This window comes from Vipera berus (genome assembly GCF_964194415.1).
Source record: "Vipera berus genome assembly, chromosome: 6".
In the NCBI taxonomy this organism is placed as follows: domain Eukaryota; kingdom Metazoa; phylum Chordata; class Lepidosauria; order Squamata; family Viperidae; genus Vipera; species Vipera berus.
Genome location: NC_138208.1, coordinates 76287645 through 76390402, shown reverse-complemented (window position 1 = coordinate 76390402; position 102758 = coordinate 76287645). Strand labels below are relative to the sequence as shown.

General features: G+C 40.4%; 1 protein-coding gene across 3 annotated transcripts; it reads right to left on the bottom strand.

Annotated features, from left to right (window-relative positions):
* Positions 1–10078: 10078 nt before the first annotated feature.
* B4GALNT3 (beta-1,4-N-acetyl-galactosaminyltransferase 3) lies at positions 10079–101224 on the bottom strand. 3 transcript variants are annotated; one of them, XR_014026783.1, is made up of 21 exons: positions 100627–101224; positions 51118–51209; positions 48786–48863; positions 41147–41242; positions 39876–39966; positions 38373–38473; positions 36985–37052; positions 33867–33945; positions 32806–32872; positions 31315–31458; positions 30680–30789; positions 28961–29061; positions 28044–28102; positions 24955–25864; positions 22439–22734; positions 20929–21082; positions 20110–20182; positions 18449–18602; positions 12692–12818; positions 10931–11588; positions 10079–10777 (listed from the first exon to the last, which is right to left on the bottom strand). XR_014026783.1 is itself a non-coding variant. In XM_081330305.1 (20 exons), the coding sequence occupies exons 1-20, from the start codon at positions 100772–100774 to the stop codon at positions 11483–11485; spliced, it is 3054 nt and encodes a 1017-aa protein (XP_081186431.1). In that variant the 5' UTR covers positions 100775–101224; the 3' UTR covers positions 10079–11482. The 3 variants fall into 3 exon arrangements, 1 of the variants encoding a protein (XP_081186431.1); XR_014026784.1 differs by having other exon boundaries at positions 11022–11588; XM_081330305.1 differs by having other exon boundaries at positions 10079–11588.
* Between the last annotated feature and the right edge of the window lie 1534 nt (positions 101225–102758).

Sequence of the window (102758 nt, the reverse complement as noted above, 5' to 3'; positions counted from 1 at the left end):
TTGCATATTCTGGGACACGTGCTGGTAATGACACCAGTTGTTCCAAATACAGCAGTTCCAGGATCATAGATTTTGGGGACATTTTCAGCAACTACTATGAATGTTTTTAAGTTCAAGGATGTCATACATCTAGTTTTTGTTTCAGGAAAACTTACCATAGCAATCAGAACATTGGGAAATGAGACATTATGCTAGAGCAGGGCTGGGCGACTATGGCAACTTTATAATCTGTCGACTTCAACTCCCAGACTTTTCTGAGTCAGCCATGCTGTCTCTGGAATTCTGGGAGTGGAAGTCCACAGGTCATAAAGTTGCCATAGTTGCCCACCCTTAGTTTGGAGCAGCAGTGGGGAATGATGGCCCTTTTATGACTTGTGGACTTCAACTCCCAGACTTTTCTGAGTCAGCCATGTTGGCTCAGGAATTCTAGGAGTTAAAGTCCACAAGTCATAAAATGGCCATCATTTCCCACCTCTGTTTTAGAGTCATAGAGGCTTTCAAACAAACATGAACTCTCCTCCAATTGGGTGTCCCGATTAGTCAAAGTCCCATATCATTTGCAGGGGGCGTAAAGCAGCCCTGCTTTCACATACATACCCATTTCTCAAGTTCAAATGGCTATAGAAAGCATATGAATCTTAATTTTAATTTTGTATTTTTATTAATATTATCAGTTTGTTAAAATACAGATCAGTGCAAGCATTGGCTCTATACAGTATATGATAAATAAGCCACAGTACAAATTTCTGCTAACTTTAATAATAAGCTTTATAGGCATGTATATTATTTTAAAGCTTTACAGATTAATCTTATTTTGCAACAAGTGAAAGGCTCTGAAAACTTGTTTTGTATTCTATTTTTACATTATTTGAAAAGGCAGTTGGGTTGTCATAGTTGCAACTGGGACATCCTTTGATATTCCAAATATTAATTGCTTTCTCTTTATGTATTAAAATATATTTTATCCAAAGATGTTCTTTGGTTTCTATGCATTACAGTTGTGTTAAGGAATGAAGTTTTTAGAGCTATGTATAAGTTTAGATTTCAGTGATTGTAGGATAATATAAACCAATGTTTCTCAACCTTAGCATCTTTAACATATGTAGATTTCAACTCCTAGAATTCCCCAACCAGCATGGAGAAAATTAAGTTGATCTCGAAGTGAAGACAGGGTTTATATTTCCTACTCCTTGCAGAGGAGTAGGCTATTGGATACTGAGGCTATTGGATACTCCGGAACTGTGATGGAACTCCATGTGCATGAGGTCAAAAGGTGTTATCCCAACCTCACAGCAAGCTAGTTGTTTGAAAGTAAGGAGATGTTTCTTCTCACTAGAGAAGTTTGATTTAGTCCAGTCTTAAAGAACCTTGAGTTATCAGAAGGGGCAAGAGACAGTCTTTAATATGATATGCTTCTTAAGTTTTGTGTTGGCTTTTGAGGGCTTTGAAATGTTTCTGAAAACGATTGCACTGTAAATATCTCCCCCTAGTGCTCCTTATTCGATTCAAGAAAGTGCAGGCAAATTGGTATTTATATTTCCAGTTCTTTGTCTGTCTTACAGTGTGCTTTTTATATCCAATAGCTCAGATTCTATTCTATTTTCTACTTTATTTGATCATCATTCAACCAAATTGCTTCTAAATTAACCAAGAAAGTGAGAGGTTGTACAATGCTTTGAATAAAATATTGGCTGAATTGACTTGCTTAAGAAATTTTGCATATATTTCCAAGGAAATATTTATTGAATTTATACTTCCTCACATATTACTAGAGGATTTTGTACTATTTTGTATGAATATGATATTCTCATATATTGGAATAAAATTACTAGAATTCCCAGGTACTGCATTTATTCACCTCTATTTTGTCTATAAATATCTCTAATATTTATGTAATTTCTTACCTGTTCTTTAAATGTTGTAGGACAGATACAAAAATCATTACGTGATAAATTCATTCCATGACACTATTGCCATTTTTAAGAGTTGAGTCACTTATATGTAGATGGGCAGCTACATAAATTTGTTTAATAGTTAGCCTAGTAAAGCAATATGAGATTTTAAAAGGTAATGTATAGCTTCTATGTATTCAATACTGTATTCCTCGTTATTAACTATTAAACAAATTTATATAGCTGCCCAACTACATATAAGTGACTTAACTCTTAAAAATGGCAATAGCATCAGGGAATGAATTTATCATGTAATGATTTATGAGTGGATATCTTGAATAATAAAAGTTAATTATCTGCTTAGCTGGAAACTATTTTATCCCAAGAGAATGCATATAAAATATATTTTTGCCCTCGAATCAATCTCATAATTAAAACAGGAAAAAACCATGTATATCAAAATGTAAAAGACATGCCTTCCCTTTCGATCTGATATTAAATAGCTACTGTATATAAGTGAGCAATAAGGGACGTGGTGGCTCAGTGGGTTAGGATGCTGAGCTTGTCGATCAGAAGGTCAGCAGTTTGGTGGGTCGAATCCCGAGTGCCGCGTAACAGAGTGAGCCCCTGTTACTCGTCCCACCTTCTGCTAACCTAGCAGTTCGAAAGCACGTAAAACTGCAAGTAGAAAAACAGGGACCACTATGGTGGGAAGGTAACAGCGCTCCATGTGCCTTTGGCATCTAGTCATGCCGGCCACATGACCACGGAGACGTCCTCAGACAAGCGCTGGCTCTTCGGCTTTGAAACGGAGATGAGCACCGGCCCCTAGAGTCGGAAACGACTAGCACGCATGTGCGGGGGAACCTTTACCTTTACCTTTAAGTGAGCAATGGATCCATAAGAGCTCATGCAGTAGTTTGTCAGTCTCTAAGGAGCCATAACTATATTTATTGATCATGTTGCTAATTTTGTTTTAGTATCCTTCAGACCAATTTTAACAAGTTTTCAAGCAATTGCTAAGAATGGTTTTTAATTTAGAACATGTGCTGAAATACAAGACAGAAAGCAAAGAAGCTCCTAATTTTAAAATTTCTGCTCCAAGCTCATGTTTTCACACTGCTCAATATGTAAAGTACATCTATAAATGTCAGATCTCTATGGGGCAATACTGTAGCTATTCAAGACCTGACACAACTTGGTAGTTCTCCCTGGGATCTCACTGGGCAACAAGAGGAATGTAGCTGGCGTAGTTCTGTTGGAAATTTGCTCCTCTTGGTTTTAGGTTCGACAGCAGTTACAATGCCAAGGCCAGGGAGGATAACTCTATAATCATTTGTGAGCCCTTGCAAGTGTCCCAATAGCATCGCTTGAATAAGAGCTGGGGTGGTGCAGTGGTTAGAATGCAATATTGCAGGTTAACTCTGAATTCCACTGCCAGGAGTTCGATCCTGACCAGCTGAAGTTTGACTCACTGTTCCATCCTTCCAAGGTTGGTAAAATGAGGACCCAGACTGTTGGGGACAATATGCTGACTTTGTAAACTAAAAAGCACTATGTAGCAGTATATAACTTTATGTGCTATTGCTATTGCATAACCAGGGAGAGAAGATTAAACCCTGCAGTAGGGTTTAATTTTGGAGCTATCACAGGACCATCTACTGTTCTCCTAACTTCCATCTGGGACTAATAACTCAGAAGTAGAACAACTGCAAAATGCTATCTCCACCAGGAAGGCATACAGACAATCCAGGAGGATAATAAGATCACATTAAGAACACAACCGTGAGGATGGTAGGATTAGGAAGACACATCTCTCTTTCCAGATTCCAACAATTATAGCCAGAGTGACCAATGTTGTTTCTGCCTCATGTCCAAGCCTGAATCCTAACAAAAGGGATCCAATTAACTTTAGCCATGAGCCAAACACATTTCAGATCTCTAAACACTAGCACTGATTTGTCATCAGAAATTTTACTAAATGGGATACAGGCAATGATTGGGAATGAAGAGTTAGTGATTAGCTACATTTTTTTTTGCATTAAGTTATAACTGATTTAACCACAGTTGACTAGCCAAATTAATGATTGATTGCAGATTCATTAAGCCAAAATGAAACAACCCATTATGATTTAGGGCAGTGTACAAAGCTAGTAATTGCCTTTAATGTGAAACTAATTCATTCTTAATGAATATGGCCTAAATTCACATAAGTTTATTTGCTTCATTTACCCTGGGATTTACTGGTAAGTATAGAGATTGGACTATTCATTGTTGGTTAAAGGAAATGATTGTATCTTCATTGTAGCCTTATCATTCATGGCTCTTCAGTCACAATTTTTATCCTTCTGAAACCAATTCAAGCAGTTTCAAATTCCAATTAATGCTGAGCAACCATGATTTAGTGTCATATTAATTAAGATTTATTTTGTTAAGTAATTCATACAAGAAACAGAGGTTAAATCAGCTTTTGCCCACCTGGTGTCCTCCAGATGTGTCAGCACTAGAACTCCCAGAGTTTAAAACCATAGGGATGATTTAATCTTTTTAAATTTGTTTTTAACTTTTGTACTGGTTGTTTTAAATGCCCTGTAAACCGCCCTGAGTCCTTCGGGAAAGGGCGGTATATAAATATATAATAATAATAATAATAATAATAATAATAATAATAATAATAATAATAATAATAATAATAATAATAATAATAATAATAATATAGTTCAGGAAGGATGGGTGTAATTCTGCCCACTGGGATCTAAAAGCAAATTAACCAGGTCAGATCAAAAAGACTACCGAATTTCATAAACCAGCAGATTCATTTAAAACCATACTTATTTCCACAGTTCGGAGCCAATGATTTCTCATAAAGATTCCAAGTTTCCTTTTTTCTGCACATTTGCCAAAGTTTTTGCTAGATTGATCCTTTAATGAAAATCTCTGGTTGAGTATTTATAAGGGGAGGAATTATTTGATTCTTTGTATTCTCTGAGCTTATTTATCTGCAGCTGTTTTGTTACAAGGGTATGTAACATTATGAGGGCATGGAAGTGACGTTTGTTGGTTGTTTGTATTGTAGTTTGACCTACCAGCATTGATTATGGTAATATTTCTTTCTTGATGGTTTCTTGATGAGGATATAATTTCTCCTCTGATAGTTGACTGGGTGCTGGTTCCTGTGTTGGTGCTGGGTGATCTTCCTCAGTCCTCTCCTCAGTCATGCCTTGCCTGCTCTTCCACTAATTGAGCATACTGTTCTAACTGCTCCTTATCCATGGCATTCTTTCTTTCCCCAAACTCCAGCCCATTTCAGGATCCATGACAGCAGCCTTCCCATTGCTTCTTTCTCCTTCCCTTTCTGCTCACCTCAGGCACCTGTGCATCCACTCTCCATTTCTCTGAAGCCCAATGAAGTATCTGCTGAAAGTGCTTATGGCTATCTCTAATAAAAGAATAGTAACAAGGCTATTTGACTGATTTTTTTTTTAAAAAAAGCTGACATGTGCTGAATTAAACAAATAGCATTTGCAAGAATCTGAAGATGTTCCATTGCATTACAGCCTGTATCTATATGCAGGTTGCATGTACACATCATGCTAAGCCATGTTTTAACCATGACTTGTTTGACCAGGTTCTAGCTTGTCTTGCTTCCTTTTGCACTTATTGCACTTAAATTGCTGTTTAATTCAATGTCCAAAAACAAACCAGGGAAATGACAGGAGACCATAGGCCAGGGGTAGGCAACCTTGGCTCTTTTATGACTCATGAAAGAGCCGAGATTGCCTACCCCTGCCATAGGCAATGCATGTCTCCTTGTTGGCATATCACATTTGCAACACTTAAGCCACTATTCATGCACCAAACTAAACCAAACAAACAAGCTCATTATTGTTTAATTCAATGTGGGAACCCCCTTGTGAAAAAACTTTTACATGCTAGCTTAGGGGTAGGCAACCTCGGCTCTTTTATGACTCATGGACTTCAACTTTCAGAATTCCTGAGCCAGCTTGGCTGGCTCAGGAATTCTGGAAGTTGAAGTCCATGAGTCATAAAAGAGCCGAGGTTGCCTACCCCTGCACTAGCTTATTTACTATTGCCCTGCAGGCAATTTAAAGAAGGAGCCACACTTCTGCATAAGTGCTCCAAGTAGCATCATCAGATCCATTTAAAGGAAAACAGCTCCTCAAAACCTACTGTTGTATTGACTGTATTCATTCTGCTGTTTCAGCTGGTTCCTTTATCAGGGGCTCTGATATTATATATACCATTGTTTGCTTCTATTTAGCTTCCCACAGTGCCCGAGGTAGAATTGCACTGGGTGCTGTAAGAAATTAAAATGGGAAAGTTGGATCCTGCTGTTAAAAGGAGTCGTCTCTGGGCAGCCTTCATGGTATTTCCATCTATTTGGCCTTTTTCTCAAGAAAAACAGTAGTTGGATGGTTAGACACCATTTTCCAAATGAGTGAAGCAGCTTTCAATGCAGGAAAAATCAAGAAAGGGTGACCCCACTGGATACCACAATTAGATGGTGCATGAAACATTTATTGAGCAGTGTTTTGTGGTGCCGGTACGGTTTATAAGCCAGATTTTATAGCTTTGCTGTGTGCTTTATGAATCTAGCTGTCAGTTAATAAAACATGATTAAACAAACCATAGCATAGTCTATTGTGTGAACATAGCCACAACATGCAGAAGTCACAGTTCAAATCATTCCTGCCACCAGCCAAGATGATTCAATATCTGGAAGTTGCACTCGATAACAACCGGAGATGATTTAGAGTTATCCATCCCTTCTCTAAAATGGAGATTCAGCACCTGGAACTGAATCCAGAATGATGTCTCTTGAAATTTCTTTGTATATATTTTCTGCACTCGACAATGTTGATATCCCATTCATTTTAAAAGGTTAATATTGTTCTGAGACTGGGATATTGTTTTATATTCCATAATTATTTGTTTTATGTTTCTTTATTAAAGTATATTACAGTTTAGCTTCATTATATGTGTTAGCATTTAGAACTGTTTCAGAAGATAAACTAAGGACACATACACAATATACATTTTTCATTGAGAAATCTGTATTTATAAACTGAACAGGATTCTTTGTTTCAAAAGGACAAACTAACCACAGACAACATAAACTTTTCGTTGAGAAATCTGTACTTATAAACTAATCAGGATTCATTCTTTCTTGAAAGAAAAAGTTAGGTCACATTTAAGGCACACATTTCAGAGGTGCAGAATTTAAAACCCAAACCACACCTCAGATATTCATGAAAAAGAAGGCGGGCTTGAAAAAGGAATCACAGCAGAACAATAAGTCTATTCAGATATAGATTAACAGAGTCACAGTCTTGTCTCTCTTTACTGATGTGATAGCAAAGTTCAGTCTTCATTCCTTCCTCTATTGTGCTGTTGGGGATTATAACAAGGAACGTCTAATAGAGCTGATGGGTAGCAGACAGAGGAAGGCTGTATTGAAGAAATATTGGTTGGTTTATTGCTAAACAATAATTATTTTTTTAAGTCCAATGTGTGGGGAGGGATCTGCTGATAGACCTTTGATTGCACCTTGACTTATGGGTCATACTTGGACACCCATGAATTTGTTAGTTTTTTTACATAGTTATTTTGCCATACATATTGCCATAAACTAAGTCTCTCTTCTCTGGGAGAAAACCTCAATGAAAAGCTTAATTTCTGTATCTATCCAAGCACTATGAGGAAGTGTTAACTTTATGGCTTTATGGTCTTACTTTTCACACAGTATTTTTACCCTGTAATTTGAAATGCTCAGGTTTGAAATAGTGATATGGTTATTGCATTTATTTATCAATCCTGTTTCTATTCCACCATGGTCAAATTATTCTCAGCAGCTTACACAGAATAAGCCACTGTGGGGTTCTTCTGCAGTACACTTCGTTAGACAGAATGACTGAATTCTTTCTGATTGCATTTTTTAAAAAATCCAGACTCTAACTTGGAGTATTTAAATATCTAATTCCTACATGTTGCTGTTGTGATACAGTATTTGCAACTAGCCTTAACGCCTAGATAGAAGAATTAAATATCCTACTCATGGTCCTTCCTAAGAGATACTCATAAAGTTCTAAAAACCAAGGGACATAATCAGCAAACTTTCTGAGAGTTAGTGCTTTTTCATTCTTCTACACAATACTTCTTTGAATCAATTAGGAAAGAATGCTACATAATTCAAGTATCTAAAATATCTTGTTCTTTATAAATAATTATCAAGACTCCTTGATAAAAGCTAAAAGCAAAACCTAAGTTGTGTTATATTTGTTGGAAGCTTATTTCCTTGCAGCAAAAGCTAACCTTTCTTTGATTTCCCTAATCAGGACATAAATCTTTTCCAGAGTACAGTACAGATACACAATAATCATACATCTTTTCCTGCTTCATACAGCCAGGATACAGATTCCCAAATAATTCTTTCCTTGTACTTATGGGTTATTTCCTGAGAACAAGCACTTTTGCATTCCATGGAGACATACAGTCAGGTTTGATTTAAGCAGTACCCTAGCTAGTCCCAGAACAGCAGCTGGGGCTATTTCTCTCAGGTACAGACAAATCACCAAATCTGTGTGAATGTCTTTTAGTTGGGATGGTTGTCTTCTACTTTTCCATTCCAGTAATTGAAAAAGTTGGAATCTTGTTTCAAAACAAAGATTAGAAAAACCTTAAGAAGTTTAATAATTGCTAGGAGACCTCTGTTGACTGCGTCTAGCTGGAACTTGCAGGAGCAAATGACCAGGTGATTGAAAGTCCACCCTTATTAACAAGCATTGGATACATGTATGACAACAGGGCAATTGGCCTGTTCCACTGCCATTTTGCCATTATTTGCTTCCCTCCAGACAATCTGGGGTACTTGGATGAGTTATCACCAGGAAATATCAGAGCCTTGGGCTAGGACATTGGGGGGGGGGAAGCACTCTGGAAGAAAGCAAGGGAAAATTATTCTCATTTCTTTGCCCAAAAGTTCCCAGATGGACTTGTCCCTGAAGTCACCAGAACCTAAACTGGACCCAAGCTTTTCTTATTTTATAACCAAATGTTCATCCATGTAAATCAGTTAAGGATTCTGGAGGAAAATATTTTTTTCAGGATGACATGCCTTAATCATGGGACAGCATATCTGCTTGTATATGAAGAAACTATCCAGTGATATTTGTTTCTTCAAGGTTGCAGTTGCAGTTGCCTTTCCTTTCCAAAACAAACTGACAGTGAAGAGAACTCCTCAACTTTTTGCCTGAATGAAAAAACAGCACAGAATAACAACAAAATCGATTTGAACAAGTTAATAAGAATCGCTTGGTAACAAAACTGTGAACATTAATATTTTGCAATAAAGAGGTAGGTAAACTTGAGGATCCATGCCTACCACGGCTACATGAAAGGACTCAGCAGAAGCTGGAACAAAATCCTCCACAAGAACTTGCCACAGAGAAAGGCACATGGAATTTCTTCTGGAGAAATAATAAGAGCAATTCATTTTCTCCTTTAATTCTGTAGTTTTTGAAGCAAGGACTCTTACCGCAAGCTAGCAGCGAGGAGTAGATAGGCATCTTCTTAGACAAGATACAGGACATAAGGTTTGTAAAGGCTTAACCACTGGGGAGGAAAGAATCAAAATCTACTATTTCCTGTTGACTGATGGAATTGACTACGTGGGCTGACTTTAGCTAGAAGACTGTTAGAGCTCAGTTTATTAAAAGAGCAGGGTTTTTTTTTTCTTTAGACTCATGTAAAGCAGTGACATAGATTAATGTTTCTTAACCTTGGCCACTTGGAAGATGTGTCAACTTCAATTCCCAGAATTCCCCAGCCTGCAAAGCTGGCTAAGGAATTCTGTGAGTTGAAGTCCACATATCTTTGAGCTGCCAAGGTTGAGAAACAGTGATAGAGTTTCTATTCATATTCACAACTGCGTTAAACAAGAAAAACTCTGTTTCCTTTGTAAAAAGTTCTGTTGAACTTCTGCTGCTTTTCTCTGTTACTGTGATCATTGGTTCAAGGTTAAGAAGGCCATTTCTGAGACTCTATAAAATTATTGTCATTGCTTGATTTATGTTCGTGCATATACACATTTATATACATATACTCCTCAGTTAGGACTTTGTGCGCTTAATCTAAGGCAGTGTTTCTCACTCTTGACAACCTTAAGAAGTGTGGACTTCAATTCCCAAAATTCTCCATCCACTATGCTGGTTGGTGAATTCTGGGAGTTGAAGTCCACACCTCTTAAAGTTGCTAAGGTTGAAAAACACTGATCTAAAGTAATCATAAACTTTCCAAATAGGTGCTCCACATTCTGCCTCATATAAAATTTGCCACCAGGAAATTGACTGATTGGCTTCCTTTTCTTAGATGCATGCAAACTACTTTTCTATTTGAAAACCCAATCCCAAAGTATAACTTATTAAATAATTTTATAAACAATAATATCTTGCCCTTCAACATTTTTTCTCTTAGAATGTTTTACAATACATTAAAATAAAAAATTGAAAGCAACTAAAAATAGTAAGAATGCACAATAAATTAAAAAAGAGTATATTGAAGCTGTTGAAGCTTCTTAGTACCGATGTCTGGGACTGAAATGTCAGTCAACTTCCAAAGTGTTAACAGAGGGAATTCAAGAAAGAGCAGGCAGTTCCATGGTCATATTCCTATTTGCAGTATCATTCCTATGATTATCACGATTGACACCAGTGTCTGCCAAAAACAGTTCAGATCCTAGCAAGATTTCAGATGCAGTTTGACTATCAGTCCACCAAATATCCCATTGATTGAGAGAAAGAAGCAGTAGATAGTCACTGAAGAAAAATATATCCATTTTTCTAAAGCCAATGTTTCTTTCGGTGTACCTGAGTAGAATATAAGAATACAAAAAGAGAAGACGTGAAGAGAAATTCCTTAATATATCCTGCATAGGTTGAACAGCACTATGCAAAGATCAAACAATTGATTGACTTTAGTCCAAAGGCATGAATTTCAGTTTTTTTTGGTTATTAAATTACCTCAAAAAAAGAGCATCGCCCTTAAAAATACATCTAATGAGGCTATTAATCCTCTTGTAACACACTATGTAAGGCATTTCAGTTCTGGCACCTTTCTGTTTGCAGTCTTTCACAATATTATTTTGTTTTTTGGTAATAGACAAGTTGTCCTTCACACATTGGAGATCCTTCAGGATATTAGACATCATGGAAGTCTGTATTAATCCATTTAATAATCCATTGCTTTTAAAATATTTTGCTAAGAATGAATTGGAAGCATTCTGTACTTTTTTTTAAAAAAAAATAATCCATACAAAGAAGGCACCATAAAGAGATTCTTCAGTGAGTGAAGCCTGTGATATGCTGGTGAGAAAGTTTTTCACACTCTGAAAATCAACTATTTGTCAGTTCTTTCCAGTGATTAAATGAAAACTCTCCATTTTGTCTTTTTTTTTTTTTTGCTTGAGCATCAAAATTTATGCTGTGATCACTGTGGAAAAGAGAACGGGTGACTTCTTAGTGATGTGTCCAGAGAAAACGCAAAATGGGATTCAGAAGTGGAAAGATGGTGTGTCAGATCCGCAACACACGTCGATTCCACATGCCCCTCCTGGAGTGATAGTGGTGGAAGAAATTCCTGATATAAAGTCTCTCTACCTCCAGGCCTGCCTGAAATATCCTGTAAGAGAAGGTGGAGGGAATTTCAATATTTATTTATCAAATTTATATAACGTCTCTTCTCATGACAAGTGATTTTTGGTGATGTGCAATAACATAAGAATATAATATAATTAGAACCACAACTGGGACCAGAATTTGAATTTCTAAGCAAAGCGGTTATTAAATGAATCGTGCTTGATTTTATTGTTGTTAAGTGAATCATGTGGTCGTTAAGCCAATCCAGCTTCTCTCATTATTTTGCTTGTCAAAAGGTTGCAGATGGTGATCACATGACCTGGGGATGTTTATAAATTAATAATATATATTTATAAATACTTGCCCATTGTCAAGTGACTCAACTCTGATCACATGATCACGGGGATGCTGCAATAGTTGTAAGAGCAAGAACAATTTTAACTCTGAATAGTCACTAAAAAAAGTGTTTCTAAGTTGAGGACAACCCATACAGATCTTGGGTGCTAAAAGTTACAGTAGTAAACAGTTATGTGATTTGTTTGGTTTGGGTTTAACATGATGTGCAAACATAGCTACTTTGGATAGCAAACCATGATTTGTAGCTTTGTTTTACATGTGAGTTTAGGAACAATTTTGTTTTGTTTAAATGACCATGACAATATAGAGCTAGAGCTAGGCTAGAGAAACAAGTTACAGAGAAAGGAATGCGATATGTACTATGTAACATTGAATATATACTAGTAAGAGGAAGACTATTGAGCAATTAACTAACATATTGTTTATGATAATACAGAAATTAATTATTTAGTTTTTTTAAATACATGAACCCAGATAACATGCTGTTTGCTAAATATTAAGAATGTTATTTTAAAAAATCCTAACCCAATTTTCAACCCTAACTCTAACCCTAACCCTGTGTGTATATAGTCAGGCAGAGTACTCTGTCTACTACATCTGCTGAGGGGAAAGGGAGAGGTTTCCAAGCTGAGCCATGCTGGCTCAGAAATTCTGGGAGTTGAAGTCCACGAGTCATAAAAGAGCCAAGGTTGCCTACCCCGGGCCTAGGTCAAGGATTATCTATATACAATTCCTCTGTTGAGAATTGACTGAACTGTCCTCAGAGATGGCTACCACATTCCTACTTACCTGTCCAAGAGTTCCCAGTCTTCTCCTCCCCATTTGTCACGGAATTCTTGGGTATTCATTCCACCAATACGAACCAAATCAGATTTATAAATGCCCAGGAGACCAAAACCATTAACTTCCCAGTAGCCTATAAAGGCAAAAAACAAAAAACCAAAACATAATAGTTATCAGCCACAACTTCTTTTTTAAAAAATAATAATAATAATAAAGTCCCCAGGTCATCCATGGTTTCTGTATGCATAGGCATGGAGTAGACTTAATTGGCTTGCACACTTCAAATTCCGATGACTAGCAGCATCGGTAAGGAAATCTAATACGATAGGGGAACAAATTAAAAATTGATGACATAAAACCCTAATGAGATGCAATTGCTGTTTCACTGAAATTTTATCCGTTGGGATTTTTTCACAAGATAATATCTCCAGATTTTTTCTGCTACATTAATGACCAACTTCTTTCTTAGATACTCAGAACTACCAGTAGGAGAGAATATTTACAGATCAGGGGTTAAAATGTGGGGGCCTTGGTGCTCTCTGAGCTTGTTTGTTTTCTTGCAGACATTTCATTACCTAACTAGATAACATTGTCAGTATGCCTGCAAGAAAAAAAAATACACAGAGAGCACCAAGGACTCCACACTTTCAGAACTGAGTTGTAGCTGTTAAAATAAGTGAACAAACTTCTTCTAGAAAGCAGAGTTTAAGAAAGTTATGACTGGGATAAGGCTCAGTTAGAATTTTTCTCTGTAACACGTTCGATCTTTACATATGGGATTGGACAGGTTTTCTCCCCCCCGCTTTTTAAAAACATTGCCGTGAAAGGTATATGAGATTTCAATTCAAGAAATTCAGTTGATAGAGATTCTTCACGCAACTGAAAATTAGACATGTGTCTAATATCATAATAATGCAATCACAGTGCGTAGGCTGATGTGGATTTGAAACATTTCAGAATCAAAATGAAGCCAAAATGAGTTCACTGTCAAATTGTTGATATTTAATAAGGTTTTGTATGTGCCTGTTCATTGTTTAGGATTCAATTATTTTTATTAACTGAACTTGGTGGAGCAGTGGGCTAATGCCTCCTTAAGTAACACCAGCTGCCTGCAATTAGTGCAGGTTCGCATCCCACCAGGCTCAAGGTTGACTCAGCCTTCCATCCTTCCGAGGTAGGTAAAATGAGGACCCAGATTGTTGGGGGCAATTAAGCTGACTCTGTAATAATGCCGCTTGGGGGTGTGTGAAAGCCCTAATAAGCAGGCATATACATAGAATGAAGGCTACTGCTAAGCTTGTAAGCCGCCCTGAGTCTTCGGAGAAGGGCGGGATATAAATGGAATTAAAATAAAAATAAAAATTAAATTATACAGTGTTTGTGATAAATTAATAGAGAGCCAGTTTGGTGAAGAGGATAAGATACCAGGCTAGCAACCAGGAGACCATGATTTCTAACCCTGATTAGAAAATCCTGATTTCTAATTTAATTTAATTTAATTTAATTTAATAACATTTATATACCGCCCTTCTCCCTGAGGACTCAGGGCGGTTCACAGGGCAGAATAAAATAGCGAATACAAACATTAAAATAAGATTAAACAAATTGCCCTAGTTAAAAACAATATAAATACAACACTAAAAACCCCCAGAAAAGTTAAAAAACGAAAAATAAAATAACCCCAACACTCCCCCTCAGGCTAGGCCGGCTTGTACAAACAGAAATGTCTTGAGATCGCGACGAAAGGAGCGAAGATCGGGCGCCATCCGGAGCTCAACCGGTAGCTGATTCCACAGCTCCGGAGCGCCCACAGAGAAGGATCTCCCCCTGGGGGCCACCAATCGGCATTCTCTGATCGGTGGCACCCTGAGGAGGCCCTCTCTGTGGGAACGCACAGGGCGCAGGGAGCTTGATGCCGGCAGCAGATGTTCCCTGAGGTACTCCGGCCCCATGCCATGGAGTGCTTTAAATACCGTTACCAGTACCTTGAATCTCACCCGGAAGACAACTGGCAACCAATGCAGCTCACGGAGCAGAGGCGTAACGTGGGAGTATCGGGAGGCTCCCAACACCACTCTCGCGGCTGCATTCTGTACCAGTTGGAGCTTCCGAGTAGTCCTCAAGGGCAGCCCCATGTAGAGAGCGTTGCAGTAGTCCAGACGAGAGGACACGAGCGCATGAGTGACCGTGCATAAATCGTCCCGGCTAAGATAGGGCCGCAACTGACGCACCAGGCGAACCTGTGCGAAGGCCCCCCTAGTCACGGCTCCTATATGGTCTTCCAAAGTGAGCCGTGAATCTAGGAGGACCCCCAAGTTGCGAGCCCTATCTACGGGGGGTAATAGTTCACCCCCCATAACTAGAGGTGGAATGTCCGAATAAACCCGGGACGAAGGTATGCAAAGCCACTCAGTCTTGTCGGGGTTGAGTTGGAGTCTGTTCCTCCCCATCCAGACCCGAACCGCCTCCAGGCAACGGGACATCACGTTGAGGGCATCACTGGGGTGGTTTGGGGTCGAAAAGAAAAGTTGGGTATCATCAGCGTACTGATGATACCCAACTCCAAAGCCACGAATGATCTCACCCAGCGGCTTCATGTAGATGTTGAACAGGAGAGGCGAGAGGACCGACCCCTGAGGAACTCCACAAATGAGAGACCTCGCGGTCGACCTCTGCCCCCCTGCCAACACCGACTGCGAACGTCCCAAGAGATAGGAGGAGAACCACTGTAAAACTGTGCCTCCCACTCCCAATCCCCTGAGACGCCGCAGCAAGATACCATGGTCGATGGTATCGAAAGCCGCCGAGAGGTCTAATAGGACTAGGACGGAGGAATGCCCCCTGTCCCGAGCCCTCCAGAGATCATTCACCAGCGCGACCAATGCCGTCTCCGTGCTGTACCCGGGCCTGAAACCCGATTGGTACGGGTCTAGATAATCCGCTTCATCCAGGACCAAAGGGAGCTGATGCGCCACCACACTCTCAACAACCTTCGCAAGAAAGCGAAGGTTGGAGACAGGACGAAAGTTGTTCAATACAGCCGGGTCCAGGACAGGCTTCTTGAGGAGAGGCCTCACCACCGCCTCCTTCAAGACGGCGGGGAAGATACCCTCACTCAAAGAGGCCGATATAACTGCCTGGAACCAGCTGCGTGTCCTCTCCCGGGCTGCATAAACCAGCCAGGAAGGGCACGGGTCCAGTAAACATGTGGTGGCGCTCAGCCTCCCCATGATCCTGTCCACTTCCTCCGGAGTTACAGAATCAAACTCCTCCCAGATGGTATCGACAAGACCACCCGTGTCCTGATCGTCAGACTCTGCCCAGTCAGAGTCCAAACCGGTCCGAATCCGAGCGATTTTGTCCGACAGATGTTGGTTAAACTCCTCGGCACGTCCCTGCAAGGGATCCTCCCTCACCTCCTGATTTAGGAGGGAGCGAGTCACCCTAAACAGGGCGGCCGGGCGATTATCTGCGGACGCAATAAGGGTGGCGAAGTGGTTAGACCTCGCCTCCCTAATTGCAGCGAGATAAGACCTAATATAGGCTCTTAGTCGCAATCGGTCGGGTTCAGATCGGGTGGACCTCCAACCGCTCTCTAGGCCCCGTCTCCGACGCTTCATCTCCCGGAGCTCCGCAGAAAACCATGGAGCCCGACGGGATCTGCACCGGGTCAGGGGCCGCAAGGGTACAACTCGGTCAAGGGCCTCAGTGGCCGTCCTTTCCCAGGCCTCCACTAGGGTCTCGGCCGAGCTGTGAGTGAGGGAGGCAGGTGGGGACCCCAGCGCCGCCTGGAACCTTTGGGGATCCATTAAGCGTCTGGGGCGGTACCATTTGAGTGGTTCCAAACACCCACGGCGGGGGGTGGCAAAACGGAAGACCAGCCGCAGGAGATGATGATCGGTCCATGACAGGGGCATAATAATTGGAGAGCCCCCACCAAGATCATCTAACCACCGTCCAGACAAGAAAACAAGGTCAAGGGTGTGGCCTCCTTCATGAGTCGGTCCCGTAATTACTTGCGTCAGGTCCATGGCCGCCATGGAAGCCATGAACTCCCGAGCTAACTCAGATGATCCTCCCAGCGATGGTAGGTTGAAGTCCCCCAAAACTATAAGTTTCGGGAACTCAACCACCAGCCCCGAGAGGACATCAAGCAGCTCAGGCAGGGCTGCTGCTGCGTGACTAGGCGAAAGGTACACCAGCAGCAAGCCCAACTGCGCACCAGGGCCGCATCTCAAAAAGAGAGACTCACACCCGACTGTCTGGGGAACGGTGGCCTCCCGCGGACACAAGGTCTCCCTCACAACAACAGCCACTCCCCCACCCCTACCCTGAGCCCGAGGCCGGTGCAGCACCCGGAAACCTGGTGGGCAAAGATCAACCAGAGGAACACCGCCCTCTGGGCCCAACCAGGTCTCCGAGATGCAAGCCAGGTCAGCCTGCTCACCCTCGACCAAGTCTCGAACGAGAGGAGCCTTATTAACGACCGACCTGGCATTCAAATACACCAGCCGGAGCTCAGGAGGCTGCACATCCTCACTCCCGGGACCTCGGGGCGGAACCAGAGGGTCGGAGTGCCTCACCGCTTGTAAGCAGCGGAGAGGCCTTCCCTGAGACCGATACGGCCCTCTGTTCCTACACCTGCTGCCATTCCCTATCGTCGTGGGAATAGGCAATCCCACGACTGGCCCTGGAGCCCCAGAAGCAGCCAACCCCCGCTCCTCCCCATCGCGATCAGCCTCAGCACTAGCCTGAACAACGGTAGATGGACTGCCCCCCTCGTCCAAACAACCAAGAAAAGAACCCTCCCTCCTCCCTAACCCCCAAAAAAATTTTGACAAAAAACAAATCAAAGACCTCCTGTTGGGTCTACGTCGGAGGTCCGTAACCGTGCCCGGCCATCTCTCAGGATCCCAATAAATGGGACCTTCCTCGAGATTATACTCGGCCGGAAAGGCGGGCCGCCTCCAGGAGGGGGGAGCACCCCTGAGGGCGAGCAAGTCTGTAGAGGAGTACCTCAAACAAGGCATAAAGCAGTCCAGATATAGGCAGTCCATAATCAATTGATTTAAGGAGGAACCAAACAGAGAGCAAGTAGATGTCCCGAGCCTCCACCCAGCCACTGCCACTCAGCTGGGTGTCCCCCAAGATAGGCCAACCACCGCCCTCTCACGACAGTTGGAAAGCCTATACCAGGGGGGAATAGTCCGAAATATCCATCCTGGGTACAGCATGTCCCCTAGAGCTCTCACCTCTAGGGGCAGCAGATGTAAGTTCAGGCCACCCTCTCACTGTGGCCAGTACCCAGGGAACTCTGAATCCTTTGGGGCCGATATAACTAGTAAAGGCAGCAAACATATCCAATACACCTTCCTCCTCCTATTTTCCCCACAACAAACAACCCTGTGAGGTGAGTTGGGCTGAGGCAGCCACTCAGCTGGCTTTCAGGACTAAGGCAGGACCAAAACTCACAGTCTCTTGCTTTCTAGCCTGGTGCCTTAACCATTAGATCAAACTGCCTCTCTTACTGGTGAAGGTAAAGCCATACTCAAGTTAAAATAAACAGAATACAATATTCTCCATTATCTGAAGAAAGCAGTTATTCCCCAAGTACAGAAAAATTGGCTACTGCACCAAAGTATTTCTGGGTTGGAGATTATGGGGACTGATCTCCTATATTTCCAGAGATTGTTCATTTAGAGAAGGCTGACCAGAAAATAAATCTGCTTTTGAAGCGTCATTGGCCCACAACCAACCCCTTACCATCTGGCTGTTGTGGAGTCGCACCACACTTCAGCCTCATAACTATGGGTGCGAAGGCCATTTTCCCTTCCACGCAGTGCTTCCGAACAGAGTCAATGAACCCTGCTGGGAAATGGATGTGCAGATCACAAAGAAAAATGATGCTGTGAGAATCCTGTAGGCAAAGATACAGAGCTGTTAATTCTGCTATTTCCTAATTCATTGGGCTTCTCTCCACAGCCTCTTTGCCCCAGATCTGGTGTGCCCCCTTAACTTTCATAGAAGACAAAAATCCTGGCAACATCCTCTTGTCATCAGACTGCTGCTGAGGGGATCCAACAAAACACAACAAAATATCCAACGCTGCATGAAGGAAGAGTCTGAAGGTGCGTTAGACTTCTCCATCAGTGCACATCACTGAACCATAGATCAGAGATGGTTGCATAGCTGTTGCATTTTATCTTTCTGTGACTGTTAATATTCTGGCCAAGGAGCATTCAAACAGGAAAGGACCAATTAATTAGCATGCAAGATGTGCATCTCTGCACAGCAGATAGTTGTGAGCATCAGCCTATTCGCAACTATTTGCAACCTACGCTTACCTATCAAACCTTTTCTAGTCTAGGTATGCGTTGACGCCTATGTGCAGTTGTGGCCATGTGTAAATCAAGGAGAATCATCTCCTCCAATTAGGCCATAGGCTTCTGTACCTCCATGGCTATTTCTGCTCTGACTCCTGAAGAGAATTTCCTTTCTTTTGTATTGGTTTTGTTCCAGTATAGAAATATAGACCTGTCAAGGATTCCCATGTGTACAGGATCCCATCACCAGACAAACATCTCTTGAAAATGCAGAAATTATTTTGAGAAAGCTTGCAGGAAACAAAAATTCTTTCCATTTCTTACTTAATTGCTGAAATATTGTTAACCTTGAAAAGTTTAATCTAAATTCCTTCCATTTCTTTCTTAATTGCTGAAATATTGTTAACCTTGAAAAGATTAATCTAAACATTATGGTTAACTTTTCTGTAGCTTGTCCATTGCCTCTTCTCCTATCCTTAGAAAAGGTATTTTCCCCTATTTTCCAGTCTTCTCCTAAATAAATGATTTTTCTCTAAAGTAAATGTTATCTTTATGAACTATCTATTCATTTGATATATTCTGACTCTGGGAAGCTAAAAGTATGATAAACAATAAAAAATACAATACAGAACAAAACACAGTGGTATCTGACTTTTTTATACAAAAACATAGGCAGAAAGAAAAGGGACTCCATTCATTTTAACCCAAAGTTTGGGAGAATATCCAGAGCTTCAGAGCTTGATGGAATACCACCAATATGCTGGTGGCCATGTGGTTTTCAATGGGGGATCAATAACAGAGAAGACATGCTTTCTGGGATCCTATAAATAGCACGGTTTCATCAAAGAGACCCAAAGAACACCAACTGTGCCAATGTGTGCCAGCCAGGCAGAAACTATGGGAGATAGTCTCTCATGTACCAGATTGAGCTTTATAAGCGATGCACCTGGAAGCAAAACTAGCAGCTTGTGAAGCAGAGATGCCAATGCAGCTGAATCATCTTATTTGAAAATAATTGTGCTAAGATGGTTATCTTTAAATGCTTTTTCCTTATTGTTGTAGCCACGTAACAGTCTAACATTACAAACTCTCACCACTCACCCTGACTTTGTCTATGCCAGCCTGTAGACCTTTAGACCTCTCAAAATTCCCAGTCAATCGCAAGTATTGGTAGCTGAAGAGAAGTTAGAGAAAATGGAGTTATAATTGTGACAGAGTGGGCTCTGGAAGTTCTTGCAATCCCTTCTCAGATCTGTTATAAGTCACCGTCTGTTTTGAAATAAACTATTTCTCAATTTCAGTCTTCCATCCATAAAATGAAAATCTGAAAGCAGGCTTGTGAGTTGACACTCCTACAAGCAAGAAAGTGTAACGCTAGCAAGGTAAATCTGCTGTACCTGACTATGAGTAAATATAGTGAAAGGAGTCAGTTATAGGTAGAATTAACTGGATGACTCAAATGAAGACTTTAGGACAAAGATAAGTATTTTTTTTTCAAATATCAACAATTTATAACATGGCTGAAATCCTAATAAGATATGGTGAGATTTCACTGAGCATCTTTCTGACCTTGTAAAAACTCATGTAAGAATAAACATGTTTCAAGATTTGGCATGCTCAAGAAATACTTGATCATTTTTAGAGATGATTCTAAATGCTGAGTTAATCATTCATAAATCTATGACCCCTGTGTTGGGTTAAGGGGACCCTTATTTTTGAATTCAGCAAAAATCTCCAAACTGGTTAGTTTCTGCAGTGATTTAGTGCTCCAGAATGAAAATGGATGATAAGAGAAATTCATAGCTTCAGAAGCCAGTAAAACTTCTTTAAATAAAAAGTTTCATTACTGCATCATCTGTTTATAGACTTGGCTTCTGCTTCTATCTGAAAATACGTTTCCTAAGGGAAATAGATTCTTACCTATGCAAGGTGGACCGTTTCAGAGCTTTTTCTATATCCATGTCGTCACTGCTGTAGTCTACAATGATGACACTGAAATAGGGGTCCTTGGTAATCCTAAATAGCTCTTCCATGTCAAAAATGAACTGCTTCACCCAACGGGCCTGATTTTTCACTGATTGAGAGGAGAAGGAAAAGAAGAGAATCAAAGCAAAACCGGCATTAAGATTGGACCGATGTGCCCCAGATGCAAGCTTAGGCACAAGACTTAGTGGCAAATTACGTATTTTATATACATGGTCCTCGACTTGTAACCTGTCATTCAGTGATTATTTGAAGTTACAATGGGACTGAAAGAAGAGACTTATGACCATTTTTCATACTTATGATGGTTGAAGCATTCCACAGTCATGAGACCAAAATGGTAACATTTGGCAACTGGCGTGTATTTATGACGGTTGCGGTGCCCAAAGTCACGTGATCCCCTTTTGTGACCTTCGGACAAGCAAAGTCAACGGGGAAGCGAGATTCACTTTACAACTGTGTTACTAACTCAACAACTGCAGTAATTCACTTAACAACTATGGCAAGAAAGGTTGCAAACCGGGGCAAAACTCACCTAACAACAGTCTCGCTTAGCAACAGAAATTTTGGGCTCAGTTGTAGGCATATGTCGAGAACTACCTGCATGTATAATACTGGCAGCTCTTGTTAAATCACCAGGTGGGCTCCCTGGCCCAGCAGCAAGTTGTGGCCTCACTTGAGACTTAAAAGATCTGGCTGCACTGCCTCACACTTTCTTTATCACCAGATTAGGCTAAAGCATCAGATCCTACAAGGGATGCTTTAAAAGCCACCTGGAGATTTTGGTTGGTGCAAAATGCTCTGCCCTGGAAATGTTGCTTTTCCATCAGTGGGTCGACCTCTGGAAAGACCTCCCACTAGAGGTTTGAGTGATATTGTAATCTGGGCAAAGCGGAAAAAAATATTTTTAAAGTTCTTTGGGGTGGGATGTAAGGTATTCCATTATCGACTTTTAAATGTATTTTCTGCATATTTTTAGTGCGACAAATTGTCAAATACCAAGTATCCAAATATTAGGATGGCTCAGGAACTAATATCTAAAGTTTAATATTTGCCCTATATCATTTGAAAGAGAATCCTGAGTAGGAGATGTATGACTTTGAAAGAACAGGAAAGAGACAGCAGCATTTACAAGAGTAACTGGAGTTGCCAAATGTAAATCTAACAGGAATTATGATGACTTAAATCTAGGAACAAATTGCGGCAGAGGCCTTTCATTCTCTTATTTTGAACAGCTAATTAAATATAATTCCGATAGAAGAGAATATTTGTAGCTCAGGGTTCAACTGTGGGGTGCTTGGCACTCTCTTAGCTCAGAAAGGACTCCATAAATATAATTCCTCCTGGTTAACAGGGAAGACACCCACGTCTATTGTTCTCCCAGCTATTATTCTAACAATACACACAACATTCTGTTTGCTTAAAGATATCAGTTCTGTCCCATTACCAGGCACTATAAAGTGGACAACTGCGCGGTGATTCCATAAGAAGCTTAATGGCCAGCAGAGAACAGGCTCCTCCATGCTGGTCAACAGGTGGCGTCGGTGGCCCCATGCCAGCTCCTTCATATTAGCTTCCTCCTCGCCGTTGCTGTTTCCGTGCCAGCCACGTGCATAGACATATTCAGAGAAACGGACTCGGCGCTTTCCCTGCTCCAACAGTTCCAGCTCCAGAAAGTAGCGGCTGCCCCGTAAATAGTCTTGACGCTTCTCCACATTCACAATGCGCTCCAACTGGAACCGCCTGGAAATGGGAACAACTCTAGTTAGATTTTGGGGTTAGACCTGGGGCCAGTGGTGGCATTCAAATACCTTAACATCCAGTTCTCTGCGTGGACGCAGGCCTGTGCCTCCGACGCCTAGAATGGACTTCCGGAAGTGACATCAGCGCTCTTCGTGTGGGCTGTTCTAGGCCTGGGAGGCCTCCTCCTGGCCTCTGAGGCCTAGAACAGACTTCCGGAAGCAGCATGGATTCAGCCGGTTCTCCGAACTCAACAAAATTTAGCTACCGGGTCTATTGAACCGGTGCGAACTGGCTGAATGCCACTACTGGCTGGGTCTGACCAAGCATAACTCACTGCCCTGATGCTCAACAAACATCTTCCCCATGTTTTCGGCGTGATTTATTTCAGTTTGGACTCCCAAAGATCGTCAGACATCCCTAAGACCTCCATTACATTATCCTTTCTAAATACCTATTTTTTTCTACCCACTTTAGAGGAATTACATCACGCAGCAGGTTAAAAACATGTACTGGCTTTGTTAAAATGGCCTGTGTGCTACAACTCCAGCACCTCGTGATTCAACTATTCGCAGCCATTTGCTTCTATGGATCATATAAGGAACAGGACAGGGCAATCCTAGTGCCTCAGCTGATTGCACAGAGCTGAATCCTGCAAGAAAGTGCAGATATTTAGTTATATTCTCCTTGAACATTTCATTTCTCAGCAGAACAGTTGCAATGATATGTGAGGAAGACTTTGGGAGACAGGGCAAAGAAACATTGCCTAGGACAGAGGTCCCCAACCTTTTGGGCATCAGGGACCACTTCCATGGAGAGAGATTTTTCCATGGACCAGAGGGGGCGTGGTTTTGTGTGCTGCCTGCATCCCACAGATGGGGCTTTGCTTGTTTGTGCAGACCGGTTGCTGGCATGCTGAGGCCCAGTACCAGTCCACAGACCAGGGGTTGGGGACCCCTGGTCTAGGGAACAGTCAAATAGGAGAGGGCAGAGCTTCCAGTTGCAAACCAGGTGGAGAAAGAAGCTCAGAAAGGATCCTCAGTAGCTTCTCAGGCTGTAAAGGAGATGGCAGGAGGTCTGTACTTTCAGACTGGCAAGATTCTGTTAATGTAGACTTACAATAATTAGTCATCTGTTCACGACTTCTGTCTGGCCTACCTGGGAAGGCTGACAGTGGTTTTTAAACCAGAATTAATACATTTAGCATATACAAGTAGTCCTCAGTTTATAATGGTTCATTTAGTGACTGTTCAAAGTGACAATATCACTGGACAAAGTGACTTATGACCGTATTTCACACTTACGACCATTGCAGCATCCCCATGGTCACATGATCAAAATTCAGTCGCTTGGCAGCTGACTCACATTTATGATGGTTGCAGTGTCCCAGGGACATGTGATCACCCTTTTTGTGACCTTCTGACAAGCAAAGTCAATGGGGAAGCCAGATTCACTTAACAAACGTGTTACTAATTTATCAGCTGCAGTGATTCACTTAACAACTGTGGTTTTTATCCAGCATTAGACTATACTCAGTGTATTTTTATTGTCAGGTCAGTATGATTCAGTTTTTCTGAAGGTAGCTAGGTTTGTTATCCTGTCTGTAAACTAGGCAGACCTTGGTGACCCATGGATTACATCATTAATTGTAATATATTGCTATGTCCTCTTGTGTTGGTTCTGTTTAGTTTTGTTTTATTGGAATGTTTAATTTATGTGTTGGCCTTTGGCTGTAATAATAAATTGATTGATTGACTGATTGATTAACAACTGTGGCAAGAAAAGTTGTAAAATGGGGCAAAACTCATTTAACAAATGTTTCGCTTAGCAACATAAATGTTGGGCTCAATTGTGGTCGTAAATTGAGGACTACTTGTATAATACATCTTCCTGTTGTGGTAGAACTGCATGCTAGTGAGAATGCTCTATCCCATCTTTAACTGGAGGTATGCCTTGTTGGGTACGTGGGACTGATCACTAATAAGATTTTGCATCCAAGATCAGCACCCTAGTTCCAACTATATATTGCTGCCTTGTCTAGTTAGCAGTGAGATTTGGCTACATAATTTGATATTTTCATCTGTGTCAATCTGGTCTGCCAACTAGAAATGTCTGAATAGTAGAAACAAAAGACCCTTTATATGCCTTACTTCCTAAGTCTTCAACAAAACATCGTCACATTTTGTAAAGATCAGAGTGACTGCAAGTTCTCTTCCATCTTACCCTTTGGTCTTCTGCTTCAGTTTTTTAAGGAATACTTGAACAACCATTAAGGCTTCCTTCTCTTTTAAGAGCAGGTTCCCTGAAGTGTTACACTTCAAATCAATCCAGTCTGACCGTAAAGCTTGGAAGTCTACATTGCTTGCCTTGAAAGTCTGCTTCCAATTCACTACTGGGTCATAGAAAAGAGGAGGAGCAGCAAATAAATCATCTTCATTTTCTTCTTCTTCTTCGTCTTCATTTTCCTCTACCACTATTGTAACAGCATCTTCCTTTCGTGTTGCTGGGTGGGAAGAATCAGTCCTGACTTGCTGCTTGGAATCTAGATCCTTCCTACCAAAAACGACATTAGCGGCATCTGCAGCTCTATGTTGGGCTATGTAAGAAGCTACTTGATTAAGCCACTGGTCCTCATGGATAGGCTGTTCTCGGAGGGTTGTCTTGCCTGTTTCTTCTTCAACTTTTTGGGGGTCCCTTCCAGTTTTGATGGTATCCAATAAGGCGTTTTTGTTTCTGGTTGCATTAAAGCCTAACTGAGCTTGACTGGCTTCTCTTGTTGTATTTCCACGTTCCTTAGTCATCCTGGGTCTTTTGTCAGTCTGCAAATCCTTGCCTCCTTCTTTCTTCTTGGTTGTCGATCTGTGGACATTCCCGTCTTGAAGGTTTTGAAAATTTTCACTGAATATCAAATGTGAGGTCCTTGCTGCAGAATAACTTTCTGCTTTAGTTTTATATCTGTTCTCGTCTTTCTTCTGTCTTTTTTTGATAACTGACAAGATATTCCGACGTTTCTGAGCTGGGTCAGCATAAACATTGTCATACTGAACAGCTGCAACATGGTCTTCTGTTGGCTTTATCTCTGCTGCTTCTGGATCTGCATACTGATCATCATCAAAATTGTCCTCTTCATAAGCTGAAAGAAATTATAGTTACCAAATATCCACTTTTTCTTTCTCTTATTTATATTCAGTATGCTAAGGCACCTAAATAATTGAACATTAAACCTCTATTACACAAGTATCATTCTACTGAAATAACAAGTTGTTCCAAAATCTAGGAGGAACAGATGGTCTAATAATATGTTTAACCATTGAGCTAGTTCTATCTTAGCACTTCATGAATATATTTTTAGTTTCTTCAAATGTCTCTCTTTGCATCGCTATTCTGTACATTCTCTTCTGGTTCTGTTAGCAGTCATATATTTTTGATTGTACTTCATATCTATAGTAGTAGTTATGTTTCACCAATCACGTGCTATTTAAAAAGAAATAATAAAATTACATATCATACAGGGCAAGAAACAATGGTTGGAAACTAATCAAGGAGAGAAGCAACCTGGAATTAAGGAGAAACTTCCTAACAGTGAGGACAATTAACCCGTGGAACTGCTTGCCTCCAGAAGTTGTAGGTGCTTCATCACTGGAAGTTTTTAAGAAGAGACTGGACAGTCACATGTCTGAAACGGTATAGGCCCAGGGTCTCCTGCATGAGCAGGGGGTTGGACTAGAAAACCTCCAAGGTCCTTTCCAGCTGTATTCTGACTGTATTGATTGTATCAGTTATTTTGTCTCCTAGTTTTGACGAAGCAATGAAGTTAACCGCTTGCTCACTTTCTTGCTTTGATCCAATCTCAAAGAGCTATTGTTTCTTAAGCTAAGAGGTGCATAAAGGTTTTTGAAGAGTGCTGTAGAAAGTAGGAGAGTGGCATTGTTGTACCGAGTACAAAACTGAAGTGCTGCAAATGTAATCTGCAAAAGCCTCCAGGGAACTTCCCCACCTTTCTATATACAATAGCGTGCAGGTAGTCCTCGACTTATGACTGTTCATTTAAAGACGGCTTAAAGTTACAACAGCCTGATAAAAAGTGACTTATGGCCCATTTTCAAAGTTACAAACCACTGCAACAATCCCACAATTTGGGTGCTTGGCAACTGACTTGTATTTTTTTTTACAGTTGCAGCATCTTGCAGTACAAAATTGCAATTTGTGACCTTTCCAGTCAGCTTCTGACAAGCAAAGTCAACCGAGGAAACCAAATTCAGTTAATGACTGTACAATTCAGTTAACAACCATGGGGATTCATTTAATGACCATGGTAAAAAATGGTCATAAAATTGGGTCTCCAATCATATGATGATGTGCTTGCCTATATCCATATCAACAGCATTTAAGTTTTGCTAAATGCAGTATAAACAAATGAAACTAATTCAAATATATATTTTATTCTGGCTTCAACAACTATTCCGGGAAGGAAGTCTCTCAAACCTAAAGTCTTTCCACCTAGAAAATGTTACGCACTTCAAAAAAAAAAGCCATTTTTGTAATAATGCCGCTTGGGGTGTGTGTGAAAGCCCTAATAAGCAGGCATATACATAGAATGAAGGCTACTGCTAAGCTTGTAAGCCGCCCTGAGTCTTCGGAGAAGGGCGGGATATAAAATGGAATTAAAATAAAAAAATAAATAAAATAATTTTTATTCACAAAGTATTTGTGCTAAAGCTATATAATATATTCTATTTCACCCAATCTTTGAAGGGATTTCATTTTTATTTTTAAGCATTATTGTTTAAATAAAAAAGACCTAAAATGTAGCTTCTGTAAGAGTGGCCAACTTGTTCATTGTGACAGTTGAGAAATAAGATATTTCCACAGTATAAATTGTGCCTGGGTTGCTGTTTGCAAGGGAAAAAGGGGCTGCCCCAAAGAAGAGGGAGTCAAGCTATTCTCCAAAGCACCTGAAAGCAGGACAAGAAGCAACGGATGGAAACTAGTCAAGGAGAGAAGCAACTTGGAACTAAGGAGAAACTTCCTGACAGTTAGAACAATTAACCAGTGGAACAACCTGCCTCCAGAGGTGGTGAATGCTCCAACACTGGAGGTTTTTAAGAAGAGACTGGACAGCCACTTGTCTGAAATGGTATAGGGTTTCCTGCCTGAGCAGGGGGTTGGACTAGATGACCTCCAAGGCCCTTCCAACTTCTTCTTCTTCTAATGCTAAACGCTAAAGCATTTTTTTATCATTTATCAGCCTTAAAGCACAAGAGAGAGAAAAAGATAAAGCTAGCTTTCGCATCTGACATAAAGATACGTACCTGGTATTTTTGATCCGTCTTCGGGTGGATCCATTTGCATGTACTTGGAAAATCCAAACCTGCAAGATTTATGCCAGTTACTTCACAGGGCCAGCATTTGATATCCCCTCCTTGATATACAACCGTAATGGAGCCAGCCCATGATGGTCATATGTCGTGATGGTCACAAAATGAATCAGGGCAACCAACCCAATTTTAAAACATTTTTGAGACAGCCGGAATGCAGCAATCATTAAACAAACATTGCAGTTGTTAAGTGAATCCATCGTTTGCTATGGAACTATTTTGGCAAAACCATCACAAAACCCAGTTACATGACCATGGGATGATGCAAAGGGCCATAAAAACAATCGTGTTGTGGGGCACCTGAAGTGGGGGTAGGGTGCAATTTAGGCACTTCAGTACCTGTCTTTTTTTCCAGACAGGTTGTAACTTTGAATGGTCATTAAATGACCAGTCATACGTTGAGGACTATTTGCATGCCTTCAGCTTCTAGGAACTATTTTATGCAACCAAGAGAATCAATTGATGACAATTTTCCCAAAGTGTGCCACTTTCAAGCTTCAGACAACCAAATTGCCTTTCCCAAAACACAGAAAAATTACATGTCAGTGAATTCTCAGCTTTTTTTTTTACCGCATCAGCTAATTCTTGATGTTCATGAAATATTTATCTCAGGCAGGGACAAACCCAGAAAGAATGCCAAGAAATTCTAGCCACCAATCCCTGACAAATGGATTATCGCTATTTTTTAATCAGAAAACAAAAAATTTAAAAGTGCATAAGTCTTTTCAATCACCTTTCAGATTTAATACACTATCAATCATTCTATGAACCCATTATCCTAAAGGAAAATTCCAGTTGTTGAAAAGGATTTTAGCAGTCATAAAAAAAAGTTATGGGAGGAGTTTATTTACCTGTTCAGATACAACTCACTTTCCTGGTACATGCATTTGTTAAGTGAATCCATGTGGGTCAACCGAGTGTAGTCATTGGGATACACAAAGGACAGTCGAACCTGGAAACACAGCTTTATTTTATTTTATTATTTATGTTATTGTTATTTTATTTTATTATTTTATTTAATTTTTTTCCTGCCTTTATTATTTTTACAAATAATTCAAGGCGACAAGTATAACCAACATACATTCCGGTTCCTATTTTCCCTATAAAAACAACCTCCAAACTGGCTCTATGATATTCAGAGATTGGAAAGGCAATTAATAAATCATTTAAATATTTTAAAGCCTTTCAGCCAAACATTCATTCTCAAAAACAATCAAAATCATGGAAACATAACCAGGTAAAATTAGCATCTCTGTCATTCAAATCCTTCAAGGGCCTCCCCAAGAGCAACAAACATATATTTTTTCAGCAAAATTACTCAGTCTAGGCTAGGGCCTTCCACTATGTTGCATTTCAACTCCCATAAGTCCACAATTAATACAGTTGGGTATTAACAGTTGGCTATTATTTGATTAACATAAAGATACTCAGGGTCAACCCTCTACATGCTTATTTGAGGTTAATCCCATTCTGAGCAACGGATTTTAGAATATTTTCTAGTCCAAACTTTCCCAGTTTAGCACGCTATACATCAGCAGTGCGCCTGGGCCAGTGCGGGGTATGTGTGAGTGACAAGTGCTCTCCACTCAGCGAGTGGAGTTTTGTACACACATGCATTCTTGTTCATGTGGCCTGGTTCCGAACAGGCTGCGGCCCGGTATTGGGACGCAGCCCATGGGTTGGGGACCACTGCTATAGGTGCATTGAGAACACAACTGGAATTCCCAGAAAGCATGAAGTAGAGCCATAATGTCAGCATAAAGATAATTTCTAGCAAGATTCCTTCAAACGGAAGGATGAATTAGCAGAGGCTAATTTAATGCAGCAGATTTTACCAATTAGGGTCAGAGTTTCAAAAAGTCATGTCATTCAATTAATCATACATGAGAAATAAGACATTATGCTTCTTCACAGTAAGGCTGGAAGTGTGAACTGACTATACAACTAAAGATAACCTTAGTTTCCAAACTTTCTATCCAGTAGGATCATAATGCATAGATGGGTCATGGTATATATCAGAGGCATCTCTAAATGCCATACAACAAAAATTTAATATCTAAAATATTTAAAAGCAATGAAATAAAATTTTGGAACTGCCAAACAATATTTGGGAGTTTTCATCTGGGATCTTGAACTCTTAAAGGGTAAAATCATGAAAAATAATATTAGACAAATCATTTTTTGAGATTTGGGGGTTTTAAACATTTTGGGAGGTCCATTTCTGCTGCCATCATACAAAACTGAATAATGAGGCCCATTGTCGCAAAGATCTCTACTGCAAGTGAGCTAGGTAAGACTCAAATTATTTCCTTATGGCAGTACAGCAAGCAAATAAAGCTTGGATAGGATTAATTAGTGAAAAAATAACTCCACAACTAATGCGGAATGCTCATCAGAATCAGGACCAAATTCCCCACTAGGCTTTAATATTATACAACTATTGGTTGATAGGCAACTACCAGATGATACTATGTACAACTATGTTATTTCAATACAAGCCATCGTTTGATACCTCCAGTTGGCAATGTGCATAAGCTGCAAAAAGACTTTAATTGAGAAATGAGACTCACAAAATTAAGACCCTGGTAGCGCTGTAGTTTGAATCCATTGACCACATAACTTGGTTTGTATTGACATTCTGGAATCATCCTGCGGACGTGGTTTTTCCTTAAGAGAGGCACTAAAAAGACCAAAAATAAACGAAAAAGAGGCAATTGCAAAGGCTACATTTCCAAGCTATCAAACATCATCTCTTGAACCTTAAACTCATGTTGCAGACCACCTTGAATTAATGTTGGCAGTTTGGCCTCCTTCATTTCTGAATATTAGGGCTACATAAATTTTTTTTTTGAAAGAGGTGATTTGAAAAGCACGATAGTGCAAATGAAGCACTTCCCCAGTTGTCTCTGCTGTATGGGCAGGCAGAGCCAGTTTGTTTTGCTGGTGGTTCCAGCAGAAGCATTGTCTATGGCATAGACAAACATATATATAAAAGCCCCCTGTCAGCTTTTGAAGCAGCTGCGTGAGTCTTGTGAAGATCAGATTGTTCCAGAGAGTATTTGGGGATCTAGCTTCATCAGTAGTAGGCTTATTTGGTCTTGTTTCTTTTTTGTATTGGATTTTTTTTTAAAAAAATCGACTATTCTTGCCCTACTGCTGCAACTGAACTCTGAAGAGTGGTCAAACAGAACATCAGAATGTTTACATGAATAAATTGTGTCCCGGGGGTCAGCTTTCAGCATGTCAGCTGGATGTTCTATAGCATCCTGACTATGCAGCATCTGGTTTGCCCGAGTGGCTGGTGTCTGTGGGATATGAGCAACTTCATCCATTTTGAGAAGAGTTTCATCTAAGATATAAAGAAAGAAACGCTAATGAAGTATGATAGATGGAAGAATGGAGAAATAATTCATTTTTTTAGGACACAAGGCAGCACTTGAGGAAATGTCACTTCTAGAAGACATCTAGACATCTAGAAGTCTAGATTCAGGCTTCTCAGGTTGGCAATTTCCAGACAAGCCAGGATATGTCTAATGACAACATGTCTAATGACCCCAGGATAGGAAATAATTGCCCTATGAAATTCTATGCCAATACTGGAACTCCAATGTCAGGAGAAGCAAAAGATTTGGATCCTACTTCAAGGTCCCTTTTCTCCTGGTTGCCCTGTACTCATACTCTTCCTATGCACCGGAAACATACATGGTACAGGGAGAAAAATACATCAACTCTGACCTGATGTAGTTACATTTTCTCCTATTCTTTCCGAGTTGCTACCCCATCTTTTCCACCCTGTTCTTCTCATGCATTTTTCCTGTTAGAGAAGGTCCATGTCTTGGGGATCTTATAGACTTGGAGCTATTACTGGAAGAGCAGCCATAGGTTGTGGCCAGGAGGTCTACTTTCCAGATCCAGCTGGTGTGCCAGTTGGGAATATAATTATTAGAGGATCATGCTAGAGTGACTCACAATCTCATTACATCTGGAATCCTGCAATGCCATAGAATGCATCTGAAGACCACATGAAAACTACAAGTGGTCCAAAATGAAGCAGTTCACATGTTGTCAGGTGCTCAGTACTATGGGTATGTGACATTAATTTTGTGAGCCTTATATTGATTGTCAATAAGTTTCAAGGGTCAAATCAAAGTGCTGATTTAAACCTACAATGCTCTATATGGCATGGCATCTGGATAAGCTCAGGATCACCTCTTGCTAACCAGATATTACTGAAGTATCACTCATGAAAAATTGTTGGTAGTGTCCTATTTCTGGTGAATAAGAGACAGGAATGCCCCAAAATGTTGTTTCTATGATAGCCCCAATTTTCTGCAATAGTTATTCACTGGCCCCATTGTTAACTTTAGAGAAATTAGTTATACTTTAAAGAAGTAAAACATGGCCTAACATCATCCATAAAGGTGTCATCTTAATAAAAGGTTATTTCATCTCATTTGGTAGGAGCATATAGTAAAGGATGATCAAAGGGCGCCTTAGTCAAGAGACTGTATTGTATAAACCAATCAATTTTTTCTCTTGACACCCTGTGAAATCTATCAACTGTTTAAACATATTTAGAAAACTTCTGTTTTCTATGCACTAGCATTTGTGACAAAGCGTTTCAGATAAAAAGAGGTAATGAAGTCAGAGAAGAAACTGCTGCCGTTAAGTAGTTTTATGGCATGGAAAGACTTACCGACATAAAGGGAGAGGAATTCAGAATCAATAATAGTAAACTTGGCTTCAGGATTATCCAATCTCCACTGAAAGAAGAAGACAGATGCATACACGTTTTATAGATTTGTTAACTGGGAGAGAAAACAGAGATTAATCTAAATGCACCTTAGCTACAGGAGATTTACTGACTTCTGGATGTTGAGCTGTGTTTGATTTTCCAGATTACAATTTCTGATCGACAAGGTCAAGGAAACTATTTCAGAAATATTTTGTAAAGTTAGTGAGCGAAATATAATTTGGCTTGAAATTTTAGGACTTGCTTCACACAGCAAGAAAGCTTTGCAAAGTGAATGGTAGAAAGTACTTGAGTACAATTTAAAATAAAACTCTTTGGCAAAAATCATATTTGCATTTTTCTTAAGGAGAGACTAAGCTGTATAAGAACATGGAACCAACAGCTTCTATTTTGGGTCTCTGGGATGTGATAAACTAACAGGTAGGATCTGAGATACATGCAATCTTTTCTTTATTTTTTCCTCTTGAGTAACCTCTTCCTCTCTTTAGAAGGCCACATCCTGAAGTTGAAACTCAAGTACTTTGGGCACCTAATGAGAAGGTCGGACTCACTGGAGAAGAGCCTAATGCTGGGAAAGATTGAAGGCAATAGAAGAAGGGGACGACAGAGAATGAGGTGGCTGGATGGAGTCACTGAAGCAGTAGGCGTGAGCTTAAATGGACTCCAGAAGATGGTAGAGGACAGGAAGGCCTGGAGGAACGTTGTCCATGGGGTTGCAATGGGTCGGACATGAATTCTCAACTAACAACAACAACAACCTCCTCCTCCTCCTTTTCCACTTAGATATGCTTAAGGTGGCTGAGCATTTTGACTAATTCAACTGTCTCAATCACTGTTCATATGAAAAATTGCTACTAATATTAACTTCATATACTATATCAGAAAGAAGATGCTTTCTCCATCAAGAAGAAAGCAAAAGTTGCTCCATGAACTATCTATTGCCAAAACTCCTAAATCAAATCCCTGTATAGACAACCAAATACAAATCTATCTAGTGAACTTACTGCAACTTCCACGTGATCTGTTCCTTTGTCATTTTGTTTGTGTAGAATTTCAAAGTAATATTTGTTTGCAGCTGACAATCTGCAAGGGAAGAAAAGAGATTAAAAGCAAAATAAGTCTTTTGCTATCAATACAGTGTATTAAAGGTATTGAAAATGAAAAGGACATTTTGGACTAGTTTCCAAGAAATGCATAAACCCACTTGTTTAGGAAAATGATGAGATTACTTTCTTCCCACATCCATGTGAGAAGGATGTGGGACCATTTTCTTCACACCTTCTCTCAATTCTTTCTATTTAAGAGGTCCCGTCACTTGGTTCTACAAAATTTTGGACCATCTAGGTCAGACATGTCAAACTTGTGACGTCATGTGACGTCATGCAACATATCGGGACAGTTTTGCCCAGTGCTTTTTTTGTAAAAAAAAAAAAGTGCCGGAACTCACACACGTCATACAATCCGCCTTGCCTATCCTACAAGGTTCCATCCAAAAAAGGTGCCGGAACTCCGTTCTGGACCTTCTATGACAAAAAAAAGCCCTGGTTTTGCCATTGCCGGCAATGGGGTGTGTGCAGCTTCCGGATGATGCATTCGGCCTGCGGGCCGGCAGTTTGAAACCCCTGTTCTAGGTGGTAAAGTCAATCAATCAGCTGACATAGGAATATTATGGAAGGTAATGGAGAAACCCATAATGTATTCTTTGTGCATGTTGAATTCCAGTGTATGGAGTAGCCAATGTACAGATAATTAAGGTGCCGTATGATCACTTCAATCAATCCTTTAATAACATGTGAACGTATACTTGGCATTTGAAAAATGCAGAAATAAAGCATGGCAGATACTCTTTCCCTACCGCTGGATTAAAGCACTAGCCAAGTATCCTTGAGTCGGTCGAAAACTACACCGGGGTGACATTCAGTGTGCTTGTTGCCAATCATTATCTGCCTCTTGCTCTGGGTCACTACTAAACGGAGTTGTCCTGATAAAGCACGAGCAGTGGGTGATTGGTACAGTCTTCTGGCTTTGTTTTCTCCCTCTTCCACTCATCACAGGTTGGGAGGAAAAAGATCCCCATTACTGGTATGGCAGGATGACTTGGGAATCCATTCCTTATAGATCCACTCTTGTAATTTTTGTATCAAGTGCCTTCAAATCAGTATTGACTTCATCGACTGTCCGGACAAGGTTCTGAAGTTTTCCTTGAAAATATTTTTAGACGTGGTTTGTCCTTGCTTCCTCCTTCCTAGAGCTGAGAAAGAGTCTTTGTGCTTAAGGTGGGACTAGAATTCATGGTCTCCCAATTTCTAGTCTGATGACTCAACCACTAAACTAAACTTTCAGAACTGAGTACAATAAACGACCTGTCATGTCCCACTCCTGTGCACTTTTGCTTGCAGCCAAACAACAGAAACAAGGGAGGAGGGAGGGGTATGATTGGAATGTATGGGTGGCTGGGAGGAAATTGAGGAATTCATATGAGGCCTGGGAGAAACCTGACACCTCAAGGTCCAACGATGAGAGTCTTCTGAGGGGAGCAGATTGTTTCCCAAAAACAAAGAGATGGCACTGGATTGGTGGACAATGGACATGTGGGTGGCCCAATGGGGAAAAAAGGGGATTTTAAACTATCCAGTTTTCGCAGGAAAACATCAGAACTGACTTCACCACTTCTGGAGGCAGGTTGTTCCGCTGGTTAGTTGTTCTAACTGTCAGGAAGTTTCTCCTTAGTTCTAGGTTGCTTCTCTCCTTGACTAGTTTCCATCCGTTGCTTCTTGTCCTGCTTTCAGGTGCTTTGGAGAATAGCTTGACTCCCTCTTCTTTGTGGCGGCCCCTGAGATATTGGAAGACTGCTATCATGTCACCCCTCACCCTTCTCTTCATTAAACTACACATACCCAATTCCAGGAACCGTTCCCTACTGTGCCTATATGGATCTATCAGTAAAGGCATACTCTTGGTAAAATAATGTCCCAGGAGTTTCTTTTGCTACATATGCCAATGGGACGGTTGACACGACCCCACAACAGACTGGAGTTATAAAGTTAGTTGAAGCATGAACAGCACTTTACTTCAGATTTTTCTTAGTTTCCTTTTGGGAACACAAGGCAACTTCTAGAGCTTTCCATGTTATCTTTGGGATGGTAGTGGTGATTGGGGGGTGGGTTGGGGGGGCGGAGGCCGGGTCCATCCTTCCAACAATGTAAAGGTTTAACCTTGCATTAAATCAGTATAGTTCAAACTCTCACACTACAGCCAGCTGAGCAGATGATCTGTACTGGAAAATTCTGCATCAAGCTGTCAAGCAGAACACTGACAGATGACAGTGATTGCAGATTAGAAAGGAAGAAGCATATCTGCATAATTTTGAAGCAGCTACGAAATATCTCAGTTAGCCTCTAATCTAACGTCATGGGTGGGGAAGCATAAAAGATTTTACAAACCTTGTAAAGCCTGTTGCTGAAACTAGTTGCCTTAAAGAGGGGGAAACACTCCTTTAACATTGCTACATCTAAGGATGACATAAATCTGTCTCATTCCTGAATTAGGAACGAGATGAGAGCCATGCCAAGGAAAATTGGTGGAAACAAGATATTGCCAGAACTTTTTAATGCTAAGGTTAGGTGCAAATGGAGAAATAACCCAGGGAAAAGGGGGATTAATAATGTGGGATCCTTGGTGCTCTCTGAGCTTGGTGATTTTCTTGCAGACTGTTTCCTTATCAAATTAGATAACATCATCAGTGCCATCATATTAGCACTGGTGATGCTACGTAGTTTAGTAATGCGATGTGTGCAAGAAAACCACCAAACTCAGAGAGCACCAAGGATCCCACAGTTTAATCCTAAATTACAAATATTCTTTTCTACTAGATCAATAGATGTGTAGAAAATTGTACTACTAGCCACTAGGGAGCACTCTGAAATTATTTTGAGGAAATAAAAACTCCACTCGCAAATATTTTGGAAAGTGGTTTAGAATTGGTTGTTTTTTTTCAAAATATACACACACCATGACAAAAGATTTGCAGACTGGGTTTAAGATGGGAAAGAAGATATGGCTACCTGGCTTGTATCCAGTTGAGTAATGTACAAAATAGAATTAAGATCTCAGTTTACTCACTTCACGAGTCTTGACTTTTGGCTTCTAAATTTCCCAAATTCACCTGGTGCTGTCCACTCTTTTCCAGTCTGAACAAAGATACAAAACATCCCTTTTATGTTAGGCTTCAGACACATAAAGCCAGAACACGTTTTTTTTCACAGACTGTGTAATAGTGTACAAGGGTTTAATCAGATTAAATAACATAATGTACGTCTTCAACTGTAGTTAAACGCATGAATGTTCTTGATTGCTATTTGCTCTTGACCAGGGGTAGGCAACCTTGGCTCTTTTATGGCTCGTGGACTTCAACTCCCAGAATTCCTGAGCCAGTCATGCTGGCTCAGGAATTCTGGGAGTTGAAGTCCATGAGTCATTAAAGAGCTAAGGTTGCCTACCCCTGCTCTTGACCTTTAAGACAGAACAGCATTGATGTCAAAGCTGAATGAGAGATATAAAAAGAGGAGAAGTGTAGAAGAGGCAGTGACTATTCATTCAGCTGCTAGATTTGCAATTTGCTATAGTGTCATTTCTCGGCTGACCCACATTTAGATGGATGCATTGTGGCTGTGACTGAGTAAATGGGGTCAAAAGGAGAAGGCAAGCGACTGAGCAAAAATTATGAGCTGTAAATATTGAATGAATATATGCAGGCATGCGTGTGTACATGAATTAAATAAGACATTTCCCGAGCTGGCTAACGTAGGCACAAAAATTTTAAGCATGCTCTTATGCCTTTTGTTGCCATTTTTAAAAATTTTATAAAGTAAAAAAAGACCCTTGCTTTTAAAATATTCAAATACTTTTTAAATGTGACTTCGTATGATAATCCATGAATTTAAATTTATCATTGTCATCTTCACTTGTGTAACCCAAACATCGCAGAGAGATTATTTTCACAGTTTAAGAACTCATCAAAACTGGAATCAGAATCCCCATGGCCCTTGAATTAATGCATCCAAAACATAATAAACATATATGGTTATGAAATGTTAATACTATGCACAAGACAAGTTGCTATACATTTTTAACTCTTCTGCAGTTCTGTGCTACTTTAGGTGTCTGTAGATAGTAGAATTAAATAGGAAACTGTTTTACATTATTTTCTCATTTCAGTTATACAGATTTTCCCATTTTGTATCCTGCTACAAATCTGACAGTTGGTATCCTTGGTCTCTGTAAGAGTCCCAGGTAATTCTACAATTTTTAATGGGATACCATTCAAGAACATACAACAGCTGTCAAACATAAACATATAATGGGTGAAGCATTAATTAACCTCAATAGTGTGCTGATATAGTAAAGTTGTATCGATTTCAAATACATAAATTAATATTTATTAATTTATATGAACAAGCAATTTCCTTGTTGTACATGAAATAAAGAATTGAGAGAATGTGGATGATCACCTTGCCTACGCTGGCCATCAGTTGAAGCTCTGAGATGTTTTTTCCTTGGCTCAGCCAAAATTCAGCATTGTCATCAGCCCCAATCGCAAACTGGAACATACCTACAGAAATTCAAAAACAAAACTGGACTTAACAGTAAGAAATATTTGAAAAAGATGGAAAATAGTGTTCCATGCCAGTGGAAGGAAGCAGAATGATATATCTTTAATAAACATATCATTTCCAATGATATAATGTATGTCTGTCTGTCTGTCTGTCTCTCTCTCTCTCTCTCATTTCACATGGTAACAATTTGCAAAAATTGGAATAAATCCAATAGCAGTACAATTAAACCTCATGGTACCAATCTGCACTCATTAATAGATGTTTAATGAGACTCATTTTCCTAATACTTGCTTTATTTTTAATCATTCTTATTTTTACCATCTACCAAAGTACAGGTTGCATCCATTGTGAAAGCAGCTTTTGCCAAGTATCCATTTGTGAATGCTCCAACACTGGAAGTTTTTAAGAAGAGACTGGACAGTCTGAAATGGTATAGGGCTTCCTGCCTGAGCAGGGGGTTGGGTTGGACTAGATGACCTCCAAGGTCCCTTCCAACATTGTTGTTGTTGTTGTTATTGTTGTTATTATTATTATTATTATTCCATTTAAGAAGCTTCAAACACAACTTACCTTTGGAGCTTGTACAGGTTTGTACTATAAAAGCAGTCCTCAACTAATAACATTAGTGACTGTTTGAATTTACAACAGCACTGGAAAAAGTGACTTATGACCGTTTTTCACAATTACGACCATTGCAGCATCCTCATGGTCACCTGATCAAAATTCAGAGACTTGGCAACTGGTTCATATTTATGACAGTCGGGAGTGTCCCAGGATCATGTGATCACCTTTTGGGACCTTCTGACAAGCAAAGTCAATGGGGAAGCCAGATCCACTTAAAACCCTGCTACTAACTTAACAACTGCAGTGGTTCACTTAACAACTGTGGCAAGAAAATGGGACAAAACTCACTCAACAAATGTCTCACTTAGTAATGGAAATTTTGGGCTCAGTTGTGGTTGTAAGTCGAGGATTACTTGAATTTGGTGAGGAGTATAAAGTTTAAACAGAAAAGTAAGACAAAAGAAATGTAAGCAATAGAAAATATAAGGGTTAATAATACAGAATAAAGCCAGAGGCGATAAACAGAATACTATCTGTATGTACAGAAACCTGTGATAACTCCAGGCCTGGATCAAACATGAATCTGCAATAAAAAATGACATTATCTAAGAAAAGGACTTGAATTTAGTGCAATACATTTAAGCATATGCTAATCCATGGGATATGTCCTGCCACACTCTATGTATTTACTCAGCAGCAACCCTGACAAGGGAGTAGCAAATGTAAAAAAACACATTAATAATGCTATTTAAAAGCTATGGAAGTCTCTTAGAGCCAAGTTATTCTACACTTGAAAAGTTATTTGCAATATAGCCAGTTTTACTCTCCTCTTACCATCCTTGTATGGATGCAAGTAACCAAATATCCGCAATCCATAGTTTTTCCATTTTGGTGATACTGCTAGCTTCTTCAAAGTAGTCCGTATCTAGAAGTAGAAGAAAAAGGAAATGTTAGCATTACTAAATTGAGCTGGACTAAGATAAAGGAATGGAGGAGAAAGAATAAAAAGGAATGGTTGGGAATAAAAGAATAAAAAGGAATGGTTGGGAATTCTGAAATAAGATCAGGGCTATTCAGAGAAATACAGCATGGGCAAGAAACAAAAGAAACAATGTGTTGTTTCAAGCTTAAGGCTCTACTTCCCTGAATAGTTAGAAGTTTTAAGCTAAATGTCTTAATAATCATTTTTACAAATATAATTGTTGTTGTCAGTAATCTCTGGCTTTTAAAGCAGTGAGCAATTTAGGTACAACTTGCACATAACATAGCAGTGTGGATCCCAAAGTACCAACTGTAGCCGCAACTTCAGCCCTATAATTCCAGTTCTTGCCAACATGTAATCTTGTATAAACCAAGTTTAAAAATACAGTTGACATATCCAAAGAGCTATGCTTTATTAATTATAATAATAACAAACTTAGCCTAAGCCTAGCCTTGAACTCATTCCAATTTATATGCCCTTATATCTTATACAGGGAGCATCGGAAGCATTTGTTTACGCATTCTTCATACACATGTTTTCCAGACCTAATAATTAAAATTAGGTCTAAATGCTTTTATAAAGAGCAAATCTTAGTTATGAAAATATTTTGTCAGAAAGCCATAATCATAATTTAGAGGACATTAATCAAGAACCAAGTTGCAGATTTTATTGTTAATACAAATGGTAAGAAAGGCAGTGAAGAGCAACCAAGACCATAGGGAGGGAAGGTTTATCTGTGATGTTTAAACATGAATAATAAAAAAAATTAATGCAAAAACCTCTCCCTCTATTTAAACACACTCAAAAGTCAAATTTGAGTGGCCTGTTCATACACATTTTTTAAAGCTGGTGGCTCTTTGTGGCTCACCGGGGCTCAATCTTTGTGAATGTACAAGTCCTCTTATGGTAGCAATTTATTTGGAGTATAATCACATACTCATACATTTCTAAATGTGTCTCCAAATAAGAAAAGATTGCCCTCTACACTGATTCCATTCATTGTGCAAGTTTGGTGGGAGATTAGTGGGACTTGCGAACCCAGCCATTTTGGGTTCAGAATGATTTGTGAATCTGGTCATTAGTCAACAAACTATTAGAAAATCCTGAATTAAGTGATACTCACATGAGGATACAAAGGAAAGTGAAGATTTCTCCTCAATTGTTCAATAGATGCACCACACCAGTCTTCAAAAACATGAAGATTTACTTGACCTTGGAACTGCACACATATGAAAATGCAAGAGCTTTTGTTATCAAAACACCCCTATAATCTGTTACATTATTTTACACCTAAATGGCTAAAGATTACAAGATAAGCAACACGTTCAGGAAGGTTACATGGCATCTTCCATGAAAATGTAAATCAACTAGGGTGATAGCAAGTACTGATTCTCAGCCTGTGTTTAGGGACCACTGGTGGACCATATGGGCACTGCAAATGGACCATATTCCAAGCACTGAAATATTTTTTTTGGAAAAAAAATGGCCAAAAACTTGTGGGATTCCCAAATCAGGATATTTCAAATAAGAACACAATCCTCTTATTTAACTCAGTTTGATTTAAATTTGATCCTGCACCAACCAATCGTGTGAACTCAATGTCCCGGAGTGCCTGAAGGTATCACTTTACCAGCCTCTGTCTTATATGGAGGTCCTTAAACATTATGGATGGCAAAGAGGAAATATTGGGAATTGCAATTGTAGATAGACATTTTATCCTGTTATATGTAAGATCATAAATCATATTTACTCAACATGCTGTCCTCCAGAAGTGTGAGACTTCTAGGCATATCTTACACCTGCACTTGCTGGGAATTTATCCAGGTGAATCAATAAAAGCTTGGATAGCTAAGCTGTTTAACTCTGATTCTTCAATCTAAATTGTGCATTTTCTGAAGAAACTGCTTATGCCCTCTCCCTCCCTCTCTCTATGTCTTTCTTCTTGGTGAAGAACCAATCCCCTGGTTCCTCAATTAATTTGTTTGATTCCATCCAAATAAGACCTAAATAGGCAAAAGAATGGATCCTTTAATCTTGGCATCACTTTCGTATTTTAATCATTCAAATTTTTATTAGTTTGTCCAAACATAATATAAAATACAAACGAAAATAATAGGAAAATAATGGAGGGAAAAGGGAAGGGAAAAGTGTAGGACAAAGGGAAAAAAGAAATAAAATTGACTTTTGACTCCTTTTGATGCAGTAGAATAAGATAATAGCATCAAATCTCAGCCTTTTACTTTTATATAATAATATAAAGTAGCCGTTTCTATAAAAACAAACCTATCTAATTGGCAAAACTCAAAATCAAAGTTACATTTTTTTTCCACCTCAAGCATAAAATCCAAAAGCAGTTTTCAAGTAGAAACAAAGCTAATTGTGTTCTCGGCTTCAATTTCTAACTTTAGGTGGACTCATAGCAGGGTGGAGAAAAAAGACATTTAAACCGCAACAAGGTTAAATATTTTGGAATGGCAAATACAATATAACTATGTATGAAAATCTAAAGGGGTGGAGGTTTACTTATTTGGTGCATGTAATTAAAATATTACCTCTAGGTAATGTTGAAATTCATATTATCCAATTCTATTATAGATTTAACATCTTTAAATATAATACTTAATGCAATGACACTGTAGATAATCTGATAGGTATGTTTCGACAGTATGGTTCACTTTGCTTCAACTACTGTATACTAAACCTTTTACTGAAATATGCCAATTATTTTCTAAAACAAATATTACAAAGTGTAAATTATGAATGAGACAGTCAATTAATTGAAAATATGTATCAATGGCTAAAATCAGTAGCAGTTCCCTGTTATCGGTATTCTCCATAGCTTATTCAAATTTCTTCTGGGTAATGGGTGCAATAGCTCTTTGCACTTTATCAAAAGGGCAAATGAGCAGCAATAGAAGTTGGGGTATAGTCTAAGGATTTCAAAAGTCCAGAATTATGCCAGATTTGATAGAAACTTTAACCTGAGCACTTTATGAAGTTTTGTCTTGTCTGAGGGCTAACACATCTCCATCTAGATGTAGAATCTCTGTTCTAAATGAGTACTAGAAAACAACTAAAATTTTACTTTGATGACAGGTAAGTAGACTATTTTCACCATTTTCATTTCTTAATTCCTTAAAAAAACAGTCAGTGACTATGTTATCTGACAATCAGAGAAACAGTCCTGTACTCTAAACTGCTGCAAGTCTTAAGAGAGAGAGAGAGAAAAAATCCCTTCGCCTCAAGCCATATAAAAGGAAATAAAATAAAGTGATGTCTATTCATATTCAATACTTATGTCATACGGTACATGTTTTTTCCGGCAGTATGCAAAAAAAACAAGAAAAAAACCCCCAAGCAAAATAAAACGATTCAAAAGATTCCTCTAAGAAGCACCCACAAAGTTGTCAAACTTTCTCCTTGACAGACCTTCTAGGGCAGCTGAAGCCCAGGAGGAAGGGTAAGGAAAAAGTTCTTAAAAATAGTAAACAGATTGCCTGCAACCTCCGCAGAGTTGCATCATGTAAAAAAAAAAAGCAACATTTTTTCCTGCAATTTCAAATACACTAGATTTGAAAATATATAGGCTTAGCTTATGGGCATTAAGAGGTTGCAATGGTTCAGCGGTTAGTTGGACAGCTTGTCAGTTGGGGAGCTGACAGTCCCGGTTCAAGTCCCAAACTCTGTGCAACAGGGTGAGCTCCTGTTCCTGCTCCAGCTCCTGCCCACCTAGCACTTCGAAAGTATGCAAATGCAAGTAGATTAATCAGTATCACTGGTGGGAAGGTAGTAGCTGTGCTGGCCACAGAAAATGTCTTCAAACAAGTTTGGCTCCATCGGCTAAGAAACAGAGATGAGCATTGCACCCTAACTCAGACATGATTGGATATGGAAACTTTTAACTTTTTACCTTACGGACATTACTAACACCTTAGAAACTGTTGTGATTCCTTGCCAGCCAGTGGATCTGGCAGCTGAGTCTGAGGAATCAGATGAGGAGGAGGGACCTGGAGTGACATTAGAGTCAGAGGAAGGCTCTGAGGAGCACCAAGACTTGCAGTCGGACGAGGAGCCTGGCCCCTCTACTCGCACTCAGGTTGAGACACAGCTGTGCTGGGAGCTTGAGTTGGACAGTGATGAAGAACAATTGGGATAAATCCAGGATGCACGAAAGCACAAGCAAGAGAAGTGAGTAGGAATGCAATGGGGTGGCTCCAAAGGCAAAGGAGAAGGCATTAGGAAGCCATGCCTTGGCTGAATTATAAAAGGGAAGGTGTGGGAGGTGCTGGTTCCCGAAGGCAACCATTCAAGTAGAGGATCAAGTTTCTGTGGACTGTGTTTGTTTGCCTTGGACATTGACTCAAGTCTGTGAGAATAAAAGGGGTTGGTTTTTTCTTGTGGTTCCTGCCTGTTTCCTAAAAGAGGGGTGTTTCCTTGTGAGCATAACAAGGACTCATGTAGGCTAGGAACAGAACAGAAACATATTTTGCAATTGGCACTGAGTCCTAATGTGGAAGTATCCTGACCTCCATTTGTAGGCACTGCTGATTTCATGCAGTGTATCATAAATATACCAACTAACCTACAAGCAGGAAAATGGTTTTTAAAATGGATTTCAAGTTCTCACTTCTAATGCCCACTTCTTTGGGGACAAATTTTGTGAGGGGAATAGATCTGCAGAACAATGTGAGAGAACAAATTGACAGATCTTGTGCTGCCAGCAAATCACTAATCATTTCTCAATAACAAATATTTTCTTTCGTCATAGGCTTCCTCAAGAAAGATAAGGAACTCATACAATGTGTTGTAAATCAGAAAGCAATCGTGAGAAGAAAAAAATGGGGATGAAGGTTACTGAGAACATTTCCTTATTCTACATTTTCTAAATGGCCTTCAGAAAGTTGACAAAGTTATAGGTCTTTTGGGAAATAAGCTAATATATATTTCACATTATAGTACTGTAAAATTAAAAAATGTATTCCTTGAAATATGCACATATACTTCTAAATGTAAGGTTTATTTATTATATTTATACCCCTTCTGGGTTTTTTTGTCTTAATACAGTATCTCAAACTGGTATCTATAAGGTTTTGTCATCACACACTGGGATATTTATTGATTCTTCTCAGCCCTTTTTCCCCCCTCCTATATCTAACTCTTACAAGCTGTACCTAAGCCCCATATAATCATTCTCTCTTCATCTCCCCACAGATCCCTAGCCCAGAAATGTAGCATCTAAAACTCTAGTGAACATTATGGATTTTATCTGAAGTCAGTAACTACTTGGGGAAGGTAAGAGGAAAAAATCAGCAAACAGAGCCACGAAGCAAGCAAAGAACAAAACAATCTAAGAAATGCGGACTTGGACATATGAAGACCAATGAGTGAACAGATTTGAAACCAGATGAGTCTAGAAATCAGCCACTAAGACTCAGGGGTGGGCAACCTTGGCTCTTTTATGACTCGTGGACTTCAACTCCCAGAATTCCTGAGCCAGCATGGCTCAGCTTGGAAACTCTCCCTTTCCCCTCAACATGGCTGGCTCAGGAATTCTGGGAGTTGAAGTCCACGAGTCATAAAAGAGCCAAGGTTGCCTACCCCTGCACTAAGTGAAAATCACTCATCAAAGAAGACTTATCCCAACAAGTAGAGCAACAGCCAGTGATGTGCAGCAGAGTCTGGAAGACCAATGACTGCTATAAAAAGGAGGCTAAGAGAGGAAATTAGCTGGGGAGAGAAACACATGCAACCTCAGAAGCTCCAGCTCATTTCTTGGGCAGTTTCCTGGTGGGGTCTGGTGATCATTTGAGAGCAAAAGGGTGTGGAATGGGACAACATGCCGCAGGACAACTCAAGAATTCAATTCAATTATTTAAAATAATAAAGAGCATTTTAATTTTTGTCATACACATATTTTGTCCTTCCCTTTGCATCCTTTCTATAATGATTCTATTGCACCATTTTTTTGATATTAGTGTAACTCTTGTCCCGTGGCTAGTTGGCTGCAGAAAGCTGGCCATGGAAAGAAGAAAGCTGCATTGTAACTTTACAGAAAGAGGTAAATTTATTATACTTAATTGCTATAAAGAAGATTGCAAGCCACTTTTTTGTATCTTTTTAATTTTTTTTTTACTTTCTTCCTTTCTTGCATTTTTACTTTTCTCTTGGATTTCACTTTTTCTTTTTCCTTCCTTATATTAAATTAGTTTATATTACTTTTTATCTTCCTTATAAAACTTCTAATAAAATTGTATACAAAAAGATGCCATTTTTATCCCATGTGTGAATGTGTTTATTTATTTATGCCCTTTACTATTTTTATAAATAACTTCAAGGCTGCAAACATACCTAATATACCTTCCTTCTCCTATTTTTCCCACAACAACAACCCTGTGAGGTGAGTTAGGCAGAGAAAGAATGACTAGCCCAAAGTTACCCAGTCAGCTTTCATGGCTAAGATAGGACTAGAACTCACCGTCTCCTGGTTTCTGATGCCTTAACCCAGGGGTGTCAAACTCAATTTCATTGAGAGCCGCATCAGCATTGCGGTTACCCTTGAGGGGCTGGGTGGGTGTGGCCAGAGTGGGTGTGGCCCACTGGGTGGGCGTGGCTGGAGTGTGTGTGACCTACTGGGTGGGCATGGCCAGCTCTACATTGTTCCCGTCAATGGTGCCTATGGGGGCCTGGGCAGGAGTGGGACAAATCTGAGGGTCTCTGGCAGAAGGAGATGGGACTGGGGCAAGTGCCAAGGCACGGTCCACTGGAGGAGCCTCACTGTTCCTCTCAGGCCATGTGGGGGGGGGGAGGCTGGACGGTGGTGTGGAGGTCAAATGCCCAGCCAAGCCCTCAAGCACCAGCAGCACTAAGCCCAGCCCCACTTCCCCAAGGGGGTGCCCAGCTGCTGTGTTTGCTCTCCTTAGCCAGGTTGCTCATGATGGGTATGAGGGCAACATCAAGAGGGAGGCCCACTCCCTCTCCATGTGAGGAGACCTGGCTTTGTATCCAAAGCTTCCTTAGCAATAGGATGGGAGACCACCCAGGTTAGGCCAGGAGGAGGGGGCAAGGGGATGGTGAAAGGGCAGCAGGGAAGGACTAAGGCAGGACTTCCCTCAGACCCCCCTCTCCTTCCTTTCTTCCTTCCTTCCTTCCTTCCTTCCTTCCTTCCTTCCTTCCTTCCTTCCTTCCTTCCTTCCTTCTTTCCTTCCTTCCTTCCTTCCTTCCTAAGAACAGAGTGATGGGAAAATATTTGAGATGAGGGAGGGAGAAAAACAGGCAAGAAACGCAGCTGGGGAAGTGTCTTCCTTCATGAGGAATGAAGAAATGCACCATCGCCTGGAAGTGGCCAGCACATGGCCCTCTCCTCACAGCGCTGAGAGGCTGAGCCGGGTGGCACAAATTTGAAGAGAAGCACAACGCTGCCCAGCCCCTAGCCTGCCTGAAGTAGCCAGGGCCATGTGCTGGCCACTTCCAGGCGATGGTTCATTTCTTCATTCCTTACAAAGAGTGATATCTCCCTAGCGTGCACCCAGGGGGCGGGGCCGATGCCACAGGGGCCGGTCCCTCACTGTTTCCAGATGGCCTTGTGGAGCTAAGACTGAATGCCTTTCAGCATAGATGACCACCACAAAATTGTACATTGGCTCCTGACAGCCTGGGCCGGAGCCAAGGCAGCGGGGGCCGTTCCCTCACTGTTTCCAGGATGGCTTCGCGGGCCACACGAAACCACTTCGCAGGCCGGATCTGGCCCCCGGGCCTTGTGTTTGACATGTCTGCCTTAACCACTACACTAACCAAGGCTACATCTCTATCAGTCTCAGCTGCCTACGATCTATGCAGCGAAACATATGGGAACAGCAAGTTATGCATGATGACAGGGAGACTGATTGATGCTCAGTGAGACAAAACAAAGCAACCCTCATAATTTGTTGGGAAAGGCCCTTTTCAACCCTTGTTGCTATGAAAGGAAGAAAGGAATAGCTTTGTCCCTTTTTTAAAAAAAAATGTCTGGCAGTTCGCTATCTCTGGAGCAAATCAGCTACATATAATATGGAGAATGTGAAAATGCCAATGAAAATAAATTAGATAAAAAGGAGCCTGGAAGAATGGAGACCTTGTGTTGATGCTTAAAGAATATTTAAAACAATATTTATAAAATTCTATCCACTGAATATATACTGCCCTAAACTATTTTCACATAATTTTAAGCCACAATAGATTCAGTGGAAACCATGCACTTGTGAAACTCCATTATGAAAGATATGTAAGGAACAAACACTTCTGCTATCTTTATGTACTGCAATTCAATGCATGGAAGAGAAGCCCAAGATTGTTCATAGACTTAAATATTTACTTACACCATGACTTACAAGTACAATTGGGGCTGGAATTTCCATTGTAACTTGATCATGTGACTAGATCTAATCTTACGACTACTTTACTGTGGTCATCAAGTGAATCATGTGGTTGATAAATGGATCACACAGTTGTTAAGCAAATCCAGCTTCCCCAGTTGACATTGTTTGTTGGAAGACAGCTGGGAAACTTGCAAATCACGATCACAGGACTACAAGATGCTGCAACCCTCATAAACGGCATTTGCCAAGTGCCCGAATTGCAGTCACGGGACCATGGAGTGGTGCAATGGTCATAACTTCAAGGACAGGATGTAAATCACTTTTTCTGAGACCATCATAACTTCTAGGCATATTTATTCTAGTTATATAACTTCATAGGTAGGAGATCTTATATAGGGAGAGATTAACCTTGGGTATCCCAGAAGGAGTGTTCTCCGATGTTGCAGAACTGGTCCTATTGCTCCAGCTTTTTTGTTCTGTTTGGTTCTAAATTCATCAGAGGAAGAAACAAAAGAAAAGGTTGAGGTTGTTTTTTTCCCCTGTGCCGCTGAACACAGTTTTTAAGAAGATTTAGAGGTGTTTGGAAATGGTGAATTTGCACACGTTTTTTCCCCCGAGATCTATCAGAGATTGCATGATATAGAAATTATATCAATAAGAAAGATTGGCATATAGCTAATTTAAACATAGGTCCATGAATACAAAAATATCCTGCAATCATTACTATCCCAATTATTCTAGCAATTTAAATTTTGAAATGAGAGGCAAATCGGTCTTGATTTATATGACATCCTTTGACTCTGTCTGTCCGTCCGTCCATCGTCTGTCTGTCTGTCTGTCTGTCTATCTATCTATCTATCTATCTATCTATCTATCTATCTATCTATCTATCTATCTATCTATCCATCCATCCATCCATCCATCCATCCATCCATCCATCCATCTATCTATCTATCTATCTATCTATCTATCTATCTATCTATCTATCTATCTATCATCTATCTATCTATCTATCTATCTATCTACTCAGCTAACTTTCTAAATCTTAGTTTCATCTTTTGTTGCATCCCAAAGGTGATTTTTTTTCAAAAGGCACTTTTTTCCCCCTTGAAGATTGCATTGAAACAAAAGAAAGTCCAGCAGCTTCTAGAAAAAAGCACCTTTGGGACAACCATGACCTGGATAACTTTTGTTATACTTTTTACAAGTTGTTCCAATTTCTCTAGATCTTCCTAAAGAGTGGTCCCCAGAATTGGACAAAGGATTGGCCAATACAAACCTTGAATAGAATTATTACCTTCTGTGATTTGGAAATTATATCCTCTTATAACCCTAAAATTTACTCTCCCCCCCCCCCGCCATATCATACAACTGGCTCACATTTAATTTGCAGTCGTAAAATCTGTTTCATAAACACCATCAGTCAGATATTCCCCCATCCTATACCTGGATGTATGATTTCTGATTTTCCTTTTTTTTCACCCATACATGAGTATTTTAAATCTCATCTTGAGTAATTGCATTGCACGGCTAAACTAGTGTGTTTAAGCATCCCCTTGTCATTTTTAGTTTTCATGGGACACAGGTTGCAGCTATGCCATCAGCACCTCACTTTTTAGAGTCCCCCCTTTGTGATTTTGTCGTGCTTTTTAATCCTCTGCTTTATCTTGGGAAATGGTGGCTATAAGAATGTATGCTAAACACTCAATAAAATGGAAGTGATGGTTATGATGTCAAGATGGTAAAAATGTTTCATTCCTCTCTGAAAAATACTGCCTTCTACCTGGATCCTGAGCCAACTTTCTTTGGGCAAATGCAACCACAAATGCCTGCTGCTAAGTCTGGTTTGGTTTCTTCCTCCTATCTTTACTGTAGTTTAGGTAACTAAGAGGAAACAAGAAGAAGAAGAAGATACTATATTGATTTTGATGTGTAGTCTGTCCTAACAAAAAGCTGGGATTGTCCAGCAAAATACAGGTAGTCTCAACATACAACCATTTCTTTAGTGACCATTCAAAGTTACAACAGCACTGAAAAAAGTGGCTTATGAATATTTTTCACACTTACGACCATCGTAGCATCCCTGTGGTCACGTGATCAAAATTTGGACCCTTGGCAACTGTCCTGTATATATGACAGTTGCAGTGTCTTGGGGTCGTGTGATTGCCTTTGGTGACCGTCTGACAAGCAAAGTCAGCGGGAAAGCCAGATTCACTTAACAACTGTGGCAAGAAAGGTTGGAAAGTGACCTTAAGCAAAACTCACTTAACAGCTGTCTTGGTTAGCAACAGAAAATTTTGGTATAAATTACGGTCGTACGTTGAGGACTACCTGTATACCTGTCTTTTCAAACTCAGAAGTGAAGACCTAAACTAGTCCAAAATATTGTGAAAATAATTTGTGTGTAGGCTTTGTAGCAACTGAATTGCTCATTTTATGGACCTGCTAGAATTATGTGATTGGTGATCAACAAAATAACCATTGATGGGAGCCCTCTGCAACTATTTTAATTGCACACAAGAGAGCTGAGCTTTACCTGTTTAATGTGAAAATAATTCCATTTTGGGAGGTAATAACTTTGAATAACAAATCAGGATAACATTCCTATTTCCACTGTGTGCACTGATTGTTACATTTGTTGGATGTATTTTTTTAAAATGCATAGTTTTATTGATGTACTTCAAAACTTAATCTGTTTAATAACATCTTTAATCCACATAAGGTTCTATGATTTGTTTACCTTTATGGGCAAATAGAGCTTAAGACTTGGATCAACTCTCGGTTTGTTTTGATGTTCAAGTGCTTTCGCCAATTCACTCCAGCTTCCATATCCTGCACAGACAAAAAGGATATTGAAATAAAATTTCTGGCTAAAAAAATAATTGCAATACAATTACTGTGGAAGTATGTATCCATATACCCTTTTATTCGATGCAATGATATGTATGTGATACGTTCCATACAGTATGTGACATCATGACAACATGTAAACAAAATTGTTAAAACTTTTTTAACTGAAGGACTACCAATGCTACAATGTAAACCATAGTATAACTTTGGTGCTACATAATTGCTAATCTGGTAATAGTCTCTTTCATATATCAACATTTAAAACAAAGATTAATCCTTGAAAATCCTATACAACCATGGACATGCCAAAAACTACAACAGATTTAGGATGGCTGTTAATAGATTAAAAAAAAGACTTAGGCTGACTCTTGGGGAACTTGACTCAAATTGACTCTTGGGGAATCCCAAATTAAGAATTTTTATTTTTTATTTTTTTAAATGCAAAAATCTCAAGAAGTCATCCATGAGACTGTAGTGTTCATACTTGAGACTTTTATTATTTAATACATATTTTTGATCGTTTCTGACATTATACATATTTCCTGAAAATGGATCTAGAGACTATAGCTGGTCAGGTTGTATGTAAAGTCTCTTTAAAATTTTTGTTTGATTCTGTGAGCGGTAAACTAAAAAAAAAGTGAAAAGCCTCTTAATTTTCAATGTGTATTTAATTTACATTCTTTTAATACAATATTCCTTTTCGGAAGTTTGACTGAAGTCTTCCCTTTATTATGTGTTACAGTAAATCAATGAACAATAGTATAGAAGTAATATACTATGATCTCTCTAGCTCTGCTTTGTCATCTACATTCAAATAATAAGTGAATGATTATTCTGATCTGTGAATATGACACATGAGAATTATGGAATCTATTTCCCAAGAATTCTACAATAGTTGTCCTCATTAAAGTTGCTTTCTTTTGAGCTGTCGCCTCCAACAGCTCCACTCCTCTTGATAATGTTTTCTTATACTGTCAAACTGGGCCCATGTTTGGAATAATTATATTTATTATTGCTATGATTTGTCACAGAGAAACTCCACGTAGTGGATCTGGTTCATATGTAACCTGTGCCTTCATCTTTTCTTGGCTGAAGAATTCATTTTAATATTAGAAAGGTAATAAAGTATTGTGGCTAAGAGGATAGAGAAGAGAGTCCTGAATTATTGCAGAAAAATCAGAATCTGTTAACATACTTTCCCTCTTAAGGGAATTATTCCCCCAAATTGCTCCCACATAGGTCTGTCTGATTGTTAGATCACCATTCAATATTTAATTCACGTGCGTGTGTGCAGGTTGGCCACTGTATAACTATTTGTATGCTCCATGATAGATCAGTTGATTAGAACAGAGGTGATGTTGAGCCTTTTTCTAACTAACCCACTATGAATCCAGTTCAGAACCATCAGTAAAATATTTTCCTTTTTTTTTGTTAAGAGTGCACATGGTAAAATATGTTCTTTTCAGCTTGCAAGCTGATATGACTTATTCTCACTCATTTTAGAAGCAGTTTTTCTACATTTATTTATTTAAACACAGTATCCAATTCCATTGGACCTGTAGAAGACTGTCAGCTCTCCAAGGTAAATCAGAGAGGAAACACAATAAGATGAATGAATCCTACTTGCTGTAAGCCTATTATAACAGAATCTTGCAAGTCTGAATGTACAAGTTTCCTATCACCATCTTTAGCCTTACTCCATCAGGGTGGGTCCTTTTTGGTTTCTTTCTCTGACTGCCTGTCTTGTCTGTTACCTAGACAGCATTTCCTCCCCTGATTCCCAGGCTCACCCATACATTCCACTACACATACCTGAGGAAAAGATCATTTGATTCCTAAATCTGTCTTGACATTTATAATAGCTATGAAGAGAACACCTGGTTTCACAGGCTGGTATATTCTGTCTGCCTGTATTGGTTTATTCACTCCAGTTACACAGAACAACTGTCATAGTACTGTATTAGGAAACTAGAGAAATGAAAATTAGAACTGAGGGAGTGCCATTACAAGTTCAAGAATTTCCTGCTGAAATTAAGTTCCTTGTTTGACCAAATTTAAGGAAAGTATTAACAAGTGCCAATTAGAATAATTACTTCAATTCAATTAAGAAGAAAATCCCATATCTATCCTGCTTGTGCACTAGTTCCTATCTTACCTAATTTTTGGTAGTGGTAGTAGTAATAGTAGTAGTAGTGGCGGAGGAGGAGGAGGAGGAGGAGGAAAGGAGAGGAAGAAGAAGGAAGAGGAGGAAGAAGGAGGAGGAGACAAAATGGAGGAGGAGGAGGAGGAGGAGGTAGATTTGGACTGTCAAAATCCAGACAACTTCTAGATAGCAGCAAAGAGAAACAGAGGAAATGTGTGCCAATGTGTGCTGTATATAATGAGCAAACTATCCTGGATTATCTATCTACTTGCCTTTATTTTCTATTTAATTTGATTTTATACCTAATGTTAACTTATTTCTCTCTTCCTGATCCATTGGGCCTATTCTACTTTGGCTGCAGAAATCCAAACAACCACTAGAAAGAGATAAGGTTTTTGCTTTTTTACCATCTTGTGGTTGTTATCTAGATTTTGGCAGTCCAGACATGGTAGCTCTAATTAAAGTAACAAATGGGATATAGAGGCCAATAAGATTTTAGACCATAGCAGTACTAGAAGTAGAGATACATAGAATTGCTGGCAGCTATAGTTCACCACAAGTGGGGGACCTCTGCTTCCCTAAACTGATCTCACAATATTGCATCGTAGGTTGTGGACATCATCTCTCTTTCATTTTCCATTCTGCTCATGTAACAAAGGAGTTATTTGACAGACATCAAGCTCAGTTTTTTAAAAAGAACAGGCAGGAAGAAATTACAAAGAAAACCAGCAATGAAACAAGGGCCACACAAGATAGATTGGGTTGTGTCAGGTTGGCAAAAAAGAAAAAAAAAGAAGAAACCACCACCTAACCTTTTGATGAATAGTTTAAAAATGTGGGCACCAGAGCAACATGTACTGTATTTAAAAGTAAATAGGACACCACAAGGTACATATTGGTAGCCTTTTCCCTCTAGATGTCCTGTACATGATGGCCCTCAAATTCTATTATTAGCTGTGCCATATAACAGGAAACACCTGGCTGCAATTTTAAAGAATGCAATTGATCATCACTAAATGTTGCATTGAACTAAAAGAACTGACTGGCACTCTGCCCTTCAAAAAGGCCTTGTCACTCTATTATCAGTTTAGCTCTAAAGATGGAAACAAAGCCACTAAACAGAACCTCTACAGTCCTAATAGCAATTTTGTCTTTCACTCCTGCAACATCAGAGAAACCTAATGTCACAACCCGTCCGCAGAACGACGCACACACTCACAGCCGACAGCAGGAACGGGTGACAACCAAGGATTGCTTTATTCAGCTTCCAACAAGGATAAAGTCAGCGTTGGCAGCACCATGCTCCCAATGCTCTTTATGGCTTGCATGCACAGTAACCACACACCCCTGATGCAAACTAACATCTGGCCCTGTGCCTATAAATCACCCCTTCCCCTTTGCGCCTCGCGCGTTTGCTCCTCCGTCCATCCTCCCCGGCATGCTGCCTCCCACAGGGTAAGTACTCCAAGCGATCCCTGCCCGAACCCCTAAGAAGTCCCCCTCACCCCACACGGCCATGCCAGACACCCCCCAACCCAGGACCACCACCCCTTGTCTGGGGAATCCCTGCACCTCACCACCAGGCAGAACCGGCAGAGCCGGCAAGGAACCCGCACCGGCCACAGCAACCGAGGCCTCAGCCCGCCAGTCCACGGCTGCCAGTCCACCCGGGTCCAGCTCACAGTCGGTAATAGGCCACATCCCTAACCAGGGAACAGTTCATCCAGCCGTTGGCCCCGTTCGAGCAGAGTCTCCTGCCAATAAGTGGGCAGCAGAGCTCAGCCTGTCTAACTGGCCGCCTGTGGGGCCTGCCGGAAAGTCCGTCCGCACAGGTGCATCCAGCAGCTGATAGGTGGAGGTAGGCAGCCGGGTCAGCTGTAGGCCAGCGAGGCCCGCCGTGGAGTCCAGGTGTGCAGGCCCGGTCCCGGGCAACAGGATGCCTGCAGAACTTCGTGGAGAACCCGGTGGCTGGCAAGCGTTGGGAGGTGGTCCAGTCGGGCGTCGGCCAGGTTCTCCGAGGGGTCCGCCCGCACAGACCCGGTCTGTGTGTGGAAACTGGATGTCGGACGAGGTGAGGTTGCCCCCCCTTGTAGTGTCGGGCCTGCAGGGCTCGACACCTAACATTTATAGTTCACAGAGAAATGGACGTCACATCTTCTGGTCTATTTCAATTTCATTTTTGGATTAAAAGTCACATATTCAAAATAGATACAAATGCTGGAGTTTTGTAACGTTATGAGCTGATGTTTCTCAGTCTCGACAACTTTAAGATGTCTGGATTTCAACTCCCAGAATTCACCAGCCAGCAAGTGAAATCTAGGAGTTGACGTCCAGATATCTTAAAAGTTGCCAAAGTTGAAAAACACTGTTCTAAGCAAAGGCCTCTCAACTATAGCTTTCTAGTTTGCCTTAGGTCCCTTCAAAAGTCACTATCTATTTTTAATTTGACACAAGGAAGTAAATGATTGAATGCATTTTTACTTTAGTTTGGATCTAATCTTGAATGTAAATTAAATTAACACAAATTTTTACCCTAGGTGGGACATATCAAACTCGCGATTTCACGTGACATCACGCAATGTATTGGGACTGTTTTGTCATTGCCAGCAATGGGGTGGGCATGGCTTCCATGTGATGCATCCGTGGGTCAGCAGTTTCAATCCTACTTTGTCCTGGCTCCCCTTCCATTCTAGGTAAAGGTAAAGGTTCCCCCGCACATGCGTGCTAGTCGTTTCCGACTCTAGGGGCCGGTGCTCATCTCTGTTTCAAAGCCGAAGAGCCAGCGTTTGTCCGAGGACGTCTCTGTGGTCATGTGGCCGGCATGACTAGACGCCAAAGGCACACGGAATGCTGTTACCGTCCCACCGTAGTGGTCCCTATTATTTTACTTGCATTTTTACGTGCTTTCGAACTGCTAGGTTGGCAGAAGCTGGGACGAGTAACAGGCACTCACTCTGTTACGCGGCACTCGGGATTTGGCCCGCCAAACTGCCGACCTTCCGATCAACAAGCTCAGTGTCCTAACCCACTGAGCCACCGCGTCCCTCGTTCCATTCTACTTAGATGTAAATGTGGCTGCCAGCCTATATAGGAGCACTTAGGAATGACCCAAGTTGACTTTGGAACTGCCCCCCCCCCAGGAGGATGGTCTTGAAGATTGCAGTTCTGTGTAGGCGTAGCCAGAATGTCATCAATCATCTATTCATCTTTTCCTTTTGACAGATTGTTCTTGCAAGCAAGCCTGGGTTTTATTTTAAACCCCCCCCCCTGCCTTTTTTTGTTGCTCTACCTGTTAACTATTTTGTCATTAATATAGTCAACAGTTGACAGATTAATGATTTGCAATCAGAATTTTTTTAAAAAATTGGACCTGTTTTGCAAGGAATGAGGTAACATTGTTGCAATATATTTATTACTACGCAACTAGGGGAGATAATATGTGTATATGTGTTTGTGGTTTTTTAATGCACTTTTTTCTCTTTAAATGTCTTGATTTTTTTTGTTTGCTTCTCTAAAAGTTTTTGTGGGAGTTTTGTATTTTAACTTTTTTTGAATAAAATAAAAATTAAAGAAATAATTATATTAAAATCTCATCAAACAATTGTGAGACCTACTGTTGGCAATGTATTGTTAATTTTAATTTCTGATATGGTAAGGTAAAGGTAAAGGTAAAGGTAAAGGTAAAGGTTCCCCCGCACATGAGTGCTAGTCGTTTCCAACTCTAGGGGCTCATCTCCGTTTCAAAGCCGAAGAGCCAGCGCTTGTCCAAGGACGACTCCATGGTCATGTGGCCGGCATCTATATTCAGTGAGTGTACTGGAAAATGTTTAACAACTGGCACTGCCAGTGGACAGCTGACACACTAGGCATTGTAGCTCACCTCTGTTTTCAAAACTGCTTGTAAAATTCAAGAAAATTTAAATTTGGCTCAAATGTCAACACCCTCAAGTGTTCATGGCAGTAAAACAAAATTGCATACTGGATTCTGAGTAACCACGTGACTTAGAATGATCTTACAATGGGTACATGCAAGTTTTCAAGAAAATTAAAGACCTTAAAACAAAATAACAGTTACAGAAATTATGTTTGGAATTCAATTCTAGTTCCCATCTGGGTAGCCAATACAATTTTGCCTGAAGAATATTTTACAAAAGAATACATTCAAGACTTTGAACCTAATCCCTAGCTCTGAGGTGGCGAACCTATGGCATGGGTGCAACAGGTGGCACACAGAGCCCTCTCTGTGGGCACGAGCGCCGTTGCTCCAGTCCTAGGCCTTCAGCTGGGTTTTATAAAACCTTTTCAATATAAGCCTCTACCGCTGTGTGCAAAAAAAAAGGTTCAATCAATCAATCAATTTCAACTTCTCACATTTTTACTTCTCCTTTATTATTATGGGATTAAAAGTGGGCATTTAACCAACCATTAAAGGTAAAGGTAAAGATTCCCCCGCACATGCGTGCTAGTCGTTTCCAACTCTAGGGGCCGGTGCTCATCTCCGTTTCAAAGCCGAAGAGCCAGCGCTTGTCCGAGGATGTCTCCGTGGTCATGTGGCCAGCATGACTAGACGCCAAAGGTGCACGGAACGCTGTTACCTTCCCACCGTAGTGGTCCCTATTTTTTTACTTGCATTTTTACGTGCTTTTGAACTGCTAGGTCGGCAGAAGCTGAGACGAGTAACAGGCGCTCACTCTGTTATGCGGCACTCGGGATTCGACCCACCAAACTGCCGACCTTCTGTTTGACCAGCTCAGCGTCCTAACCCACTGAGCCACCGCGTCCATTAACCAACCATTGCCTACCTGTAATTAACTCTGGTACTAATAATGTACCATATTTGTAAAGATGTCATCTGTAGAAAAAAAATCTCTGCAGGACAAATACTGTATTGCAGGACAAATATTGTAAGACAGTTTTAATATTGTTTGGGTGTTATCATCAGATGCATGACAGACAGATTTGAGAGCATTTGTTTTGAAACTCTCCTACGCAGGGGACAGTAGTTCAGTTCAGTTCAGTTCTCTTTCCAGAGTTTGATGACCATCAACTGTGTCTGCTTCTGTGCCACTGTGACAGCAGCACTTTGAGATTAAGAGAAAAACACACTGGTCCCTTCTCCAAGAGCATGATGCTGCAGTTCCAATACTGAAGTATTAGTAGTCTTGTCAATCAATTTATGTCCTAATAAAGGTTCAGTGACTACTTGTCACTGAACATTTGAGTAATTTCTTTTCAATGACTCAATGAGCTGGTGACTTCTGATTGTAGTCCCAACGTCTCTACATGTTGCATTACAGATAGTCCTTTGCATGCAACCACAACTAAGACCAAAACTTACACTGCAAAGCAAGATGATGGTTAAGTGAGTTTTGCCTTGTTTTATGAACTTTCTTGCCACATTTCTTAAGTGAATCGTGCAGTTGTTAAACAAATCTGGCTTCCCCATTGACTTTGCTTAACAGAAGGTCACAAAATGGGATCACATAACCCCGGAACACTGCAACCATTGTAAATACATGACAGATGCAAAGCAGCCAAATGTTGATCATGTGACCATAGGGAACTGCAACAGTTGTGTGAAAAATGGTCATAAGTTATTTTTTTTATTTTAGTGTTGTTAACTTCGGTCACTGAACAAATGGACTGAGGACCACCTATAGTGCATTTTCTCATTTTGTGGGAGGCTGAGAAAATTATGATATACCCCCCATTCCTTTTTTATTACTAGTGCTATAAAGGTTATTCAGGTGATTATCTGTCTCTAAACATGATAATGCCAAAATTATGAAAGGTAGACCATGACCACCAGGTCTGTCCTTTTGACATGTGTTGCAATATCATATACAAACATATGAGGCATGGAATTTGAATCACACATTCCAATTCACATTACTTGCTCCCCTTTCCACTCCCTGTCCCATTTATGGTGCTACAGGGTTATGTCACAGATTCTAAGAATGTATTATTCTATTACTATTTTTCATTTTTGAAAAATCATTAAAATTGGCACCCTCCCGCACAACTGAAGCATAGACATGAGCATCTGGCTCTTAAAAAAAAAAGCAAGATTAAGCAATAATATTCTATTCATAACCATTCAGCCTCATGATTCCGAAAGTTACTTTTCTTCCTTTTTAAAAAGAAAAAGAATTCCCCTCAGGAAAGTGATCAACTGATTCAGTGGAAAAATGTAGCAATATACAGAAGTATAGCTAGCTCATGGCCATGTTGGTCAGTCAACTTTCACAAGTTTATGATATTGATTAATTTATTACAAAGATATGATTTACACTCTCACACAGATATTCTAGCACTATTTGCTCTGGATAAGACTGAATGAGTCACATTATAAACAAACAAAATGATAAGGTTTTCACGCAAGAAAGGAGGCAAACGTGCAGAATGCTAGTTTTTGGCCCAAGCAGTCAATAGATGCTTAAGGCAGAAAGTCAAGGTTTGTAATGTAGGTTTTTCCAGCTTATATACAGGGTTGGAAATCATAATACAACCTTCCTTAGTTGAACTAGGGAGAAATTTCTTGACAAGGAATAGAACAGCTGGCCTCCCAGAGCTGTGGGTGCTGCATCACTGGAGGTGTTTAAGAAAAGATCACTGGAGGTGTTTAAGGAAAGATTGCACAACCATTTGTCTGGGAAGGTATAAGGTTTCCTGCCTTGGGCAGTGGGTTGGACTAGAAGACCTCTAACGTCCCTGTTCTGAACCAGCCTGCTACCGGCCTTGCAATAAGGCAAACCCCTGTTCAAACAGTAGAGACTGGAGAGCGTCTGAGGCTGCAAAGCGTCTGCCAAGATTTATTACACAAACAAGAAACAAAAACACTGGAACTTGAATCCTCAAACGGAAGGGTTGCTTTCAGCCACCAGCCCTTCCCCAAACACTCCTTTTATTTAGAGTTCAGGGCGTGGCCTCCCTGTGCCTCCTCCCGAGGAGTCCCACAGCCTTTCTCTGTTTGTTCCTGCTCGACTGCCTCCTGCGTCGGGCGTCCTTGAACAGGGCCAGCTGTGGGTCATCATCCTCCGCACTATCGGGCTCACGCAGCTGAGAAGAGGGCCCCGGCTGGGGGCTCTGCGAAGCCTCCAAGCCATCATCAGCCAGTTCGTCTTCCACACCCTCCTCCTCCCCCTCGTCTGAGTCATCCGAGACATCTGAGCCGGCTGCCGGACCCACAGGCTGGCCCTGAGTCACAACAGTCCCTTCCAGCCCTATAATTCTATGGGCACCCTTGAATTTTTGAAGACCAGTAGAACTATCCTAATTCTTAGCCATCAGGGCCAGAATTGGTGTAGAGTTTAAGACATCAGTGTAGAAACCAAGAGACTATGAGTTCAAATCTCACTTTGAGCACAAAGCCAGCTGGGTGACCTTGGGCCAGTTACTCTTTCTCAGCCCTAAGAAGAAGCAGACAACTTCAGAAATGTCCAGGCAGTCACCAGGAGTCAACACTTGAGTCTAAAGCGTGCCTGTGTGTACACACACACACACTCACACACAAACACATGGCAAGGGCATGGGCATTCCACCAGGAGAAGGTGAGTGTAGTAAAACCAGAATCGGTGTACATTTGACTAAACTTTGTTTAGGAAATGGAAATTCTACAACAGCAGGAATCCTTTAAAAAAAGTGTCAGCAAGCAACAGGCAATAAAGCACCAAGACTTTGAATAAATAAATCACATCAGTATGACACAACTTAGTGGAATGGACTACCACAAACATTTTCCTTCTTTACCTTGTTTATGTAAATCCTGCAACCAAGCTAAATCTACTCACAGGCTATCTTAAGACTGTTAGTAGAGTTTAAATGCTGTAGTGGATTATTTGTAGAAGAGGGGGAGCATTACTACAGGAAGAACAAGCACGTGTATGTATCTATGAAAAATAGTAAATGTGATGTAGCATTTGTATTGACTTTTGATTATGTACTGCATATAGTCTTTAGAACTGAATTCTAGAAAGAAAGCATGCCAGTTGGCAATAGTTATTCCAGAACCGCCTCCCTAAGAATTAAATGGAAATGACAAGAAACTATTGATGTCTTACTATCTGGGGAAAAACAGTTTTACCAATTACTTCATTGGTAATTTCCTTATAAACATTGGTAACTGTAATTCTCAATAGCTGTTTGCAAAATCTAAAAGGGATAGAGTCTATTTACAGTCAAATGTAACTTTTGGATTTGAACTTATTTGGGATATTAATCACATTTGGGATCTCAGAAAATGCTGTTAATGTAGTAATAAATAGTAATCAGATGTGAATAAATGTGTTAATTTTTCAGCCAAAACTGTTGCCCACACTTTTAAGTATTGCTGATCAGTAACAGCCTAGCAACTAGCAACAAACTGAATCTATGATCCATTAATTTGCACATTTTAGGAAATACAGATAATAAATACATAGAAGGGAAGATTTATTGTGGAAGATGTTGGATGATTCCCCCAATTTCTTCAAAAGCTTTTGACCAAAAAAGGCTAGTTAGATGCTATTAAAAATATTAATTTGCATATTATTTGCATACACCAATCTGCATATTATACCAAAGCAATAGAGAAATGTAACAATATGTAATTTTCATGATGTATAGTGGATTATGTTTGTGATCAGTTATTAATGACTTGCTGAAATAAATTTAAAATAGATTCTATTTTAGTTTCTCTTTGAATTCTCACACAATTCATAAAGGTGAAAGCATGCTGGCTGTGGAATTCTGGGAGTCGGATTCCCGGCATCATAACATTGCCAAGGTATAGAAAATGACTTGACCGGCACCTTCCATCCTTTGCAGTCTTCCTGCCTGGCTTTCTTCACAAAAGTCTATCATGATCTTCTGTTACATTTGATTTGTTTTGTGAATTGTAAAGAGCAGAGCTTTTCAACCTTTTCACCCATTGTACCACTTTTATGATATGGCAACATCCGAGTACCACCAGTCGCCTAGCAAGGTGTCAAAAACTTGATGACCCCCCCCAAAAAGGGAAAAAGTGATGAAGTACAGGTAGTCCTCGACTTACAACAGTTTGCTTAGTGACTGTTTGAAGTTACAATGGCACTGAAAAAAGTGCCCCCCAAGCCACAGCCGAGCAAGACACCTGCCTGCCCGCCCGGTGGCGCTCTTCCTTCTGTCCGAGGTTTTCATTGTTGTGAGCATTTCTGTTGAGGATTGGCAGTGGGGGTGGGGTGGGGGATGTTTGGTTTTTATTCCCCCCCCCCATCTGCTGGGTGGTAGCAGCAGATTTTGGTCACTTCACATGACCCTGGGACACTGACCATCATAACTATGAATCAGTTGCCAAGCATCTGAATGTAAATCACAAGACCCTGGAGATGCTGCAACATTCCAGCTGATCGGCGCTTCTTCTGGGCTCAGCAGAAGCGCCAGAATCAGTGCCAAGCTCCAGCTGGAGCCTGGCGCTGATCCTGGCGCTTCCACTGAGCCCTGACAGCCCCAAAGAAGCGCTGATCCCGACACTTATGCTGAGCCCTGACAGCCCTGCAGCTCCAGCGTCTCTCGCTCAGGCTTGTGCGGTGCTGCCACCAGTTCAGCTCATTTCCCTCACCTGCTACCACTTTTCTAGGATGGTCGCGTACCACCTGCCAGGTGCCAATGTACCACAGGTGGTACCCATACCACTGGTTGAAAAGCCCTGGTAAAGAGAGTGCTTTGAAAGGCTGGGATGTAGAGTTTAAATTCTCAATATTTTTACGAGAGACGATCTAGAACTTCCTGTGTCTTGCCATTTTGTACCATGTGTCTGTAAAAATATATGATTCCCCTTCCTACTCGTACTTCTGATTCCTTGTGGAAATCTCTCAAATTTCTTGATGGGCTCCGACTCCAGTTTTTACATCGTCGCCCCATCTCTTCTTTTCTTTACAGTCCCTGGAGGACTTCAGAGGCAAAAGGAAATGCAACACGGTGCTATTAATAAATGATGGCCAGACTCTTATGGCTCTGTCATCTCCTCCTTTCAAGTAAGTAAGTGATCTGCCTTTGTAAAGACTCTGACAAACAATCCAAGTGGAACCGGGGCATTTTCATGCCACCCTGGCAGATGGTTAACCGAAAGGGCTGAAAAACAATCTTCCAACAGTGTTAGCACCTAGAAAGTAATAGGCTAGTGTACAAGCCAAGACTTGATCAAGTTATTGGCTCTGAAATAGGCCACCAGGGATTACTTTGGGGACACAGGTAATCAGGATACATATTTAGTATCGGTTGACAAGGCAATTGCAATACGTTAGTTCACCACTGTAGAATCGTCCGTGGCTTTATGTTCGGCAGCCTTAAATAAATTAGCATTTCTTAGCTCACTACCAGTTGAACAGGATGAGCTAATACAAGCTTCCCTATCAAGGAATCCTCCAGATGTGTTGGACCCCAGTTCCAGCCACATTTTGCAGAACAAACAGGATCAGTGGGTGAGGCAGGTGGGGGGAACAGTAAAATTGAGGCAGATATTGGCCAGCGCAGCCGAATCAGGATTAACACAATTAATTACAGGAGGGCGGGGGGGCAGATAGACCTATGACACGCTCAGTGACCCAATCATTAACACATCCAAAGGGCTATAAGAACAAGCACCTCCAGTTGCTAGCTCACACTTTGATAACATCAGCAGTTGCTGACGAAAGCGCAGTATTGAATAAAGTTTTTTCGTCCCAGAGTTCAGTGTTTAGCAGACCATTAAGTAGAGCGTTACCTGCCTGGGTGCCTTGATCCACCAAGGCCCTTCAGTCTCTTTCTTAATGTCTTAGACGCCAAGTTAACCACAGGAGTTACCATAGAAATAGTGGAACAGATTCCACAGAGGCCTCAGCAGCTGCTCCCCTGCTCCTTCCTCTTTTGTCTTACCCAGCTCTTTTGTTTATTAAACCAATTAAATAAAGCATTGTGCTTGGCACACAAGAAAAAAAGAAGCCACTTAATGAAAGCTGAAATTGAAGAAGAGTAATATGTCTGATTTAACTTGTAAAGTTTCATTTAACTGTAAATGCTGCATTCTATAGCCTTTCAACATGCAGCCAAGCTTTGGTTAATGGTGGAACTTGGCAAAATTTTTAGAGTTAGCACATAGAATTTCCTTCTCACTAACTACACTCTTGTAACAGTGTGAATGGGAGATGCAATATAATGTTTTGGTGGAACAAAACCAAACCAGATCACAAGATTCACAAATGAATTGAAGGTCAACAAGAAGGTCAGACTTAAGGGATTCAGATAGAGAATGAAGTGATGGTCTTCCATCCCCTTAAAACCAATAAAATGCTGAGGAGGGGGCTTATATTATGCAACATGGGTTGGAGGCCCACTAAAGAAAAAAAAAAATGAAAAACTATAACGTTACAAAAATATACAAAGTACCTATCAGCATGCTCAAATCATATTATGCTAGAACTATAGTAATGGCAATTCCAACCAAAATGGTTTACAGAACTGAGTTCAATGTTCCACGTTCCAAGTTTATTGGATATAATATAAGAGGAGGATGGTACTGATCAGAGCCAAATGGACAAAGATCTTACAGAGGAAGAGAGCAGAATAAGACTATTGGCCATAACGCAGAAATTTAAAAAGATCTTTAGAAGATATTTTAAGACGATCTAAGATCAGGAAGATACAAGATCCAAAATCTTGGATCTTCCTTATCTTAGGCAGTCGGGAAGATCCAATATTTTGAATAAAAACGAAGCTCAGTGAGAATTTGGCCATACAAAATAAATGATTGGGTGTTAGACATGGTTAGATAAGAGCTGAGGACAGACTAAAAGTCATGGGGCTTCTATCAGGCCGGGAATTTCACCAGATTACAAATCAGATGACTTTAATAAGCTTTGTATAAGTTATAGAAAATATTTTTTATTTGATGGAGATGAGCCAGACTTAGTAGAAAAATCAACATTCATCACAGCAGATGGGCTTTATGAATTTGAAGGTTTACTTTGGGGACTATGCAATTTATCAGCTTCCTTTCAGAGACTCATCAGGGATTTACTCCAAGGTGTGAGGGTTCCCCCCTCTCCCCCTATTCTTGTACTGATTATGTTGGTCTGTTCAGTAACTGTATTGTAGACTATGAAACTCATTTGGAAATGGTGTTCGGTTTGTAAGAGCAGTAGGATTTACAGTGCCACTTAGATAAAAAAATAATGTTGAAAAGGAAGGCAACAAAGCTCTCATTATGGACAAAGGAGAGGCAATTTATTTATTTTATTTATTTATTTTATTGGATTTGTATACCGCCCTATTCCCGTAGGACTCAATTAAAGAAGATGGTTGTTACCTAAACTAGGTCAGATGTTTTTTGGGTTTAGACAATCATTACTGAAGGAATGTTCCAATTTTAACGCTTTAGTCTCTTCTTTATATGAATTATGCAAAAAGTAATGCCCAAAGTTACAATATATGGTCACCATATTGTCAAAACACACTTGAAACCTGAATTGTGTTCTATGCAGATCCTGTTTTAAAGGGTTCTAGATGTAGAGGCTTCTAGGGATATTTTTTTTGCCAAAATATAACAAAATAAATTGTCAATGGTATATCTCAAGTTATAAGCTGTTACTCAAAGAGAAGATCCTCTGATCTTCTGTTCAGAAGGAATGACATAAAATATTCACAACAATTCCTTGCATTAATGGATCCCAAAGTATTAGCATGGCTACGGACAAGTTCCACTAAACCTAAATTTCAAAGATGGGCATGGATCCTGCAAGAGTTTTCATTTGTTATTGAATGTATCCTGAAGAGGTCAAATTTGGTTGCAGATATTCTGTTGAAAAAAAAGTCATAGTTTATACTTTTAAGTGAACTTTTATAGCATCAAATATTTCACAAGACATTGAAAACATGGCTTTGCCATCAGGTCTGGAGCCCTGATAATATGGTGATCCTTGGTTGTGTTAACTGAGTTTCTTGGCTGCTATATCATTTTTGTTGTTTTTAAATTTGTTGGGGGGGTTTCCCCTTTTTTCTTTTAGCGGATAGCTACCCAGAGTCATGTATGTGAGACAGGCAGCCAAATAGATTTGTTAAATAAATACATAAATTTGGGGCAACCCTATAAATATCTTGATTGATTTTAAATGTTGTTAGGTGATCAAAAGCTACTTTCAAGGCTTAAACGTGTCCTCTAGTTGTGAATGATGATGCTAAGTTTAGGAGGTGGGGGAGGGAAAATGTGATGAGTGGGTATTAGAATCGCCACTCCAAGAATGGTGACATAAGACATCTCTTCCTATTTAAATCCCGAAAGGCAGGAGAAGTAAGAAGAGAGGGATTTCAGAAATGTCAGTAGGGAAACAGGTCCAATGGAAGCTTAGAATCCTAGCCACGGAAATCATCCAACTGTAAAACATCCATTTAGAAATAAGTATTTTTTGCCAGGTAAGGCATAGTACAGACATTTGTAAAGTAGAAGTTATGAGAAATCATTGCACCATGGCAACTAAAAAAAATTAAACTATCTAAAAATAATTATCCTAAATTGTAATCTTTTGTGTGTGTGTGTGCCTTTAAGTCAGTGTTGATTGCTGATGATCATCTGGACTAGTCCCTGAAGTAACTGTAGGAGATGACCAGACTGAGCTTGAGGGAGGCGGCAAATGCATCATCAGTCATGAGTCCCTTCGTGCCCATAAGAGATCTAAGTCTGCCCACCTTGAATTCCTTCTACTCTTATCTCCCACTAATTTCTCTTGGCCATTAGTAGTACAGATTCTTGTAGAGAAGCTTACAATAGATCTTTATACCTAACTGAATTGTCTGGATCTCTTTATTTTCCTGGTGCTTGATAGTGGCTTGCCATTGCCTCCTTCCAAAGGCTAAGAGTGTGACTGGTCCAAGGTCACTCACCTGGCTTTGTGCCTAAAGCGGAACTAGAACTTATGGTCTCCTACTTTCCAGCCTGACGCCTTTAACCACTACATCAAACTGGCTCTCTAAACCGTAATCGTGAGAGAAACTTTTAACAATTCATTTAAAATTATATAATAAAGGTTAAATCTAATTCATTGTTTTTAAGTGTTTAAAATAGAGGTTGCTCTATACCAGACATGTCAAACACAAGGCCCGGGGGCCAGATCCGGCCTGCGAAGTGGTTTCATGTGGCCCCTGAAGCCATCCTGGAAACAGTGAGGGAACGGTCCCCGCTGCCTTGGCCCTGGCCCAGAGACCCTCCTTCTGCCAGAGACCCTCAGATCTGTCCCATTCCTGCCCAGGCCCCCATAGGAACCCTTGATGCCAATGATGTAGAGCTGGCCATGCCCACCCAGTAGGCCATACGCACTCTAGCCACGCCCACCCAGTAGGCCACGCCCACCCTGGCCATACCCACCCGGCCCCTTGAGGGCAACCACAATGCTGATGCGGCCCTCAATGAAATTGAGTTTGACAACCCTGCTCTATACTTTCCTCATGTTCTACCTAGAAAGAAAAAAGAAGAAAAAATCTTAGGTATTTCTTTGAGCTACTGGGATTATGATTTGAGAAGGAAGAAAGAGAGGAAAAAAGGTAGAAAGGAAAGAACGTCACAAAGGTTAGATGCTCAACCGGCACAAGAGAAGATTAAAGCTAGACTTCAGAAACTGAAGGGATTATGTTAGAGGGAGCAAGGCCCATAATAAATTGAGATTTGCAAGTCATATCAAAAACAAGCAAACAGAAGCATTATATGTGTATGTTAGAAACATCAACAACAATTAGATGAAGAGGGAGTGGTTCTGATGGAAGGAGCATGTGGCAAATGGCTTAACCCCTATTTTGCTTCTATCTTCTCTCAGAATGGAAACAAAGTCTTAGCTGTCTATTGCTATGGCACTGAAGGAAGAAGAGAGCTGCAGTTTAAGAGAGAAGGGAAAAGTAAAAAAAAGAATTTTGCTAATTTAAATAAATCCAACTTCCATGAGCAGATGGATTACATCTAGCCTACTGAAGAAACTAGTTGATATGACAACAGAATTGGTCTTGGAAATCTTTGAATACTGATCAGTTCCCAGAAGACTGGAGGAGAGAAAATGTCAGCTCTTATCTTTAGATAAGGGACACAGTGGCTCAGTGGGTTAGGACACTGAGCCTGTCGATCAGAAGGTCGGCAGTTTGGCGGGTCGAATCCCAAGTGCTGCGTAACAGAGTGAGCGCCTGTTACTCGTCCCAGCTTCTGCCAACCTAGCAGTTCGAAAGCACGTAAAAATGCAAGTAGAAAAATAGGGACCACTACGGTGGGAAGGTAACAGCGTTCCGTGCACCTTTGGCGTCTAGTCATGCCGGCCACATGACCACGGAGACGTCCTCAGACAAGCGTTGGCTCTTCGACTTTGAAACGGAGATGAGCACCGGCCCCTAGAGTCGGAAACAACTAGCACGCATGTGCGGGGGAACCTTTACCTTTACCTTTATCTTCAGAAAGAGGAAGCACCTGGGAAGTTTTAGGCCTGTGTATTTGATGTCTTCACTGGGTAAGGTCCTTGTGGATTATCGAATAGCATATTTATGAGCAAGTACACAGATAGGCATGCTGCAATTAACAGGAACCAGCATGGCTTTGCACAAACACATCATGCCAGCCTCAGCCGCCACCGCAGCCTCCTCCTCCTCCTCCTCCTGGAAGGGTACCTGGACTTCAGCAAAGCTTTTTGAATGTGTCATGACATTCTCCTTCATAAAATAGTAAAATATAAGGTAGATGATGTGACTGTTAAGCAGATTGGTGGTTTTCTGAAAGCAGCACCAAACAGTGCTTATTAAGGGGTCTACTTCAGTTTGGAGGGAAAGATCAAGTGGAGTGCCCCAGGGTCTATCCTACACCCTATACTCTTAGATGATTTAAGAGTGGTATGAAATTTGCAGATGACACAGAGTCGGGAGGGATGCAAATCAAAAAGATTTAGAGGCTTGAGCAGTAATCTGAGATGAAGATGATGCAAAAGGACAGGAAAAGTCTGCATGAGTAGGAAAGGTGAAAAGCACAGACATGGGATGGGGGAGCCTAGCTCAGTATTGCTGCATGTAAAAAGAATCTGGGTATCTCTCCTGAATTACAAGGTAAGCGTGAGCCATTGGCATGATTATAGGTAGTACTTGTCCCATTTGACTCTGCCCTGTTCAGACTCCACTTGGGCTATGGTGTCCAGTTCTAGGCACTAGAATTCAAAAAGAACTACTACTTGAAACATGTTCAGAGAAAATCTACCAATATGGTACAGTGTTGGGGAACCCAACCCTATGAGGAACTGTTAAAGAATCTGGATGTATTTAACCTACAAAGGAGACAAATGAGGACTGACATGATATCAGCTTAAAAAAACGTGAAGGGTTGTCATACAGAAGAGGAAGCCTTAAGGGCAGGATGAGATCATATAGTTAAAGCTATAAGGATGTAAGTTCAGGCTAGACATCAGGAGGAATTGCATGACTGTTAGCCAGTAGAACAAACCACTGCAGGAAGCTGTGAGTCTTCCCTTCACTGAAGTTCTTCAAACAGAGGTAGAACAGTCATTTGTCAGAGATGCTTTAGACACAGGGGTAGACAACCTTGGCTCTTTTATGACTTGTGGACTTCAGCTCCCAGAATTCCTGAGCCAGCTGTGCTTCAATTCTGGGAGTTGAAGTCCACGAGTCATAAAAGAGCCAAGGTTGCCTACCCCTGCTCTAGAGTGTACCAAGCAACATGACTTCTAAGGTACTTTCCAATTCTATTTCATAAAATCAATGTAAGAATAAAACTTAAGGGTGTTTTTTTTTGTATTTCCCCAAAGGTGCTTTTTCCAAAAGGCAACCGGACTTTCCTGGTTTTTTTTCCCTTTGAAAACATTTCGCTTCTCATCCATGAAGATTCTTCAGTTCAGCTTCTTGAACGAAAAGCAAAACATTTTTAAAGGGAAAAAACAAACAAGAAAGTCCAGTTGCCTTTTGGAAAAAGCACTTTGGGGACGACTGTGACCTGGATGATTGAGAATCTCTGTAGACATTTTCTACATATTAGATACCTGCAGTCTGTAAATCTAGGCGAGAAGTCCAGGCATACTAACTTATTTCTCTTATTGAAGTTCTTGGGAAGTTTGATAAAAGGCCAGCTTTTCAAGCAACAGTTATGTGGAAGCTCTGAGCAGCTTTATTGGGCTGACCACCATTCCTTCAATATTGGTTTGAACAACAATGCCAAATAAAAGATAGTTTCGCCAGAACTACTCATTTTCCAGTGTCCCTCCAAACGTTTTTCACCTTGATCAGCAGTTGGTTGGTCTTCATAAGCACTGACTTCACTCCTATCCTGTTCCTTTGTAACTCTGACTGCAGCCGTTGCCAAAATAGCAAGCATAACCTGCCAACACTCATTCCACAAATTACTAGAGGGTTCTAGGATAAGCCTTGATGTGGCGGGTTTTCTTCCCTTCGCCACAAATGGGTGGAAAGGTTGTCATTTGGAAATGCCAGAGGTGCCCAGGTGGTATCTGACTCCTGACTCCATGCCTTGCAATAGGGGGGCTGCACATCTTGGACTGAGAGAATAGTAATGCTTGTTGCTTGATTTTAATGGCTCCCTCCACGCATCAATAGGAACATGAGGATAACTGCTGCATGATCTCTTAGTGGTAAGGGCTATCAAATCTGGGCTGCAAAATCTAGATGACTGTTAGATGTAGCAATCTTTGCTCACCTGCTGAGATCTGAACTTTTGCAATCTCAGGTATGGTAACCTTATTATTTTGGGTTCCATAAATGCTGCAGGGATTCTAACTGCATTTCTCATTTTACTGAGTATACACAGGCTAGGGAATTTCTTGTTGTGATAACAGCATCTCTTCTTCCTACCTTCTATAAGTAGAATATGAGTTCTTCTGTTATCTATCAAAACTATCCAGGCTTAAAATAAAAATCAGCCACAGGATTCTCTTTCCATGTAGCGTGGAATCAATTACAGGGCAGGGAAACCCAGAGGGTAATATGTCTATTCATTTTACATCAACTGTCTGTTTTAAGAACAAAATCTGTAATGCTTTGTTCCACATGAAATAAGACCAAAAAAAGCTAACCTACTTTTGGTGCGTACTATGTAATTTTAAATTTCAAAGGTTCTTTCACATTTTTCAAATGCCCTGCCATTTGGGCATATTTTAACATTTTGTCATTCCTTTTTGAATAACAATAATTGAAAAAAGTATCAAGATTCTAGAAGAGGGATGTCTATCATATCTCATAAAAGTATGATTTTTTAAAAAAATATTTTATAGTTTTAAAAACTACTCTGAAAGCCTGCAGAATCTGTCTTCTTAATCTGACCAAGGAACACCCAGCATAGGTCTTTATATTTCATTATTGCTTAATTTATTATAATATTTTAAAGCCAGAGTTAATGTATGACATTAAAGACATGATGAAAAGCTTGGAGGTTAAATCCTACAAAGAATGGTTAAAGCAACTTGGTTTGTTTAGCCTAAAGAAGAGAAGACTAAGGTGACACATAATAGCAGTCTCCCAATAATTAAAGGGCTGCTCCAGAGATGAGAATATACATTTATTCTCCATAGTTCCCAAAAGTAGGACAAGAGTCAACAGGTGAAAGCTTTACATATGAAGATCCAAATTCAAATGAGGGATTTCCTGCACTTGAGTGTTATTAAGCAGTAGAGCTTAAGCTTAAGCAATTAAGCAATGGAGCTGCCTCTTAGAATTGTTGATGCTCCACCATTGGAAGTTGTTAAGCAAAAATTGGACTGGTATGACTTGAAGATTCCTACCTTGGACTAGAAGATCTCTTCCAACCCTATGATTTTATGATCATCTGGTTTTACAGTCTCTTACTTCATCTCAATTGATCAGTTAACCAAATATTTATTTATTTATTTATGGGACTTATATGCCGCCCTATCTCCCGAAGGACTCAGGGCGGCTCACAACAATAAAACAGCTATAAAAAACAGTAATACAAATATTAAAAAAGAATTAAATTACAAAGCCCCATAATTAAATTACTAAAACCAATAAAAATTTAAAACAATATTTAAAAAACCCCATCTTCAGTCCAGGTCGACCAGTTGGAAAAGATACATCTTTAGGTCCCGACGAAAGGACCGGAGATCTGGGGCCATCCGAAGTTCTCGGGGGAGCTGATTCCAATATGATTTGCCATTTATTATAATAATATAACCATTCATCTTGTCAGTGCAATTTTTAATTATTGGGTTCATCTTTAAGTAAGGACATGATGGAGGGCTTGTTCAACTGGATCAGAGTGGTATGAGGGTCAAGAATTTAGAATTCTTATAGTATGATGAATTGGCTGAGGACTGAAGAGCTAAAGAGCACTTGAGTGAAGGAAAGAAGGATGAGTTTCAGGAGAATAAAAAAATATTTTGACTTTTAAGGCCACATCTGTTTCCAAAGTTATTAAATGCCTCCAATAAGAAAATTTCTAATAAAGGCAACATGGCTTCCAATTCTCAGGAAAAAACAGATCTGTGGAAAAATAACATTTGCCTCAATATTTAAAATGCTATACAGAATTCATTCAACTTGGAAATCACTTATGAATACTCATTTTATACATGGTCTTGTACACATTTGAAATTTGGGGTTCTTTTAACATAATTTTAACTTTTATACTGTACTGACTTTTGCTACTGAATACAGATATAACTTGGATTTAACCATGATTGGTAGTTTTTTAAAGAATACATTCTATCTATCTATCCATCCCTCTATTCATCCATCCATTTCATTTCCACCCTGTCCATCTCATCTAAGTAGGCAGTTTCTTTAAGTAACTAACACATGCAAATGAACCTACTGTATGTATAACCAGGAAGAGCTTATCACACAAATGATTGGCCATTGCTTTCCTGCAAAACGAAGATGGGAGGACACAGTAGCAAAACATTTGTCCAATGGGAGGATGTTGAAGCCTATAATGCAGACATAATACCTTGCAAGTTCCTGCTAAAATATCTTGACCCAGATATGCTGTCATGAGGACAAGATAAGAATAATATAAATAATACAATATAAATGGTAAATACAGATATGCTCTGAGATTTCCAATTACTTTTCCCCGATAGCACTTTGCGTGGATCAGAGGTGCAGTGGATTAGATGTTTTTCCTGACTCCTAGTTTATTCAAATACTTTAAAAGTATGCCATGGTCAACAGTATCAGAAGCCACCAAGTGATGCCAAAGTATAAACTGGATCACATTTTGCCTGTAAGGAATAAAACTGGAACTATGGCTTCCATAGTGAGATAGAATGGATAGATAAACATAGGGTGTTTCCTCACAGTCTTAAGGGAGAAATAACATAGCCTAATTTTCATTTACTTGAAAGGAAGTAAAAAGACCTGTTTCTTTACACTGCTGAAAGTCCTCAATGGAACTGCATCTACATGGAGGGAAGTGTGTAGTGGGGTGCCCCAGGGCTCTGTTCTGGGCCCAATGCTCTTCAACATCTTCATCAATGATTTGGACAAGGGGATAGATGGGAAACTGCAGATGACCCCAAGCTGGCAGGAATAGCCAATGCTCCAGAAGATAGGCTTAAAATACAGGAGGATCTGGACAGACTTGAACACTGGGCACTATCGAACAAAATGAAATTCAATAGTGAAAAAAGTAAGGTTCTACATTTAGGCAAGAAAAACAAAATGTACAGGTATAGTATAGGTGGTACCTTGCTCAATAGTAGTAACTCTGAGAGGGATCTTGGAGTCCTAGTCGACAATCACTTCAATATGAGCCAGCAGTGTGCTGCAGCTGCCAAAAAAGCCAACACAGTGCTAGGCTGCATTAACATAAGGATAGAATCAAGATCATGTAAAGTGTTAATATCACTTTACAATGCCTTGGTAAGGCCACACTTGGAATACTGCATCCAGTTTTGGTCACCACAATGTAAAAAAGATGTCGAGACTCTAGAAAGAGTACAGAGAAGAGCAACAAAGATGATTAGGGGACTGGAGGCTAAAACCTAAGGAATGGTTGCTGGAATTGGGTACGTCTAGTTTACTGAAGAGAAGGACAAGGGGGGACATGATAGGAGTGTTCCAATATCTCAGGGGTTGCCACAAAGAAGAGGGAGTCAAGCTATTCTCCAGAGCGCCTGAAGGCAGGACAAGAAGCAATGGATGGAAACTAATCAAGGAGAGAATCAACCTAGAACTAAGGAAAAACTTCCTGACAGAACAATTAATCAGTGGAACAACCTGCCTCCAGAAGCTGTGAATGCTCCAACACTGGAAGTTTTTAAGAAGAGACTGGACAGCCATTTGTCTGAAATGGTATAGGGTTTCCTGCCTGAGCAGGGGGCTGGACTAGATGACCTCCAACTTTATTATTATTACTATTATTAATAAGATCTTCTGTTTATGTACAACTTCACTCTTGTCTACTACAAGCAGTTAACCTAGCTGTACAGTGTCTGTGATCTTCTGCTACTGTAAGCACATTCCAAAATATGAGGTTAAGACTCTAGAAAATAGAGAATTATTGCTAGGTCAGGGAAGAAGCTTGATAGTTTCTTTCCCAACACAGATCAGAATAACCTTGATTGCCTCTGTCATATCCAGATCTTCATCCAGACTGGCAAAGATCTACATAATGAGTTCCTAGAGCTCGCGTTTGGCTTCTCCACAAGTTTGACCAAATGCAGAATGCTACATCAGCCAATAGCTGCTTTTAACTATCCGTTGTTCAAAGGTGGCTTAAATCATGGCTCTTTGAAGGTTGCATGCAACTCTGCTTATTGCAAAGATGCATTAACAATCTTTGTTGGATGAAGCCGATATATAAGGTAGGCTTGGAGCAGGATCTCACAGACAAGGAGATCTTTCAAGAGGCAGCAATGGCATTGATTCAGAACAGGTTAATTGGATGGTGTAATTGAATGCCTTATTCACAGAAACAATAAGAACCACAATACAATGAAATAGGAGTGGAATACAATACAAACTAACAACCGCCATGTATAGGGGCTCTTGATCTTTGTCTTCCTAAGATGACTGCATAAATATACAGACAGCTTGGTCTTTATTTTCAGTGCTCATATTTTCATGGCTTCTTCAAGTTAAATTGTTCCTGACAGTTAGAACAATTAACCAGTGGAACAACCTGCCTCCAGAAGTGGTGAATGCTCCAACACTGGAAGTTTTTAAGAAGAGAGCCATTTGTCTGAAATGGCATAGGGTTTCCTGCCGGAGCAGGGGGTTGGAGTAGATGACCTCCAAGGTCCCTTCCAACTTTATTATTTATTTATTTATTTATTTCCCATTTGAGGAGGAGCCTCCATATAAGGCGCTTGCTCATCCCTATGGCCAAACACCTGGTCACGGTACTTGTGAAGGAAAGGAGGGCTGAGAAGATATCCACAGCTCCCTCACATCCTGAACATAAACTGTTTCAACTCCACCCCTTGGGATGACTCTATAGGGCCATGGGGGCGAACCTATGGTACACATGCCACAGGTGGCACACAGAGCCCTCTCTGTGGACACGCACGCCGTCGCCCCAGTCCTAGGCCTTCAGCTGGGTTTTATAAAACATTTTCGCTTTAGGCCTCCGCCACCATGTGCAAAAAAAAAAAAAAGGTTCAATCAATCAATCAATTTCAACTTCTTGCGGGGGAAAAAAAGATCTCGCAAAGTTGGAATTGACAGATTGAACTTTTTAGTCCCACCCAGTCTGTTACCACCGCAGCCACGCCCACCCAATGGGCCACGCCCACCCAATGGGCCACACCCACACGGCACCCGACGATACATAAGTGAGTTTTGGGTTGCTGTTTGAGCACTCGGTCTCTAAAAGGGTTGCCATCACTGCTATAGGCAGTGCTTTTTTTGTAAAAGAAAAAGGTGCCAGAACTCACACATGTCATGCAACCTGACTTGCCTAACCTACAAGGTTCCATCCAAAAAAGGTGCCGGAACTCCGTTCTGAGCGTTCTATGAGAAAAAAAGCCCTGGCTATAGGGCATTGCATGCCAAAACAACTAGACACAGGGACAGGTTTTTTCCTTGTGCCATCACTCTACCAAGCATCTAATTCTCTCAGTGCTGCCTAATGTCTATTAACACATGTCTATTAACCATGTAGTGCGGCTGTAGTGTTATTTATTGTTCTTATTATCTTCTTTACTTTGTATTGATATTATTACTACTACTATTATTATTATTCTGTTGCTTTGCATGTACCAGAGACAAATTCCTTGTGCGCCTAATCAGACTTGGCTAAATAAAGTATTCAATTCAATTCTGTCAGTCTTCTAAATGATCATTCCAAGCTTTTCAATGTACGCAGACAGCCAGGTGAGGATGCACATATGAGGATGATAGAAGAAGCAATGACCCAGTGCTGTAGCCTTCTAGATCAAGCAGAACAAATCTGATTGCTTTTCCAAGTTATGGGCCAGAAACACAGCTGCTATGTGGATGGATTCAGTCAGAAATTATAATATGGCAACACAAAAGCATCCAGAATAGTCAATCAATAGAAGAGAACATTTGTAGCTCACGGTTGCTGTGTCCTTGGTGCTCTCTGAGCTTGGTTGTTTTTCTTTTAGACGTTTCATTACCCAACTAGATAACATAATCAGTGTACAAACAGCCAAACTCAGATAGCCAATCAGTTCCAACAGGAACTCTCAGATATTTCAGCAATTTAGTTTCCAGCACAAAGATGTGATTCCATAAGGAACAAACATATCGGTTGTATGTTGTAGCGTGAATGTCCTCTTTTTGTGTTTGCCTTTCTGAAGTGCTTTGTTTGTCAACTCCTAGTTATTTGTTAAAATATGTTTACTTTCTGCAAATAACACTTATACATTGGAGATTAACAGCCTGTGATTTTCCTGATGCTCAGAAGCTTCAACAATCTTGGTCAATTATGAGAAATGCTAGGAGCTGTAGTTTGGAAACATCTGGAGGACGATGAGGTCCACCCATTCTACATATAGGTTTCCTTTCCTTTCTTTCAATTACAGATTACACCCAAACACACACACACACACACACACACACACACAAATAAGTACTAATAATAGACCTTGCATGACCAAAAAGTGATGCTTAATTGAACTTTACCTTCAGCACATTCTTGTTATGATTACCTAGTAGATATTTTACTGAGCATTCAGAAAACAAACTTCTGCCTTTGGCCATTTGTAATGATACTTGAATTTGAAAACTAAGCCATCTAGATTGGTTCATTTGCTGGACTGGATAGACAAGCCATAAGCATACACAGACAAAAAAGCAAGACCAAAGAAAACACGTAAAATTATTACCCTTTAGTATATACAGCTGCATAATTATTGCTTTCATTTTTTTTTATCCTGACTCTGGCTCTTTATGCAAATAAATCATGCTACTCTAGATGCAAACTAAACAAGCATCAACAAAAAATCTAATGTAAGAAAAACCACATTCTGTACACATAATGTAGGCAAATGCTTCATATGAACCTATGTAGGTGAAGCAAAGTCAATATTCATTATGTCAAAATACAAAAGATCAGATGTGTTTGAAGAGAAATTATGTAAATAAACTGATGAGGATACCATTTTTATCTGGTCTCCAATGTTCAAAATTTGCCTGGTTTTTCCATAAAAGTCCAAATCATAATAACCATAATGTGTCATCTGAAATCTAGCACATCAACTGAATTTGCATTTCTTCTTCTTGGTTATATTTACTATATTTTACCCTATGGCAAATGCTAAACTATGTTTTGAATGCAGGTGGTCCTCAACTTACAACCGTAATGGAAATTATCCATTACAGCTGTAAATTGCAACAGTCATAAAATGGGTCCCTCATGTGTCTGACTTGATTTTAAGACTTTTTTTGTGTGACAATCATTAATGATGACTAGTTTCTTAAGCAAACCAATTGGTACTATGGGATGGTTTTGCCAAAGACCTCATAAAATGTGGCCATGTGTAAAATATATTTTTATTATTATTTTTCTTAATATAAGACACAAATAAAAAATAAAGACAATGGAAAAAAGGGGAAGGAAGGGAATAAAATGTAAATTTTATTGTAAATACGGTCTGGTTGCTGAGTGGCCAGCATTATGGATATTGTAACTTTGAATGATTACTAAGCAATGGGTCATAAGATGTGGATTAAGTATGAAAAATTCATAAAGGAGATCTTTCCAATGTATTTTTCCTACAATTGCACTGTTCATAGCATTGTTACACAGACGATATATGCATTTTTCATGGTACCTCGTTTGCTCCTTCTCTTCCAAATATCCTATAGCTGTTAGCAAATTGCAAAAAAAATATAGAAATTTATAATTACAACGAAGTATTATAAAGATCTAATAATAAAATATAGGATTAAAAACAAGGGGGAAAATCAACATGCACACCCTTGCTATTTTTTTAACCTTTTCCTGGAACATGTTGCAGACAATTAATAAAGCACTCTATTGAAAGCATGAGGGACAGAATCATAGCAGGGAAAAGATAAGATTGTCATTAATTCAATTTCATGAGCAAAGTTTTGAAAATGCCATACAGTTAGCAAGTTCCATTGCTAGAAGTGGATTTTTCCAGACAACGAGGTAGTAGCTAAACAATCCCTTAACTAGCGAGGCCTTGTGACAGATTATAAACAGTATCAGGGACTCAAAGATCCTTAGACTACGTATTCCTTAATACTTCATGTCTTTGATACATTATCTATCATTATTCTTCCTTTTTGTTTATGGAACTTTCATGCGTTTCATCTAGTAAAATAATAGAATGAGCAAATACTCATTTGTGTTTTTAACAAGTTGGCATCTTTAACTAGCAGAATGGCCATCGCTAGTGTAACAGTGGCTGAAATATAAGGGAAATAAAGTATCAAAAGCAATAAAAATCTTCAGCGATTTCTGTTATTGCAAGGAAGAAGTCTGGGTTTTTGTTCCAGACAGCAGATTACTGATTTTAGCTTTAAATAACTATGGGAGGCCTGCACAACCATGATTCAACACAACCCACTTGCTACATATGGAACTCCACCCAGCTTTCGATTAATGTGGTCACCATGGATTGGGGCAGTCTGCCAGCTGGCCACAATATGTGGCTATTGGGCTGAAAAAATATACTGACCATCCTAGAAAGATGGAAAAGACATTAAAAAGAAAATTTAAAATAATAGCCGTACCTACTAGTGGACCGGGGTGCTCTCAAAAAAAAAAATTCTCTTAGTTTTCATTCAGTTCGGTGCAAAAGAATTTCATTCTTTGTTGTCTTCTCTGTCACAGAATCTAGAATTTAGCACGACATTCTTACTAGCACTTATTGGGCAGCCGTGGCATATTTCTCTGTGAAACTTTATAGAAGTTGGATTGTGAAGAAGATAGAAAGAATATGGTGCTTTTCAACTTTTGTGTTGGAGAAGCCTTCTGAGAATTCCATGGATAGCCAATAAAAAAATAAAATAAAATATGAAAGGAGAATTGAACAAATCAATGCAGAGTTCTTATTCAAGACACAAATAACCAGCAAAATGAATGGAAATATTATTAATAGTAATAATAATAATAATAATAATAATAATAATAATAATAATAATAATGATGATGATGATGATGATGATGATGATGATGTTAGAAGGGACCCTGGAGGTCATCTAGTCCAACCCCCTGCTCAGGAAGGAAACTATACCATTTCAGACAAATGGCTGTCCAGTCTCTTCTCACATGATCATGTATTTCAACACTGTTGCCATTTTCCCAGGAAAATATACCTACCCACTGCATAAAGTGGGCTTGCACTTATGATCACGTGGTTTGCTTAGACACAGTTTGCTTAATGACTAAGGTGACTTGTCATAAAAACTTCCTGGTCTTGAGTCTGGTTGTGTGGTGCCTCAAGTGACGACCCCAACGTGTCAAGCGCATGAAATCAGGAGCCAAGGTTGTTCAAATAAGCACAAGTTTATTCCATGCCATCTCTCTACAACCGCAGCCCCCAACCTTTCTGGCTCCAGAGATCAGCAGCAGCAGCAGCACCAAGGGGGGGGGGAGAAGGGAAGGAGGGAAGGAGGGAGGAGGGAAAGGGGGTTGCTTTGCGTGCACAACCTAACTCCTGCGCATGCGCAAATAAAGCTTCACACACTTGCCCATTGCTTGCATGGCCTGATTCCCAACAGGCCATGGACTGGTAAGCGGGCCCTGGATCAGAGGTTCAGGACCCCTGCTCTACAAGAATCTGACCTATTAACAGACAAGGCCTATTGGCGGGAGATAAGAGTCCATGGAACTCAAGGAGAGCTGGACTTAGATCTCTTGTGGGTGTGAAGGGACTCCAGACTGATGATGCATTTGACCCTTCCCATGGGCTTATCCTGGTCATCTCCTACAAAATGACTTACAACCCAAAATTCCCATCCCAACTGGGGTTGTAAGTCGAGGATTCCTGTCATATAGTTTGCATTTATGTGGGATTTCTGGAACGATCCTGCAGACCTGCATTTGTTTCCCCTTTTGGAAATCTTCCACCAAAGCTGCTGCTGGCTGCAGTGAGCGCATACATATGTGTGCGCGCTATAAGTAGCCCCTTCTATCAGGGAATCCTCTGAATGCCTTTGCTCCTATGCCAGGCTTCTTTCAGGAAAGCCCTGTAGCATTCCACGCATGCATGCATCAGCTGCCTTCCGGCTATAATTCAAGAGCTCCATGGAGAAAGGCATTTCTCAACTTCACGCTATGCAGGGCTCATACTATCCAGCTATCCCACCATACACTACCCAGAAGTCATCCCTTATAAAAGGCATTTTCTTTTTCCCAGTGCACATTTCTGGAATAAGGACACCCTGGGAAACTCAGAGAGGAGATCTGATATCGTTCTCGATTCCTATCTCACCAAAGTTTAGCTAGGTCACACACATAGCACTTGGCGAAGGAATGGTTCATCTAAATTTATCTCTCCACTCTCCACCCAAGCAGCTTAAATACTCTGGTAAACTGGGCAGGGTGAGGTAATGATCCGCAGGGATTTTTTTTCTTTATGTTGCCCACAAGGCCACATACTGCCAGCTAAATATAAACTTGCTGCCACAACTACATAAGAAGGAAACAAGCTTGCATTCTCTCTGCTGAAGCAGCTCTAAGCCATACCACAGACTGGCTGCATTCACACATCATGTAAATTTGGATAGTTGGTGAGTTTGGATGTGACTTAATGTCTATGTCAATCCAGCTGCAGAGGTTTGTAAAATATGGTTTATGATTTAGTGTCACAGTTCCCAAACTGTGCACTGCAGGGATAGTCACAGGGGCACTACAGGATATTTTAAATTTTTAAGGAAAACATAGAAATGTTTGACATCTGTGGGATGCCATGCAATCTACTAGCATAGGGGGCTGTGAAACAATTACTGAGACATATAAGGGGGCATCAACCTATAAAGTTTGGGAACCTCTTGTTTAATATGTTGTGGAAATCTAACCAATTGTAGGTTATTCAATAAAATATCATTAAGCAAATCATAATTTTAGGAAAACGTGTGAACCCAGTCTTTACATAACTAATCAGCATTTGCTCCAGAACATGTTAACTCATAATGTGGTTTGTCTGAGTTTTGACTCAGTTGTACAAATCCAAACATTTTAGTTTATAAATGATTATTTCAGTACAAAGGGTGAACCCAGACAAGCTTGATTTATTAAATAAATCAGGATTAAATAAATCTTGCTTTGGTTGTTTGAAAGTACATTCCACAAGCAGTTCGTTGACACGTGTCTCTGAGTTTTGTAGTGCTATTTATCACTTGTCTCCCCAAAATTTAAGGCACTGAATCTAAGCACAAATGTGAACTTCCCTAGAGAATCAACTTGGGCTTCTGAACATCATGTCAGAGCAAAACCTTCGCTAACAGACCAGGTAGAGAACTTTGGATACAATAGCAGTCATTCCCTGGTACGACAATTTCAGTGTGTTGACTTTAATTCCAGAATTTTCCACCTATCAAGGGCAACATTGGGATTTCCAGGAGTTGATATCTATACATTTGTATGTTAGAAAACACTGCACCATGGCAAGCCTACTGCCACCCCAATCTGTCCTCATCAGCAAAATTTATATTTGAATTCTTGTTCCAGAACTTCTCCTGGTGATGAAAACTGAATTGCTTTAGAATACAGAGATTCTCCCTCCTAAATCATGAAGTGGGCTCAACATTTTCACACACACCAACTGCCCCCAATATCTTTGTAAATAGCTTGCAAGATTTTGTACTCCCCTGGTATTTCAACAATTGAACTGAGCAGAAAATGCTGTGCCTCCTCTCCTCCACCCCATTCCGCCCCTTAGCCAAGCCTATGTTGGTGCTATATATAAAATCTATGCACATCTAGATAAGATCGGCTCTTCACAGCTTAGTCTCCCAACTTTAGTAAGGTAAAATAAGTCTGCTCTTTTTTCAAGACCAAATCATGGATAATTGATTGCTTATTATCAGCGAATCTGGCATTCACTAACGCTATCATAGAGCCTTAGGGCAAGCTGGCGGGTCAACTCTACTTATCATGGAAATGGAGAAGAATAACAAGTTCCCAAGATCTTATCTTTTCCTTCTTATTTAAATGCATTTGGAGCCTGTATAATCCGGAGCACTATAGCCACCCACCCATCTGCTTACCCATTAGTAATGAAACAAAAGAGTTTTAGTCTCTTTTTCTAAGTACTTACTTACCCAAGTGCAATTCTGTACTAAAATTTAAAATGTGAAGGTCAACTTATTTTTTTCTACTACAGGTTGGAAAACATGTAAGGTCAAAATATCTACAACTTTTCTGGGACTGATCAATCTGAACACCTCCTAAGAGCTTCCATGTAACTGAAAATCTGAAATAAGAACTATTTGGGACATTTCACAGAGGTGACAATCCATGAGCACTATCTATCTAAATAAATAAATGCATCCCACTTTGAAAATGTTAGAGATATTTGAAAATGTTACTTGGTGGGAGTGCTGCTTTTCTATAGGTAACTGCAATCATACAACTAGATTCATGCACAGCAATGACCTACTGAATAAATCATAACTGGCTGAGTTTACTTAGCCACAAGCCATGGGTTTCCACACCATAAGAACTCCATTCACACAACATACTGTGTCAATACCCCCTCAAATCCCCTTAAGTTAAAGTTATTGTTGTGTAGAACACAACATAACTAAGATTACAAAAGATTCAGCACTCTCTTTCTTTCTCTTTGTTCCTCTTTCAATTTTATTTATTTTACAATTTATGACCACCCATTTTAGTTAGGGCAATGACTCGGGGCAATAGACAAAGTTAAAAATGACCATTTAAACAATTCAAGTCATAAATGATTGAAGTCACAAGCTTATTCTAACTTATAATAAAAGGTAAAGGTTCCCCCGCACATGCGTGCTAGTTGTTTCCAACTCTAGGGGCCGGTGCTCATCTCCGTTTCAAAGGCGAAGAGCCAGCGCTTGTCCGAGGACATCTCCGTGGTCTTGTGGCCGGCATGACTAGACGCCAAAGGCACACGGAACGCTGTTACCTTCCCACCGTAGTGGTCCCTATTTTTCTACTTGCATTTTTACGTGCTTTCGAACTGCTAGGTTGGCAGAAGCTGGGATGAGTAACAGGCACTCACTCTGTTACACTGCACTCGGGATTCAACCCGCCAAACTGCCGATCTTCTGATCGACAAGTTCAGCGACTCAGAGAATTTGCTTAAAACCAAACTACTGTGTCCTACTACAGTGCATGGACTCTGCCAACCCAGTTCAGCCAAGATCAAAGCAAATGCCCTCCCTTCCAGAAATGAAGGGGTTTAATTTGGATTCACAGTGAACTTTGTGGATCTCCAAGTGATTAGAGTTCCATTCGTTTGGTAGTCGTGAGCAAACAGTTTGCAAGATCTTCTTCTTTCAGTCCTGTTCTCAAGGCACTCCCTTCACCTTGTAATCTTTTGAAAAAGTTGGAAATCCATGAGTCAGGCCTAGAGAACATGGGCTGAATGCCTTCATGCTGCTCAGTAGGTAAGCAAGCTGACTGCAGATTTCATATTACTCTCATCAGAGTATTTGTACATGCAAGTTTGGGCAGGAGAAAACGAAACATGAGCTGGCTTTGTTTATGCCACTATTTTTACCCTGAGATTTAAAGTATTATCAGGTGTTCTTCCACTGGGCAAAAACTGCCTAGGCATGTGAATGGGTGGGGACTAAGCACTCTCCCCCCCCAAAAAAAAAATTCCTTCTGAGTTTTTATGACATCTGTCTTTTTCCCACCCTTTTGCATGTGGAGTATTGCCAGGAGTATTGCCAGGCTCAGTTTGTTCAATGTTACAAAGGGTTTATCAAGAAATAAGGTAAGAGCCATTCTTCCCACAGGGAGGGAGGGATGGTTTGAACTCTTCGACAGTATAAAGGTTTTTGAAAACAAAACTGGTTAATTAGCCAACACCTAAAAAACACAACCTGGCTTGTTGGTTTTGGCTTAATGCACTACATGAGCCAAAACCATGGTGTTTGGAAATGGTGGTTTATGGTTCAGCATATTGTGTAAATCCAATCGATGCTATCAGTGACAAAACGCATTGCATAAATGATGCAATTGATGCAACTAATGGAAATTATGCCATTTATATGGCTTGGGCAACAATGCCACTACCAAGCCGACATCATGTTACACAAGTCTATGGAAGTAAATACCTTGCAACTTCTTGAGCTCAGTCTAATTCAGGGGTTGAGGACCTTTTATCCTAGAGCAGGGGTCTTCAAACTTGGCCCTTTTATGACTTGTGGACTTCAAGTCCCAGAATTCCTCAGCCAGGCATGCTGGCTGAGGAATTCTGGGAGTTGAAGTCCACAAATCATAAAAGGGCCAAGTTTGAAGACCCCTGTCCTAGAAGAAGGTCTGAGAAGAGATGCACCATTGTGGGGAACAGGAGACAGTGGGAGGGTCAAAAATGTGATTTTTACTGATAAAAAGAGGAAAATGCAAACTTGGCAGCCAGAACAATACATCTTAGCACAATCCATGCATGTTATATTCAGAAAAGTACCAGCACCACTATATAAATCAGCTGTGTTGAAATTTCAGATTCAGAAAGCAAGCTTTATAAATATCAGTAATTCTGCTCAGATAAAATAAGAATAATGTAATGTATGCATCTAAAGATAACAAATAATGCCCAACCTTCCCAAATGAACTTAAATAACTCTCTGGGTTGATTTATTCAGGCTAACTCATGTAGCAGTACAAATCCCCCAGAACGAAAGAAAATGCAGTCCCAAAGATCTAGAAATGCAAAGTGCTTTTTAAAGGTCATCAAAGACAGATTAATTCAGAATCAATCCAGAATGCATGGGAAAATCAAACATTATGAAACAGAACAGAAAGCTCAGGAGAAGCTCAGCAGATAAGAGAGCCTTGCGTGCAGGCCAGGCATCTTATATCACCCTCTTCCAAGCCTAAACATCCATCCTTTAAAGAATTTTGGTAAAACAGAAAACTATTCTCAGCAGATTATTTTCCAATTCAGATGTCTTTCACTATCCCACCCTTGCACCCCCCCCACACACCTTTTTTTTTAGTTTTTCTAATCTAACAGAAGATTTTCTCCTTAACCTTTGAATTTAACAAGAAACAGTATACAGTATATACACCACAGTTGTATAAATATTAGTCATATGCTACTGGTGTTTGTTCCTTTGTATAAACCCTCTTATTTTGAGTAAAAGACTAGACGTATTTAGAGATAAATTCTGTGCTCACTACTAACAGGGAGACTTCACTTCTGGATGACATTATATTGAACTTTTTTCATGTCCTCTTCATCTTCTTTTTCTTTCCCCACTTTTTTCTGCCTATTTCATTTTTCCTTTAATATTTCTATCTCCCCTTCTTTCTTGCTCTCCTCCGTCTTTTCATCTCTTCTTCACTTCCATTCAGACCCCATGTGGCACATAAAGTTAGAAAGAAAATCTGACAGCGATCTTTATTCTCTATCAAATTGCTTGCGCAACAGTTCAGGTTTTAAAGCTCTGGTGTAAAAGGAGAGGAGAGAGAAACTTTTCATCCACAGTTGTCACGCACCTGAAAGCAAGACAAGAAGCAATGGATGGAAACTAATCTAGGAGAGAAGCAACCTAGAAGTAAGAAATTTCCCGACAGTGAGAACAATTAATCAGTGGAACAACCTGCCTCCAGAAGTTGTAGGTGCTCCAACACTGCAGGTTTTAAAGAAGAGATTGGACAAGCAATTATCTGAAATGGTGTAGGATTTCCTGTCTGAACATTGTGTTGGGCTAGAAGACCGCCAAGATCTCTTCCAACGCTGATATTCTGTTATTCTTTTATTCCTCCCTCTATCTAGGAAGTTTTCTTTCCCTTCTTTTATTCAATTATGTTCCGTTCACAGAGACTGTCTAGAGTTAGATCCCTGCAATTTTCTTGGCAAAGTTTTTCAGAAGTAGTTTGCCATTGGCTCCTTCCTAGGGCTGAGAGAAAGTGACCGGCTCAATGTCACCCAATTCACTTTGTGCCCAGGACAGGTCTAGAACTCAGGGAAGGAGACCTTCAGAAAAAGGACTGATGGCCTTTCAAAAACAATGTATTCCATTTCCACTTTCCAGGTGATGAAGACAAACCTTGAACAGAAATTATAAATTGTTTCATGCAGCCTTGATGGAATGAGAAAGCTTCCATCTCTCCAGAGGTTGAAACCACTAGTTCAATTTTTCTTCGGATTGGTACATACATTGTACATTGTCCAGGGATGAAACTCGTCTAAAATACGTGTTTGAATCATTTCAGTGATTAAACTCTGCCGACAGGCTAAAAAAATAATCTGGTTATTTAGAAAAATAACCTCTTTTTGTTTCTCTATTTCCCACCCCACGCCCCCACCCCCATAACAATTTGCAAACAGTCCACTCAGGGCGATAGGGTGGGAGGGTAACTTTATTGCTGTGGTGCTCATTTTTTTTTAAATGTAATTTGAACAAATTACTCAGATGGCTGATACACAGATTGGGTATCCAGAATGCATGGGAAAGGACTTGAAAGTTTTTTTAAAAAAAAATGCGGAGAAACAAGAGGTGGAAAATTCAGAAGAACAAGTTTGGCCTGAGTGCTTTCTTGCCACTCTGCTAACAAAATAACTTGTTGCTGAGAGTTGTGGGCATGAGGAGAGATATAAAAACTACTGTTCCTCTGCATCAGGGGTGGGGAATTATGGCCCCTGTATGAATTCTGGGAGTTGAAGTCCACAGGTCACAAAGGGACGATAGTTCTCCACCCTTGCTCTACATTATAACTATGTGGGGGGAAAGCCCTAAATCATGGTGTCCCATGAACTTATTGGAATTCCTTGAGATTTTTCAGCTCCTGACAGAGTTTATAAAATAAGAGAACAGCAAATAGATACAACAATTATGAACTTTGATTTTTACAGGTGAGAAGAACAGTTTCAATCATCATAGCTTGTGGGACAGAACAAGGCCCATGTATTAATGTATTAAAGTGGGAATTTTCTCCCTGACAGATCTGTTCCATTCCTAACTACATTTTTTTCCTTTTTGTGAGAAGCTGTCTCCAGATGGCACATATACACATACCATCCTACCTTTCTCTGTTTAAGGAAACAAAGTTGCCTCAGTTTCAGCATTTTTGAAGAAGATGGATTGCACATGAATGGCACTTAGAAAATCACCAGCAGAATTCCATCAAAGGCATTTTGTTGGAAATATTATACAGTCTGCTTCCTCTATGTATAAGTATACTTTTACTACTCTTTCAGGACATACTCAATTAATAGTGACACTAACTAATCAGCATTTGCTAGCAATAGACCATGGTTTCAAACAAGAGTGCCAAGGTCATGTGAAATTATTTCCTATCAGCAATACATCAGGCCACAATGTTTCTGGGTTAGATATTTTTAATTCCTGTTTAAAATTAGCTTCTCAATCGATTCTTTTATCTGGTGTTACTCTTTTAATGTTGGACAGGAACTGTCCCAGTTTGGAAGAGGGTTGAAGCCTGGATGCCCACCCCCAAATGGCTTTGATCCTTATCTAGTCTTTCCCAGGTGAAAACCGCCAGTCTGGGAAGATTCCTGTGAAATAGGTGTAGAACAATAAAGTAGCTAGTTTGAACTCTACATATGTGGATCTGGTTGTTTGCGCCTGACATTTAATGATTTTTATTCATTTTATTGAATTGATGTTAATTCAGGATTTTTTTTCCAAACAGAAGTGATATTAATATGCTAGTATAATAGATGACAAACAAACAACTATAAACATGAAGCTATATTCACCCTCAAGTCAGGATGAAATCACACTGAATGGACTGATGCCCTTCCAACTGAGAAATATATGTTTAAATCAGAATATTTGCAGCGTATGCAAATATCAAGCCTATGCTGATGATTTAGTATTTATATTAGAAGATCCAGAGCAATCAGGTCAGAAGCTATTTGAAATACTGGAGGAGTATGGAGATTCGGCAGGCTTCAAAATAAATAGAAACAAAACAAAGATCATAGCTAAAAATATGGCCAATGCACAAAAAGAAAATCTTGCCAAAAAATTAGGTATACAAATAGTTCCTAAAATAAAATATCTGGGAATTGTTATTTCTGCACGTTGCTCATCAATCAAAGAGGACAATTATGGAAAATCAGTAAAGCAAATAAAAGTTGACTTAGACCACTGGAGAAACCTAAATCTTTCGCTTCTTGGAAGAATTTCAGCAGTGAAAATGAACATTCTACCTAAAATGATATTCTTGTTTCAAAATATTCCAATCCAATTAGATTTTTTTTTTACAGAGTTGAATAAATTAACTTTAGATTTTGTGTGGGAAAGAAAGAAGGCGAGAATGAAACAAAAGTCTCTACTACAGGATGCCAAAGAGAGAGGGGGATTAGGTTTTCCGGATTGGGAACTGTATTATCAAGCAGCGTCCCTGACGTGGATTAGGGACTGGATCACTCTGGAAAACAAAAGATGTTTAGAGGGGCATGACCTTCAGCAGGGTTGGTATGCCCATTTATGGATAGGGAAAAGCAGGAACCACCAATACTTCCTGAGACACAAAGTTCGGCAAGAGCTAATAAAAAGCTGGACTACTGTTAAATGCCAACACTAGAAGCTCCAGGTTGGCTTTCACCATTAGAAGCAGTCACATACCCCAACTTATATAGGCAAGATAAAGTTATTACACATAAAGACATTTTGTCAGAGGAAGGTCATATAAAGCAAAGACAAGAGTTGAGACAGCAGGGAATTGTTTTGGAATGGTGGTCCTATCTTTAAATGACAGGTCAAAAAACTCAATAGAAACCAGAAACACTATTATTAGGAATATTAGAAAAGAACATAAACAAAGCCGATCCATACTTAATCATACATGTTATAACGGCAGCAAGAATTTTGCTTGCTCAAAATTGGAAAGTAGCTGAGGCTCCTAGCGGGGATGCGCTAATAAAAAAAATCTTGTATTGCGCAGAACTGGACAAGATGACAAAAGAACTAAAAGATCAGGATGAAACAGAATATTACATAGTATGGAATAAATTTTACAAATGGAGGGGAAAAAGAAGGAAGTCGATAGAATGGATATAAGTAGAAAAAGGTTAACTGGAAATGTATAGCTGTATATAACTATGTAATATTTACTTTCTTATGTACCACATGCAAAGTTACCAATATTGAATGATCAGACAAAGATGTATGTCAAAGATGATACACTACGTTCAATGTTTTTAATTTTTGTACTTAATAAAATGTGTAAAAAAAGAAAGAATATTTGTAGCCTATTACCCTGTTATTTCCCACAGCCCTTAGAACAGGGGTGTCAAACTGCCGGCCCGCAGGCCAGATGTGTCACGAGGAAACCGCGCCCACCCCATTGCCAGCAATGGGGAAAAACTTCTGTGACATGGCGCAATGTCACGTGATGTCAAGAGTTTTACATGTCTGCCTTAGAAAGAATGCTTGGGAGAGGACTTGTACAGATGCTCAGATACTTTTAGAAGATATGCATGATTGAGGATTGAATTAGCTTTGGTTTCCTCTTGATTGACAATCTTAATAACAAAAGTAAAATCTTGTTGGACCATAAAAAAGGCTGAGCGCCAAAGAATTGAGGCCTTTGAACTATGGTGCTGGAGAAGACTCCTGCGAGTCCCTTGGACTGCAAGGCGATCAAACCGGTCAGTCCCAGAGGAGATCAACCCTGACTGCTCTTTAGAAGGCCAGATCCTGAAGTGGAAACTCAAATACTTTGGCCACCTAATGGGAAGGAAGGACTCACTGGAGAAGAGCCTAATGCTGGGAAAGATTGAGGGCAATAGAAGAAGGGGACGACAGAGAATGAGGTGGCTGGATGGAGTCACTGAAGCAATAGGCATGAGCCTACATGGACTCCAGAAGATAGTAGAAAACAGGAAAGCCTGGAGGAACGTTGTCCATGGGGTCACGATGGGTCGGACACGACTTCGCAACTAACAACAACAACAAAATCTTGTTAATTCTTAAGAAGGCTATTGGACTTTAGAAATATTTTTGGATATGTTGGCCAGGAAGATGCAGCATTACACCAAAACAGAAGCATGTATTATAGGCAGCTACCTTATTCCAGGGAAATTACCTACTTCAGATGTGATTGTATTCCGTCTGAAAGAACAGATGGGTAGACTCTGGGGATTCTTCTAAATCCAGCACCCTGAATAAAAGCACACGTGTTTTCTCTGGCAAAGAATGTGTTTTTCCAGTTCTAGCTGTTCTTGGATAAAGGTAATCCAGGCACCTTGTTCTTTGTAGTGCTAATCACAAAACTGATTATTGTGCTGTGCTATATGTGTCGCTGCCCTTGAGACTGCCATAGAAATCAACGTCAATGCATAATTACTTCATTAAACTATTAAAAGGAATAACCTAACTATGGAATAAATAAGGTCTATTTCATGGAATTGCATTGGCTACCAATATGTTTTCCCCACTCCTTAAAATTTCAGGAAGTTGATGCTGGAATTAGGATTACATATTTGACAGACCAATTTTTTCCTGCATATCTGCCTGAGCACTAAGATCTGGTGAGGATCCCATCATGACAATGTTGTATCTGTCTCGGGGGTTCACTACGTAACAACCCGAGGGGGGAACATTTTGACACAGGTGCCCCAAACTGTGAGACTGTTCCTTCCCCTCTGATTTATTACAATTAGTCCAGAGCCTATGTAGTAAACTGTTGGCACTTTAATTTGTGTTGTTGTGCCCGTTTGATTTTAATCTTCTAGTTCTTTTTAATATGAGAAAAATATTATTGTTTACATCATTTGTGGCAATGTTTGTATCTTTGCTTCAGCATCAGTAAATAAAGTCTCCTAGGAGCTAAGCTTGATTCCAGATGAATTCATTAATACAACCATGCAGTTATACTGGTAGGATTACAGAAATTATGTGCCACTGGGATGTCCTTGGGATTTAATTGTTTCACTTCCCAATCTGTCCTACAAGCATGAACCCCATCTGACCTTTCTTAGCTTCCAGGCATAAACAAGTTAAACCAGGTGTTGTCTCCTGCTGAGACTATAATATGGATCATGTATAAAGAAAACATGCTTTAAAACATTTAGGCTGTCACATCATACCAAGCCAAAACAAGCATACAGTGCATTTTAGTAGAGTGTTAGAATGCCTAGACAAAGCTTAAGTCTGAGTTGGCCCTTCAGGTGTTGTTGAAATGAAGCTCTGAGCATCCTTTGTCGAAGTGTAAAGGTTAAGTTAGGCAGGAAAATGGTAAGTGAGCACCTGTCCAGCCTAGACAAGTTCAAATCACCAGGACCAGATGGATTACACCCCAAGGTTCTGAAGGAACTGGCAGACGTGATCTCAGAACCACTGAACTATATTTTTCAAAGATCCTGGAGCACTGGGGAACTACCAGAGGACTGGAAGAGAGCTGATGTAGTTCCCATCTTCAAAAAAGGAAAAATAACAGACCCAGGAAACTACAGACCTATCAGCCTGACCTCAATACCTGGGAAGATTCTGGAAAAGATAATCAAACAACAAATCAGCGAACACCTTGATGCAAACAAAGTCATCACTAAAGGTCAACATGGGTTTGTCAAAAACAGATCATGCCAGACAAATCTTATTGCATTCTTTGACCAAGTGACAAAATTAGTGGACCAGAGGAATGCTGTAGATATAATTTACTTGGACTTCAGTAAGGCATTTGATAAAGTAGATCACAACCTACTACTTGATAAGATAGAAAAATGTGGGTTAGATAGCATCACCACCAGATGGATTCGTAGCTGGCTGACAGGCCGTACTCAGCATGTGGTCCTCAATGGAACTGCATCTACATGGAAGGAAGTGTGTAGTGGGGTGCCCCAGGGCTCTGTTCTGGGCCCAGTGCTCTTCAACATCTTCATCAACGATTTGGATGAGGGGATAGATGGGGAACTCATCAAATTTGCAGACAACACCAAGCTGGCAGGAATAGCCAATACTCCAGAAGATAGGCTTAAGATACAGGAGGATCTGGACAGACTCGAACACTGGGCACTATCTAACAAAATGAAATTCAATTGTGAAAAAAGTAAGGTTCTACATTTAGGTAGGAAAAATCAAATGCACAGGTATAGTATAGGTGGTACCTTGCTCAATACTGTAGTAGCAACTGTGAGAGAGATCTCGGAGTCCTAGTGGACAATCACTTCAATATGAGCCAGCAGTGTGCTGCAGCTGCCAAAAAAGCCAACACAGTGCTAGGCTGCATTAACAGAGGGATAGAATCGAGACCACGTGAAGTGTTAATACCACTTTACAATGCCTTGGTAAGGCCACACCTGGAATACTGCATCCAGTTTTGGTCACCACGATGTAAAAAAGATGTTGAGACTCTAGAAAGGGTACAGAGAAGAGCAACAAAGATGATTGGGGGACTGGAGGCTAAAACATATAGGGAACGGTTGCTGGAATTGGGTATGTGTAGTTTAATGAAGAGAAGGGTGAGGGGTGACATGATAGCAGTGTTCCAATATCTCAGGGGCTGCCACAAAGAAGAGGGAGTCAAGCTATTCTCCAAAGCACCTGAAAGCAGGACAAAAAGCAACGGATGGAAACTAGTCAAGGAGAGAAGCAACCTAGAACTAAGGAGAAACTACCTGACACTTAGAACAATTAACCAGTGGAACAACCTGCCTCCAGAAGTGGTGAATGCTCCAACACTGGAAGTTTTTAAGAAGAGACTGGCCAGCCACTTGTCTGAAATGGTATAGGGTTTCCTGCCTGAGCAGGGGGTTGTACTAGATGACCTCCAAGGTACCTTCCAACTACTACTACTACTACTACTTATTATTATTATTATTATTATTATTATTATTATTATTATTATTATTATTATTATTATTATTATTATTATTATTATTAATTTATTATTATTATTTGTTGTTGTTGTTGTTGTAGTACTTCAGGATCATCTAGAAAACTTGAGGTTTTCTTGTCCCTAGACCAGGGGTAGGCAACCTCGGCTCTTTTATGACTCATGGACTTCAACTCAGGAATTCTGGGAGTTGGGAGTCCATGAGTCATAAAAGAGCCGAGGTTGCCTACCCTAGACTGAAGCAGCCTATTGTTTTCCAGCAGAGATCATATAACAGCTTGTCTCAACTGGGTATCCTCCTAGCCAGTGAAACCTCCGCACACATCAAGAGTTTAACAGAGAATGTTCTGTTACCAACAGACATGGAAATACTGATCTTGTAAAGGCTTCTTTCCAGGCCTGGGAAATTATTGAGAAAAAAAAGTACCTTGGTTTTAGAACAACAAATGCAGAGGCAGGCTATTGCATCAGCAACAGCAGTGCTATAATTCCTGCTTGTATTTAGATTTTTTCACCTGGGAGACTGTGAAGACAGATTAAGCAAAATAATAAAAGCAGAGAATAAATAAAAGCTTTGGAACCATTCTCTCCCCAAGAGCCCTTATGGCCTTCATTTGGGACCATCTCCTCTACAGAAAGAAAATAAAAATAAAAACTAGAGACGGCTTCTACCTACACAAGGTGGAAATTTTACTGAGCTAAAATAGCAAAATTTAAAAAAAATGCTTTACATTGCTACACCTCAAAATAAATGTTTTACTGGCAGCAAGACAGTGCTTGCAGTCTCAAAGACTGCCTTTACAAGCCACTAGCAAATCCTTAAACTAAACAGAGGTATATTTTCCTCCAGCTTTTGGCAGCTGTCTTTTAAATTGCTATGTGAAAGAAAGAGAACCCATGTCTTCTAAGAACCTGGAATTATTTATATACACACACATGCATAGACAGAAGAGGGACAGCCACACCAAGCAAACAAGGACTTCCAAGTTGCACAGACTTTATCTGCATATTTATCTGCTTATTTTGATTGGATCGTATTACAGGTAATCCTCAATTTGCAACCATTTGTTTAGGGACCATTCAAAGGTGAAAAAAGTGACTTATGACTGTTTTGCATACTTAGTACTGTTCCAAGATTCCTATGGTCACATGATCAAAATTCAGGCACTTGGCAACTGCCCAGGGTTCATGTTATCACGATTTGTAATTTTCCCTGCCGGCTTCCAACAAGCAAAGTCAATGGGGGAAGTCAGGTTTGCCAAATGGCCACATGATTTATTTAACTACCGCAATGATTTGCTTAACAACTGTGGTAAAAAGGTCATAAAATGGAGCAAAACTCCCCAACCACCTTGCTTAGCAAAGGAAATTTTGGTCTTAAGTCAAGGATTACCTGTACTGCAGGATCCAATATGGGTCGGACACTGGGACCAGAAGTTTAGCCTTCCAAGCTTTAGGACTCATGCTAGAGCCCATCTTCAAGGAACCTCTCACTAGTAGTATGTTGCTAGAGAGTAAATAGTAAATAGTACAGGTAGTACTGTATTGTTTACTATCCATAATAGTACAGTACTATTTATGAAGTCATAACTAAATTATATTTGAATCTATCTTGATTGTTTAGATTTTCTTACATCCATACTGCCCTATTCACCTTATGTAATCTTACAAGAAATAATGGTTGGAAACTGATCAAAGAGAGAAGCAACCTGGAATTAAGGAGAAAGTTCCTGAAAGTGAGGACAATTAACCAGTGGAACAGCTTGCCTCCAGAAATCGTGAGCGCTCCATCACTGGAGATTTTTAAGAAGAGACTGGACAGTCACTTGTCTGAAATGGTATAAGTTCTCCTGCTTGATCAGGGGGCTGGACTAGAAGACCTCCAAGGTCCCTTCCAGATTCTATTCTATTCTATTCTATTCTATTCTATTCTATTCTATTCTATTCTATTCTATTGAATCTGAAAAAGTAGACCTATTTTATTGTCTTTCACAGATGAAAAATGTATTACATTCATAGCACAAATGCAGTATTATTATAAGAGATGCATTATAATAGTTACAATAAATTACTATACTATTCATTTTCAGTTTTATATTGGGAAAATATTATATTATTACATTATAAGAAATATCTCTTTATTTTTTCTCATGCTGTTATATTTCATTGCCAAAACTTTGATATGAGAATAATAGACCCAGTATCTATGTACACAGAAGAATTTTTTAACGAACAGTGTCCATAGAAATGTTTTCTCAATTAGAGAAATTAGTATCTCCCCTTTCCATGAAGGAATTAATATTACCTTCCTATTTCAAGATTCAATTAATGTGAACTTTCTTTATTAATTTTAATAGTGGCAAAGGGTACATTTACTATGACGAAGTATGAAGTATGTATATAGTTCATGTTACAAAGAGTTATGCAATATATTGATTAAATAATTATGTACCACAAGCTTGTATCATTTTATCAAATCAGCATATTAAAAAGGTCTTGTGTCATGTACTTAGGAAACTTTTGTTTACAATTACTATCTTTAACTTGAACATTATGAGAAAATTCTTTTCTTTGTTTTAAAAATCACCTGAGGGTATATTTGTGTACTTGGTTCTTATGTAGTCAACCTCACTCTAAATCAGGGTTTCCCAACACCCGGGAATTGACCAGGATGCCAAACGGTCAAAGAATGGCCTGTCCTTTTCCCTAAGCAGAGAGAGCAAATAATCCATTTTTAATCCCCTGTAGTCTGGGATATTCCCTGAATGCTTATTTTTTTATCTTTCATTATGCTGACTGAGATGACAAAGCTCCAGTTAAAACTTGCATGTAATCAAACCATGGTTTAGCAGAACATTTCCCAATAAAAGGCCTTTCGAACATACACTACAATTCCCATCTCACATCCATTGACACGAAAACATATTGTACATTTATTGATTACAGCTCTTCAGGTAACAATTCCTATTACCTATTAACAGGAGTTGCCCCAAAGAAGAGGGAGTTATGCTATTCTCCAAAGCACCTGAAGGCAGGACAAGAAGCAACGGATGGAAACTAGTCAAGGAGAGAGGCAACCTAGAACTAAGGAGAAATTTCCTGACACTTAGAACAATTAACCAGTGGAACAACCTGCCTCCAGAAGTGGTGAATGCTCCAACACTGGAAGTTTTTAAGAAGAGACTGGCCAGCCATTTGCCTGAAATGGTATAGGGTTTCCTGCCTGAGCAGGGGCTTGGACTAGAAGACTTCCAAGGTCCCTTCCAACTTTACTATTATTATTACCTGCTCGTGAGCAGATGGAAGGAAATACTGAATACTGTACATCAAACCTGGGCATTTTATAGCCTGTGGGGCCCATGGTGGTAGGTATTGTTGTTAGATGGTGGGGCATCATCAGTGGCAGGGGGTGGAGCAATGGCAGAAGGGGTGGGGGCAGCTCTGGAGAGTGGGGGCAGCGTTGGTGCATGGAATGGCATTTTGGGGAAGTAGGGAGCAGTGGTGGATGTCGGCAGCAGGGGCCATGGCAACGGCATCCCTTCACAATAGTCCCAGTTTCTCATGTGATCTTTTGGGAAAATTAATTACCCACTCCTGCTATAGATCCTCCCTTAAGTTGGCCTGGGCTCCACCTTTTAGAACTAACCATGATTAACTGAATAAATCACAACTGCTCAAACTCGCAGGCCATCAAGTCATAAGGTATAAACTGCCATGGCTGGATTGCACACACTAAACCCAAACCAATTAAATGACTTGATGTCTTGGTATAATTCAATGTTTCTCAACCTTGACAATTTGAAGATGTGTTGATTTTAGCTCCTAGAATTCCCCAGCCAGCAAAGCAAATGACTGAGTCTTTGCCTACTTCTAAACTAATAAAAATCCTGCCCTTACGCCCCAGTCAGTGACTGGCCAATTCATATATAATGGGCTGCATGTACCCTAATGTGCCTTAAAGAAAATATGAATGTATTAAAGAGGTGACCCATCTCTCAGCTTTATGTATTATACAGGTAGTCCTTACTTAATGATTGCCCTGTTTAGTGGCTGTTCAAAGTTATGGTATCTTTGAAAAAATAGCTGTACAATTAGTCCTTGTACAGCTCCATTACGTGATTGCAAATGGAACTTTTCTCAATTGGTGGGTGTTTACAAATGTTTTAGTGTCCCATGATCATGTGATCACCATTTCTGTCCTTCACAGCTAGCTTCTGACAAGCAGAGTCAAGGGAAAAGCTGGTAGTAAAATTACAAGCCAGCAGTAAAATGTTATATAAGGTAAAGGTAAAGGTTCCCCCGCACATGCGTGCTAGTCGTTTCCAACTCTAGGGGCCGGTGCTCATCTCCGTTTCATAGCCGAAGAGCCAGCGTTTGTCCGAGGACGTCTCCGTGGTCATGTGGCCGGCATGACTAGACGCCAAAGGCGCACGGAACGCTGTTACCTTCCCACCGTAGTGGTCCCTATTTTTCTACTTGCATTTTTACGTGCTTTCGAACTGCTAGGTGGGCAGAAGCTGGGACGAGTAACAGGCGCTCACTCTGTTACGCGGCACTCGGGATTTGACCCGCCAAACTGCCGACCTTCTGATCGACAAGCTCAGCGTCCTAACCCACTGAGCCACCGCGTCCCTAAAAAATGTTATATAGTTGGCAGTAAAAAGAAATAGACAGTAAAGTTACAAAACATACTTTTCACTTAAACATGTACATTCAGTTTCAACTCTTGACTGAGTTGATGCAATTATTTCCTTAAAAAGAAAAACAATGAAAGCTAAAAAGCAGGAAAATATTAGGTATTATATTTACTGAAAAATAAATGAAATATAAAATAAAGCATGGAAAGAACTGAAAGAAACAGTAATTCAGAATATGGAGAGACATACTGATGCATATTGAACCTATATTTGTTTAGCTCGTACACCAAATACCTTATAAGAATGGAAGGATTAGAAATGACTGGAATCCTAACAGTTAAAGATAAACTTTCTTAGTTGCAAGTAAAGACAACTTATAAGAGCTCACTGAAAGATTAAAATGGAATGTGAAAAATTTGGGTTAATGCTAAATATTAAGAAGACAAAGGTAATATCAACCAGTATGCTTATTGAATTCATAATAATTTATGGTTTTCAGGGCCTGGAGAAATACGAAGAGTCTCTTAATCATAGAAGAAAGGCAGTGACAAACATAGGAAGAATAAGGTTATTTCTATGACAAGAAAGATCAGAATCTGCAAAGCAATTACGAAATTGAGAAAGACAGAGCAAGAAGGAAGACATAATTGATTAACAAAGATGGAGACGGCTGATAAGAATAAGATGAACCGTAAGATGAATCAATCAATCACTCCTGGAAAAAAAATAAAGATTGCTCCCTTGAGATGAGGTTCAACAGGCAGAAGAAACCTGCTTATTATGAGCATGAAATATGAACAGATGACAAATAAGCAAAAACTATTCTGTTTGGTTGAAAGAAGCAGGAGAAGGGAAGACAATGGGTAAGGCAGATTTTTGAACCAAAGCGATTTTTGAAAAGTTCACGGAAAAATAACAAACTGTCACCAGAAACATGTTAAGATGGTTTGGCCAAATTTAACATTGTCAACCTTTTTGTTTCCCTTTTCAAATCAACTGGACATGCAGAAACTTAGAAGAAACAAGTATACATAGTCCCCGACTTACGACCACAATTGACTCCAAAATTTCCATTGCTAAGCAAGACAGGTGTTAAGTGCGTTTGGCCACTTTTATGATCCTTTTTGCCACATTTGTTAAGCAAACCACTGCAGTCATTAAAAGAATTGTGCTGTCAGTAAGCGAACCTGGCTTCCCCCATTGATTTTGCTTGTCAGAAGCCAGCTGGGAAGGTTACAAATGCTGATCACATGACATCAGGATGCCGCAACCCTCGTAAATACTTGCTGGTTGCCACGATTTTGATCATGTGACTCTAGGGATGCTGCAACGGTCATAAGTGTGAAAACTGGTCATAAGTCATTTTTTTCAGTGCCACTGTAACTCTGAACAGTCACTAAACCAATGGTCGAGGATTATCTGTATCTTAGTTACTTGTCCAGAATCCTTACATTTCTGCCTAATTTTAAATGAAATGCTAATATAAGTGTTTAGTACATCATATAACAATAGGCATTTTCATCACTAAAAGCACCCTAAATACTGTATGCATTTACATTTGCCCATTAAGCCTTACTGTGGGCTTTTTTTTTTTTTTTACCATTTTTTAAGTTGAAGTATTATCCACCCATCCTTGAATGGGCCAAAGTTATCCCAGCACCAAATCCATTGTCTGTTCTGCCAAACCATCCTTGTCACTGTTCCCCACTGCATGAAAAACAGGGGTGACTGATGTAGCAAGTACCTTGTAATAAATGGAGAAGTGCTATTAGAAGTACAGAGAAAGGATGAATTAAAGCTGCCTGGCAGCTGGGCTGGGAGGTAGATGAAGGCAACCACATGGGAGCACCGCAGAAAAAAGGATGATGCCATGGCATACGTTGGGCTGTGGCAAAGTGCCGATGGGGCCTGTACAATTACAAACACAGGCAACGCCATCCCCTGCCCTCCCAAGGCCAACCTGTGCAGTTCTGCACACCAGGACTGCAATGAGAAGGGCTTCCTGTGGTTCAGGGCACATGCCAAGATGCCCGCTGCTCTTAAGATGAGGAATTTATACAGACAGGACGGAAAGCTGATGCCAGGAGGACTAAGTTTTAAGCCAAGTTTAAGCTGGCTTGGAACCCAGTTGATGCCCGGCAAGGACCAAGCCGGCCCCAGACCCTAGTTCAGCAGGGGGAGGACCCCCGTTGCTCACCACCACCACCACCCCACCACCAAGTAGTAACTCACTGTGGTTCAGGGGGTGTCCATTCCGGTCGGCCAGCACCACCAGCTCCAGGTAGGCTGCGCAGAGCCCCACGGCCAGCAGCCCGAAGACCAGCAGGAGGCGAAACCTTCTCCTTAGCGCCTTGCCCAGAAGGAACGCGAGGGTCCTCATCCCGCTTCAGTCGAAGCCGGAAGAAACGAACATGCTGCTGCTGCTGCGGCTGTTGCCGTGGCAGCGTTCGCCCGGTTCGGCTCCTCCGCAAGGCTTCACCTGCTACGGAGCCCGCAAGTGTTCGCCTGCGCCGGGTGGTTGCTCCGGGACCCCAACATCGAAGTTGTCCCGCACGCGCTCAAATCCCCCGTCCTTCCTTCCTTCCTTCCTTCCTTCCTTCCTTCCTTCCTTCCTTCCTTCCTTCCTTCCTTCCTTCCCTCCCTCCGGAGCCTCTTCTCGCCCCTTCGGATTGGGCTCCGAGCTCTGCCTGCTTTCCGGCCACCTTCCGCAGGTATCGTCCCGCTCCCTTCGCTTCTCGGCCAGGCGATCTGCCCAGGTCCCACTTTTTCTGCCTGCCTGCCTGCCTTCGCTCGCCCCGCTGCCAACGCCGAGCGGGCTCGTCTCCTCTTCTTCCCCGTCTCGTCCACGCGCTTTCTTCTTGCCCAAACCCAGCCAGCCCGATGCAGGGGCGGGACCTCCTCCTCCTCCTCCTCCTCCTCCTCCCACAGCCTCCTCCTTCACCGACGACAACGACTCTCCTTCCCTTCCTGCTCTCCTCGGGCACCTGTGCGCCGCCGCCCAGACGCCCCGTCTCCCGGCATCCTGGCTTTGAACGGTTCCTTAAGGCTGCGCTGACGGGGGTGTGGGGGGGTCCGAGGAGAGGCCCCAGATCCCAGCCCGAGCTGATCTAAAAAGTCGCGGAAGGGAAGGGCCCGCGGAGGAAGGACGTTCGGAGGAACGGTTGGGAAGCCACGGTTCACCCAAGCAGGGCTTAAAATCACCTCGTCCGACTCTGGGCTCCCTCCAGGAATCCGAATGAAAGCATCCCAATCTGTGGCTTGTCCAGCCTGCTCTTGAATGCCTCGCCTTATTAACTCTCCGGGGTTGGGGATCTTCTGTCCGACTATTCTTCTTGGCCAGGAACTCATTGGGAACACCAACATCTGACTTCCTCTAACTTAAAACTGCTCCTGCTGACAAGTGGCCAATGGTGGGAAAAGGCCTGCTTCTATCTGGCTTTCACCTAAGATTGGGCAATGAATTTCTGTCTAGAAGCTCAAATCCCTACTTTGGAGCTAGCAGCGAAGCACCAAGAAGATAGGTATTCTCAAAGTGCGGTCAACAAAGTCAAAATGGTGATTGCACATGCGGCTATTGAACTTTCCCCCCCCCCAAGGGAGGGGTCTCCAACCTTGGCAATGTTATGACTTGTGGACTTCAACTCCCAGAATTCCTCAGCTGGCAATGCCCTGTCTTGGTTGGTAGGCTAAGGGTTTTTTCTCTGCCTTTTCTGATTCTTTACCAAGAAAAATACAGAGACATCAATGCATTTTGCACCTATCAAATATTAAGCTTTTAGGGAAGCAGCTTTGTCCTCTCCTTGACTTGCAGACCTAGCTGAGGTGATGGACATTTCCCTTTCTCTTCTCTATGCCAAAGGAAAATCTCCAAAAAAGTGAACTTGTTATGGGCTTCTGGCAGTGCTATAACTATAGCTACATCTGAGCTTCTTCTCAGCCCAACCCACCTCACAAGGTTGTTGTAGGAGGGGAAATAGGAAGGAGTAATATTTATGTTTGCCACTTCGGGTTACTTATAAATTAAGAAAGGCAGAATAAAAATCAAATAACTAAATAAGTAATATATGGTCTCTGTCATCCATGACTCTCATTCATGGCTTATTTTCTTTGTTTTGGAGTGGGGGAAGGGTTGCTCCTAAAACTTCGCTGCTTTATCTCATTGTATTCATTTATGATATTTCTGCAAGCCCTGAAGATTCCTTTGGATAGCTCAGTTTTGAAAGCAAAGCTGTCATCATTCTGGGACGTGGGAACAGCATTCAAAGGATTTATGTTGACCAAACAATCGCCTATTGCAGACATGTCAAACACAAGGCCCAGGGGCCAGATCCGACCCGTGAAGTGGTTTCATGCGGCCCGTGAAG

Excerpts from the sequence above, each read along its gene's own strand:
- B4GALNT3 (XM_081330305.1), bottom strand. The coding sequence starts at position 100,774 with ATGAGGACCCTCGCGTTCCTTCTGGGCAAGGCGCTAAGGAGAAGGTTT. Across the intron at positions 39,967-41,146 it reads ACTTTCCTTTGTATCCTCAT|ATACGGACTACTTTGAAGAA; the intron begins GTGAGTATCACT and ends TTCTACTTCTAG. Across the intron at positions 38,474-39,875 it reads CTTGCATCCATACAAGGATG|GTATGTTCCAGTTTGCGATT; the intron begins GTAAGAGGAGAG and ends GAATTTCTGTAG.